This window comes from Malaya genurostris, chromosome 1 (genome assembly GCF_030247185.1).
Source record: "Malaya genurostris strain Urasoe2022 chromosome 1, Malgen_1.1, whole genome shotgun sequence".
Classification (NCBI taxonomy): Eukaryota; Metazoa; Arthropoda; class Insecta; order Diptera; family Culicidae; genus Malaya; species Malaya genurostris.
The window spans coordinates 10,308,927-10,453,105 of NC_080570.1; the positions used below are offsets into that span (position 1 = coordinate 10,308,927).

The 144,179-nt window shown below is 39.4% G+C and overlaps 5 protein-coding genes across 9 annotated transcripts in view; 2 read left to right on the top strand and 3 right to left on the bottom strand.

Annotated features, from left to right (window-relative positions):
• Positions 1-898: 898 nt before the first annotated feature.
• LOC131432179 (dedicator of cytokinesis protein 3) lies at positions 899-92,696 on the top strand. 4 transcript variants are annotated; one of them, XM_058598301.1, is made up of 14 exons: positions 899-1,120; positions 1,213-1,626; positions 21,404-21,645; positions 21,816-21,964; positions 77,790-77,910; positions 78,002-80,788; positions 88,249-88,358; positions 88,556-88,573; positions 88,654-88,860; positions 88,934-89,099; positions 89,167-89,388; positions 89,454-89,693; positions 89,759-89,913; positions 90,052-92,696. In XM_058598301.1, exons 2-14 carry the CDS (start codon positions 1,593-1,595, stop codon positions 91,676-91,678), a joined length of 6,078 nt encoding a protein of 2,025 aa, XP_058454284.1. In that variant the 5' UTR covers positions 899-1,120; positions 1,213-1,592; the 3' UTR covers positions 91,679-92,696. The 4 variants fall into 4 exon arrangements, with proteins under 4 accessions (XP_058454284.1, XP_058454302.1, XP_058454293.1 ...); XM_058598310.1 differs by having other exon boundaries at positions 905-958; XM_058598319.1 differs by lacking the exon at positions 88,556-88,573 and having other exon boundaries at positions 899-1,626.
• On the bottom strand, positions 28,818-42,634 carry LOC131432210 (innexin inx3). Of its 2 annotated transcripts, none has more exons than XM_058598348.1 (7): positions 42,215-42,634; positions 32,052-32,295; positions 31,572-31,999; positions 31,381-31,497; positions 31,197-31,321; positions 30,800-31,131; positions 28,818-30,605 (listed from the first exon to the last, which is right to left on the bottom strand). In XM_058598348.1, the coding sequence occupies exons 2-7, from the start codon at positions 32,212-32,214 to the stop codon at positions 30,565-30,567; spliced, it is 1,206 nt and encodes a 401-aa protein (XP_058454331.1). In that variant the 5' UTR covers positions 32,215-32,295; positions 42,215-42,634; the 3' UTR covers positions 28,818-30,564. The 2 variants fall into 2 exon arrangements, with proteins under 2 accessions (XP_058454331.1, XP_058454338.1); XM_058598355.1 differs by lacking the exon at positions 42,215-42,634 and adding an exon at positions 32,973-33,091.
• On the bottom strand, positions 84,206-85,917 carry LOC131432199 (pre-mRNA-splicing factor RBM22). Its single transcript, XM_058598337.1, has 3 exons — positions 85,666-85,917; positions 85,547-85,600; positions 84,206-85,472 (listed from the first exon to the last, which is right to left on the bottom strand). The coding sequence occupies exons 1-3, from the start codon at positions 85,717-85,719 to the stop codon at positions 84,303-84,305; spliced, it is 1,278 nt and encodes a 425-aa protein (XP_058454320.1). The 5' UTR covers positions 85,720-85,917; the 3' UTR covers positions 84,206-84,302.
• Positions 92,697-120,495: 27,799 nt separating the features above from the next.
• Positions 120,496-121,353, top strand: LOC131432233 (partner of bursicon). Its single transcript, XM_058598377.1, has 2 exons — positions 120,496-120,819; positions 120,881-121,353. The coding sequence occupies exons 1-2, from the start codon at positions 120,669-120,671 to the stop codon at positions 121,174-121,176; spliced, it is 447 nt and encodes a 148-aa protein (XP_058454360.1). The 5' UTR covers positions 120,496-120,668; the 3' UTR covers positions 121,177-121,353.
• Positions 121,354-127,439: 6,086 nt separating this feature from the next.
• Positions 127,440-144,179, bottom strand: part of LOC131432224 (telomere length regulation protein TEL2 homolog) — a 26,478-nt gene continuing 9,738 nt past the window's right edge. Inside the window, exons 2-6 of the mRNA XM_058598367.1 lie at positions 137,624-137,825; positions 131,607-131,961; positions 131,450-131,543; positions 130,653-131,389; positions 127,440-130,333 (exon numbers count right to left, since the gene is read on the bottom strand). Of these exons, the coding sequence (XP_058454350.1) occupies positions 127,491-130,333; positions 130,653-131,389; positions 131,450-131,543; positions 131,607-131,961; positions 137,624-137,825 (4,231 nt within the window). The 3' untranslated portion in view covers positions 127,440-127,490. The remainder of the gene's footprint in view (positions 130,334-130,652; positions 131,390-131,449; positions 131,544-131,606; positions 131,962-137,623; positions 137,826-144,179) is intronic.

Here is a 144,179-nt window from a genome sequence, read left to right on the forward strand (position 1 = left end):
AAAAACAAATAAAAATGTATGTTTCTATCAAACGAAATCGTTTTAAGGTGATTTATTTCAATTAAGAGGTTTGTACTTGTTATTTTTGTAAAAATATTGATTTAAACAAGCTAATGCATTTATAAAAATTTATTATCTTCTTTTGTAGTTTTAAGCAATATTTGCTTTATCAAATCGTTTTTCTTTGTCACTATATATATTTTTTGCCTAAGTGCATCCGTAGACCCGTACACTCAGGCAAACCATTAATGGAATTTCATAATGATAACGTATGGTTTTTAGTCACAAAAATATCGTATGCGAATCATAAGACCGCCTTATGAAGTAACGAAAATTGGAATTCCAATGAAAAGCCTTATGAAATTCATACGATATTGTTATGACAAAAATAACTTCTCTCATATACTGTGGAATTCATGAGTCATAAACATTACAATAGAGGTATATTTTTCTTACTAATCTTTAAAAATGGTTATTTTTAATGCCTTATAATTTTCACTACTCATTTTGTCTGAGTGTAGTAAAGACAGAAGTCCGTATATCTGCGAATAATTCCGTAGGGTTGGCATCGCTGCGTCGAAGTTCTTTTGTTTATTATTTCTACACGCCGTTTACTATCGCTGTACGTTCATTCATTATAGCGGCAGGATCCTGATAGTCAAACGATGCATGTATGCGTGATGCAATCCAGGGGAAACGTTGCATTCACCGTTCCATCTCGTTTGCTCGTAGGAATAATGATGACAAGGATGAAAACACGGTAGCCTCCTTCCAACAGATAAGGTCCGTCAAAGTACCCATACAACTAAGCGCCGCACGCTTGTGTGAAAATGCAAATCAAGCAAACACCGGACTTTTGCTTTTTTTCAGTTCACTCCCGCTCGTCAGTCGGTGTCGCGAGAGAGCAAAGGGCAGTTTCGTGTAGACGTTGCGCGAAGAAAGTCGTCGTTTTCTTGTTGTCGGTTTTAGTTCAGTGTGACGTTTGCAAACTGTGCAGTGCAGTGGAAACCACTTGCATATTCGGCGAGAAAAAAAAAGAGAAAATCCTCGCAGATTTGCGATATCCCCTAGCTGGGCAATGATTTCCAGTAAAATTGTGGGCCTGGTTTGAAAGTTCCGCGTATGTTTTTCGATCTCTCCGAGTGTTCGGAACCGTGCCGTCGTAGGGTAGCATTCTCGAATTATTGATTTTTCTCAATTGTCACTTTTTAGCGGTTGTGTTCGTAGTGATTGAACTTGGCAAAGTTAATAGTGAAAATACCTGATCGGGAGTGAGGCAAACCACGGCCGCAAACAGCGGAGTGACCGTCGTCGTCTTCCTGCAGTGCCATCAATGTCGCAAGCAGTTTAGCTAGTGTTGTGTTAAAATATAGCGACCCCGGCAGGAAGTGGGTTGGTGAAAAAGAAAAAGAAAAAAAGTGATAAATTGCTGTCGGTGGAAGGTTAGTCCGAGGTAGTAAGCCCCCGGAACCTTGTCACCAGGGCGACTTGTGCATCTCGACTGAAATTCACCTCAAAACAATGGATTATTAACCATCGAATCTCAACGGGCAGGAAGTAATCTCCAATACGAGTTAAACGGAATATTCATCATGTGGATTCCAACGAACAACAAATACGGAGTCGGTAGGTGTTGTCCCGGGAAAACAAAAATCGATATTGTACAGCTTTCTCTCTCTAATCACACAGCAGTAGTGCTGGACCGGACGAAAGCTGCTTCTTGTCTGCTTCGAATGTTAGTCATAATGCACTTTCTTTGAGCAACGCTTATCAGTGCTCAGAAAATCAATGCATCGATTCTTTTTACTAGGGAGATACCATAAATCTTAGCAAATTTATTTCCTGACACTGGCTCAGTATAACAAAAAAAATCATAAGATAAGAGATCTATGCAGTGATAAAGATAATCTCGTCCTACGAAGAATTGAATAATTGATCAAGGAGTGGGATGGGATGGGAAGAGGACGAAAATGACGTCTTCGTCTTCGAGAATAACAACATCGAATGATATTGGGAAAATTGCATGATCGTTTTCTGTGAGTTGTGTTTGTTTCTCTGCATGTTCTCGACGCTCCGGCAGGGATGCCAGAATGTAGAACCGAATATGAGACATGAACCGTCAGAATGATTTTGTTTATAAACATCGTTCGGTCGATCGACTTTCTTTGAATCGTTTTCGATCATTTGTCGTTTCAATGTATGTTTTAACGAATAACAATATTGAAATTTATACAACAGATAATGTTAATCAGAAGGCTTACTTTTCGTTGTTCGAGTAACGATGGAGAGAATGCTTGCCGAATTAAAAATCGTGGCAAGTTCCGAAGCGACTATGTAACTCAATTTTGGGGTACATTATGTACGCAACTTTTGAAGTATTGTCCTGCGTTAGGGGAAACGTTCTCCCTTATTTCGTATTTATTTCTAGATTTCGTAGTTTTCTCTTCACTTTTTTGTTAAGATTATGGAAGTTTTAACCTTAAGGTCATTCGACTATTGGGACCAAAAGATATCTATAAGGCCAATGCGGAATTGGGAATCGAAACACAAGTCACGCCTTTTTTTTTAGAACGGCCAATAAGCCATCCATCAACATTCACTTTGAAGAGTAATTTCGAATGACTCGGCACTCGCTGAGAGTAAGTCATAATAGTAAACGGCAGAGAAAAGTTTTCTCTTTCGTCTGGTGTTAAATTTAATACTCTATCTTTCATAGCTCGCTTGCGATTTCTTTCGAAAGTAGAAGTTGACAGGTGGCTTATTGGCCGTTTAAAAAAAAACGCGTGAAGTGGACCCAGACTAGATTCGTTTCCATCTCAGATTTTCATTTGGCTATTCTCGGAATCATAATCTTCCGTATTCGTTCAAATTTGGTTGTGCGTCCGAAGGACCAGGGTCATTTCGTCGAAAGTCATTTCACCGAACGTCATTTCGCCGAAAGGGTCATTTCGTCGCTTTCTTCAATAGTTTTCATATCGTGATTGGATTTGATCTGAAATAAAGACAAAAATGATATGTTCACTCCCGTTCTGTTGAACTACAATTGTACTTCTGAAATAATCCAGAAAGACTTGAATGATTTATTTATTTTCTTTTTTATTTTATTTTTTTTCACAATCTTCAGAACGAAATTCCCAAGAAAACTTGTTAGAGTATCTACCCAAGTTCGGCTTTCAGTCTGATGTATGTTTTCGCAATCGTCTCGTAGTTATGTGTCGCTAGATTAACCAAATAACAGACGTTTTGTGATGTAGTGAAGTTGAAATGTAAATTTCATCATTTTCTTTTAAGTCATTCAGAATTAGAGCGAGTCTTATAAAATACAGAGCTTTATATACCCGATTGTTTAGAAAACGTGAATGGGTAATACTTTTTAGTTTGTTTTTAACGACATATAATTGGTTTTTCGAATATCATAAAACATTTTAAGAACGAAAAAATAGTCCATGAGAACTATCAAGTTCTGAACGAGTCTTGGAAACAAACTGTTTGGCCCATCTCTAGTGAACTTTGCAGACTTTCACTTCAGACACATTCAAACTTTGAACGCTTATATACAACATAGTCGCATTAAATATATTCTAACATACAATTCTATAATGCGAAATAACAGAAATAGTTCCTTATGATAATGATAGTGGCTCTGAAAAGTACTGTTTGTTTAATTTCAACCAAATAAGGTCGAGTGCGAAGTCAACAATATTCAGCAATTGTTCAAATTATTTCCCAACTTTTTTCGATGCGAACCAGATACATAACAATTTTTCCAACTGGCCAATTCTCACTGCAACTGGTCAACATACGACAATAAGATTAACCGATTGTAGACACAAGCTTCCTTCAAATATTCTCGTCACTACACGTTCAAGGGTGTATAAGGCGGGGCAAACGAGAGCAAACAGAAGTTTTTCATTGATTAATCTGGTTGTGTACTTACTTATTTCGAAGGAAGAACATAGCTTACATAGTTTTATCGAGATCGATTTGGACCCTTATAAAGACCGACTTGTTTAATTTTGACCAGGTGCACTAGGTCGAATACGAAGCTTCTGCTACTGTATAAAACCGTCACTTCTTCTGCATGAACGACACTAAAGGCTAAATGTCAAACCTGCACGGGCCTACGAAAAGTGTATGAAAGATTGAGTTTAGCTTTGGCATAGTGTTTATTGTTTCAGTAGGAGCATATTTTGAAGGAGAAAATGCAAATTTGGAATAAAATTCAAACTTGTGTGTTGTAAGTACAGAATTCGCCATCCGGCGAACAACCGGAACTTGGTTAAAGCCTAGTATGAATAAACGACATTATAAAAAAAAACCTTTTTTAATCCACCTAGTGGTGTAATGATGCCTTTCTCATATCACTTACATTTTCAAAAAAACATCACTAGAAGATTCTGACAAGAATTTTTGTTATAACTTGACTTAAATAAAAAATCAAATTAATAAAGATTTATATGTGGTAACTCCGCACACTATAGAAATTGAACAAAACACGCTATGTACTAGGCGGTGGGGTTTTCTTCTTCCGTACCAGCACGTACCGATGCATACCGGGTTTGCATCATTTTGTATGACAGGTTGAAAGTTTTGACACTCATCGCCCTATAATTTCGTAATCGGAAAACGGATCTGAATGAAATTGTACAGTATTTTTTAAGACATTGAGAGCTTTAATTTGAATCATGATTTCTGAAAATCAGTTTAATCGTTACTGAGAAATCTAAGTAGTTCCTTTTTTGTAGCTTTTCATCACTATCATTTTTCTTCTATCATTCTTCACTATATTTCTAGTAGTCCCAAAGTAGATTTATATATCCACTAACTAACAAGATCAATTTACCAGTAAATTTAATAAAAATTCGCATCTCGTTTTGCCATCACTTATGAAAAAATACTCATGAAAATTTTTCATTTATCGCGCTGTAATACCAGAACCGGAAGTCAGATCTGGATAAACTTTTAGGAGATTTTTTAAAGAATTTCATGACCTTTTGTTTACATCTTAAAAATTGAGTGCGCATTTTCTCAAAGATTTGCATATATTACCTTGTGATCCCGGAACTGGAAGTCGGATAAAGATAAAATTCAAAATGCAAGCTATGGAACCATAAGAGCTTTCATTTGAATCTGAGTTTGTGAAAATCGGTTCAGCCATCTCTGAGAAAATTGAGTGACATTATTTGTCACATACATACACACACAAACATTTTGTGATCTCGACGAGCTGAGTCAAATGGTATATGACACTCGGCCATCCGGATCTCCGTTCAAAAGTCGATTTTCACAGTGATTGCATAGCTTTTCTATATGAGAAAGGAAAAAAAATAATACAAAATCCGGATAGTTTTTGAGCAGAAGGTATAAACTCAATGAAATGTTTATAATGCAGGTCATATTGTATTTGAAATGTAGTTTTTGACAAAATCTAACAGTAGGAAAATCGTTGAAAAATCTTTTTTTTTTTAATAATTCGTATTTCATTCCCCATCAGTCTCAAATTTTAGATTTCATCGTGCATTAAATTATAATTTTGTATTCATCGGTTGAACAAAAATATATTTTTTATTACTTATTATTAATTTGGGTCGAATAAAAGACCTGAACAATTGCCGACTCGGCTCTAAGCGGAATGGTCTGAATCGCTAGGACATTGATCTAATCCATGACGAACATGAACTTAGCGGAGCACCTATCTTCGATTATAACGCTAATTGGAAAAAAGTATTGCGGTAATTTTGAATTTGTTTCTCATTTTTTTTATACTTTTGAGTCTTTCGCTAAGTTCGTATGAAGTTAACGAGGCACTCCTCCTAAATGAGCTTGAGAGTAAATCAAAACCCAGTGGCCAAATTGGTGTCAAAAATTAGCTCCATTAAAAAAAAAGCAGCGGGTGGGTATTGTCAGAGACATAACTGGTTGACGTGAATACGAATAAAACTGTTATGCTGCTTTCAGACTTCTGAATCGATGAAATTCCAAACTACTATAGCTAATTAGCAACTAATAAGCAAAAAATTATCCACTGAGTTTCTTCCATGCTTATTTAGGAGGGGTGAATCGATAACTTCATATAAACTTAACGAAGTACTCAAAAACTTAAAAAAAAATTGAGCATCAAATCTAAATTACCGTAACTAATTAGCAACAAACAATCCACTGGGTATCGATTTGTTTTCAAGTTTATTCGAAAGGGATGCTTCGTTAACTTCGTATAAACTTAACGAAGTACTCAAAAAAAAATTGAGCACCAAATCTAAATTACCGTAACTAATTAGCAACTAATAAGCAACAAACTATTTACATATTTGCGTTATTATCGACGAGAGATGCCTGGCTAAGGTCATACTCATGAATTTAATTTATTCCGCACCATTTATCTGGCATCCCTTGCTGAACGAATGACGACGACAACAACAGCAAGATTTATCAGCAGTAATTTTATACTCCTACAGCTAACGTCTTTTATGGCAGAAATAGAACCAGCGAACAGTGTGTGTGTGCTGGTATGTGTGATAAGAGCAATTCCGAACATATTCAGTGTAGTGTCAACAGAAACATTCGCCCTATCTATTAGCCTATCGTCAAACAGTAGTAGCAGCAGCACCGATCCTAGCCTGTTGACCTGCACACGATCGTGCGGGGATCTGATAATCCGCCGTCTGACAAAGGCATGCACCATAGGTGACGAAACACTGGTAGCTACACTACATGAGATCGAGTGGTTAGCTGCTTGACCGGGTACAAATATGCGATGCAAGAAACTGGACAAATTGCTCGGCTATTGGCTTGTTGTTTTGCTGATTCTCTTCTATCAGCGAATTCTTTGTAGTCGTTTTTTTTAGAAGAACTGTAGGGGCAGCAGCGAGAGAATGACGATGATGCATGATCTGCACTAAGTAAGATACATTATCTTCCTTTTTATAACTATAATCATTATTATCACTGTAAAGCTACTGACTGGGAGCAAAAATATGATACGGAACTGTTTGTGGGAAGCTGTCTTCGTACATGGTTCGTATTTCAGGCTCGAACATGAGTATCGTGATTATTCACAAATTATATAGCTTTTAAGCAATCATAAGTAATCATAATAGACACGCATTTAGCTACCCACTGGTGGGCATGGTCTTAGTTCAAACTTTCTGATTTTATATGTGCAGGAATGAAAATCGAACCCAAGTAGGCTACGCGATAGACGGTTGTCATCTTTGAATCGTTGCTTCGCACTGAAGCAGAACGTTAGTCACGTAAAAAGCTGCCCACATTTCCATCGCCAGCTTCAATACGATTAGGAATCAATCAGTTCCGTTCTCCGGAATTCAATGATTCATGCAACAGTTACACCCACAGCAGTTATAGTTGCAATTAGTCGAGATCGACGGCCTTCGGTTGAAATAAGTATCGGTAAGTTAATTAACTGGAACTTTGCATCTCCAGCTTTGCTACTACGGCAAATTTCCATCACAGGAATAGCAATTACCAAAATATTTGCTCTGGTCAATGGGTCAATACCACTAAACCGTTGGAAGTTTGCCAGCAACCGTTTCAATATCGGAGTAATTTCTGTTACCATCACCTAATTAATATCATTTTCCGGCATTCACACACACACACTCAAATCCCTCGGTTCCCTCGGTTCGAGCAGAGTCAAGGTTACCGGCAGACGCAATCCGGTCGAAAGCGAAACTGGGCGAAGGAATCTAAAAATACTGCGCGCTCCACACATGTGCCGGCAGTTTCACAAAACTATACACATCCTCATCACCGGAAAACCCCGCGCCGCGGTTTTGAAGTTCAAAAATCGCACCAAATCATTAAATCTAACCACGCACAACTTCGCGCCGTCGCTGCCGTGTCTGCCACATGCCTGCATACATGAATGCATGCAGCAGGTTCCAAGCAAGTTCCGAGCTGCAGTCGGGATGCCACAATCTGCTGCTGCTGCCAAACGCAGAGTCAAGCTTGAAAGTGGAAGTCGCGTAACAACAATGTGTTGGAAGGAAGAATAACAAATTGCCGCATCCGGAAGAGGACGAACTTCGGAGTTTCGATGATTGTTGAATTTATGCTTCGCGTCGTAAGTGGCGGTGCTGAGCGAAGAAGGGATTAGAAAATGTATGTTAATTATGGATCATCTATTGAAAAAACTAGAAGAAACTAATTTAGATACATTGCAGAATAGGTAAGAAAAACGTGCTTAATCCACCTAGCAGTGAGATGATACCTTTTTTATCAATCCGCATGTGTTTTTTGCATGAATATTTTTCGGTATTTCAGTTTTCATGACATTATTCTTATGTCAGTCGTTTTAAGTGGCAATTTGAGATTTTAATCACTCATTACTCTGTAATGTCGAAACTGTAAATCGGATCGAATTTGAAACTAAAAGTGAAACAATCGATTAAACATTCCATGATATGTCAAAGTAATTTTCACTTTAGAGTTTAGGGTAATTTAAAGTACTTCCAGAGCCGATATTCAGGAACCAGCATAACCCAAACCGATTCGTATGGCCATATGACGAATAAATTGCAATAGTTTTTAGTCCAACTTTAAAGCTTTTCGGGATTGTCATTGTCTATATCACTTTGGGGGTCAAAGGTGCACGACATCCTGGAAGGAGCGACAAATATCATATCTTACTGTTTGTATCGGCAGTTTGATTGACTTAGCTCTGGTCGTCACAAGCCCCGACCTCATGCCTACACGGTGTCAAATGATGACTGGTGACTCCTGTTTTTAGCAGAATGAGGAGGTGCGGAGTATTAGCAAGCGGTGGGACAGAGTGCAACTGTTGATAAGGAACTAACATCTTACTATAGATGTCTCGATTATCAACCCACTTTGTGACTGTTGCTAATATTCTTAACGTGGGAAGTGTGCAACATGTAAACTTTTATTAACAAAATTATAAATTTTGTATTATTAATAGTAACTATCCTATTGCCCTGAGCTTAGGATGATAAACTACAGGGCGCGTACCCTGCTTGGCGGATGAGGGTGGGAGTCAATTTACACTTCGTGTTGACCAAGTCGGATCATACCGAGATCGATCGTTCGCTTAAAACGGTAAAACGAATTTATTATATCATCTGTATTTATCACAGAGTTGACATGACTGATACTGCTTGAAATTGACAATGGGCCATTGGGTTGTTTCAGGCATTACTGATGCAATTGGGATGCTTATTCACCCCGGCTCTGTGTTCTGTTCGAGTCGGATTGTTTCGATCGGGTGTGAAGTTTTGCGTTCTGTAGCTCGATCGAGTTCTCCATACAAAGGCATAACTCGATCGAATTACAGAGTGCAGGTTTTTACATTCGTTTGACGGGGTCCGACTCGATCGGGATGCAGAATGGGGGTGATTAATATATCACATTCGTCCGGAACAGGTGAATTAAATTCAAAAAGTGGACTTATTATTATCAGAGATGCCAGAAAAAAATTTCAAATATCTTCAGACAGCGTTGCAAAAGTCTGTATATCTGAAAACAAATCTGCTGTTAGCAAATATTGCAGAAATTTCTCTATGATGTATAACTAAACGAACTTGGAAAAAAGGTCGCGACAATTTTAAAAGTCTGTAAAATTTGCAGATTTACAGACATATCTGCGGTTCTGGCATCTCTGATCAGGAATAGGAGCGGATTGACATCTTATGAACTGTTGGGGAAGTTTCAAACCTTCCGATCCGGTTCGATATCGGTACTGATGTTATACAGGTTGCATTGACGGCGAAACTGATCAGGGCAGGTGTGAAGACATTTTAAGCAATCGTGCCATTGTGTACATACTGTGGCTTCCCTGGACAATCTGGTGTTGAATGCGCATCCTTACCTTGCATCATATGATCCAACAGACTTACTAACACCTGACTTTATTTTATCTTATTTCATTTCATGGTGGGGGCGCAATGAAACGAGAATGTTGAAATAAGGAACTGTCATCGAAGGCCTAAGAGCAAGGAAATTTTAGGAAGAAGAACCCTGGGGCGTCTCCAGAGAACGACGAAAAGGTGGTAACTGAGTGATAACTTGACCTTTGTTAAGCTGAGGTAAGGTGGGGAGAGAGGGGTAAGTGCACTATTGTTTTTAATGTCACTTTATTATTATTACCATTATTATTATTATTGTTATTATTGTAATTATTATTATTGTTCCGTACGCTTTATTTTCAGCCACAAAGACAGTAGTTAGTAGTAGTTAGTAAACTTCTAAATGCTATATTTCCCTATTTATCTCCACTATCCCTAACCTAATGTATCTGAAACCAGTGGGACTCAGAGCAGCGCCTGCTGGTGGAGGAAGCCGGTGTGCTATACGGTCTAGTGCATATCAACGGTCAGGCTTTAGTAGGCTCACAGCCAGCTTGAAGTGAACCTCACTCAAGCAGATGGGCGGACACGGTCTGCCAGGTTGTGGGCTGATAAATTACAATTACAATTACAACTTTAAAGCTTTTCGGGATTGTCATTGTCTATATCACTTTGAATTTTAAAAATTCATCATCCTACAATTCGAGAATCGGAAGTCAGAATTGGATAAAATAGGATTTATTTTTTTTTATTAAGTTTATTAAGGACCTTTCAACTATTGTCTTTCGGGTCCTGGATTTATTTTAATTTGAACTTTTGTTTCTGAAATTCGATTAGGCTTTTTTTTGAGAAACGATTTGATACTGGAACCGGAATTCTAAAATCGGCATGGCCGAAGTCAGATAAATTCACCTGAGAAGCTGTATAGTTTACATTTGTTTCAAAATGTATGAAAATTAATGTAGACATCTTTGAGGAATCGTAGTGCGAATTAAATTTTTGGGTGCCTTACGAAATTAAATGTTTGGGTGCCTTTATTTGGTTATCGAGTATCCAAATCTGCTAACCCGATAAACCTGATTAATTTATGTGAAATAGACAGTTTTATACTAATCACCCTGTATTTCAAAACCGAAAGTTGGATTTGACTGAAAACAAGATGTTTTATAGAATCTTAAAACTTTTTATTTCGGTCAGCCATCTACGAGAAAAATGAGTTACACAGTTTTAATTTCGTTTCATCCTGTAGTTCCGGAACCAGGGGTCGGAACCAAACATAATTCAGGAACTTTGTTTGGGAGTATACGACTTTTCATATGAATCTGAGTTTGTAGAAAACGGTTGAGTCATCTCCGAAAAAAATTGAGTGAAATTATTTGTCACACACGCATTTGCTGATCTCGACGAACTGATTCGAATGGTATATGGCTGTTATGTTCTTCCAGCATTCCAGCATCAATATAAGTAAGAAATTGCTTTCAACTCGAAAATTCTGCCATCATCTGGTTTACATATGTCATATTCGAACGATTATGTTGCCAAAGAAAACGAACCGTGCTAAAATCGATCCGAGGCAAAATATCATGCTGTACACAGTATTTTGGTATTACACAATATTACTTAGAAACAAATGTATGTAACAGTATAAAAAATCGTGTTTTATGTTGCTCCCAAGCATTTCTTTGCCAGACAGCGCTCAAAACTTTTACTGCTGAAATAGGGGAAAAAGTCGCTTACACAAAAATTTCGATATCTCCGTTAAAAATGGACGGATTTTAACAATCTATGGCTTGTTGGATAGGTATTACCGTGCGGAATCTAAGTCTGAAAATATATTCTGTTTTCAAGGTCAAGTGTGACAGATACTGTCAAAAAACTAAAAAAATTTGACATAAAACTTCGCATAACTCAAAAAGTAAACATCCCATCCCAAAACCATTCAATAGCGTTCTGGGTGACGGGGAGACCTTTCATTTGCGACTAGTTTGATCAAAATCGGTCCAGCCATCTCTGAGATCTCGACCTCTTAGTTGACAACACACATACAGACACAGACACACACACACACACACACACACACACACACACACACACACACACACACACACACACACACACACGGACATTTGCTCAGTTCGTCGAGCTGAATCGATTGATATATGACATTCGGCCCTCTGGGCCTCGGAAAAATTTTCTAAAGTTTAAGCGAATTCTATACCTATTTTTTATATTTATATAAAAAGGTAAAAAATCTCAAGGTCGGATTCTGTGTATTGTCTTGAAATCGCGAAAAATTCATGAGTACGCTATTAGGTTTTACATGAATATTACATAACCTCATAAAATGCGCCGCATGAACATCGTTTGACAGCTATCAGTGATTCGTTTACATGTTCATTCCGTAGCAGTCCATTCTGTTCATGTTATTTTAGTACCATTCCATTGTGTTCCTTGTCATTCCCGTGCAAACAAACCACCGATAACTGTCAACTATGTCATTGGTGCTTTCGTCAGCACTGACTCGGATAATCAACGTGAAATGCATTGTGCACGCATGCAGCCCCAGTCTGCTGCAAACTTTCTATTTCAAATTCTGAATATAAGTTCAACAGTTTCATTGAACAAAATAAATAATCTAGCGAAAAGCATTAGCAAGATACTTTTAGCATGTAATAAACTTATCTCGAAACAGGAATATTTTTTTTTAATTCAAACAACAACCAAAACCATTAAGGTTCTTCTAATGGCTGGCCACTAGGGTGGGACAAGGTTGTATGGGAAAAAATATTTTCTCGCTCCACCAAACTTTTCGTGTTCGTTTTGGGTCCCATAGAAACTATGTAAAATTTTAGCTCGATAGGAGAAACTAATTTTCGCGCCCGCGGTTCAAAGTTTGTATGGGATTTAGTATGGGAAAACTAACTTTTAACAAAAAAATCATCTGGAGGTCACCCTATATACTCAAAAAATCAGCGGGCATATAATTTTTGTAGGAAATTTAATGAGGAAGAAAACCTTCGAAGACTGTAACATAATCCGACATATGTGAAAAATGTTATTAAAGAAAAACCGACACAAGGTCCGAACGATGGCTCATTCCTTAATGTATCTAGCACCACTGCTGCTAGTGGTGGTAATGTGAGTTTGCTTTCTTTTATTATGCTACAACGGTTGATCTGAGTTGTTTGATGTCTTCACAATAGTTGCTCGGTGTAGTTTGAAGATTTTTTTAAACTTAAAAACCATGTTCCAAAACTCACTGTAAAGACACACAAAAAACTACCTTTTTGAAGAAATACAATTTTGAAGTCTTCAACAATATTGTAGATAAACTCAAATACTAAAACTTTGTCGAAGACATAAATCATCTGTCTCATATGGTTTAGAAGATATGGATGATTTCATTTAATACTATGAAAAAAATATTGATTCCAAGTTTTTCTTTTTCTTATTTTTCTATCGTCCATATCTTCTAAACCTTATGAGACCGATGATTTATGTCTTCGACAAAGTTTTAGTATTTGAGTTTATCTACAATATTGTTGAAGACTTCAAAATTGTATTTCTTCAAAAAGTTAGTTTTTTGTGTGTCTTTACAGTGAGTTTTGGAACATGGTTTTTAAGTTTAAAAAAATCTTCAAACTACACCGAGCAACTATTGTGAAGACATCAAACAACTCAGATCAACCGTTGTAGCATAATAAAAGAAAGCAAACTCACATTACCACCACTAGCAGCAGTGATGCTAGATACATTAAGGAATGAGCCATCGTTCGGACCTTGTGTCGGTTTTTCTTTAATAACATTTTTCACAGATGTCGGATTATGTTACAGTCTTCGAAGGTTTTCTTCCTCATTAAATTTCCTACAAAAATTACATGCCCGCTGATTTTTTGAGTATATAGGATGACCTCCAGATGAATTTTTTGTTAAAAGTTCGTTTTCCCATACTAAATCCCATACAAACTTTGAACCGCGGGCGCGAAAATATAGTTTCTCCTATCGAGCTAAAATTTTACATGGTGCTTATGGGACCCAAAAGGAACACGAAAAGTTTGGTGGAGCTGAAATCAATATTTTGTCCCACCCTACTGGCCACCTATCGATCAACTAGCCAACTGTCATTCTGATCCCATCTCAACGATGGCGTAATTGTCGTGGCTGCCAGCTGCCAGCTGATGACCCCGTCGCAATCCTACTCGAGCACATTGGGATGATTCATTCCGGTCCGACTGGTGCTACCATGGCTGTGGCGTCATCGACGAGACAAGAGAGTTTTTCCAACCGTTTCCTCGGAGTCCGCGTGACATAAACAATTGAATCAGCTGAGCTGGTGGTGCTGAAAACGCGAGGATTGGATATAATTTTCAACGGAAAGTCGCCTACCAAAAGAGTGTGGTGTGGTGGTTTTTTAAACAGTTTTTTTTTTCATAAACCGAACATCCGTGCCTCATGTGACTAAGCGCGGAGACAGTTTCGTATGTTGCCGGATGGCTCGTTGGTTCGCAATTATCATGTCGCGGCTTTTGGGGTGTGTCAAATGGAACTAAGTAAGATAAACGATCGTTTATTTTTCGTTTAAACAAAAATTCTATCGATTGTGGACTCTCAATTGTTCTGTTGATTACTATATTTTTTAAACAAATTGTTGAGTAGGTTTTGTTTTAAATAAAGTTCACGTTTTCGTTACATACCGAACCGCAGTTCAAACACGTAATCATAAAAACAAACAAAGTAGGCACTTCCGAGTGCACAATCTACTCGATCGGTCTATTTGAGGCTGCAGCTATCCCAGTAGGCAATCAGAAAAGTGACAGAGCGGGTACAATAAAGCAGTCAACAGTCTGTAATCAACTGCGGGGCCTCCATAAGCGTAAGATATCCATAATCTGAACACATGGAAACACTTCACCGTCAATTTGCCCCTTCCTGGGAGAGGACTGGCGGAGAGGAAAGAAGAAAAAAAACTGTGAATATCTTTCCAGTAGCTGACTACCGTGCTGACTAAGTGAACGACTCGAAGGAAGCAGCAAAACACTGGATCAATTACCACCGCACAGCATGATACCCCTTATTTACGTACTACTTCTCATCGGTGCACCGTAATAGGATCGACTTCCTTATCAGCTCCGGAGAGTCACTCTCACTCCCAGCATCTGGTTCATGAGAATCGTGTGGTGTGTGGCAAGGAATCGCAAACCAAAACCACCGAACCTATCATTTGCGGATATTATCGGGTCCGAAAAATTTCTCTCGATCGAATCAACGTACGGCAGCTCGATGCTCCAACTTTCATTAAGCCGGACTTCCCTCTTGACGTACAGAAAATGAATGACCATAATTTTCTGGTTGATTAAACCATGCAGAGAAAGGGCAAACCGATGGTCCAATTGACGATGCAAGTGCCTTCCTCGAGTGCGATTCGGTAGCTTTTCCTTTTTTGTTGTTGTTGTTGTTGTTGTTGTGATGCCACAAACTTTCGAGGTCCGGAAGTGGCACTTTTTTCTCTCTCCCTCTATCTTTCTCCCAATCACGACCAATCTTTGGATGATTCCTCCACGGAACCCTTCGTCGGCCATTATTTATTATGTTTTCCAAATTCGGACGAAGAGGAAAACTAAGAAAGAACCAAGTCACCACGTGCTGATAGTTTAATGCTGACGACGACGACGACGACGCTGTCGTATTCAAGTACAAATCATTTGTGACTGCATCAACGGATGGGTCGCCTTCGTTGTCTTCGGGTGTGGGATTACACCGACTGCCAGATAGCAGACGAGTGAATGACTGACTGACTGGATGTGTTATTAATACTGACACAACATAAATGCTGTACACAACACAACGCACAACGGAACATAATGGGGAACCAAAGACAACACAGAAAACCGTGTTCCGTCTTGATGGTGCATTGCAACGGAGAACCGATCCGTTGCCGAAGCCCTCGGTACTATAGTAGGAAGTAGGAGGTGCTGCGTACGTGCCTCGAATGCGTGTCGGGTTCTAACACTACTGGGTACGCAATGGAACCCGGATTAATCGCAAAGAAATGACGAAGACGAATTATACCGAATGGCTGATGCTGGTTCGGATGTACACTAATCAGAACAAGTCAGTTTCAATTATTCATGATGAAGAAGATTTTTGTTAGATATTTATAGAATTTGTCTATTGTAATTGTTGTTATTTTGTAATTGAAAAGGAAGTATCATAACCTGTCATGATGCACAAAACAAGATCTCATCTTGTACGGGTTTGAAACTTAACTTGTCGACGGAGGGATTTCTTAGTCCAGAAAAAGACAACATGGTATGTCTTGGGTTGGCGGTTTAGTTTTCAGAAACTTTTTCAATATTTTGATCAAAAATTTGACTAATTTTGTGAAAATCACTCTTACAAAACTTTTTTGTAGGATTTGTCATTTTTAGACTAAAGACTTTTGAGAAAAATGGTAAAAAAAAGAAATGACAGTCTAGATTAATTTAGGAAAAAAAAAAAGTTTCATCAAAATCTGGGAGGGTGCTGCCAACTCCGAATACGATTTGGAACGAAATTCGTCATAAATTTTCAAAAGAACCATAAACTGTTTACGTCACTTATATGATTATATCTCCGGAACCGGAAGTGTTCGCCATAAATCGTTTTGACTTCGGTTTTCTTTGCGAACCGTCTAAGACTCATCAGTGCAAAACAGTTTATTTTCAACTGGTATGGCACCAGCAGTTCAACATAAACCACTAAGCTGACATAATGTTTCTGCTATTTGCAGATCACTTTTCGATGTTTTGCACCGAGACTGGTGTGCCGAACGCATTCGAACAAGCTTAAGATTTTCGAAATTGATTCAGACAACTCCGCCGAAATTGAGCGGATAAAAAAAAGGTACTTGTCGGTTACGTTACGGTTTGTACTTATAAAACTGTATTACCGGAACCGGTAAAGTTCACCATAAGCCTTTCGTACGTAATTGAAAAAACTCGTAGTACCTCTGAGCAGTGTTGGGAAAATCATGATCAGAAAAAGTTGATTTCATTATCACTCAGTTCCAGAAATTTTCTGAAAAACTCACTGACTGAAAAAAATATTTCCGAGATTTTCATTCATGAAACAAGCCTGAGCCTCTAGGATCACAAGTGATTTTGATGATGAATTTGCACTCACAGAAATATCGCTTAAGAGATAATCGATAGGGAGAACAGTCTCCGATGATATTTCGATTGTGAAATTCCACTACACTTCAGTTTGATACCGTAGTGATTCGTGCAAGATTTAATTGTTCATCTTTAAAAAAATCTCTGCTGAATAAATTCTAAATTGAATCGCAATTGAGAAATAATAACTGCGATATTTTCGATGCACGTAGGCTCATTAATATTTTTTTCCACATTCCAAATAGTGATTATAGCGACGAAAGGCTGTCTTATTTCCAGCTGGTTGAGTGCACTGCAATATTTGGATTAAACCCAATCAAATGATATTAAGTATGACTTTGATTTATAGAAATAACAGGAGTGCAGCATTGTACATGTCTCAAAAACACAGCAGGCGCAGCGTTTGAATTTGCGTAGCGATGGCCTGCGCTCCTGTTGCATATGCGTATGGTATCAAAGCAAAATTTGTTGATATTTTTGAATCAGCTGCATAACATGCTTTGTTGTTGTCTTTTATTATTGCTTTCATTATCATTATAACTATTATTAATCACAGCACTTGCTGGTTCTATTGATGATACAATAGATCACCACTGTCGATCCACTTATCAGCCACCGTACGCGCAATTTTGTTCATAGGCGAAATTATTCATGATGTATTCTGCAAAGGGTTGAGATATAACGCTTTTGAAAATTCATTTCCCAAAAATCTTATGTTCAAGAATCATCGAGGAGAATGTTCGCTAGTGAACTTTTCACAACCGATTTTTTTGCCATGTGAAATCAGTTTCAGCGATCATATTTGCAAAAAATCAGTACTGAACTTTTCGGCAGTGAGTTTTCTGATCGATGATATTTTTGTCTGAAAATCACTTGTGAAAAAATCTGTTGAGCCATCTCCGAGAAAATCGAGCAAATATTGAGAATAACTCAATTTGCTCGAAGATGATAGAACCGACCTCAATAATCTAATGCTCCGCTAATATTGAGTTATTCGTTAAGTTCTAACATAAAATGGTTGACATTTCCGGTTTCCGACAAATTAAAGCTTGCTTCATTTAGAGTTGGAACAAACTTTTGCTCATATTGTGGCGCTCCTGGTGGACGGATTTGGAAGTTCTTGGCGCCCACGTGTCGGGAATTTTGTCAGCTTCACGTATGATTTTTGACATTCCGCAAATCGACTGTACTACTACTAAACAATCAACATGGAAGCCGAAAAAAGAGAAAAAATTGTGCACAGTGATTTGGAAAATCCATTGTGGTCTGCATCTAGGCTAGCTAAACTGCTGAAATTGCCCAGAAATACCGTATGGCGCGTTATCAAACGGTATAAGAAAACATTGACGACGATTCGGAAGCCTCAAGCCAATCATTGGAGTAGCACTGTCGACCGGAAACTGCGTGGTAAGATTTTAAAGACGATTAAGAGGAATCCTAATCTGTCGGACCGTGATTTGCCAGAAAATTCGGTGCTGCCCATAGTACCGTGAGGAGAACTCGACTCCGGGAAGGAATCAAGTCATATCGAGCTAGCAAACAGCCAAATCGGACCATAAAACAGAATAGTGTGGTCAAAATCCGTGCTCGGAAACTATATGACCAGGTGTTGACCAAGTTCGACGGGTGTCTTCTGATGGACGATGAAACCTATGTCAAGGCTGACTTCGGGCAAATCCCAGATCAAAAATTTTACTTGGCAACGGCTCGGGGGGATGTTCCAGCCAAATTTAAGTTTGTTTTTGCCGACAAATTTGCAAGAAAATTTATGATTTGGAAGGGCATTTGCAGCTGTGGAAAAAAACAAAAGTTTTCGTTACAAATAAGACAATGACATCGGAACTATACCAAAAAGTGCGTCTCCAAAAACGAATTTTGCCGTTCATTCGATCCCACGCCCATCCCGTAATTTTTTGGCCAGATTTGGCAAGCTGTCATTATGTTACAGCAAAGTCGTTCAAGAATGGTATGCAGAGAAAGGGGTCCAGTTTGTTCCGAAAAACCTTAACCCACCCAACTGCTCCCAGTTCCGCTCTATTGAGAAATACTGGGCAATCATGAAGAGGAGACTCAAGGCAAAGGGAGAGGTTGTTAAAGACATCAATCAGATGACGACCTGGTGGAATAAGATAGCTAAAACGATGGAAGAAGAAGGTGTGCGCCGCCTAATGAGCCGTGTTACAGGAAAAAATCGAGAATTCCTTCGAAACCGTGACGAATAATTTTAAAAGTATGAAGAAAACGCTACATTTGTATAAAAACAGATCTTGAATTCAATAATAAATAACTTAAATACAGGCAATTGTCTTTGTTCCAATTCTATCTGAAGCAAGCTTTATGACACAAGTGGCGTAACCGACAAAGCACACTAATTATGCCCACACTCTATTTTCTCACCCGATCAGCCTCGTTAATAGTTGAAATAACAGAAATTATAACTCAATTTAACCTAGGTGATAATAAAATTGTTACAAACCTTGATATGTAAATGTCAAAATTATATCTAAATTTGTTATAAATTTAGTACAACTTTTTAGTTGTTATTACCAATGTTTTGGAGAAAAAGGCTTTAACGTGCAAATCTAAAAATAGATTTCGTGAAGCAAGATGACATTGCATACTTTTAGGCGATTTAACTTGCCATAAAACTTTTGTTATGAAGAATAAGAAACACTCCGAAATTTCCGGGCCCATGAAAAAGTTTGGGCCCGCGGGGATTTACAAATAAATAGAAGTTATGTTATGTTGCATCTTTTTTCTTTGGTTAGATTTTGATGTGCGCATACCTTAAAGGGATGTAAATTAACTAACTTCAATTCAATGTTAAATGATGATTTCAGGTTTTACGTATGCTTTGTGTTTTGTATTATAAGAATCTTAAAAATTCAGAGTTTTCTATGCGAATTTCTAAAGTTATGCAGGTTTTTTTTTCATGCGGTAAACATCCCACGCATAAAAAATTCTTCAACGTATTCTTAAAAATCCAAAAACTGAATACGATCAACTGAGGCGAAACCTTGAGATCAACAAAACAAAAACAGAACATTCCACAATGAAACTCAATATGTGTTCATTTTGCTACAGCCCGAGTAGTGATGGCTGCAATTTCTGTTTGGCGGAGAATTCCTCCTCCCTGTGTGCACTAGCAGAGTTGCAGCTAGTTGGGGAAAAGAAAAATAAACTATACTAGTTCGGCTTTGCTTACGCTGAGAGGAAGTGTATTTTCAGCGAAAAGCGAAACATTCCTCCCGAAGGAATTGTAAACAAGCTGCAAGCTTTGTTCCCCGTGCGGATTCGTGATACAACCGCGCCTCTTGACAAATTAACCAGTTCAACGGCGGGGTCAATTTTTTACCGGTCTAAGTCAATTGGATTTTCGTTCACTTTTCCCCCGAGGATTGTGCGTTTGTGTTTCTTCCATGGCCGGTGGTGGTCAGTCAATTGACAGCGTCGTTTGGGGTGTGTTATTTGGTGGTGAATTTGACTTTCAAATTTTCGGCTGCTGAACACGCGAACATCGCGACTGTTTAGAGTGTGTACTTCGAGTGTTTTTGCAAACTTCAATTCTTCGTTCTGCGTGAACTATTGTAATGACTCATTCAAGGCCCCGATCCGTTCGTGTAATCCATCAGTGTCGCACAGAGCGATTTCGAGGCTCGTCGCATTTTCCCATTATTCTAATTTGAAACGATGCCAATTACCGCCGTCTAGTTCTCCGTCTCCGGCTCTGCCCTTCGTCCTCCATCGAGAGTTAATATGTTCAGATGTCGTCCCAGCCTCTTGTTGGATGTCACTGTCGCTCTTATCCAGTAGTTGTTAGTGTCAGCCGCGATGATAATTTCAATCATTTCTGAGAAATGAAGCGCAACCCACCAGTAGTAGCTTGCCGTGCCGGAAGAACGCATATGTCACAACAGTCCCGTGGAGGCAGTGATGTCAACGCCTGCTATATAAAGAAGGAAATTCTTTCCATACAGTCCAACCTATCATCGTTAATCTATTGTTCTGAAAAATCTGCAAATCTGGCAACCATGAATTCCAGTACTTTCGCACTCGTTGCTGCGCAACGAAACTCAATACTTCTACTTACTAGTTGAGTTAGAACACACTGCCACACTAAGAGACCAGCATCGGCCCCATTTGTTTATCATATGGTTCACGTCCGGGCAGCGCAAATACGTGCGATATTTACTACTCCGCGTGTCGTTTCTTGTTCTTCACACCAGCAACCGAGTGGAATACTACTGCGCGCCTACACCTGCTACTCGAATCCGCAGCACGGTTTACTCGTGGCGTTGCGCGGAATGTTTACCTAATAGCAGGATTTTTCTCCGTCCTCCGTACCAGTACCAATACGGTTCGATGAAAATGTGAATGAAACGCTGTCTTCTAATAACCGTTTCAATTTTTTTCTCTCTTTCCCCTCCAAAACAGCCATCCACAACTGGCACGGACGCGTCACCCACGGACTGGCACTGGACGTTGGCGATTTCGTCGAGATACTGGAGGAAACGACACACTGGTTTCGGGGCACCTGTCCACGGAAACCGCGCAAAGTGGGTCTCTTTCCGAAAACGTACATCCACCTGAAAGACCTGGCCAAGCTGGACCCGGTGGTGGCCGAGTGTACCCTGGTACTGCGCGAGTGGTCCGAAATATGGAAGAAACTGTTTGTGGTAAGTTGCGCTTCCTGTGTTGCCCTTTTCCAGTCGGACGGGACCGGTCCCGGTCCCGGTGGCACGTGTCTAGTTCTCAATCACCTAATTGTATGCTAATCGTTGCCGTTGATCGATTGATTGATTGATTGATTGCGTTTTCTTTTGTCTGCTTCATGGCGACGACACAGGAACGCGAGGAATACAAATTCACCTCACTGCGGAAGGTGATGCTGGCATTGCTGGAAAGTCGACGGGAGTTGCTGAGCGCCACCCTCACTCAGGACCAGACGTACGATCTACAGATGAAAGTGATCTCGAAGATCGATTGGGGCAATCGGTGAGTAGTTTGATGGTGTTGATTAAAGTGCCGTTGATTGAAGCAGCAGATCGATTATCGATGCTCGGCGAGGCGTACGGTGTTTATCGCGTGAAAAAAATACTATGCGAATGATTCTATAAATGTTCAGTTTTGTCCAATCATAGCAAGCGGTTGATTTTCCAAATGCGTTGACTCCTTCGCACTTAAAGTATTTGCAGTGTTCTCGTGTTTCAGCAATTTGTGTTTGTTACTGAAAGAGTGAATTTTGAATTTTTACTGGTCTCGGAAAATATTTTCAATATAAACGTTGTTTTCTTTCATCAGATGATGAAGTAAAGTAAGCACGCAGCTGAAACGTTTTCTTCATTAATTTTCGGGTGCAAAAAAAATACACCTGAAAAGCAATCTGATTGAACAAAAACTGTGCCGTACATGCCGTATTCGAAAATTCCACTGAAAATCGAGTTTATTTATTTTTTAGGAGAAATCGCTCATTTTCGAGCTTTTCTATGAGCTACCCAAAATTAGTTCGTTATCTACTCAAACTTTGACATGAACGTTAAAAATAGCTAACGAGCATTGCCAAAGTTCCCATGACAACACTTCGGGCAATTTTACATTTACCTAAATATTGAGGTTATCACTCATTACCTAAAAATGCCGAGATGCATCTTAGTTGATTTTGGGTAGGTTTCGACCCAGAATTAGGTGGCGGCTGGTATAAGGGTAAAGGCCGTTTTATCATAAAAAATATGTTCTATCAGCATATTCAGTTACATTCAAATCTACTTCTTAAATTTTTCGCAAAATTGCCGTTCACTTTTAAATATTTTTTCGCTTCACTACTTCACCAATAATCTCTGCATAGGAACTCACCAGCTACGAGTTTGGCAGTTGACAATTGTATAGACAGTAGGGCGTCCGAGATGGGAAAATTAATCAGCCAGGGAACTAATCGTTAACCGTTGATTAGGTTGCAGTTTAGAGCCCTCCCGAGAAACAATCTCCTCGGTTTTCATATCAGGCCATTCTGCTCTTCGTCATGAACATTCGATTGTTGTCATTTTTTTTATCAAAATCATCGTACTATCGTCTAACCTTCAGTTCCCTCGTTACAGTAGGTCCGCAAAAGAGGCATATATTTTGACAATTTTCATTAGTTTAATACTGCTACAAATTCACAGTTAGCGAGAGCAATGATCATCGTGGGCATTGTTTGCTGTACGCACAGATAAGCTACTAACTACTGAATCAAAACGGTACCTGGAATAACTATGCGAATATAATTCGCATATAAATGTACCATTTAATCAGCGTAATTAACTATTTCATGTATAACTATATTCTTGATTGTTTGACGATATCTAGTATAGTTAATTTGTGGTATTCGTTTATGCTAGAAGTTCTAGCAAGTTAGAACATGTCGATTTAAAAAAACCAACCGATTCTTCATTTTCGAATCATTCAGGTAGTGATTCACATCCTAAGTTTGTTAAAATCAATTCTGAAATCTCTGAGCTTTGTTTTGAACTGTTATTTTCGAGGCTATCGAAACAGAATGTCGGGATCCGATTTATTTACATGATTTCGATTGGACATCAATACTGAATACCTCCTTTCCAAAGTCATTCGATGTGCAATTCTTTTCTAGTCTTTATCTCTTTTTGTGCCCTGGCCTGTAAGGAAATTTTCTACTCGACCACATTAAATAACTCTTAACTCTGGAATCGGATGTCGGATCTTGAAAAAAAATCTATAGAGATCTATGTGACAGAACAATTTCTCGGTTAAATACATGTTTGTAAAAGTCAGTCATCTCCGAGAAAATTCATTTTATAAGTCACTCGATCTCAATTTAAAAACTTTCTTTATATGAGAAAGATTAAAAAGTAAGTGAAAGAAACTGAAAATTGTGAGATAAAGTTAAATCAGCAAACTTTTTCTAATCAGAAGAACTGCTTTGCCAATTGAACTACCTTTAAGATAAAAGGGAATGTATTTCTCAAGCAAAACTCGATTAAATGGCATGATATTTGATCCGGTAAATATATATTGTAGTCTATATCAGGGATCGGAAACCTGCGGTTCGCGAGTCACATGCGGCTCTTTAGTTCCATGTAGTATTTATCTGAAATAGTCTGGAAGTCTAAATCATTTAGAAACCATTCTTATAAGTCACACATGTCTATTAATTTCTCACCAAACCGTCATTTATGTTGTCATTTCCGGTCGAAGTAATTTATTTATTTATTTATTTAAGAGCAAAGGAAAAGCCCGCTGGAACTGAAATTTGTCGTTCTCCTTCTCCAACAGGCATAAATCTTCTCATCTTTTTTGTCAACAGATTACATTTGTCCAAATGAAACATAACCAATCCTTTTGATTATCCTTGTTTGAGCTACAAAGCTACCTAACAGCTATTTATATCGACTAATTGGCGGGACAGCATTCAGAGAAGACGGTGTTTATACTATATAAGATTGAAATTAAATTTATTAGAACAAACATTGCATAAGCGAATTGAATAGTTCTAGCACGAGGAATTTCGGGAAATGGAATGAACCGTAAATTACGTCGGTGAATTCAAAAGCTGTTGAAGGAGATCTGCTACTTGTGGTTATCGTCTGTTCAAGAGAATGACGAATTTAAGCAAAAATTCTACTTACTGTTACAGAATTCTGTAATTTTTCACTACATTTCCAACAGCTTACTGGTCATCAGTTTGATAATTTCATTGATGATAAAGCATACGATAATCAAAATATCCAATTTATAATGATGTTAATAAAAAAAACAACAAAGCACAGCTCAATGCGGTTGTTCGAACAGTTGACGTAGGACTACGCAACTGTGATAAAACTCACTGTTAAATTTTGTTTTGAATATTCGAGCCGCCATTTTTTTGTGTTTCACACATACTTATTTTTATTTTTGAGATACACTTTCTAAAATAATGCTCTGAGAGTTCCGAGAAAGTCTTGAAAACGGCCGTTTAGTTTGTTTGTGCTGATATGCGCTGATCAAGATCATCAAGATAATCAACTTAATGAAGTTCGACAATCATTTTCCTAGACTACGATGGAATCGAATGCATTTTCTGCGAAGCGAACGGCGCCTAAAACAAATCCACAGAAGGTCCATTTGCTAATGAGTACAGCAACCTTCTCTACGGCATTAACGAACCAAGTCGGTTCAATACTAATTCTTGTTGTGTAGGGGATCTGTTGAAGTAGAAGCATCTATGCTATGCGAAATGCAAATTGATCTGATGTATGGGAAATTGTCGTCTCTGTTGGGATTGGCCATGAGAATGGCTTGGGAAACAAAGAGAATTAAACGTTATTCGATATTAATGCTTCGACCTTTAATTATCTAAAATATATAGTTTTATATACTTAAATGAATACGTAGAAATATTTCCAAGCAGTAAGTTTAGTAATATCGAAAATCTGATTAAAAATCTGTTTACTCTTATATTAAAAACAAAGACGTGGTCCTACGTCAAAAATATTTACTAAAAATCTCAATAAAATACTTAATAAATGCAGCTCAATCAGCTGTTCTATTCAATTACTCAACAAAATTAATCTCCAATCCCAACTAATTCTCACAAATTTCACTAATTTAATTTAATTTAATTGTCATTCATCCCATTTACAGAAGTTCGGTAGTTGTAAATTGATTAGATCCAAAACTAACCCGATCCCAATTGCTATCAAATTTTAATATTCGAAAGCGGTTCCAACCTGGAAGGATTCTTAGTGTCAGTAGGATCCATAGTACTAGCCATGCAATGATTCTGTACACTAAGAATCGGCTGCGAAGTCTGTTGAAACAGAAAGGCCAAATTCCACAAAAGGAATGTAATGCCAAGACTTTGCTTTGGTATTTGGAACTACAATTCGCTTCTAGCGAAAACGCTATAAAACTGTTAGGAATATTTTGTGGCTTCTTAAAAACTTTGAAATTCTGTCAACAGTATTCTTAGTTCTTTCACCTCAAAAGGTTGCCGACCCCTGCTCTATACCCCAGTAATTAGAGACGGGCAATCCGTTTGCGAACGGTTCAAAAGAACCAGTTCTTCTAAAAGAATTAGTGAACAAGAGTTCTCTATTATGGAATAAGAGTTCTCTATTCTGTTTAATGGAAATGAAAGTGATCGAATTCTTTGAGAGAGTGTAGACAGGAACTGTGTATTTTGGAGAATATGATTTCAAGAATGTGGTAAAAGTTTGATACATTCGCGATCATAAAAAAGTACACAAAAGAGAAAATTGGTTGGTACAAATACATGCCAAAAAGAACCCACTATTATTGAATTTGTTTATTACAAACAGAGATGTCCATCTCCTCTGTGTGACGAAGATCAAGCAAAATTTCTCCCCTCGCAGTGACAACATCAACGAGAGCTCTTCTCTTTCACATATATACACCACTGCTGTATAAAGTGTGCACGCATCATGAGTGCGTTTGTTTATTTCCTTTAACCTCCTCCACTGAATCGCACCAAAATGCTAGAGCATTAGCTAATAAATTCTCTGAGGTGGATGCAGATACTTTCACAAAGGTTTACACGCCGGTGAGCGGTCGGGTGTATGGTTTGCGTAGAAGAAGCGTGGGGCACGCAAAATCAGCAAAATAAAACAATTTATCGTTAAATTTTTGGTTTTCATTGCAAATTTTTCATAGCAAGGCCAGATCTACTCCCTATTAATTGAAGTTCACAGAAGTGTTCGCTCACCATCACGCGCCAGTGATCACTTGGGTGTATTTAGGCGAGAGCACGTGAGAGCGATTCGTGCGAAGAGAATGTTATTCTCTCGCAACAGCTTCTTTCATTACAAGCACGCACTCAAAGTCTGTCTGTCTGGACACTGAGAAGAAGTGCGCTTTCCTCTTTGTGTGGAGGGGAGCAAATGTATCCGCAATTTATGGCTCTCCTTTTTTCCGGAAGAACGAATATCAAAAAATAAGTAACAAATTCAAAATTACCGTAACTAATTAGCAACGAATTATTCGCTGGGCTTCGATTTGTTTTGCAGCATATTTGGAAGGAGGCATCACTAATTTCATATGAACTTAGTGAAGTACTAAAAAAATTTAAAAAAATTGAACAACAACTTCAAAATTACTGTAACTAATTAGCAACAAATTAGCAATAAATGATTCGCTTGGCTTCGATTTTTTTTAAGCATATTTGGAAGGGGGGCATCACTAACTTCATATGAACTTAGTGAAGTACTCAAAAATTTTAGAAAAATTGAGCAACAAATTCAAAACTACCGTAACTAATCAGCAACAAATTATTCACTGGGCTTCGATTTGTTTTAAAGCGTATTTGAAAGAGAGGCTTCACTAATTTCATATGCACTTAGTGAAGTACTCAAAAAAATTAAAAAAATTGAGCAACAAATTCAAAATTATCGTAACTAATTAGCAACAAATCAGCAACAAATTATTCACTGGTCTTCGATTTGTTTTGAAGCATATTTGGAAGAGGGCATCACTAACTTCATATGAACTTAGTAAAGTACTCAAAAAAATTAAAAAAAATTGAGCAACAACTTCAAAATTACCGTAACTAATTAGCAACAAATTATTCGCTGGGCTTCGATTTGTTTTGAAGCATATTTGGAAGGGCATCACTATCTTCATATGAACTTAGTAAAGTACCCAAAAAAAATTAAAAAACTTAGCAACAACTTCAAAATTACTGTAACTAATAAGCAACAAATTATTCACTGGGCTCCGATTTGTTTTGAAGCATATTTGGAATGGGGGCTTCACTAATTTCATATGAACTTAGTGAAGTACTCAAAAATATAAAAAAAAATTTGAGCAACAAATTCAAAATTACCGTAACTAATTAGCAACACATTAGCAACAAATTATTCACCTATTTGCGTTATCATCGGCGAAAGGTGCCTCGCTAAGTTCATGCTCATCGAAAGAACGATGCTAGTTCTTTTGGTAGCATTATTAAGTTCTAAGCAGTTCTTTGAAACGACCAGTTTTGCCCATCTTTTCTCCGGTGAAGCGTCTTTTTCCTCTACTTACTATGCCTACCGCTCTAACCGCCTTGCAAAAAGAGAGGTAAAACACAGAACAATTTTGCTCGTAAAAAACAGATTGATTTTTGGAATTTGACAATGTCAAAAATAAAACCAAACCAATCGCCTTCAGAGAACCTAAATGGTAAAGCTAAAAAAAGCACGACATCGAACGTGCATAGTGTACATGTGCGGCACTCTATTCAATCGGATTGCTTTTCGCAATGTTTTCCATCATGTCTCCATAGTGGTTCAATTGGTAGAATCAATTTTAATTTTATTGTAATTATGTTTTTTGAGGATTGTTAATTCATTTCGCACTATTCCCTGTTGATCATTTAACAAAAGATGCTTGGGAAAGGATACTTTCGAATGCATTTCACCTGTAGTTGTCATCATTGCTGAAGAACAATATTTTCATAGTTCAGACAAAAGAATTGAATAACCTTATAAAATACAAATTCAACAACTACAAGCTTAACATTTGACTTTTGACGCTTATCGGGAAAATGACTTTCCATTGAGATAAGCTACATATAGATCGATGCCCGTATCAGACACATTTACCTTATCCGGGCAGCTTGTCGATGGTATCGATCTGAGCTTGAAACATCGATAGAAAAACGCCTACGGTTATGCAAAGGGCGGTACAGAAAAAAAAAGAAATCACCAAAAGCTCGTTCGATATGGAATGTATTTACAATCCCTTTTTGCTACCAGCACGTTGATAGTGGCCTACTAGATCTGAGCGTGAATGTTTCACGCGAATTTGGCTCCGGGTTCTTGTGATTAATCGCGTGAAAAAAAAACACATCTTCACATTTCTTATAAAACGTTTTGTTTATTTTCTCTAAACTTGTATCTTATCACAATAAAATGTCTCTCCTCATTTTGCAAGTTTGAAAAAAAAAGTAGTATTTATGTGGTCTCACTCGGCGTTCGTGTCCAGACCAGACGTTCGTCGTCGTCGTCATCGTCATCACTGCTGTCGCGCGGCTTTCGATTCGAGCTCGACCGGGAACTCTCAAACAGGAATCTGATAAGTGCGAAAAACACTTCGTGTGTTTTTCTTGTTGTGTTGTGCAAATATTCCTGTTTGTCTTTTCGCCTTCTGCTTGCTGTTATCATTCGTGGAAACCTATCCGGTATCCGACCGTCTGTCTATCGATCTATCTACTGACGAATTGTTTCAACTTCAACAAAACGGAGAAAGATGCTACCTACGTTCTAGGGTGTATTTAAAAAAAAATCTAAAAGATTCTGACGATAAAATGCTTTCTTACTAGACTTTCGTTAGATCCTAATGAGATGAGAGTTTGTTGGCTACATATTCATTTTTTTTTCGTTTTATTGTTTAATCCACTTCCTAAGGCAGCTTATTAATTGATTGATGTTTTCGCAAATTGCGTTTGCTTAGTTTGAAATTGTTCTATCTACTAAAAAAAAAAGAAAAGGAGCGGGAGTGTATCGTGTCACTATTTGTCGACGTCGTTTGGATGAAAAGAAACATCAAAATCGGTGCGATTGCACGGTTATTACAACTTGTTCTAAATGCAGACGTTTTTTTATGACTTTTGCTTAACTAATCGTTTTTCGCTTTGTTTTTTTTTGTTGTCTGTTTTGAGCACTACTACACGAGAGTGTGTATATATTTGTTGCACTTTCTTGTACCTCGTTTCGCTAGCCTATTGTGTTGGATTTTGTTTTGTTGGCGCGTCTGTGTGTATAAATGTGAGAATGTTCTGTTATATTTTTTTTCACTATTGTATGGCAATTAGTTTGAAAAGAAACAAAAGAAAACGTATTGTCCTCTGGTGGCCCCGTTCCGTTTCTTCCCCTGCGCGTCGATTGTCTTTAATGTTTACGTTTACTATCACGATTAGGATCGGCATACTTTAATACTATATTTTCGTATTATTTCTCTTCTTCTCCGTAAAATGCTAGAAAACACAATTTTGATCCAAAAATAAGCTAAAATTTAAAGCAGTTTCGTATGTTGGCTCACTTGTTTTTTTTCCTGTGTTTTTTTCCTTTGTTTAAAAAAATAAAATTTCAAAAGTGACAGTCTTTTTATTCGCAATGTTTTTTTTCTTCTACTACTTCTTTTGTTTGTTTTGCCCTACGAAGCTGATTGATTTTGACGTTTTTTGGAAAACCCTTTTCGGGAAGAAAACGCGCGCACAAAACAGAGTGCAGCGTTATTTGTCTAAAAATTCTACGAGGTAAAATATAGCTCTTTTCCTTCCTACTGGAGCCGAGAAAAAATCGACTCCCATAAAAAAAAACACTCACTGATTCTAACCGAGACTTTACACACGCACACTCATACCTTATTTGCGTCCATTATTCAACCCAGATTAGGTTTGATATATACGCGGAATCGCTTTAGTGGAATGGGGAATGTTTCTGACGACGACTTCACATTCATACGAGTTTTGTTTAAAATATTTTAAAAAAATAGTCTGTCACAATCGCGATCACGCTCTACTCTCGCGCACACTATCCTTCCGGGTTGTGCGATCCTGTCCTAAACATACACACATACACAGCTCTCTCTCTCTATAGATCCTATGCTTCGTATTCCTGATGCAGGGCTGCCTTCTCCTTGTCTGTGAAATGAAGTGTGGAAATCGGAAAACAGGTTTTACGTTAGACCTATGAAATTTTGACACTTTGTTAGCGTGAATCGTCCGGAGGACCCCAGGGGTCCGGGTCCGGAGACCCAGCTTCTTCTATGGCCAAACGGGGCTCGGGTTTCGCAGGAGGGGAGTCGGGCGGTGTTTTTAGGTTTCAGTTTCTTTACCGTATTTTCCAATTTCCGGATAAATGGGTGCCATTTCGAGTGTCGACGGAGCCGACGGTGTGTCGCGGCTGAGTTGCCGTTCCTCGTTCAACATGCCAAGCAACGTATTCAGCACCTCACAGTAGGACGTCACGTTGATGTTCTGACCGAGTAGGTGTATCATCAGGAAGTCACCGATCTGAATCCGACGGATGAACGTCTCGATCTGATCGGCCGTCGCATTACGGAAGCGACGTTTCAGCACGGCTTCGCGGGTCGTTGGCATCATCACGATGGCGGCCGAGTACAGTATCGCCAGTCCCGACAGGATCGCTAGGATAATGAACCAGAACCTGTAGTCGAAGGAAAAAAAAGGTTAACAGCCTGGCGATTTTCTTAGATTCGACAAAAGTTTTACCATAAAAATATGTAGATTTTCTCGTTCAGAATGTTCAACGCTAGCACACAGAGGGCGTCGTGTTTCTGGATACTACCGGAAGCTCCGTATTTGTGGAATGTACATTTGGTGACACGGGGGAAGACCTGCAGCAACGGAATCAGGGTTAGCGATCGGTTGAAGTTTTGAAAAAAGAACAACCTACCTCAATCATGGGATCCGAGCGATTTTCCTGGTCCATATCGCTGAACCTCAGAACGTCCGAACCGTACGTAAGAAAAGCCCCTCCTAGAAATTTATCCACCATGAAAATGTTACCGACCTGCAACCAAGCCAAGTCAGTGAATTTAATTACACACACACACACACACAATCTTGCGGGAAGGGACTACTCACGACATTGATGAAATTCAGTGCCTCGCAGATGAAGTACCCAAACGAGTAGGCATTGTGGGTATTCTTGCTGACAAACAGATAGCGGGCCAGTCGTGTTTGGCGTCCCTTGCGTTCGCCGGGACCGAGAACCATGTTGCCCCGCAGTCCATCGGAGATCATACGCATTTTGCCTTCCTCCCAGTTCTTCCAGATCCAGTGGGGTGCGTAGAAGAGGATACCCTGGAAGAACAGCATGAACGGCACCCACTGGTAGTAGCTGTGGTACGTCCGTTCCTGGTTGTACTCGTTGCCCAGACCGGGGTGAGCTACCGACGTTCCCGCCGGGCGACCGTGCTGACCCGGCAGCGTGAAGGTGTACATAATCCAGCAGTACGTGTTGATCACATGACCGGGTACGGCACCATCGTTGATGCAGGAAATTGGATCACCTGGAAGCAAGGGAAAAGTTATCCCTTCGTTACCCGCAAAACAAAAACTCACCGATCAGATTGTTTGCCGTCACCAGCATACAGCACAGGAACAGCACGGCACTGGTTAATCGATAGTGACACCGGAAGACCATGTTATCGATGATGGCTTTGTCGATGAGATACCGTACTTTGATGAAACCGGCCACCGAAGAGACCAACCCAAAAACCGACATGTTGGCAGGTTATTTGGTGTCCTATCTATCCGGTCTAGAAAAACTATCTGGTATTGCCGTAAAGCCCAGGAGCAGTATTATCTGTGAAAGAGTAAAACACAAAACAACGACATTAGCTATGACGTCCGAAACTGCAATGGCGGCATGGTCCCGTTCGGGTGATTTATGAGCGCAGGGGCTAGGTAATCGGAGACACGTGACTGCAATCCTAGTGCCCCATTGCCGGCTTAATTAGTTTCAGTTAAGCTGCTCACTTGCAGGCGATTCGAATCGTACATTCAGTTCTAATTAGTTTACTTGTTGTTTTTAGCTCACAGCTTTCGCTGGACGGCAGCTCTTATCACTATGTTTTTTTATTTTGTTTCACCGGAGCTTAGCCGTGTTTACTGTACTAATCTATCTACCGGCGCACCCGTCGCGAGTGTTGGATTTTGATTTGACCGGATCGGATTTGTACAACACATAAATACAAACTGCAACTAGCCAGGTCACGTTTTTTCTGCTGTATTTTGTTTGTCACCAGATTTCAAACTTCTCGTCACTTAGAGTAGCACTAACCGGCGGAGAACACAATCGCTGGTCACGATTGAATGGTTTTCTCGTTATTGGATACTATATTGTGGTCAGCCTCAATCGGGGTGCCCGCGTCCATTCAACTTGCGGTTTGATTTGTAATAACAGTTTCACGCCTCAGCTCCGTCCGTGCGTCAACGTTCCGTAGAAAAACGTTGCGTAATTATACGTGATGGAAGACGTACCCGGATTCCTTCACCACCGTTAGTAGAACTGCTCTTATCATCCGACCTCGCACACGACAAACTGCCTCCCGAAATGAGGTCGTAGACTCGGTACTCTCACTTCCCAAGTAGCAATCCGCAACTAGTTCTGATACGACAAAGTCCAAACTATGTTGCAACAAGAGCACGAATATGTGTTTTATGTTATACTGGTTAAAACATGGTTACAGCAATGTTTTATCATAACATAACTAGTTACGAAATAGTTATTTAGGTTTCCAATCATAACATCTTTGTGTCATATTGAATTAAATATAATTTATAAGCTATCGTTACTTAATCCAAACATATTTTTCATACCAACAATGCTTCTAGCCACTAGTTGAAAATAAGTTTATTTGACTTCAATAATAGCAACCCATAACTAGATTTGACACCACTTAACCCAACTGTGTTGCAACAAGAGCACGAACATGTTTTTTATGTTATACTGGTTAATACAAGGTGACAGCAGTGTTTCTTTATAACGTAAACATTAAACTAACTATCATCTGTAAGTTATCGTTACTTGGTTCTAACATATCTTTAATCATAGCTATGTTTTTAGCTACTAGTTGAAAAAGGGTTTATTTTCCGTTGCGAAACCATTATAAATACGTTAACGTATATGTGAATCGTTACTGTAAATTAATATAGCAATAACTTAGATTTTATAAGATTATAACATATAATTTCTTCATTGATTCAGATAGTTATCGGTAAGTTTTCCCAACGTTATAATAACTAAAATGCAAACAAAACAACCTTTGTTGGCTTGAATATGGCGAACACAATATGGAGTCTCAAGAAGTGTATGAAACGTAAATAAAACCAGGATATTACTTTTTTCAAAACTACTTTTTGCCGAACATAGTGAAAGGCAGAATAGTCATTTTTGTTCTATGCACTGTCATAAACACGAAGAAAATATTATAGGGATTGAACAACGATTGTGATAATATTATAGTTCTCATGATATATGAAATTAAAATAATGAGAAATTACTCTACTTGGAATAATTTTGAGCATTCTGAACATAGGGTTATTTTGTTGTTTATTTTTTATATCTTTATAAACAGATTTTGATTGAAGGCGCATAAAAAACAGTTAAGTAAAATTGAATTCCGCTCGACAGTTTTTGAATCGTTGTGAAATTTGTACCTTGTATCAAGTTTGTGATTTAAAGTACTCTTTCGCTTTTTTATTGATGATAGAAAAGTATTCTGGATTCATTCAATGTTTATAATGTCGATGGTGACTATGTTTCAACTAGTTTACTTGGAAACAAGTTATTTTCAAGTTATGAAAACATAGGTTATTTCAGTATGGCATTACAACGTAACGACAACATATTTTTAGCCGACTTAACAACTAGTAGAAACTGCGCTTTTTGAGTCATGAAAGTGGTTAGATGTTAGTAATAATCACTCAAATATCTGGTTGCAAACTAGTTACAAACAAGCTAGCGTAACAAAAATTGTTACTTGGGTTGCATCAACCAGTGCTGTTGGCTGTTGACGCTGTAATACTGCACTGTTCAAGATCTGAATGAGAACAATTCATTGAATACATCTCGGCTCTTTACTACCGTGGCCCACGATTTCCTAATTTACTCGGTTTTATGCTACTGTCAGTAGTCTCCTCCGTAGTGTTCACCACTCACAATCAAGTGCTATGTTGTCAGATCTGTTTTTTCGCTCTCTATCTCTCTCTCTCTCTCTCTCTCCAGAGCAGACTGGAACACGCACGCACGCAACGCAGTAGGCCAGCTTCATAACATGCTTCTATCATTCGATTGACCATTTGAACTCAACTGCGCTCCTCGCTAGCCCCGCTCAACCGCTACCCGCACACAAATTGCACTACCATTCTGGGACGACTGGAATGGGATGGGAAAGCGAGAACGAGCATTCATTTGTCGCTTAATTGATGCTCGTCCGTCGGTAGTGTCGACAATTCTCATATGCTCCGAGAATTGTTGTTGAAGGTTGATAAACGAATCCGTCACTCAACATTAAAATCCCGAGTGCCGGGTGTGAATCGCATCACAACAGCAGCAGCAGCAGCAGCAGTGAGTGTTCTTCCAGAAACTGTAAACGAAAACAATCTCAACTTGATGATGATGATGATGATGATCAGTGTATCAGCATGAGATTCCTTTGTTTCGAGGAAGTTGTTTATCTTGAAAATTGTATATAGTTTCATCGCACCGACATGGATCATGAGTAGTAGTTGCGTATGTTCCAGCTCTCGTTGTCAAGGAGATTTCGAACGGCCGATAGTCGAAAACGTCCGGCACACTTCGATATCGCGATTGATGATTGACATGGTTACGGTTTCAATTTGAGTTTTTAATTTGTTAAAATGCTGGTTCTGCTCCAGGAAACGGCTGCAACGTTGAACGTTGCAAAGCATCAATTTCAAAATAAACACAAATGTTTGGAATAAACAAACACATTTCTGGACGGCGGACTATTGATACCATATTGCACAACAATGCTTTGTCGCCAGTCTGTTCCGTTGTATTTCATTATGCCGGAAAAACATTTACATTGAATGCGGTGGACATGGAGCTTCCAGATGAGTCGACAGATGATTCATTTGTGTTGCATATCTCTTCTGCTGTTTTGCAGTGTTCGGCGTTGACAATTCCGACGGCAGACGATGTGACAGTAAATAACTGCCATCATCTGACGTACGAACTGACGTCATGTCGAAAGCGATTTTTTGTAAGTCGAATATCGGATAGTCACGTTACTGGAACATTAATAGTCACTGCACTCACGTCGACGTATTTGAAAGTCATTTTTTGTCGATCAACACTGATGAAACTAAAATGTAGTCTGTTGAATTCTATTTCAATCAATCGATAAATGTCTTCAGTTGTTTTAAGTTCAAAAGCAAAAGTTTACCCAGTAGATATATCGAAGTAAACTTTGAGATTGATGTATGATTCGGAAAAAGTATCTTTCAGTGAAATGTCATCGACAAAATGATCCATTCGGTTAAACGACTTTCGGCAAGAACAAATCCCGGCTGGGAGCCTTATCAAACTCTGAGGTTTTTCTAAGAGATATATTCCTCTAGCTCAGAACAAACTCGGACTTATCTCTTCTGATACAAGCCTGCTACTCTCACGCAATACCTTCAAAAAATTTTCCCTAACCCGCTAATGTTTTGTTTGAGTTTAAACAAAGTTCAGAAGGATTTGACCTGGCTTCCCTGGAGAGATAAGAGACCGACAAATGTCTTTACCCTGCAACAGTGCAGCGTTAGAGTAGAAAACGGAAGTACTATTGGATATGACCAAGCCGTTTTTTTTGCAGTAAAATTCAAATCCAATCGTCAGGTTTCACAAAAAGAAAATTACATAAGCTTAAGCTGTTGTTCCTATTAGGTCATAATATTCGTTTATTTCTTCCACTCGTTTATGCATAACTGTTTAGTTATGGCAATGGCAAAGGCAATGACTTTTTGGGGTGGACTCAAATCTTATCTGTTTACTCAGCCTGACCTAAGTAATTCGAGAAGCTGTTAAGAATGTCTAGAAGATGTTAAAGATGATAGAATGTCTAATTTTTTCGAAAAAGTTTGCTTAGCCGATCCCTGTATGAAGTAAAGTGGATTCAATTTTGATGAAAGCGATTTCGTCTCAAGCCGTTTTGCTATTCTACTGAAAGACGTTTCATCGAAATCCATTTCTCCGAAAACCACATCACCGAATAGGTTTTTATGCCGAAAACCGTTTTATCGTAGCAATTTTCTCGAGTTATTTCGTCGATTTAATTGTTTCATAGAAAACCATTTCACCGGAAACTTTTCAGTCGAAAATCGGTCCGCCGAAAGCCGGTTTAATAAAAACTTTTTGGTCGGAAGCTACTCATTCATTGGCAAAAATTGATATGCGAAGCTTTCCATACAAGAAAAAGGATCTCGAATGTTTTAACATGGAATAATTTTAAAAATTCAGATCTTTTAAGAACCAAAAATCAATCCCAATGAACTATTTTTGATATTTTTCCCCATTGATTTATTGCGTTAGTATCGGTTTAATTTGCACCACGTGCAGTTCTGGGTTGGTATATGGGCAAATTCAAGTCCTCCTAGTAGTATGTAGTCATTTAACGAATTACGTCATCTGAATCCTATGTATCGACTGTATTTTTTCGTCTATCATTCGTTTGCTCGCGACATATGAAATAAAACTTTTAGTCATCCTTTTAATTATCGCACTGAGAGCAAAACTATTTGCTAAACTAACACATTTGTCATTGAATATTCAGACAAATTCTGCTCCTGCATATTTGTCTTAAACTGAGATAGTAAACTGAATAAATTCCTGGAATTTTTCAGATGAGTATGTGACAAAATTCTCACCTTGATTGGGGCAAACATTGTCGGAAGCCCCCAGTGGCATCTATCACACGGACAGATGCTATTCTGCAATCAAGTTGGCATCTAATCAATTCATTCGCCGCAAACGGACAACTGATAGCTGTTTCAACATGGTAATTGCTTACTTTTTGGAACTAGCATTCACATAGCTAGTGGTCAATTTTTACACAAACACTGACGATGTGTGAAATGAGTTTTCAGACGTTTGATCGAGCAGTGTTGAAGCACCAAGACGATCAAGTCCCACCCGAGGGTGTTAATTCGGCCCAGTGTGAAGCGGCACTACTAATCCCACATGATTTATTTCGCGACAGACCCCATTCTGTTGTTCTGCTTCCAGCGGAATTTATAATTCTTTTTCATTAGTATTCATCAGTCCGGTGCTACCACGAGAGCCGGTCCCGGTGGGTGTGTGTAGGACAGTTTTTCAAAGCTTTTGTTTACCCTCTGTTCCGAGCAGCTTTGATTGTTTTAGATCATCATCAGTGTAGACGAAAAAAAAAAGTTAGTATTAAAGTCCAGCATAAACAAAAGATGAGATATGTCACTTGGAATGGGGTCGTTACGTGATCTCACCGCTGCTGTTCTGCTTCTGCTGTCACGTGATTATTCATTTAATCAGGCTTCACCTGAATGCACGATCCCTTGTCAATCCGGTTTCGGTTGCAAAATGTTTCTTAAAACTCACAATCGCAACGTAAAGTCGTTTATGTTTCGAATCAGTATCACTATCTGTTTTTTTTTTGTCGTGAATACGACTTACTTTACTATGGGGTGCCTTTTCAAAATTTACCCTCTGAGAGAGTGATAAGTTTTTGATCGTGAATATCTATTGTTGTATCTAATGAATCAACATAATTCTTGCGACATGCCATCGGAAATATGATCACAATTTTTTGATAAAATTTTCAGTTTTGTGACATAGTCTCAAATAATTCAAAATTAAACTTTTCTGAAATGTTTGGTATAAACGAGTATCGAAGAGGATAATTCATATGGCGCGTTTGCCTTTCTCGTATTTTTAAAGCTCATAGCTCAGTGATCTGTGAAAGGATTTATATAATCTAGCTACCAATAGAATCGAAATTTTTCAATTTAAACGTGTATAGCAAAAGCATTGAAGTATTTCAATAGTACACTATTGAAAAACTTGTCTCATTTGATCCATGTCAACACCAGCCAATCAGAACGCGTTCTAAGGAAGAGAACGAAATATCTGCTGCTGTACAACAAATCGTCCGGGAAAAATATTCCGAGAAGTGGTGAATATCGCAGTGAGTTCCTCAATTTGGTCCTTGTGAATGCTAGAAACGAATCCCTACAACATATTGATAGTTTCTTTCAATAAATTATGCAAATCCGAAATGAAATAATCGACATTAAAATTCTATATGCGGCTATTTTTATAGCCGTTAGGACCGCCCATTAGTGAAAAAGCTACAAACGAAATCACATAAAAGGAAATCTCTTAACAAAAATTCAATCAGTTTGGATTCTATCGCCACTGCGAGCAGATGTGTTTTGTGTCGTCTGCACAATTAGTTTCGCTTTCGACAAGAGCGATTACGTCACAGCTGCCAGTCATTAGCATTGGTGAAAAAGCATTGCACCGTTTCTAAAGAACTATTAGGATTTGTTGTTCGCAAATCGTAGGGAAATATCCTCAGTTTACTGCAAATCTAGAACAGTTTGGTTAGATTTGTGCACATTTCGCTGTGTGAAACTCACAGTAAACGAGATCAAGTGAAGCCTTCTTTGTTTTTGCGAAAAATGTTCCAGAGTTTAATGTCGTAGAGAATTACGCAATTTGACCTTTCTGAATGCTAGAAACGAGTCCCTTCAGCATATTGATAGTTTCTTTCAATAAATTATGCAAATCCGAAATGAAATAATCAACATTAAAATTTTGAATGCGGATATTTTTATAGCCGTTAGGACCGCCCATTAGTGAAAAAGCTACAAACGAAATCAGGTAGAAACAAGCCGCTCAATAAAAAGTGAAGCCTTCTTTGTTTTTGCGGAAAATGTGCAAAGGGGAATGCTTGCATAATTCATACAATTGATCAACTAATTGATATTCGGAAGTGTTAAGGAACATGTCAGTTGTTTTCGTATTCACGACATCCAGTTATGTCTCTGACATTACCCACCCGCCTTTTTTTTATTCTGGTCGGAGCACTAGAAACGTCTTTCAGCAATCGGTGCAACGTTCAAACCTGTTTATTACAGCCGGGAGAGAATTACCAATTTGACCTCTACGAACTGGAAAAGTGATTGCAGTAGCCTTAAGCAGAGATGTCTATCTCCTCTGTGTGACGAAGAGCAAGCAAAATTTCTCCCCTCGCACTGACAACTTCAACGAGAGCTCTTCTCTTTCACATTTATACACCACTGTTGTGTAAGTGTGCACCGCATTATGAGTGCGTTTGTTTATTTCCTTTTACCTCTTCCACTGAATCGCACCAAAGTGCTAGAGCATTAGCTAATAAATTCTCTGAGGTGGATGCAGATACTTTCACAGAGGTGTACACGCCGGTGAGCACTCTGCTGTATGGTTTTCGTAGATGAAGCGTGGACACGCAAAATCAGCAAAATAAAACAATTTATCGTAAAATTTTCGGTTTTCCTTGCAAATTTTTCATAGCAAGGCCAGATCTACTCTCTATTAATTGAAGTTCACAGAAGTGTTCGCTCACAATCACGCGCCAGTGGTCACTTGGGTGTATTTAGACGAGAGCGCGTGTGAGCGATTCATGCGAAGAGAATGTGTTTCACTCGCGCCAGCTGCTTTAACCACAAGCACACACTCAAATGCTGTCTATTCGACACTGAGAAGAAGTGCGCTTTCCTCTTTGTGCGGTGCTTCGTTTTTTTTCATCCTCGGTGTGGCAGAAATCTGACTCTAGCGTTTATCACTCTGGTGAAATGCCATCTCTGGCCTTAAGTCCATCGTTGTTGGAAGTGGAATGTTGTTTACGTACTGACGACATTTCTACAGTAAGTTTGTCTAATGTTGGCGACAGCGAAGATGCAGATTGGTCCAAAAATTGGCCGCTGCTTTAGCCAAAAAAAAAATGGAACGAAAAAACGGTTATCTTATCGTTAATGTTTCGGGATTTAGTACCGATTATGCTTTCAAATGTCGAACACAAAGAGCAGTAGAAAGCAGAAACATAAACGATCGTGAGAAAATGTGGCCCTACCCTGTCCTGCCCTGCCAGTGGGCCCAGGCAGGAACCCCAATCAATGCTGCTGTTAGGTGCTGTTCCTTGCTGTCTCCTCGTTGCGTTTCTCTCGCGGTGCCCATGGTGGCCAAGGCGAAGAATTTCAATATTCCTCTTTGCGATGGGTTTCGCCTGTTCCCGAGCTGGGACAAACATGGTTTCCTATTCTGTATGTGCATTTTTCGTGTATTTAAAAAAAGCATCTTCGCTTTGCTCCCGAGCACGCATGAGAGTGAACGAGTGAGCGAGCCTTCTTCGGGGTCTCTGAGACTGGTCGCTTAGCGCTCGCAAGAGGCTGCCTATCGGGACACCAAATGTGGCAACATTGTATTATGTTACGATCGAAGAGAAAACATAGCTTGCGTTTTAAACACACTCTCATATGTGAACAAAAAAAACGGATAACAGTTAAGTCAACTCATCTTGGGCTGCTAAAGATATGTTTCGGCTTAGGCAGTTTAAATCCTACGCGAAACTGATTAGTCGCGAGCACCCTTTTGCTTCACTTCATTCCCACGAAAGTCGATTTCCTCAAGTAACTTGGTTTATTCTTTCAACAGTGTTTATGAAATTTTGAAACATAAACAAGACACAACTCGTGAACAGTTGGCTCTTCTGGCTCCGTCGTCAAATTACCGATCCGTCCTCGCCAGCAGCAGCCAACGACAACGACAACGACTACGACGATGGTGACAGAAACATATAATTTCGCAGCGATTGCAAAAACGACTAATTGCCGACGCGTGGTCGAAGCTAAGCCTGTGCCACTGACTGTCTCTGTTGGGTTGTTGTTTTTATACTTTATTTTGTATGTCACACACTGTTCAAGTAACCCTACGATTTTGCAATACCAGCGGTTTATCACTGTCAACCCTCGACCGTATATATATCGTTTAGCTGCCATTATAGATGCTGATGAAAGTTTTCATGGAAATCGACTACCAGCAGTTTCTCGTCGTTAGTCTCGTCTAATAACCTCAACTGAAATTGGAATACCTGCATATGACGAACAAAAAAAAACAAAAAAAAAGTAACAGCAGCAGCAGCAGTTCGATACTGAGCCATCAAATTTCGTTCCCACCGATCGCACCCCTGGTCGCATTTAGTCAGTTAGAACGTCGAAACGGTCTGAAAATCCCAGAAAATGATTCATCAAAATTCGACCGCTACGGGCGATCACTTATTTTGGGCTGCTATTTCATCAGATTCCTGCAATATTCCGTCAATGTGCTGGCAATGGCAGGAAAGAAGAACGAGACTCATCGGTGGTGTGTACGCACGCAAGAACCAGTGAACGGGCGAGGGCAACGAAGCGCACCAGGTACAGCCGATATATTCGTCGAGGGGCCTTTTTCCCTTTACGCCTGGAAGCATGAGTACGCCATTTTCTTTGGCAGTGGGTATCCTTTTAAAGTTTGCATTTTGTCCTGACTCGATTCAGCTGTTGTCTTAAGAAGGAAATTCGATCCGCTTGTTTCACTTGATACTTGTATGCCCTTCGCTTTGTACTTTTCGCTTGTCAACCATTACTCCATTCATAAACCACCCAAACATATTTGTTTTCACTTTTTTGGCTTTTTTTATTTTGCTTGGATCAAAACCTACTTTGTTTGACGAACTCGAATGCCAATCACACTGATTTGCGTCGACAACGTTACGACGTTACGATGATGTCTTCCTTTTCTTCTAATTCATAAATTCACTGTTTTCTAAGTAGTAAGCTACGGCGAAAGCGCTTTATCACACTGATTTTCTTCGTTTGTTTTCTCGTTGGATGCAACAGCTCGGGCAGGCAGAGACAAATGAACAAACAAAAAAAAAACACAACAAGCCGTACGTATACGCACACACTTTCTGTCTCTATCTGTCCACCGTTGTAGCAGCAGCTAATGGTGATGATGATGATGGTGCAGGGTTAGGTTAGCATATGCGCCGGACCGACGGAAAACAACACGCGCTCCTGCTACTTGATCACTTCCATTTACACCGAACGAGCGTCTCTCAGGGACTGAATCGTTTCGAAGCGCAGCAACCCGAGTGAGCTGCGGCGGTTGCTAGTGTGGTGACAGTCAAGCAATGGTAGACTGACACTCAGTCCAGGCAGTGAGTGAGTGACCCACTGGAGTCGCCGTATGTGTGCGTGTTGTGAGCAACCGTACCTACCGTGTAGCAACTCTCGCCTAATATTTGAACAACCGTATGGCTGTATGGGTGTTACGAATTGACTCTTCGGAGTGCGCTGGACTGAAAGTGACTAGAGATCTAGGCTTTTCAGTCCCGGTGATCTAGTCGTATGTGAAAAATGGAGTTATGAAATATTTTCCATGGCTAAAAAAAGACAACAAAAAAAAATGGCCTCTGAAATCAAACTATCTGGAAAAGTTTATATTCAAAATAGATAATAATATTTACCTGCCGACTCGAGAAATGAAACCCACTCTTTTTACTACTCTAGAAATGGCATTTGAGTTAACAAGCAGCAAATAGTATAGGTTTTGTTATGTTTGCAAATTATGTGTAAGCCACAAAACGCTTTTTTGTCATTTGCTACTAATGCATCGATTAATCTAAAATTTTTAGGCGTTGTTCCTAATTTTAATTTGTGTCAAACTTGTGTATCTTGTGGAAAAACTAGTATGATTGTAATTTGTTTGGAGCTGGCAACTCGTGTCGAGGAACTGTCATTTTTGAAATAATTAGCAACAAATTGTCTGGTATAATGTTCCAATGGTGATTCTTTTTTCATTTGTGTCTTCATTTCAACGATTTCTCTGAGCCCGAGCTCATGTTATAGTTCCACATAACTTCTTTAATCTTTCAACAGTTGTTTTGGACGTAGGATTACATTTTTCTTTACTATGTTTAACTGGGTGCATTTTAAAAATTTCACAACACAAAACTGTAACGAAATTTGATTTCTGTAACTCCAGATTTAATTTTTTAATAACTATTTCTCTGTTTGAGTTTTTTCTCTAATTCTTCCATGAAACGATTGGAAGAAGGTGTAAGATTGTTAATAACATTATTTAATAGTGAAAAATAGGTCCAAACACGAGACATCAAAATCAGCCGAATCTATAGATAGACCCTGGTGCATATTTGCTAGCTTCAGTCTATGATAATCCATGAACGGATTCATCTACGTCAAGACAATGGAACTACAACGGCATTGCACCTTCAGTCAATGGCGAATATGAGATTCCGTTCTTCAAGTCTAAACACAGACAAGCAACAACTAGTTCGTCTGTGAGCATGTCTGGTGTTGAACGTTCGCAGAGAGAGTTTCGCTTTAAACAGGAGCGATTGCGTCATCCAGCTGCTGATCGTTTGCATTGGAGAAAAAGAAAACGAAAAATGGACAACGATGGGGAACATTATACAAAATCAGCCGTTCTAATGGCTCTAAATGTTATCTAAAGAACTATTAAGATTACTTCTTTGCAAATCGCAGATAAAAATGATCAGTTTAGTGCAAATCTAGAATAGTTTGGTTAGCTCTGTGCACTTTTCGCTGTGCGAACTTCATTCCATAAAAATTTTCCGAACAGTATTCAATATTGTAGAGAATTCCACAATGTTTATTTGGCCCTTCTGAATGCTAGAAATGAATCTCGTACAGCACTTTAATAGTTTCTTTCAATGAAATATGCAAATCCAAAATCATATAATCGACATCCAAATTATTTATGTTGCTATTTTTGTGGCCGTTACACGGGTAAAAATTCATTGCCGGTACCATGATTAAAAATCATGAAATCATGAATCATGTCTATCATGAACAATAAGTCATGATTTCATGAGCAAAATGATTGGTATCATGAACAACAACACATCTTTTATGAAAATTTTCATGATATCAATAATTTTGCTTATGAAATTTCATGAGAAGGCATGTTTCATGATTTCATGATTAAAAAATCATGGTACCGGTAATAGATTTTTATCCGTGTAGGACCGAACATTTGTGAAAAAAGCTACAAAGAAATCACACAAAAGGAAAGCTCCTAACCAAAATGGCTTTTGTATTAAATCAATCGGCATTGTGAGTAGTTCGAGCGATTGCGTCATCCAGCTGCTAGTTGTTCGCATTGGAAAAAAAGATAACGATGGGGAACATACAAAATATGCCGTTCTAATGGCTCTAAATGTTATCTAAAGAACTATTAGGTTTACTTATCAGTTTAGTGCAAGTCTAGAATAATTACATTAGTTTCGTGCTATTTCTGCAGTGCGAAATTCGCACCAAACGAGTGCAAAAAAGCTATCATTTGGATGCTTCGCGATCGAGCAAAATGTCCGCCGTGTGCAATATCGTAGAGTGTTCCACAATTTGGTCCTTCTGGATGCCGGAAATGAATCCCGTGAAGCGGGGTGGCAAATCTATTTTGCCCCCAGACGCCTGCATCCGTAACAAATTAGTAATCTTCAGGATTCCAAAGCCACTAACGGTCCTTTTCAGGTCCCCAAATGTAACGTAGAGAACTTATTTAGAAAACTGTCTCAAGCTGGAATATCTAAAAATCTCGAATGCTGTCCTAAGTCAATCTCGCAGCAATGTCTCTGGCATTATCTACTCCAAATTTTATACTTCTAGATTCGATCATGTGCTAAAAGACTGTCGCCGTACAATGAATTTGATCCTTAATAAGCTAGTTCGTAAGCCTGAGTGAAACCCACAAACAGACTCCTAATTTTATAAGGAAGATTTTTCATTATTATTTCGATTAAAGTGGTTCGAGACTTTCTGGAAATGGAACCCTGCTAAAATTAGGCTCACTGATCGAAATACACATTTTTTTAATTTTTAGGCTAACTAAAAGGTAGCTTCACAGATAAAAATATTTTGTGAATTTTCATCTAATTTCCTGCACATATTAGGATTAAACATAAAGTTTCTTTACAATTCTGTACGTTTCAATATAATTTAAATTTAATCTAAAACACATTCTACATTGATTCAATACACGAGATCTAACCCGGATTTACCTCATAAGAATCAGGTTCGAAACTGAACCGAAAATCAGTCCAATGGCGTTGAAACTAGGTATAAAACTGGTTTTAAACAAATGGTTTGACAGCAGTTACGGAGGAAACGCTAGGTTAAGTTTGGCAGAAAAGTTGTGTCAGTGTTTTCGACAACACTGGCACCAGAGCTAACAAAAGTCATTTACATTGACTCAAAATAGACGAAAAATTAATGTCACTCTTAGCTTCGCTTGCAAACTATGAGTGCCATGTACAGTCAACGACATAAGCGGAACAGTAGTTTCAAAATTGTCTTCTTTCTTTCATTTTCCCTTTCAGACATTTTCGGTTTTCAGTGAAAATCCCATAGTATGCAGTGTCGATATTCAACCGAAGCTTTGAAAATCGAAAATGACAGAAAAAGGTTTCACAATGACTTTCACCTGTTGGTGCTCGAATTTGTAGTAGTTTTGGTTTCCAAAGATGGGATGTAATTACTTCGATTTGTCATATTTTAGTCACTTTTTTATTGCCAAGCGTCACAGATTTTCAATACATCGATGAAAAAAATGAGAATTGAAATTCTGCTGATGCTCCCTGCAGACGTTTGTTTGGTTTCGTCATGTCATAGGGGAAATAGTGACGTTGGCAATCATACTCTCTCATTTTTTCGATGAGAAACGAAAATGCTTCTTCGTCTCTCTTCGTTTGTTCTGGTGTCGGTCATTTACGATTGATACAGTAAAACATTGAAAATGAGACTGTTAAAATGGTTTCTTTCATTGAGAATGCGTGACAATTTTAAGCTCTGACTGGCACTAAGCTATTTTCCAATGGATATCTCATAAGTAGGGTCATGAAATTATTTACTTTGATTACTCGACTCTGAATCAACGAATTGTGATAAAATCGGATGCAATTTTCTCTTTGTTTTGCCTCTAAAAAGCAGTAGCGCAGAAAAAAAAATTCGAAAACTGTTCAACACTGCTTTTTATCCTACCCTTCAAGTTAATCTAACGAACAGAGACAGCAGATCTCACTCTAACTAATGGTTTTCGTATATGAGATGATTACTGAAGCTGAAATAGTCTTATCTATTATCTGTCAATTTTCCTCATGTCGATAAAAGTAAACTGTAAAACTGTTCAATTCGCCCACCAGGCCCGAATGGGTTAGGTCGCGTGAGCGGATGCACGAGTGTTTCGTCGAAATTCCAGCTTGGAATCTCGTGAATGTTCAGATATCATCGCACTAATCAGCGGGTACAATAAACCAAACCCAGACGAGAGTTGTTGAGCTGAGCGGAACGGGTGTGGTGCGGTGCGGTGTGGAGTTTTAGCCGAAAACGGTAGACAGGCGAGACTCACCTACCCTATTCTCCATGGATACGGGACCGCTAATGGCAGTGCTACCATGATCTCCGTACCACGGTTGCGTTAGCCGTTTGCCCCAAAGTGGAACGCTAATACAAGTAGCACGCAGTCGTTCTTGAACATATGTGTATGTTTTTTTTTTTCTATTTTGTTGTCGAAATGTGCGTAAAATTTGGAAGGAAAAAAACCGAATCGCACAGGAAGTCCATTCTGTGTTCCAGCTCTCGTAGCAAACAAGATAATTATACATTGGTTGATATGGAACTGGCTGCTCGTTTGTCCTATTTGCAGAACATGTGGTGATCAACTTAATCGCTGATGGACGTGACCGCTGCGTTTATAAGATGAGATGAGATCATACCGCTTTGGTGAACAGGTGTCAAACAGTTTAGAAGATGATTGAAAATGTTTTGATTCCTCGCTGTCGCCATTTTCACTGAACCGCGTGATCGACTGTCGAAGCGTCCCACGAAACAAGCGGCGCAAGGTGGCAAAAGCTCCAACTCCACCTTCGCTGTCCGGCTGACTTATATGGGAGCAAATTTTTCACCTTTAAGTCCCTGGTTGCAAACCGAAGCCCTTCACTAACTACTGTATTTAACCATTTTCATAATACACGTTTACTTTATAAGGCTGCTGTTGCTACCTTGCGGACTCCCCATCGGTGATCTCGGTTGATCTTTGCCTCGTTCGTACTGTGTCCGTTTTGTGTTTTACCTTCGTATTCGACGAGTCACGTCACGCGAAACTTGGCAAAATCCGTGCGCGAACAAAAAAAAATACCACGGCCATGTCTTCGTTGTTTTCGTTGTCGTCGTTGTCGGACTCACATTCCTATGCTATGTGCAGTGTTCAACTTTCGCGAAAACGTGCTTAAGAACACACATCGACCTGGAACAGTACAGGGCAATTCTCGGGTAAAGATCTCCAGCTCGGATAGGGCGCATTCATAAGTCTGCTGCCGGTTAGTTCCCGGTCTGTAGAAACCGTATCTGTGTCGACGGTGGTGCACGGAGGGTTTCAAGCCAACCGACCAGAGCTCTACACGATTATCCTCTTTGGCTTCAATTCAGTTGCGGCTGCTTTTTACAGTTCCTCTCCCCTTCCTTTCTCACAAACGTCTATCCGTCATCGAATCAAGCGGTTGATTGGATAATTTTTGCAAACTCTTGTTCTCGCTCTCTATTCTCTATGCTCCTCTTCGTTCGTTTGCCGTTTTTTTTAGTATTGACGGTTTGAAGGTGTGAGAGAAAGAGCGAGGTGCAGTGCGGCTTCAACGAGCATATGAAAAATTCCTGGGAACCGGTAATTAAATACATGCTTTTTGGCTCCGCGGTTCCGCTCCTGCTCCGTGTTGTCCCCAGATCCCTTACGCTCGCGGTAGCGCTTTACAGTTCTAAACCCCCACTGGCTTGGAGCTCTAACCCCACGAAACTTTACATCGCCAACGCCTCACTCAGCGATCGCGTCCTACCAGCAGCAGCGAGGGAGAGAGTAGCTAAGCTGCATAATTATGTGGTCAATATGCAAATCACGTTCCACGGCATTTTATCGCTTGACCACGGTTCTGCTGCCCATTGTGACCGCATCTCCGAGACCGAAACCGGTAGGATCCGTCCAAATGTTGAAAAGTGCGAATGTCGACACCCCTCTGTCACCCATCCTCCCGCCTTTTTATGCTTTTTGTCTTCTTTTCAAACAACAACAACAACAACAAAAGAGAAACCCGAACTTCGTGATGTTTGATTGATACTTCTTGAAGAGGGCAACGAAGATCGCTCGGTTACGCTTAGTCATCGAAAAACGCCAAGACTGGTCAATAACGAGTTTGTGATTAAGAGGTATACGCGTCCGATCGTTTCGACACGATGCTCTCTGTGCTGCGCCCTTGTTTCCCACCGAGAAGGTAAAGAAGGTATTCGAGTATGTATAGAAGTTTTCGCAAATCGACCAGTCATCAAAATATTGGATTCTGCGAATCGAGCCGTTCGAAGCAGGCAAAAATGCTACGACCACCGGTCATTAACTACAACTTGTAAGAATGTTTGAAGTCATTGGAGTTAATAACAAACCATCGAAATGTTACGTTCTCTCGCATTACGGCCGATTGACGTAACGAAACAGGATCCTGAAAACACCACCTTAAATATGTTACTCTCAACTTTCTGCTAAACAACGTCCATGCTTCGGGCATTTGTAACAAAATAGCATGTTTAGAAAGTCTCCTAAAATGATTAGTAAAATAAGTAGACATACTATAATTAAGCCAATTACCACCATCCATCCATCCAGTCACCTTCAATGTTTCTGTCGCTGCTGACAGGGGAGATATCAGTTGAGCAGAGTTCCCTCTTGCATTTTATTGTACATTATCACGCTCGCCACAGAACATCCATGAATGTCGTACCATATGTATGATGTGGCACATTTTTATTTTTGGAGATATGATACTAGAAAGAGGGTAATGACTAAACGTGTATGGCTTTTTCATTGCGACAAAAATAAAAACACGCATTCATATACTTCTAGCTGCAACTTAGATCAGTTTTTTTACATTTTTCTGCTTCTATAATGTAATAGTTCAGTAGCCAATTCATGGATTTGTTTATTTTTTTGCTGTCTCCCATAGGCCAAGGAGAGTGGTCAGGTTTCAGGTCGTAAATATTGTTCATAGTAACCAACGTGACGACAGCATTTTTGTTCCATGTCATAGCAATATGTTTAGCAATTTATGATAACAATGAATAACCCAAACTAAGTTATATAACTATACGTATCGTCTTCGACTCGTCAGTGCAAAACTGTTTAGGTTGAACTATTATGCCACCTATCAGTTCAACATAAATTGCTAAGCAGAAAAAAAATTATTACTTCTCTTACTTTTTATTTTTTTAAGCTGAAGTTCTATCTCCATCCTGAGGTCTCAGACCAAACCGCTAGATGACACAAAATGAAATTTTTTTTGGATAAATGATTATCACAGAGAAAAAAATTATGACGCGTGTTTGCCCTTCTCGTGCTTGGATGATAGTTTCGTCAAGGCAGGTTTGACAAATTGGGAGCCGGTTCATTCATTCTAGTTTGCAAGATGTTTAAGCCAGTGCGCAATATGCACGTTATTTCGGTTGGTTCAGGTTCAGATTTAAGCTTCAAAATCCAAGTCTGAAACCCAGATCGAGAGTCCAAAACAAGCACCAAGTCCTGACTTCAGGTCCCGAAATGAGATCCAGAATCCAGGTCTATAATTCAATTTCAGGCCTAGCATTCAAATCCTGAATCCAGGCCCAGAACTCAGCCTTAGAATCCAACTTCAGAATCCTGGTTTCAGAAACCAACTCCAGAATACAGGTACAAAACTCAGTTCCAGAATCAAGGTCCGGATCAAAATTTGATTTTCAGAATCCAGGTCCCGAATTAAGGTCCAGAATCCTGGTTCAGAATTCAGGCCTTGAGTTCAGAATCCATGATAAAAATATCTCTTTCTAAAATACAGGTCGAGATGCTCAGATATCAAGTCCAGAATCTAAGTCTATCATTGAATTTCATTCCTTAGAATTCATATTCTGAATCAAGGTCCAAAGTCCAGCTTCAGAATCCAGTTTTAGAATCCAACTCCAGCATCCTGGTTCAGAAACCAAATTTAGTTTCAGAAAACAATCCCAGAAGACAGGCCCAAATCTCAGTTCCAGAATCAAGATCCAGATCAAAAATTCATTTTCAGAATCTTGGTTCTGAATTCAGGCCTTGAGTCCAGAACCGACGTTGAAAAATATCTCGCTCTGAAATACAGGTCGAGATGCTCAGATGTCAGGTCCAAAATCTAAGTCTATCATTGAATTTTATTCTTAGAATTCAGATTCTGAATCAATATCCAAAGTCCAGCTTCAGAATCCAGTTTTGAAATCCAACTTCAGAATCCAACTCCAGTATCTAGCTCCAGAAATTTGGTCATAAACTCTGGACCAGAATCCAAGTATAGCTCTAAAATTCAAGAAATACAGGGAACTTGGATATAGTTCCAGAAGAAAGTCAAGTCAAGTCCAGACTGCAGATCCCAAATTCAGTTTCAAAATCCAGGGCCAAAACTCAGTTTCAGAGTCCGGGTCCCGAAATCCTGGTTCAGAACTCAGGCCTTGAGTCCAGAATGCAGGTCGAGAGCACAGAAACTAAGCTCGAAAATCAGGTCCAGAATTCAGCTCCAGAAAACAAGTATAGCTCCAAAATTCAAGAGATCCAGGGAACCTGGATGTAGTTTCAAAAAGAAGTCAAGTCCAGAGTGCAGGTCCCGAATTCAGTTCTAGAATCCAGATCCAGAATTCAGATCAAGAATCCAGATCCAAAACTCACTTCTAGAATCCAGATCCCTAACCAAGGTCCAAAATTCAGGTCCAGTAGTTTGGCATAAAATCCAAGTCCATAATAAGAAATCAGATTCTGAATCCAGACTAAAAATTCAGTTCTAGAATTCAGGTTCAGACCACTGGCCCAAAATTTAGGCTCAGAGTCCATTGTTCAAATTCATAATCCGGATCCAAAATCTCGGTCCAGAATTCAGGTCTAGACATAGGATCCAGACGTCAGCTCCAGAATTTAGTTCTATAATCCCGAAGTTCAGTTGTAGAATCCAGACCCTGAGTCTGGTTCAGAATTCAGACCCTGAGTCAAGAAAAAAAGTTTGAAAAAATTTTGTTTGATAAAAAAAATCTACTTCAGAATTAGGGTCGAGAGTACAGAATCCAATCCCAGGAATCATGTCGAGAATCCAGGCCCAGAATCTCGAATCCAAACCCAGATTCTGAATTCAGCTCGAGAATTCAGTTCCAGAACCCTAAGCTATTGACCCAGAGCTAGGATCCAGAATTTAGATCCAGCATTCAAAACCAAAATATTGGTCCAAAATCCAGATGTAGAAATCAGATCCAAAAACCAGGCCCAGAATTTAGTTCCAGATTCCCAAAATTCATTTCCAGAATCCAGATTCCGAATTAAGGTGTAGAATCTTGGCTCAGAACTCAGGTTCTGAGTCCAGGATCCATAGTAGAAAAGCACACACATTAGAATACAGGTCGAGAGTCTAGAATCCAGGCTCAGAATTCGGATCCAGAGTTCAGGCCCAGAATACAGTTCCAGAATCCAGGTTCAGACTACTGACCGAGACTTAGGATCCAGAAGGTGTAGAGCCCAGCGTTCAAATCCATAATCCAGATCCAAAATCTTGGTCCAGAATCCTGATCCTGAATCCAGTTTCAGAATCCAACTTTAAAAATGAGATCTTGAATTTAGTACAAGAATCATTGTTCAGGTCCATGGCAAACGTCCAAGTGTGGCGTCTAGGTCCATAATCAAGGTCAAAAATTAAGTTCCCGGATCAAAGACCGGAGAAAAATTTTAATTCCAGAATCCAGGTCAAAAATTAAGGCTAGGAATTCTTGTTTAGAATGCAGGTCCTCAGTCCAGAATCCATATTAAAAGAATCCCACTCCAGAACACAGGTCGAGAAGCTCAGAAATCAGGTCTAGATTCTGAATCCAGTTCAGAACTTAATTCCAGATTTCAGAAGAAGGTCCAGAATACAGTTCCAGTATCCAGGTTCAGACTACTGGCCCAGAGTTTGGTTCCAGGGTTTCCGGTTCAGAGTCTCTCGTTGAAATCCCTAATCCAGATTCAAAACCTTGGTTCAGAATTCAGTTTCAGAATCCTCCAATTCAAGATTCAGGTCAGAACTCAAGTCCAAGATCCAGGTCCAGAATTCAGGTCCATAATGCAGGCGTAGCATTCAGTTCAAGAATCTAGGTCTAGAATTCTGTTTCAGACTCCAAGTCTAGAGTCCAAGAAACCAGGTCTAAAATTCAGGATCCCGAATCTAAGTGCAGAATCTAGTTCCAAAATTCAAGAGTTCCAGGGAACTTAGTTAAATAAAAGTCAATTCCAGATTGCAGCTTGCGAGTTCAGTTCCAGAATCCAGGTCCTGAATCTAGGTCCAAAATTCAGTAGCATAATCCAGGTCCCAAATCAAGGTTCATATCCTGAGTCCATAATCCAGATTCAGATTCATTGTTAAAAAATACCGCTTCAGAATGCAGGTCGAGAACACAGAAACCAAGCTCAGAAATCAGGTCCAGAATCTAGGTTCAGAATCCAGTTCCAGAATTCAATTCCAGAATACAGATACAGAATTAAAGTTAAATTCCACACTTCAGGTCCAGAAGTTAATTACGGAGTCCAGGTTCAGAATCCAATTTCAGAATCCAACTCCAGAAACCAGGTTTAGGCTACTGGCTCAGAATTTCGGCCCAGAGTCCAGCCTTAAAATCCTTAAAATGGATCAGAATACAAGTCCAGGTCCAGCATTCAGTTCCAGAATCCAGGCCCGAAATCAAGATTCAGGGCAGAACTGAGTTTCAGGATCTAGGACCAGAATGCAGGTCTGAAATCTAGGTCCGAAATTCAGCTTCAGAAATCCTTACCCGAATCCAATTCCAAAATCCCGGTCTAGACGCAGCATTCAGTTTTAGAATCTAGGTCTAACAATCTGTTCCAGAATCCATGTCTAGAATCTAGATCCAGAAAACAGGGCCAAAATTTAGGACCAAAATCCGAGTGCTAGTTCCAGTAGTTCAGAAAACCTGGATTTAGATCAAGAATAAAGTCAAGTCCAGATTGCAGGTGCGTGTTCAGTTCCAGAATCCAGGCCCAGAGTTCAAGTCTAGAATCCAGGGCCAAAGTTGTGGTCTAGGTGCGAAATTCAGATTCAAATGAAATCTTGTATGGTCTCGCCGACTGCTGTTGAATTTTATGCGTTTCCAATTTTCGGTTCCAGAGCTACATAAGGGTAAGTGTGTATCATTTCTTATTGATTATTTTTTTACGGTTGTATGAAAGATACGCAGCTGAAATTTTGCACAGTCATTAGACATCGTTTTTTTGTAATTGTAACGTTTTTTTGCTGGAGATATTGTTACATTAGTAAAGCAGCATGTTATGTTGTGGCATTATGATGTTTAAGTTCTTCTCCTTTTCCCTTCACACAAGAAACAAGCATATTCGTGTAAGAAAAAAACTAATTTGGACGACTATTTCAAATATTCTACGTAATTTATGGGCGTACCCGTGCTGCCAGATAAGCAAGATTTTACTGCAAATCATGCTACATGCAGGTAGTGCGCAAAGTAGTTAACCATGAACACCTCTTCCAGCATGTAGTATGTCCATTGCATATTATTTATTTCCTGCACCGGAGATGATCGTGACAAACTAGTTTATCGAGTGATCTCTTTACTGCACTGATACTGATGGTACTTCTCACACAATGAATGCTAACCAGTGTTTGCCGGTTCAAACTGGTTTAGTCAACAACCTGAACTATTTAAAATTTGTAGTTTTAAGTAACTAGTTTTCAAAATGCGTCATTGAAAAGGAGTTCCCATTCGAGAAAGTTCGGGCATCCCTGGTCGTGGAAAGACGATCAAACCGATCATCACCAACCAGTCAGTCAGTGTGTTAACCAGCAGCGAAGACATTCACTGTTCGCTGTTAATTGCGTTAACAATCGATATTCATATTGGCCCCGGACCCGGACGGGTGACAAATGCAATTAGCGCCCGACTGACACTGCCGCTTCTGCTACACTTTAAATTAAAACCGCATATAACCTTTAGTGTCCACCCGAATTAGCACTTTCAACAACTTCTAACAACAACGGTTTTCCATTCGTTGCTAGTGTTGAAGAGGTTATGTAATTTGTGTATTTGTCTATTCGAGAATCCAAACCACAATTCGGTTGATGCTACAAATTGGAGAAATATGTCAAATACGGAATAAAAGTAATTCTGAATAATTTTACTTGAATCAACTTAATCATGTAAACACCGAACCAAGCATGCAAATGGAGCACGTGACAAAAAAGTGATTGTCACGGGTGAAATTTTTCAGCTTTCAGCAGCTGCAGTGAGATCAGCACGAGGCTACAATTTTCGGTCAGATGTCAAATTACCTCGCATCCGAGTAGGCCGCTGCAAGAAAGAAGCATTTTAATTTTCACCGTTGCCGCTGACTTGTTGCAACAGATAATTTCGGTTTTTTTGGTGTTGTTATTGGTGTTCATCAGCCGGTCGAAGAAAGTGGTATTTTCCGGCACACAGCCAGTTTTACTAATTACCATAATTTCGCCCCAAAAGAACCAGCTGCAGATGTTCGAAATAATGTGCCGTCAGCGAACGACCCATCCGTCTGTGGTGCGCTGCCGTCTGTTGATTTATGACGATGAAATTGTGGTATTCGCGGCATCTCCGGAGCGTGGACCTACGACGATGAATTGTGCGTAGCGCGAGTGGCTGCTGTACCACTTGCGTCCTTCTCTACCTTCTGCTCTCCACGCACATCAGCCGGGGATCGGACCGAAACCGTACAAACGTGTTATCGCATGTTTACGCCTTTTGCCACACAACATCAACAATGATACAAAATATCTGTCTGCCTGCCTGTAGAAAAACCCGTCCGCCCAGTTGCCTGTGGCATGGTGCGGGTCCCGCCGTACACTACGATGGAGCCTAGTTCCCCTACAGTGGTAACACTAGTAGCCGCGATACCCAGAAGCCAAGCCTCAGCTGCCAGAAACAACCAATTTAACCAGGCTACGGTTGCTACTTTTGCTGCTGCTGCTGCTGAATCACAGAAGCAATCTCGATTCAACGCGAACCCGGCGGAGCCGGCCGGGGGAGGACGCAGCCTAAGTCAGAGTAAAGATCACGCGGTCGGCCGCAGACTGGTTCTCCGATGGTCATTCTGAAATGGCGATCAGCACCTATATAGATAGGGTCTGTACGGTGGCCGCAAGGAAAGGAAAGAAAGGTGGCAGAAAGGAGGTTCTCGGTGAATTTATTACCGAGCAAACTGGTTTATTAGGCGTGTACCATGGCCAAAGAACGAACGACTGAACGGGCTGTGCCTTGTTGTATCGACAGGGGCACAGGCCGAACGCTGGAAGTTAGAATGATGAAGGTAGAAACAAAAAAAGCATTCCCATAGTTCTTCGGGCTTACGGCTGGAAACTTCGTGTGACACTGGTGAAAAATGATGGTTGATTATTTTGAGAACCTTATTTATTGGTCTTCCAAGTTTTGCTTCTCTCGGTTTCTCCTAGACACTAAAAACCAAACAAAAATAAAAAGTCCGGAGCTCGCTGGGAAAGAAGCCGTACGAATTCCAGGTCACGGAACCTCGGACTCGCCACAGCCGATCGCGTCTCGCCACACACAACCGCACCGGCGAACAACTCAATCGAAGTCAATGGCCGTTATCGGGACTGCGTTTCCACTCTGCCTGGTTGCTGAGCGCGAGGATGTCCAGGCCACAAAACCAGCTCCGATGAAAGCCGCGTTCCAAGCGCTAAGAGGTAATCTTCTGAAATCGCACTCTCGAAACGGATCACTCATTCCTATACCTCCCCCGGGTACCTACTATACCTGCTTACTTTACGCACGATCTGTAAGCTATACACTCACTTATTCGGATACTGAAACCAGGAAAGTGAATCCATGCTCCGGTGGTATCACATTCGCAGCGGATTACCGTGGATCACGCGAGAGTGAGGCAGTGGTTTTTCTCGATCTTGGAAACGTACTCTTCGAATGTTGTTGTTGTTATTATTGTTCGGTCACTTCATTCCATCCATACGAAAGGCTGGAATGGATATCTCGACCATCGTCGTCGTCCCGTGCGAGCGGTGCGGTTGGTTGGGAAGATCGATTGCATGACATGGCGAAATCCGTGCTCGCAATTGAACAGCACGGTGCAGCTTTCCTTAAAAGGATGAGTGAGTGAGTGGAAGAATGGTGTGCTGTTCAAGCAACAATGTTGCTTGTTTGGTGTTGAATGTGAAGCGAAGAACAAGCTCGGAGAAAAATACACTGAAGCATAAAACATCGCTAATCGGTTCGCATACTGACTGCCTTACACATGGGATCCATATGATGATGCACCTAGCGTTAACTGCAGAAGCAGAAACTGAAAGCTCTCTTTGCGTCTTGAAACATGTATTTTGTTCAACAGACCAGATAAAATTTATTTCATTCTGGAAACTGAACCTGCCTGAGATACACGATAGACCAAAAACTTAGTTTGTGACCGGGCCAAGTACATTTCTAACAAGAAATACCGTTACTCGAATTCAATTGGTATAGCCTCGACGGTCTGGTATGAAGACTGTACTCTAAAAATATGTAAGAGCCAAAAATGATCATGCGTAGCAGTTCAACATGAGCTGCTACGTACTGATGAGTCTAAGTCGAAACTTAAAAAAATCACTAACAGTTAAATTTAAATTTAACATACCTTATGATAAAAAAAAGAACCGGAATTTTCATTTTAAAATTTCCGCGCTTGTCCAATCGGTAAACTTTCATTCTCTCAACGTTGGCAACACTTTTATACACATTATGTCAAATTTTGACGCATATCGTACGATTAGTTTTTGTTTGGCGTGTATACAAAGAAGTTGAAAAATTTTCGTGTGGCGATTTTTATAATGGATGAATATTTAGAACAACGTGCGTGAATCAAATTTTGTGTTGCAAATGGATTTAAGTGTTCCGAAACGTTGAAAATGTTAGAAAAGGCCTTTGGTGAATCGTGTCTAGGAAAAACACTGATGTTTTGGGTTTGAAACGCGTCGCTTCTCGGCTGGTGCCAAAAAAGCTGAATTTCATTCAAAAACAGTGTCGTGTTGATGTGGCCAAAGAGATGATTTTTGGCCAAAAACTCAACCAATATCATCAACCAAGCACCATACTCTCCAGATATGGCCCCGTGTGACTTTTTCCTCTTCCCCAGACTCAAATTGCCATTGCGGGGAACGCGTTTTGAGACCATAGAGACCATAAAAGAGAATTCGCTGCGTGAACTAAAGGCCATACCTTCGGTGGCCTATAAAACTTGTATGAGAAATTGGATCAAGCGTTGGCATGCATGTATTGGCGCAGGAAGAGAGTACTTTGAAGGCAATAATAAAGAAATTTATTAAAAATTGAAATTTTGCGTTTTTTAATAAAATTCCGGTTCTTTTTTGATCGTAAGGTTATAAGGCTAATATAGCTATGGTTGTGCAAAGTTTACTCATTCAAACTCCTCTCCTAGGCTAAATGCCCGCACCCGCAACCCTGTTTTCTAGAGCTTACCTACCGTAATTGCCCAGAATTTTTCTATTGGGAAAAGTTCTGACGAATTCGACGGATTTCAAACAAAACATCGTTGACTTCGTAGCAGTCACGCATCACCGGTTCCACGTAATAGCACGAGGCTAAATCCACCCAAAACAAAGTGTTACCTCTGTGGGACTAGAAACAGGACAGCAGATACTTCTTCAAGCATTATTCTTCATATATTTGGCTGTTGCATGTACCACCAGTCTTTGTTCACGGCTTGTTGAGTTTGTCGTATTTTGGTGAATGCCCGCACCTTAGGCTTAACCATCAAATCCAGTGCAACACTTGCACACTTTCATCCACTTGAAAACCTTCCCGTTTCTTTCGAATCTTATCCTTCATAAGCTCCCAGAGAATTTCTGTTGGGTGAAGCTAGAGAAAATTTGGCGAAACTGTGGCATTATTGACTTTTTAGCACTCCGTCACCGGTTTCGCATAAATACACGATCCCAAATACAACCGAAACGCATTGTCGCTTTTACCCATCATAATCGCCCAGAATGTTTCTATTGGAAAAAGTTCTGGCGAATTTGACGGTTTTGTCTCCTTCAGAACAAAACGTCGTTGGCTTCGCCACATTCACAATCACCAGTTTCACGTAATAGCTTGAGGCTAAATCCACCCAAAACAATATGTCACCTTTGTGGGACCAGAAGAAGGACAGTAGGTGCTTCTGTAAGCATTATTATTCATATATTTGGCCGTTGATTGTGCCACCGGCCTTTTTGCACGGCTTGCTGAATTTGTCGCATTTTGGTGAAAGCCCGCACATTGGACTTGACCATCAAATTCAGTGCAACACTTGCACACTTTCATCCACTTGAAAATCTTCCCGTTTTTTCGGCTACAGTTTCATCCACTTTTTCTTCAAACGCTTGTCGGTTTGAAAACCTCCCCGATTTTTCGGATCTTACCCTTCATAAGCTCCCTAAGTATTTCTATTGGGTGAAGTTAGGGCGAGTTTGATGAATTTTCTTCCAGGTAAAACTCTGGCATAGTTGACTTCGCAGCACTGTATCACCGCTTTCGCATAAAGGCACAATGCCAAACACAACCAAAACGCAGTGTCGCTTTTTCCAATCAGATTCGCTCAGAACTTTTCTATTGGAAATAGCTCTGGCGAATTTGTCTCCTTCAGAACAAAACATCGTTGACTTCGTTGCAGTCACGCATCATCGTTTTCACGTAATAGCACGAGGCTAAATACACCCAAAATTAAATGTCAGCAGGTGCTTCTTCCTCATGCTAGCTGAATTTGTTGAGCCCACAGAAACATTTGTCGCATGCTACATCAAGTACTTCTAGAATATATTTTTCGACCGACTTCTTCCTCAACTTATCCGGTGCATCCTCGTTGCGCTTGCTGACGAAGATCTTTGCTCCAAACCGGAGTAGGGCCGTCCGCTTTTTGAGTCTACTTACAATCTTGGGAAAACAGCCATTGCTGCAAAATGCAAAAGCATGTTTTTCCGTTACTGCTAGATGAGTCTTCGAGAGAAAAACATAAATTTATTTAGAAAAAATTTACAAACAAACAGGAATTCCTCTTCTGAATTTCCGCTCAACGACAGCGAAGAAAACTGCTTTTGCGTTTTGCTACAACGGTTGTTTTCCTAAAATCGTAAATTGCTCCTTAATGTACGTCTCGTAGTTCACAATGATGCATTTTGGCTGCAGCGCACACCCGCGATACAGCTTTCTGTCACGGAATTAGACCACCGTATTCTTTTCACTCATCTTTTTGAGCAAGTATATTTCGTTGACAAATCTAAATTTCGGGGGATGGTCGTAAGAAGAAATTATTGAAATTGGCAATAAAAACTTCTTATCTGGCTGGCGATTTGCGACTGTGGTGAGACAAGCGCTACCTTCGTCACATCCGGATCAATCAACGGTGCAATTTATACGAAAAAGTGCTAAAAGAAGTTTCATTTTGCCACTTATAAGCAAGCACAACTCTAATTTTAGCGTGTTCTAACATCTCGCCACTACGTTCGAAAAGTGTCGAAGTGATACCGAACCAAAGCAGTTGATTTTATGCCAAAATAGCTTCATCCAATTGATGAAAAAAACGATTAGTGATTACGAAGACACATCCGAAAACGACAAAAACAAAGCGGGAGGTGAACAATGCTTTGGTAAAATCAACAAAAACAATGGGAAAATAGATTGCACAAAATTTAATGGGGGAAGTCGTAAATAAGTTCTCATTTCCAGTTTGGTTCTTTTGTCATGATCGATTTGTTTATCATTTTCCTACAGACATTTGACCTTCCTTATCTTCCAAAGTCATTTTTGCACAGCTGTTTGTTCTTTTTATATCATCGAGATAAAAATTTGATATCATAGCTTACGTACAACAACAACACCAGCGAAACACGAATGACTCAGATTTAACCGCAAAACACGCAAAGCACTTCCCGGACGTGTCGCTATCAGTTTTCTTCCGTTTGGGAAACTTGGCGGGACCGGATTGAGTCGGTTGTGTGTGCCTGTGTGTGCGTGCGTTTGAGTCCTACCAACTGGTGTCGAGCGAAAGTACTAGAATGAAGTGCTGTAAAAGTCGCATAAACATAAAGAACATGAATTCGCCAACAGAAGGGGAACTTGATTTTTCGCATTTGGTCGGAACATACTTCGAAAAAAAAAACAACTGGCTTCATGTCACATGCACTGGAGTCCAGTGCAATTGATATCGGATAAGCACGGTGACAATATGTGAGAAAAGAACAGGTTTAATTGAAATGAAATCAGTTTTTGATTTTCTGACAAATTTCCCGTCATTTCGACCGAGACATCAGAACAAACTTTGATGTAATTCTTGAATTTTGTTATTCATGTTGAATAGAATTACGTCTATTGCTAGCGGTAGAAGTTGAACTGTTCGACAAAAACAACAACAAAAATTAGCAAAGACCGTGTCCACTAAATACAAATGTTTACTGGTTATCTCATCTTGCGATAACTTTTTTTTTTAACTGGAAATTTCAGTAACATCAATGACTGTGCCTTGAATAATCTTACTTTTTTAACTCTACGAGGGAATAAAAAAATCAGATTGCATGTCACATTGCATCGTCACGATGAGTGTATGAGGATACAAAACCACAAACGTAAAGCCACATAGACAGTCTGATTCACATGTTCAAAAATTCACTATAATCTACCAGATGATACCGACTTTTTAAGATTAACAACAGCGCTTTTCAGCCTTATCTAATCTGGTAAGAATTTCTTTAAATAAATATGAATTTCTTCGAATAAGTACTACTACTAGAAATACGTGTTCATCAATTGATAAGAATTCCCGAAATAGGGACGCTAGTGCGATGGTCGACTTTCAAAATTTTAAAATTACAAAATAATGTTGAGCAAACCCTGCTTCACTTGATATGTCATAAATCATTTCTAATTTGGGTTATGGATCTGGAATCTGGATCATTGATAAAACGGAGCTATAGTGTAATAATATACCGTACATATTTTTTAAACGGTGTGTTTTATGAAGGTTATATAAATGTCAACAACTCAACAACAGCCATGTCAGTTTAGTTAAGACATTCCGGTGAATTTCGAATTTCCAAAGTTGATTCCTGTACCAAGCAATGATTTTTATAACCATCAAAGGCGGCCGGTACAAAAGAGTCGCTGAAACTCATACACTGTGAGAAAAGCACTTAGAAGTTTTATAAGCTTAGAACTTATTAACCAAGTTAAAACCATTTTCGCTAAATGTAAGAGATTTTCATGAACAGTTGTATGATTTTCTTGATATTTATCTAAGCAATACTTGCTTTTCGCTTCAATTTTTTTTCCGCTGTGTTGTGATGTGAAAATGATATCACTTTTTCGATACTTCCGGAATCTGAAACGAAGATCCGGTACACCCAAAATCAATGTATTTGGTCATCAACTAACTAAATCTGTACATTCCAAGAATTATACGGCTATTTGTATGTATTTGATGGAATTTTCTCCGCGTCATGTATAACAACACGTCCCTGAAAATGAAACTTTTATACCTATCAGTGTGTAATTCCGGAACCGGAAGTCGTATTCGGATGAAAATTGGTAGGATTTTATGGGGTTGTTGGGTTCTCATTTGAAACCACGATTGTGAAAATTGGATGAGCGGTCTCTGAAAAAATCGATGAAACGTTTCTAGTTTATATTGCTTATTTTACCCCTTAACCCCCGAACCAGTAATCGGATCCAGATGAAATTAAATAGCAACCTATAAAACTACAAGACCATTTCTTTACACATTTTACTCCGTTACTCCCGAACCGGAAATCCGATCCAGGTAAAATCCAGCAGCAAATGATGGGACCAAGAGACCTTTCATTTGAATCTAAGTTTGTGAAAATCGGTCCAGCCATCTCCGAGAAAATCGAGGGCACATTTTTGTTACATGCAAACATTCAGACACACACAGACATTTACTCAGTTCGTTGAGCTGAGTCGAATGGTCTATGATATCGGGCCTTCCGGGCATCGGTAAAAAGTCGGTTTTCACAATGATTGCATAACCTTTCTATATAAGAAAGGCAAAAACCTCAGATCTGTTTTCAGGAATCAGAACAAATTGGTTCAGGTGGCAAGTTTCCGCAATTATCTGCAGATTTGTGCCTTGCCATATCGTGTCATCATTTTCCTGATGGGAAGGGAATGATAAAAGAAACATGGAAAGCAATTGTGAGGTAGGCGAGGTGAGAAAATAGCACAAAACAAAAAGGAACAAATCTTTCTGCACCTCAAAAAGGTTGCTGAACGATCTGCAGGTGCAAAAATGCACATTTAATAGAGCCGACCAACCTACTGCTCTACGAAATTAGTGATAACCCCTAAATAATGGCAGTCTACTGGTTATACAATAATCCTGCGCACTTACGGGTCGACTGCGAAGTCTGTTGAAACAAAAGGTCAAGTTTCGCATGGGAATGTAGTACCCTGATTTTGCTCTGCTATTTTATGTTTTTCTGAATACTTATCGATTTTAATGTTGTTGAAGACGTTTATGAAGGGTAGATTGTAGATGTAGATTTTGCACAAGCTTCGACAGTAGATGTTTTGTTTAGGATTTCTTCTGTGACCATCCGTGGTGAGCATTTTGTTCAAAATATTAACAAATAATCAGCTGATCATCATAGACGATCAGCGTTTTTCGTTGCACTCGTGTATCTTGACCGAAGACCACGTAAGAAGAAAATAACTTATCTCAGCGCATATGCAACACAAATTTATTATCCCGAATAGCGAAAGAAAATGTTCATAATTCGTTTTCGACGGAAAGTATCTCTTCATATTGCGTCATACTTCATAGAATATAACTCCAGAAAGCGTGCAGAAGAAGATAATGTTCGTGGACACTGAAATTATGTGATGCATGTTGACATGCTCGATACTATCTACGTTATTTATTTAAGTAGCGAATCAAATAGTTTATGATGCGTGCTAAGCAAAGAACTGTATGGATATCAGACTCACTTACTCTTCATCATTTCGACGAAACTCATTTTACTGCTAGCGAATTCACTGAAAACTACTTCGCCTTATCATACATAATTTTAGCGATTTGGTTCGGTGCATCCAGAGCGGTGCTAACTTAGAATCAAGCTTTAGACAAAGCAGACAAAACGAATAAACCTAGACAGATGTGGTTTCCCTTTCGCTGTGGCCCGTATTTTCGACGAACGGCCATGATCTGATGCGCCAAATACTTTGCACGTAGATCTAGATGTAGAATTTTGTTTTTTCAAACGGACTTTTAGATGAATGGTTTTCGGCAAAATGACTCGCTGCCATTTCTCGAAATATTGAGAGGTTTGCCTACACTACCTCCATTTTTCGAATCCGATAATTTCAAAAATCCGAAACCATTCCGAATAAATGGAAATTGAACTCTTAGGTTTGAAATTTTCACAGTTAATTTCTGGATGGCTTCAAATGTATTTGAAATATACAAATGAACTTGATTGATAAGACTCTAAGGTGAGGATAGATTCAAAAGTTAGAACAAAAAATATTAGAAGATAAATTTTGGTTCAATTTTAAAATTTTAAAATGGATATTCTGTGTACAATCTAAAACAAATACTATATATGTCTAACCAACTGTTTCTCGTTGAATATAGATGTAAGTAAATTGAATCGATGACGTCTCTTCATCATAATAAATTCCAGAAAAAAACAAAATACAAAAAAATCAAATTACAGTAGCACAAACTTCAGAGCTGGACGGAACAACGATCATCGCGGACATTGTTTTCTGTACGCACGCATAGACAAATGACACCAACATCTGAATTAGCTGCACGAGTAGTGTAGTCAAATCGTAGTACGACCTGTCATTTTAGGAATATAAGCGATCGGACTTTACCTTTCGAATATACTACGTAAGTAACGATTTACGGCGATTTAACTGTTTCTTGAAGCAAATTGAAAAAAAAACTTGAAAATTTTGACACCAATTCGGATTTCTTTGTCAAGTTTAACATAATTTCGTTAGATGCAAGTAATAATGAAACTCGAGACTGGCTTATCTTCCAAGCATGCAATTTTTTGGTTTTATTTTGTCACCATCGATCGATGTCGTCCGCAAAGAGTAGATGTACGTGAGAATTATTATTGGTTCCGTCACTTTGAACCGGTGCACGTCTTATTGCACATTCCGGGCCATCTAGCGTCACAAATTTATCGAAAGTGTCTATCGGATGCCTCATGTCTAATGGGATGCTTCTAAAAGGCAGTCTAAATGCATTTCTTACATACATTCAACCTTATGAATGGACTAGCAAAAAAAACACATTTGTGATAAGGTTCATACCATGGTGAAACACTGATTACCAGGAAATGTCAAGTTTTCGGGAAGAAAAATGATATCAGTTCTTCGCGACGTCCCGACTAGAAAGTAGAACATCGGCTGTCGGTATGTCGAATGACACATCATAGCCAACTGAGTTTTAAAGTTATCCGATTTTCTTCCTACGAACGACTGATACCTTAATACAGTGCTAAAATGTACTCACAACTGTGGTGCTAAAAATTTGTTTTTCTTCCAATTCACAGTCTCGTCTTTTTTTCAGATTTTTCTTCCATTTATCGAATCCATCCTAGCTTAAGAAAATTTTACTTCGTATAGGAAATAAGAGCTCGGCTCTAATCTTGCCCTCGTGCTCCGTCCGAAGTATCCATCATCACACACAGAGTCAAAGTCAAATCAAAAACGTTACTGACTGACACAGATAGCATGCCTCTTCTAGGTTAGGTACAACACGTTCGTATGCAGCGGCAGAGAAGAAGGCAAAAAAAGCGAGCAAATATAAAGTACAACAAAAAACAATGAATCATTTATCTTATCACAACAAACGGAAGACTTACTACACATACGTATCTGTTCCGTGCATGTCAGCTATCACATCAAAAGCCAAGAGACCTACTGATGAAAGCAGACGAGTTAGCCGTAGTGAGGGAAGAAAAAGAAAAACATTCAACAACTCGACCTGCTAGAGTAGTAGTAGGCCGTTGCATTTTCCGCCTGTGTTCGATGGGTTTTCACCTTTGGCACTTTTCCTCCACATCATTAGTGAAATTCCAGTACTGCGCTGAAGATGCGTGAAGAAGGTACATTACGGTAAACTCCCATCCTGCTCAGTATCAGTAGTAGTAGGCTAGGCGCAGTTGGCTATTTTTGATTGCCGAAACAAACAAAAAAGAAAATAAAGCGAACAAAAAAAAACACTTCAACAATCCGAGTGAGAAGAAAGTTTTCGTATGTTCTTCCATTGCCCGGCCAAACGAACCTTCGAAAAGCTGTTTTAGAGAATAAATGGAAAAGCTATTTACTGACTGATCCGGCTTAGACGCGTGTGTATTCTGATGTGCCCGTAGAGAAAAGTGGTGGAATAATCGCGATTACCAACGGTTCCCCCGCGCACTTCGGGAACAGTAAGGAGTGCAGTGACGTTACATCGATGGTCTTACAGGTGCCGACGGTTACGTCTGTCGGCTATCAATCGCCAGTACCGATTGCGATGAGTAATTTTACGGACGCTATTTGCAAGTTTCGGTGCCCACTACTGCGCGCATTTCGGATGCTCGGTAGCCGCCGGCGGTTAGTGAAGAAAAGTGTGAACAAAATCCGCCTGCAGGGGCTGCTTCCAGTGGTCAGACTGTGAATAACGACTGTGTGTGTTTTTTTGTTGTTTGTTTATTGCTCTGTTTTTAAATTTTGGCTGACAGCTAGCCGACAAGTGAATGTGAAAGTATGACTTTCTATGTGCAACTGGATCGCGATAGTGTACAACTCCGTAAAAGGTAACTGTCAAACTTGTGGTTGTCGTGGTGACGGCTATAAAAGGGGCTGTCTTCGATGCTTGCAAGATGATCCATTTTTTTTGTCACATAGACCAAAGAGATTTGAAGGTGCAGAACTTTTTTCTTGTCAGTTGTAATTTTGGGAAAAATCTGTTAAGTGTTACCAACCCCGAAAGAAACGTCAATCTGATTTAGAACAATTACCTACAATCTCTAATTGCGTAAAGATCACGACTACTTGATTCACGATTTACGTTTTGCAAACAATACACACTTAAAATATTTTATCTACTTCAATACTAATTTTTACCGGAAAAGTTTCGTAAAAAATCGTTTACCGAACAAGTTTATAAGCAAAAAATAGCAGAACAGTCAAGATTACGGAATATTTCAGTGAAACTAACGTTGCCAGGTCGTTTTATCAAAAACCCTAAATCTTACTTAAATGAGAACGAGCGAGGTCCATTTTTTAAATCGATACGATTCGATGGAATGGTTTTCGTACTTAAAAAAAAAGAACTTAATTTCTAATTTAGAAACCACTTTTCCGAGGCCCTTCATTTAACAGATAACTCATGAACAAATTCAGTATCTTTGTTGGTCTAACGATAAGACAGTTGGAGGGTTCTCAGTATCAACTCTTCAACACAATCGAATTCTCGAAAATCAAACGCGATTCAATGGTGGTGGCAATCCTACTTGACATTGTCCTAATCACTAACACGGCTGTATCTTATCCAATAACGTCATGTACTTGAAAGGTAATTAGTGAACTCGTTTCGCGGATAACCAGATATACCGTAGCAGACGGTCAGAAGTGGTTCGCACGGAAAAGTTTTTCGTTCGAAATCCCCGACAAACGACGCGAAGGAGTAGGTCAAGCACGCTAAGCAAAATTGAAATTGTCGGACTCGTTGTGGATTAAAGTCATAAGACAGGACAAGGAAAACTAAGACTTTTTTTCATTTAAATTGGATTAGACGGTGACAGTCGACATGCAGAAAAACTGCTGCAGTGTTCGCATCCCTTATCCTTTTCATCGATTGACTCGATTTTCGTCTGAAATTTGAGAAAAGTTCAAACGAATTACTCGTTCTCAGAGACCGCTGGATCAATTTTCATAAACTCAAATTCGAATGAAGAGTATTCGAATCCCGTAGCCTGCTATGATATTTTATCCAGATCCGATCTATGGTTCCGGGACTAATGGAGTAAAATTCAGTTTATGAATTTAGTTCTAGAATTATGGGACTGAACTCGTTTTCAGAATCCAGGTTCCGAATTTAGTTGTGGAACTGTATTCTGAACTTGAATTTCGAACCTGAATGAAGGAACCTAATTCAACTCCAAATCTAGTTCCAGAATCCAAAGTTGGGGTTTTGCATGCAAAAATTTCTATTTATTTTCTACGAATCTACTGATGAAACTTTTGAAATCAACGGATTTTTCATTGTTTCCCCAGAAATCTCCAGACTTTGCATTATTTCTTCAGATCTTTACAGGAAATAAATCTTGCATTTTTTGCTGATAACGTCCAACAATTCATATTTGAAAATTACGATTTATTAATTTTTAGTTGGTTTGACGTTGGCGACTGCCAGAGCTAAGTTCAGTTTTGCAATGACGGAGTGAAAACATATATTGAAGAAAGTCACAGAAAAGATGATTTTTTGGAAAAAGATACGCTCAGAGGCAGGACTCGAACCTGCGTTCTTATGCAATCCGTGCAAACGCGTTTATTATTTCCGCCACCCTGAGCTGTGGTAGACACAGTTGTACAACAGCACCGAGTCGGTAAGCGTACGTCGAATAATGATTTAAATCCTAGCCACCTCACGACCGGATATGAAGATATTCAAACAACTTGGATTTAGATCATTGTTTGATGTGCGCTTACCAACTCGGTGCTGTTGTAGAACTGTGTCTTCCACAGCTCAGGGTCAGTCATAACAGTTATCGGAATTCCTCCACAAAGTGGATGTTGACAGTTTACTAGCCATTATCCGGAAACCTTAAATCATCTCCATCATTATTTTTGGCTTGTCAATTTAAAAAAAGGAGGCATTTTGTAAAGAGGACGACTTAATTGATATTGTTTTCAAAAAGTATTCCAAAAAAAAAATGTAAGGAATAAAACTGAATAAAAACACACCACTTATAGAAATCGGTTGGTTTTTTTCTCAAGATTATTCAATGTTTACATACCGACATAAAAGATGGAGCGTTTGCTCACTGTTGATCAAAAACGAGAACGTGTTGATGATTTTGAGCATTTTTTAGCCATATTTAAACCTTTCAAACCGGAGTTTTTGCGTCGATATGTGACAATGGATGAAACATGGAATCATTCGATCATCAACTTAGTAGCACAACAATCGGCTGGAAAGGTTATCACCTCGGTATTTTGGGATGTGCGTGGTGTAATATTTGTCGATTATCTTGAGAAAGGAAATACCATTAACAATGAATATTATATAGCGTTATCGGAGCGTTTGAAAACTAAAATTGCAAAGAAACGACCGCATATGGCAAAGAAATGCATTTTGTTTCATCAAGACAACGCGCGTGTCATAAGTCGATCAAAACAATGGCAAAACTACATGAATTGAACTTCGCATTGCTCCCACATCCTCTGTATTCGCCAGATTTGGCTCCCAGCGACTACTGGCTGTTCGCAGACCCGGAAAAAATGCTCGCCGGTTAGAAATTTCGCACGAATGACGAGGTTATCGCTGAAACTGAGTTCTATTTTGAGGCAAAAGATAAATCGTTCTACAAAAGTGGTATTGAAATGTTAGAGTGGCGTTAGAATGATTACGCTGCTCTTGATGGAGATTACGTTGATGAATGATGTTCATTTTGAACCAAAAAATCATGTTCTCATTGTTAGGCCCGAAACTTTATGGCGACTATTGGTTGTGATGGGCCACACAAATTTACTTGGCTTTTCCGATAGCAGAAATAGTTGTCGAAAATCATTAGCTTGCATAAATTTCTCATATATACTATTATAAAGAAAGGTTTCATTACACCACTAGGTGAATTGAAACGGGAGTTTTTTTTTAGTTATGAAGCGTCTTTTCATGTGGATTTTCAAGGTTATGTGGTAATTCAACTGAAATCGTTAAGCGAACGTTTTCAAGCATCTATCCTGCGGCTCGAAGATGCAATAGCGTAGAAAAAATACCTCTAAAATTGTGCAATACTGCTGTTATAGCAACGCGAAAACTCGAGGCGAATGCACCTATTTTTATCTTACCCTTGCGGTCAACTAATGTTTTTTGTATGTGAGATGACTATACTGCAGCTAAGATGACTACTGGAAACGTTACTGTAGGTACTTCTTTATTATTTTGACATCTCTACACTTATGTTATCAACATAAACCTGTTTTTCCACTATCGCATAGAGTGCCATGAAGTTTATAGTAATTTCCTCACACTGACCCAATTCCTATCTGATAGTAGCCAGTAAATGGTAGATACGGTATCTCTTCGCCGAAAATCCTATATGTTCCGATGAATCAAAAAGACAAACGAACCAATTGCCAAATTATCTACCCAATTCTTTCGGAAATATTGATACAAGTGTACCATCGATACTGGAAACAAGCAACATGGCCTTCTCATGGCCAACCACGATCGAATGGTTGTGCGTTCAAACGAGATATGAATATTTCGTTCCAAAAATTTAAAAAAAACTCATCAGAGTGACATTGATCGCAGTAGGCTAATCCCACCGTAATCAAAAGAACTGTCAAACATCATTTCTCGTTCATTTGCTAATGAACTTCAAGTTTGTTCCTTTCGAAGAGTTGTTTCTCTGCACCATTTCTTTCCGTCGCGGAGGAAGCTGTAACCGAGTTTCATGGTGGGTATAACAAAGCTTCTGCTGCTGATGATGATGATTATGTCGATGAAAGAAGAAAATCTGTGCGGTCTTGGGGTCAGACAACCGAAGCGCTTGCTGGACGAACAAAGCGAATAATTGTATGTAAATCATTTCAAGTTTGTTCCCAGGTCGTCTTGTTCTTCGGTAAGATTTTTTCTTCTCTCTCTCTCTCGTATCCCCGGAAGGGGCAACTGGAGTGACTGAAGTTTCATATACAAAAAGTAAGCGAAACTTTGCCGATTTAATTTTGATCTTCCATTTGTGAGAATGGCCCGATGAAGGAGACTCGTACTCCGGAACAGGAAATGGAGGGCGTGGTTCGACGAACGTAGGCTTTTCAGTTCCACAGCTATCGAGTACCACATGTGCGATTTGAGGGTTACTTCGGAACCGAATTAAACGCGCGATGCAAGAAATTGAATGCAAATGCAAATGCAAATGCAAATGGCTGTTCGAATTGATTCCCCTAAAAACGGTAGCCATAGAATTGTAGAATTGTGTGTTCAAGGACGACTAGAAGTTTTTTCGTCTAACGGCAATAATTTAATCACCATAGTAGCCTCGACATCGAACGCGTTTGCATTGCGTACAAACGTCGAACGAAAAAAAAACGAGAACCATAAAAAAAAACCTAAACGCCAATCGTATGTGCCCCGATCGGTAGCCCTCGTAGAACGCGCCCGGCTACTTGGATTACGCTCGCGCTGGGCTGCCGGTTGCCCGTCCGGATGAGATTAAAGTTTTTAATTTTCCTCCATCACTTATTTAAATGGTCTCTTCTTCGTTCGCAGCCTACTGCCGTTTGTTGCGCAGCGGCTGACGAGTTGAAAGTTGCTTTCGATTTTTCCCTTTTCTACCATTTCCAACAATTTTATTAGCTTTTCCTCTCTTGTTTACTCTTCGTCGTCTTCGTTGAAATATTCGGGCAAGTTTCTTGCAGGTGAGACTGTTTGTGTGAAAGGTAAATATTTGTGAGTGATTCTATACACAGATCCATTAGGAAACTTGTTTGGGTGATCTTGCTCGGAAGCCTTGGCTGAGTGCCTTTGGTTTAACTCCTATTGATGATCATGCAAAGGTGTTTAAGTGAGTTGCCGTACGTTCAGGTATGCGTACCAACATGGATGGAGTTACGATTCAATTGAGGTGTGGGTAAATATCCCGGTATCTATCTCTTTCTGGCCTCCGGGGGTCCATGCCACGTTGCCGTATTCTGACGTAGCGACGGATACCGATGAGCCTTAAATCGCTTCATTTTTACTGCTGAATGGTTCCCACCGAACAGCCTAGTTTTCGTTTTTGCTTTCTTCTTCTTCTTCGCGGCTAATATTTACCTCGTTCGTTCAGTATAGTTCAACCTACTCAGACCACCGCCACGGTTCATGTTCCCGAGGGGGGCTCTGTAACCTGTATTCGTGCTGCACATCTTCTTGGTATGTCTTGTTCCAAATCGGTCTGGAGGAGGCAGCGGCGATCGCTCATTCTGTACCCAGCACCTCACTCACCGTGGTAATGGAACCGTGCAAGTGAGGTACCCGTTTGACATTTTGAGGGTCTGAAGTCATAAATTTGGACCGTTCCGAATGATCGCATAACGATCGCTAAGATTGTCACCTCGCGATCGCGGGAAAATTATGGATATTTTGCCATCACAACACTGCAGTTCATTTTTAATCATACATTTAATCAAGCCCAAGTGATCGATGATAAATCTGTTTTATTACTCGTTTGTGTGATAATAATCCACCGAGACTGAATGTGGAACTGCAGGCGGGAAGAGGGTTGGACCGGAGGTAAGTTGCATGAAATAACCGAGAAACTGAAAAGTGGTTATTCCGTTTTCTTCTTGCTTCGTGCTCATTTTTTGTTTGTGTTGACTAGAGCTAAGAGCCGTCAACTTTGGTTGGTTTTGGGTTGGATTTTTCAGCGCACAGCAGTTCTACTTGATCATTTTCTAGAGCCTCAAATTTATCCTAGTTTCCAGAGATTACTTTAGTTCGAGAACTATTATTTACTATTTAGACATTATTTTCGCAAATCAGACATCACAATAAGCAACAACGCATGCATCTTATAACACACAAAACTGTAAACTGTAACGGTTGTAATTCACAGAAGAAGAGAATCAGTAGCTGTCCAAAAATAAACGCCTAAACACATAAGTAACGCATAAAGTAACGCTTCGTAGTGTCTTTAACTTAGAGTGCCTAGAACCAGAGTGACGACATCTCATCCGTAATGCTGGCAACAATTAAAAACATTCCATTAGCTTTACATTGAATTGACAGGTCGTTTGCTCGTTTGGAACTGGTAGCTGTCATTCCAAACGAACAGCTGTCGCCACTCTGATTATAGTCACTCTACTTTAACTCACAGAACAAGTAACGGGTGATTTTCTTTAGCTGGTATGTTTTTGGCAACACTGTTTTTGGCAGATCACGCGTGAATCGTTTCTTATGTCATTGTCAAACTTGTTCAGCTTAGTGTACAATTTAATCATAAATCGATTTACGAACGAACAACGCTTGCAAATTATTATTGAATTTTACTATTAAAATTTATGCTCGGTTAAGAGATCCACCTTTTTATCGAAAAACTGTGTTCAGCGACGAAGCTCACTTCTGGTTGAATGGATACGTCAACTAGCAAAATAGCCGCATCTGGAGTGAAGATTAGTCAGAAGCATTGCAACAGCTACCAATGCATCCTATAAAAGTTACTGTTTGGTGTAGATTATAGGCCGGTGCCATCGTCGGGCCGATTGTTTTAGTCCAAAATGGAAGAATTGATCATGCCTGCCATGTGGATTCAACAAGACGGTGCCACATGCCACACGGCACGCGAAACAAATTGATCGTGTAATTTAACGCTTTTGGACTATTTCTTGTGAGGCCAATGTTAAAGCTCATGTCTACAAGGATAAACCAGCAGCTTTAAAATGCATTGGTGTCGAGATATGATGCATTGTTTATTAGAGACCCCCAAAATCAAGTTTTTCTATCATAACTTTTTTCAATGAATTTTTAGAATTTTTGGATGTTCTACAATTCTACAAGTTTTTGAGCAATTTAATTACAAAATACTACATATTCAAGTATCAATGACTCGAAAATGTGGAAATATGGAGCAATAGGAGCAGTTGAAAACTTCAGACAAAAGAGTGATTTACTGAGAGCCACCCTACTTTTACTTCGAAAAATTGATGTAATTCAATCAAACGAAGAGGTAGGAAAATGACTTCTTCAGCAAAGTTGCTCAAAATAAAATTTCCTACCACTTCGCTGTAAAGTGCAGTAATATTTAAATTCAATTAAGAAAGTTAGAATTCATATTTAAATCCAATCATGGAACACCCTAATGATCTTTTACATCAAAAGATGCGCCAGTTGAATACAAACAACTTTTGTGACAACAAAAAATAATATTCAGAACCCAAAAAAAAGTTTTTTGTCTCGTTGATTTTTCGTTTCGAATCACTATTTTAACGAATAAACAATGACATGAATTAGGGTAGTTTCGGCGATTGCCATTTCGTCGAATGTCATCTTGTTGCAAGAGATAGTTCGTCGAATTATACACCTGGGTTCGATTCCCAATCTACACACGCACATATTGTCAGAAAGTTTTTCTGGCCCGAAGAGGCGAATGACCTTAAGGTTAAAACCTCTAAAATTGAAAAAAAGTATGCAACAAGAATCAGAGCTCGCAGTTTATACTAGTGCCTAGCGACATATTGGAAATAGGTTAGAAATAAGTTGTCGTTGAACCGAATTGGGTTCGTGTGGCTTTATTTTGCACGGATGCAACGACCAATTCTACTGAAGAAGGATTTTTAAAAAGGGCGCATGTATTTTTGCATACACTAATTTGCATTCTTCAAATCGTGGTTATTCGGGGACTCTAAATTGTACAAAAATGATGCACAAGAAGAAGTTATAGGAGGAAATCGATTGGACACTTTTAAAAAAATATACACTGAAAAAAAAGTTGAATACTTTTCCGAAAATCGGAAAACTAAAATAAAAAAATATGTATTAAATATTTGAAAAGCTTCAGGTTTCTAATAAAAAATAATCAGGTAATTTTTTATTAGAAACTTGAAGCTTTTCAAGTAAATTCAAGGTAATTGTTTTCACACTAACCAAATTTGCATTAAAATGTGGGTTTTAAGTTAAGGTTCAAAACAAAAATAATGAAAAATAGTAAAGAGACGATTTCTTTTTCATTTCATTTTTTCGGTTGGTTTTCTAATTGATGAAAAAGTATTTATCTTTTTTTTACAGTGCATATTTTTTTATCAAAATTGTCGAGCCAATCTCCTAAAACTTTTTTTTTCGGGTACCATTTTGGTGAGCGTTCCGCATCACTTGTATCAGTAGGACTTCGTTTAAAATCATTTTTTTGCCTTTCTCATATAGAAAGTCTATGCCATCGCTGAGACTTTACCAACTTTACAACCGAGGCCCGGAGTGTCATTTACCATTAGACTCAGTTCGTCGAGATCACAAAATGTATGTGTGTATGTAAGCGACAAATAATGTCACTCAATTTTCTCATAGACGGCTGAACCGATTTTCGTAAACTAAGAAGAAAATTCAAATTCATGAAAAAGTCTCCGAACAGTTGATCCAGATTTTATAAAACTTATTGATAAATTCATATAGTTGGCAGATCTTGTTAGTTAGTAAATGAATAAACCTACTTTGGGACTATTAGTCCCCGGTTTTCGCTTCCAAAAGCACCAATAATAGTGAAGAAAATCACCCAGAAAACGGAACTCACTTCGATTTCTCAGTAACGGTTAAGCCAATTTTCACGAATCATGATTCATTGTCTTTAATTATACAGTGCAATTTCATCCTGATCCGACTTCTGGTTCCGAAATTATAGGGTGATGAGTGTCAAAACATTCAAATCGTCATTCAAAATGACGATGCAAAATCGGTACGCATCGATACGTGCTGGAAAGAAAGAAGAAAACGCCACCGCCTAGCACACAGCGTGCTTAGTTCAATTTTGTATAACGCTCAGGGTTGCCACATTTTAATCTATATTAACTGTTTCCAAATTGAAAAGGTGATGGTAGTTTATACCCAGAGAAAGTTTTTGATTTTATTCAAGTTTGACAAAAAAAATCTTGACATAATAGTGATGTTTTCGGAAATAGAGATAATATGAGGCATCATTACACCACTAGATGGATTCAAAAAGGTTTTTTTGTTTGTGGTCCACTGCCCATACTCGCATATCAGTCCCATATGGGCTCCAGCCACTTTTGAGTTAGCTCAGTGAAATTTGAAAAAAAATCAAGTCGAGTCTGTCCCTTATGGAAAGCACTCGCATATCTGTCCCACGCATTAAAAAAAGTTTTAGTAACTAAAAAATGTATAGGTTGCATTGTTTTTTTTGGCCCCTGTATCTATATTTTAATTTAAATGCTAAAATTTAGATAATATAAGATAAACTATCTTTGAATCGATCTTTGTATATAGCTGACAGCCGGTACGATATTTCTTCTTGGATATTCTGCGTTTCGATCTCAGTTCCTCGCCAAAATAGCTTCCTTCAGAATCAAACGTATAGCTCCCATTTATACTCACAATTTCATCCTCTCAACCAGCAGTTTTAGGAAAAGATTCAGCTCTTCAACCATAACTTGGACCAATATCGCGCGAACGCATATACGAATATTTCAAATTGGGATTATCTGGAACGTACTGTGCTGAACGAGAGAATTCAGAGTATTTCTCCTTCTAGGTATTGGTGGCATAGAAACCTACAAATTCACTGTTTGAGCTGTTTTCCGTGGAAAAGTCTTCAGCATACAATTTGAATGCATCAAGAGCTGAAATGATATCACAAATATCACAATTATATTGAACGATGAAAAGTTTCACACGAATGGAAAATCAAACTTGAAATCTTGACACGTGCGAGAGAAGCATAGCCTGCTAAGATGGGACCGGTGTGCGAGTATCTTTACGTTCGTTGACAAAAGTAACAGATTGTATACAAACGAATGACAGAAAAAAGGCAATTATGTATAAAATGTTCAAAACAACGAATATAACAATGAGAAATTCTCTTTGTTTACCTTCTCTTTCGATTATTACGGTTCCCCTAGGAATCCTTTTCTCCAATTATGTACCGATAAAAATAACTAAAGCGATCATCTTTTAATCTGCACTGAAGAAATTACCGAAAAAAGCAGGAATATTTCGCAATAATCGAAAGAGAAAGTAAACAAAGAGAATCTCTTATTGTAACATTGGTAGTTTTGAACATTTTATACAGAATTTTTCACTCCAGGTGAAATTTTACAATGTTATCCATGTAGCGGAATTAAATCATTATTTCAAATCATCCTCAAATGTCTACAGAACGAATATCATTTCGCCATCACACAAGAATAAAACGTTTTATCAATCATTTCGCCCTGCAAATTTCTGGTTCAGCATAAGGCAATTAATTAATTAACCTCACTTAACACCGAAATCTAAAAGGAAGTCTACTCCGGCCGAGCGGCTGGTTCATTTGCAAAAGTTTTACATATTCCGTCGGTTTACTTTATACAAAATTGTCGTAATAAAGGTTATGCTGTGCTAAATTGAACTATCTCACTTTCACACCCTCTCCCCCTACCATTGGACGTGAGCAAACAATTAATTTGTTGTATCACTAACCTAAGACTACAACAGATAAATATTTATAAAAATACCCCCCAGCATCGTTGGTTGGCTCAAGGATCTACCTGCCTGCCTGCAATCGATCGGTTGCTGTATTTTAACCGCAGCAGGCCGTCTTCTTCCCCTTCTTCTCAAACGAGCCACAACCGATCCAACGTGATCGCGGCAAATCTCCAGCCAGGGTTTCTGGGTGAAGTACTGTATCATTTGAGTTTATTTTTCTCTCCACCTCGAGTGCGATCCATCGACTTGATCGAGTGCCTGACGTGCGAGTACTCAAGGCATTGGAAAAGGCATACATACTGTATGAAGGTACTTACCGGACAAGGGGTCCCACAACCGGTACCAACCAGTGCCTATCGCTATCGATCGCAGCAACCTTTTTTTTCGATTCGAGCTGCTGCCACCAGTTGCAGCGCGTGCATTACTGTGCAATGTGCACACAGCCTCTGGCGGACAAGATCATGTTACATTCCTGCGAGATTTACTTCCCCCCTCCTGTCAACCGGCCGCCTCCGCCGTCGCAGCATCGATGATTTGATAATTTATTGTATTTATTCCTCTTTGCACTTCTGTTAATGTATGCAAGCGACCAGCATTGATGTCAACTCCATTAACATTTTCCTTTTATGTCGTTGTTTCATTCCCTCTCTTTCTCTCGCTCTGTGTGTCCGGTTTTGAACACCGCCATCACCATCACCACCGGCCGAACCGGGACGTGTCGCCAACCACCATCACCACCACCACAGAAAACTAGGCTTAGATTTAGTGCCAAGATTAGGAACGCTGGCGGTTGATCCGCACAAGATCGGCATCGTATCGCTGCATCAAGTGCACGTCAACAGTGCCGAAAATGCCAAAGCTGCCTCGGTAAGTATTCACTCGTACTTTCGCCACTCGAACCAACTAATGCAACTACTACCGCCATCTATGTTTTCGTTTCACAAACACACACCCACAGAATCGAGGCACACTGCGCCGTAAAGCAGGCAAAAAAGTGCTCACCCATCACCTGTACTTTTGCATGCGTGACTTCGGCCATCGGATCGGGGACGACGCCGAGATCTACTTCTATCTGTACGATGGAAACACAAGCCGGATGCGGGCCTTGTCCGAACGGTTTCTGGTTCGTATTGCCAAAGACGGGTTCTCCACGTACGTCGAAACGTCGCATAACTGTACGGTATTTACCGATCTGGGTTCATCCGATTTGAACCAGGATCTGTACCTGATCGCCAACGTTATGCGGCTCGGAAAAATGCTACACTCGGAATCGGTCAAGAAGGGCGACAAATTTGTTAGCAATCATTCCTACCGGAGACCGTACGGTATCGGCGTTCTGCCGTTGAGTGAAATCGGACAGTTTGATCAGACGGTGGAATCGGAAGAGAAGGAATTCAGTTTCAAGATATTCCAGTGTGAGGAAAAAGATTACCACCAACTGCACGAGCTAATTATTAAGAAGGCGAGTGGAAAATTTCAACCCATCAATGCCAGCACCCAGAGTCATTACGGATTGGTTGTTTCGCTGAAGCTGATTCATGGTGGTTTGGGACAGGCAAAGATTGAGCAACCTATACTGTTCCAGGGAACGGCCATCACCAAAAAGATCGGATTTCCCGATGTCATCATGCCGGGTGACGTACGGAACGATCTTTTCCTAACACTGGAACGAGGAGAGTTCGAAAGGGTCGGCATTAGTACGGCTAAGAACATTGAAATTACTACCCTTGTGCTGGATGAAAACGGTAGGATCGTGCAGGAATGTATCGCCATTGCGGCCGGCAATTCGCTTCAGGCGTACTACAAATCTATGGTGCTGTACCACAACAATTCACCGGCTTGGAACGAAACCATTCGGATGTTCGTGCCGATCGATAAGTTTAGTAAAGCTCACGTGCGGTTTGAGTTTCGAAGTTGCTCGACTCGGGACAAATCGGATCCCAAATTGTTCGGATTTAGTTTCGCCCGTCTGATGGAACCGGGAGGAGCCACCATCGCGGACGGTTCGCACGAACTGTACGTGTACAAGTGTGAGGATATCCTTAAAGTTCAGCCCAACATTTACCTTCGGCTTCCGTGTTCGGCCAACGACAAACATGCTCATACTTTGGAATCGAACTCCTCGTACCATCGAAGTTCGAAGGAGGCATTCTTCGTCAAAACGATACTATGTTCTACCAAACTAACCCAAAATAGTGATCTCCTGTCGCTGCTTCAGTGGCGTAACCATCCGGAACGTATTCAGGATTCGCTGCAGCGAGTACTGAGACTTCACAACGAAGAACTGATCAAGTTTTTGCAGGACGTTCTGGACGCTCTGTTTGCCATGTTTTCCACAGACGATGGAAACAGTACTCCACACTCCGGACTGGTTTTCCACGTGTTGGTGTCGATTTTTAGTCTGATGCAAAGCAGTAAATTTCAACACTTCAAACCCGTTATGGATGCCTACATCAAGGATCACTTCGCTGCTCCGTTGGTCTACAAAGGTTTGCTCTCGTCAGTGCAACATCTAGCCGATTGGATGATGACGGCGGAAAATCTTGAACCTATCCTGCAATGTTTCACTTCGTTGGAATTTATCTTCAAGCTGATCATTCAAAGCCGCAAGTTGTTTGCTCATGCCTCCGGTGGACAGTACGAGGACAAATTCAAGCACGATCTGTTTGCCGTGTTCACGTCGCTCAACGGGATGCTACTGGTGGTCAGTCATCCTCACATTCTACCCACCCAGGAGGCTCTGCTTGCCTCAATCGGTGTAGTTTTCGAGCAGCTGCAAACAATTATCACCAAAGCCGAACTGGAGATGCTAGTCAAAGGCATGCTGGACGCGGTACCAAAGGAAGCTCAACCTCCGCTTATTCAAGCAAAATTAAAATCTATCAAAGACTTGGTCTCCGGTCAGCTGTTCCAAGACGATGAACTTCGCTCGGTCATTCTAAATATTGCCTGCAAACATCTGCGGACTCATTTGGCTCGGCGAGACGAGTTACGGCTATGTTCGGAAATTCTAGCTGAAGTACTGATCAAACTGCATGACGCCAAGCTGGAGAATGGCGAAAAACCATCGAATGCCATCCATCATGACTTGGATACACTGTTTTCGAACATCTTCACGATTCTGATGCAAACCATCAACGTACTCGGTAACGGTGGCAATGATTCGTTAGTCTGCGCCCTGTTTGCGGTGATGCTGGGTCTTATGCAGCTGCTGGACGAATCCCACTATCAGCGAATGTGGGACCGGCTTAGTTCGGTCGGCAATAACAAAGATCTGAAGGATTTCATTCAGCAGTGTCTGAGCATCTTCAAGGATATTCTGGAACAGGATTGGATGATTTTCTCCAAGGACTGGCTGGTGATGAAGATGTCATCGAACGAGGTACTGCGCAAAACACTGGAGGAACTGGCCAAACCGCTGGTGTACCGATTTCTCGGATCGCAATCGTTCGACTCGCAGCTCTGGTGGACGTACTTCAGTGTGGCGGTAATTTTTCTCACCCAACCGTCCCTGCAGATCGAGCAGTACCACGAGACGAAGCGGCGCAAAATTCTCAGCACCCACGGCGACATGCGCGTTGCCATGGGCTTTCAAATATTGAGCATGTGGTCCCAGCTTGGGGAGCACAAGCTGCACTTCATCCCGTCGATGGTCGGACCGTTCCTGGAGGTTACGCTGGTACCGGAACCGGCCCTGCGGAAGGCTACGTTCACCGTGTTCTACGATATGATGCAGTGCGAGCAGGTGAGTGTCGTGAAATGTTTGTTCTAAATTTTAGGTAAGTCAAAGGTTAGATTATTTTTTACTTCAATATTCCATTTTTTTTCTATGGAAGCTTGGTACGCATTATAGAACTCGAAAAGAATACGCGATTATGAGAAAGCGTCGACTCGTTTTGGTTACATAATTCCACTCCTGTGAGTTTTTTAAAAGCAGAAGTAAATGTGAGTTATGGAGTGAAAATTGATCTACGTAAATTTCAATCTAAATGAAATCATTCGGAAAAACTAATGCCAGTTGTTTCACATTTCAAAAGTTTTTTTCAGTCACTGTTTTGTAAGATTTTTTTGTCCTTGCAATTACAGGTCTTTGCTTCAGCAGTCATTTTGTTCTACAATCTATTCAATGCTGAAACAGTCCTGAACTACTTTTCTAGTTTCTTTCCATAACGATTGCCCAATACTGTTGAATCGGGTGAAATTGAGCGCTTCAAAGTCTTTTTGTACGAAATCTACCCGAAAATTACATTTTTTTTGTATTTTGATGAATTGTGAAATGATTTTTTCCAGGTATTTTAATTGTATCGAAAAGTGGAGTTTTTTTCCCATCGCTGTAAATCGCTTGCCAAATCCGAAAAATTTCTAGAACACGTCTTTGTTTTCTTGAAAAGGATGCACATTGAAAACTCGGAAATTAAATGGATTCAAGTAAATGTAAAGCTATATATTTTAGATGATCGGTGGTCGAAATTTCAATTAATAATAACCAGTATCAAATTTTTCCTATTTTTTAAGTCATTATTATGGCTTCCCCTAACAGAGAAGTCAATTTCGTGACCTTGTAATTCGTCTAGCATAGACTACTATTTAAACACATAACCAGAATTTTTTTGAAGCTATCTTTCAACAAAATGCATTCAATGTTTTGCATAATACAAAGCATCATTCGAACAACATTCTGTATTTTTTTTCGTGGAGCTTGAGCCGGTAAAAAAGTATTTTTGAGGACGTAGGGTCTAACACTTTCGAAAATTTTTTGTCATAATAAAACATTTCAAGAATGTTTTGTCAAATTTTCAAGTCAATCGAAGCAGCACTTTTGGGCCTGTGCGCCGAGCTCTTACTTGTTCTGAGTATGAGATAAGCTAAGGTAAAGTCCCACAACTTCCAGAGTTTTGCTCCGATAGGCTTGAAAATTTCACAGAATATTCTTGAAATGTTTTACTATAATAAAATGCAAGGAAAAAAAAGGATTCTGTGGTGAAGGTTGCAATGCATTTCAACAAATGGATGTGGATTTTGTTTGTGCGTCGCTCGCCAAACTTTTTTATCGGAAATCTACTGATTATTCGCATCACCAACACAAACTAACCGGTCTTTTTCAGGGCATAGAAAACTGAAAAAAAGCTGTCTCCGAAAGTATATTTAGCATGAAACACTAAAAAATATGCTGTTTATATTAGTTTTTGGATTTACCGGTCGGGCAGCTGAATTCTAAACCGGGCTCATTTTTAAATCCAGTTTGGACACTTTCAAGACTCCTCACCAGACGGACTAGTCTATGTTGACCAATTTAACACTGGTGTTGGCGGTTCAATGCATAGAACACTGGTCTAACAAACCAGTTGTCATACGTTCGAGCCCCGACCTGGAAGGATTCGTGGTGTCAGTAGGATCGTAGCACCAGTCATGCAACGGTTCTGTACACTCTGAATTGGCTGCGAAGTCTGTTGAAACATAAGTTCAAATTCCACTACAGGAATGTAATACCAAGGCTTTGCTTTGTTGGCCGGGACCCTTCACCGTGTGCAAATGTGTAGCTGTAATATATTTTTATTACTACTAATACTTACAAAACATGGCTGATGGCATCTCTGGCTATCCTCTCGACTTCAGTACAACTTACCAGCATCTCTGAAGTTACCATAGAGGCAACTACTTTTAATACACTGAGGTTATTTTTTACACGGAGGATACGACCGTAACTTCAGAAATACGCGTAGAAAGAATATACTAGAGATCGTTTCTATGTCAAATATCTTAGACAGGCATGAAACGTTCAGATCTGGTGTAATCTCAAAAACATGTTTTGAATAAAATCTATTTCGGGACAATGTTGAGATTTCCTAATTGTAGTAATGACTTCGTAATAATCGAAGTTAGGCCCTTATGTCGTGGGACTATCGTTACGATATATCAAATATTTTTTTGAAAAAACTCGAAAATATGCTATCAGAGTTGACTTTAAAAAAAATTCGGGATAACTGCAAATCTCCACATTTCATGCATGACAAAACAATAAAACCGGATAACTGAAAATTCGTGCAAAAAACAGCATAACTTCGGAAATTCACATAAAAAAGACCTCAGACCTATAAAGCGACTCTGCCCTGTTTCAAACTGTTCCTCCTTTCATTCCTGATTCGCAAAGTGCCTATTCTTTATTCTAAATCGTTCAAAAATGAAAATGAATTTGAGAATCATAGAATGATCGTTCATGGTTTACATACAACTTACACATAATAAATTCTGATGAAAGAACATGTCCTCGATAAAGGATCAAAGGACAAAAATAATCAACAACAGTTTATTTTATGTCGGATATGTTTCAAACTTTGGGATTAAATACACATATATTAGTCGTGTCTTTTGCAAAATTTGTTTATTTTCCCTCTGCTTCTAGTGTTGTTGTCCCGGGTTGGCTGTTCAATGCATAGTTGTTGTATGTTCGAGCCCCTGCCTGGAAGGTTTCTGGGTGTCAGTAGGATCGTACAACCAGCATGCATACAATGATTCCGTACACTATGAATCGGCTGCGAAGTCTGTTGAAACAGAAGATCAAATTACACAAAAAGAATATAATACCAAGGCTTTGCTCCTAGGGTAAATGCCCACCCCTTGGACTTGGACACTACCCATCAAATTCTTTGCAACACTTGCGCTATCTGTCTTACCTAGTCATATTTCAAACCCTTGTCGTTTTTTGTAGACTCTGTCCTGTTCACCGACGCTTCGCCTTTATAATCGCGCAGAATTTTTCTATTGGACGATGTTCTGGCAAGTTTGACGAATTTGCCTCATTCGGTACAATTGGTTTCATTGCCGGTTTCGCTCAATGGCACGATGCCAAATCCCACCAAAGCAGAGTGTCACTCTCCTGGGACAGAAGGAAAGCCAACCGAAACTTCTGGAGACATTTTTTCTTGTATATTTTGCCCGTCGTTACGTATGGCTTGCTGAATTCAACGCACCTACAGATCACCTGCCATACCAAGTACTTCTGGGCAAATCACCGATCTTTTTGTTCCGAAACTCGGAACATGCCGGCTTTCGGAACTTTCACGATCGATCTTTCCTTCCTGACGGCGCTTGCTACTAAAAAATACCACAAAGAAACTTAAAATTTCGAGAAATTCTTATTAATTAACTGAACTCTCTGAAGTCGATTATTAATCTTTATTTAATTTATCGATTTCCCTAAGCAAAACTTGAAAACAATTCAAGCCGATGCGAACGCCACCAGTCTATTCTTGCTGTGCCTATTTTTTCAGTGCCCCTAACCGAGCCGGATCCTGGCTAGGATAGTGCATCGATTGCATGCCTGGATTGGGTATACCAGGTGGCATCATAACGTGCCCGGCTGTCCCACTTGCTCCGGAGCCCGATGGTTGCGAGTACATCTGAGAGTAGCTTGCCGTGGGAGCACCCGGAATCAAACCCGGCGGTAGTTGATGAATTTTCATGCCCGGTGGTAGGACGGCCATTTCCGATGCTTGTAGGTTGAAATAGTCGTTCGGATTCGGTGGCATTGGCAGGTGTCCGGGTAGTCCCGGTACCGGATCGAAAATACGATTACCCCGGGGAACGGAACTTTGCGCATAAGCTGTCGATTTGGCTTGAGAGTGAGCCCACTTAATCGTGAGTTTTTTACCACCGAGAATCAACTTGTTGAAAGTCTTTTCCGCTGCCAATTCGGCGGCCCCTCGTTTGGTGTACTGCACAAAGGCGCACTGTTGTCTAGGTACAAGCGAAACGGACCGAATTTCACCGTAGTGATAAAAGTTATCTCTGATGTCCACCTCCGTCAAATGTTCTCCCAGGTTACCCACATACAACGTGGTAATCGTTTTGTCTTCTGGTGGTTCCAGTTTTGGAATGGAAGCAGCTCGTTTCATGAGCTTATCTGCCACCGGATCATTGCGACCGTAGTAACGATCCCGTATGTTCTGCTCCGATAGGGGGTCATCCGGCTCGACGGGTTTATCGTGCCGATAGGGGCATTCTTCGCCTCGCTTACACTCTCCTTTCACCCAGAACGAACAAATGTGGGGAAGATTGCGTTTGTAGTACGGAGCCGTCCGGGCCAACTTAGCCAACATATCGCTGGCTGCCAGTGACTTTCCAACCGTTCCAGCCGCAACCGTCTCATCTCCGCCAGCTTTCAGTTGACCTTCAATCGTCTGAATATAATACTCCTTGTTCACGTCACTCTCCGGAATGCGATCCTGAATCTTGAGGGCAGCGTCACGCACCTGAGTCGGAAGGCCATATTCTAAATCTAGCAAACAGGTTTGACAAACGTTTTTCAGCTTACTGCACGTTTGACAAATTTCCGTTTTCTTGAAGCGCATCCGCGCCCCCGGACACCAGCGGAAGATTGTAAACGGTCGAGTACAAATTTTGCACTCTTTTCCGTAGCGCTCTTTGATCTACAAAGGGGTGAAAAAACAACATTGGTGCCCGTTGATCGTGACAAAGCGAAAAACGAAAAATCGATGCTTACCATTCGCACATACGGATTATCGCCGAGGCAGGTCTGGCACAGGATGGGAAATTCCTATGAACAAAGTAACCACACAGTTAGGTTTCACCAGAATCGCATTCAATTTCATTTCCACTTACCGAGTCCTCCCAGTTCTGACGATTGTACGTGTTTGTAGTTTTGGACATCGCCATTTTGTCTGCTGGTTTAGAAGTTTACTTTCACTGTGTCAATGAAAAATGCAACGTTTGCTGTTAATTCCACCGAGCGGGCAATGAAAAATCACTAAAATATCAAAAATTTTTACTGAATTCCTCGAAAAAAAAGTGATATCGTTTATGTTGCTACACCATTCTGCTTGCTTTTTGCCTTACACGCTTAAAAATAGTTACTCAAAAATGAGTAAGATCTCACTCATCTACAGAAAAAGTGGAACAACTCTAATTTAGAGTAACACCGAAGTTACTCAAATTTGAGTTCTTCCACTAGAAACGATATTTGGGTAAAATCTACTCATTTACTGAGTAATACTTTATTTGTACATGTACCAAAAATAGAGTAACTATCACTCAAATTTTGAGTGAAATTTTATTTCACATATACCAAATTTGCAAAATAATTGCTCCTTTTCTGAGTGTATTGTATTAAAATATTAAGTAATTGAACTCAATACTATATCAAGTGGTGGTTGCTTGGAGTAGGCGATGATGTCACCTCGCCCTTGTGGCGAATGTGTGGTTGTCGCGCGTCAGTCAGTCAGTCAGTGCGAGATAGCTACCCGAGTAAAAATATGAATCTTGAAACACTTTCTGCGCCATATTATTATGAAATAGAGACGAAGTTTTCGTTATATTAAAAAAATGATGAATTTTCGCGTTTAATATAAAAGACCCTTGTCAACATTCACTTTGAGAAGAAATTCTCAATGAGCGCTCGCGGGAATTTTTCCACAAGAATTAACCAAAATATAATGCTTTACTATGTTGTGTGGTGTCACAGTTTAACATTGAAAACACCTTTTTTGAATGTAAATTTAGAAAATGATTTTTTAGTTCACAGGAAATGCACCAATTTTATTCCTCGCCCTACACGGAACTAGAAAAGTAGTGAATAGTTGACAGCTTTCATTTAATTTCCTTCAATGGGAGTGGGTAGAGCAATTTCAAAAACGTGTTAAATACTTCGATTTAAATGATACTTTGCACATGTTTTCATTGTGAAAAACCGTTTTTTTTTCACGAATCGAGACATCAGTCCGTCTCATAAAAAAAGTTTTCAAAACGGACGAATGCTTTTTTTATGCTCTTCTTTCATATAACTACTGCTCGAAATCAGTTAATTGTATAAGAAGTGTCAGAGAAGTTCTAGAAAATTGATTTAACACTTTAGAAAAAAAATGCACTGAGAAGAATTCGAATGCTTCAATTAAACGGAAAAAATCAAACTTTAAAAAAGTATATATTATTTTTTTAAACAAATTTATTGGAAACCTTCAGTCGTCATTCGACGTTCATTTGATTAGTGTGGAATAAAAGGTTAATTTTTGGTAAATTTTCAAATTCCTGGTAAAAGAAAAGCTACAACGTGTAGAACCTTAGAAGCTTTTGACATGTACAATCATTTTATACTGTTTAATTGAATATTTTTCATGAAGAGCTTGAATTCTTTAAAAAAATGGGATTTGGGAAATATTTGTTTTTAAATTTCTGGAATTTATTTATTTATTTGTCGTCAATCAAGAGTAGACTGTATGATTCATTACAATAATAGGCTTAAATAATAAAATAATATATTGAATAAGTGTCTAATTAATGTATGTTTCAATAAAAGTTAGATTATAATATTTTATTAGCTTGACGAATAGAATGATAATTATGTTTTAGCTAATTTTTGTCATTGTGAAGTCGACAACTTCTGAATGCTTGTTGGATACAATCATCGCTTGATTTATTGGTCCATTTTTTGCATAGTTTGTTCTCCAATGGTTCCTAAGTAAGTTTAGATTTTTTTAAACGTCGAGATTGTATGTAATAATTGAGTTTAGAAAGAAGTGCACTATGCGATTCTTAACAATGTAATTTACAAATGAGACCATTGAAAATTTTTTGCGTTCTTTTAATGTTTGAATACTGATGAGCATACAGTGAGCTTTAAAAAGACGGAAATCGCATTAGGCGAAATGATTTCAGCCGAAACGACTTTTAGCAAAATGGCTTTCGGAGAAATGCCCTTGAACCATAGTCTATATTTCTATAAATTGCTCTTTATATGGAAACAAAGAAGTGGAAGCTTGCACGATTCTCACATTCAATCTACTAATGAGAAAACAATTATCAATGTTCGAATGTGTAAAGGAAACAGGATCAGTTTTATTCGTGTTTACGTCATCCTGTTTGGTTGCTGACCCTACCCACCCGCTTTTTTTAAACTTAAAATGAATCGAAGAACTTTTTTTAGGTACTGTATCAAACCTTTTAGTAAAATACACGTCTTTTAGAAGTAAGCTTTGATCGCAGAATGAAAAGAATTATTCTCGTTTTCATCGTATCAACAAATCCATAACATGTTCGTACCCATATCAACGGAGTGCAATTGTTTATCATGGAAATAACGGTTTCCATAGTTACGCTAACTTTGATTTTCAGCGGTACCAATTTCATCAGAATAAACTATCACTTTGGTCGTATAGAATTTATAAAATATATTTTATTCCCCACATTCAGGTATCTCGTGGCTCATTTCGGCTGGTGGAAAGTGAGTTGATCGACAAGCTGGATTTGCTGATCAGCGAGAACAAAGGTGATGATGAGTACCGCGAACTGTTCAGCACCATGTAAGTAGGATCGATCGGTATCCGGAATCCATCCGAACCGATTGGTTCGTGGGTTCCATCGTGTGATTTTTCTGTATTTGTATTCTTTGCTTTCCATTTCACGCCTTCTCATACGTAAACGAAATCATCTGCATTCATTAACCAACTAACCAAATCGATTGCATGGGGGCTCTACGCCATATCGCATATAATCTCAGGGAACAATTGTGTCTCGCGTAAGTGTGTCTAATCCTAAGCCGTTTCTACTGTTCGCTAAATCTGCTAAACCTGTACTTTTTCTTACTTTATTCTGTAGTTTACTGGAGCGTGTCCAGGCCGAAAATCCTTCCTGGCGTGAGGCTGGGACGGCATTCATATCATCCGTCACTCGACTACTGGAGCGTTTGCTAGACTACCGTAGTGTGATGCAAGGTGACGAGAACCGTGACAAACGAATGACCTGCACCGTAAATCTGCTGAATTTCTACAACGATGAAATCAACCGGAAGGAGATGTATGTGAGGTTAGTATTGAACGTGGTCTCGCAGAAGGTTTGAATTTGATTTGAGTTGTTTTCTTTTTTCGTCACGGTGTAGATACATTTACAAACTGTTGGATCTTCATCTGGGAGCGGAAAACTACATCGAGGCCGGATTGACCCTGAAACTCTATGCCGATATGCTTTCCTGGGACAGTGAGAACATTTCGGACGAAGCCAACGGTCCGATGGAATGGGAACAGAAGGAAAAGATTTACAAAAATGTTGGTTGCTTGTTTACCATAGATTATATGATTATTAAAATGTTTGTGTCTTCTTTTTTTCTGACAGATCATAAACTACTTCGACAAGGGAAAATGTTGGGAGAAGGGAATTCCACTATGCAAGGAGTTGGCCATGTTTTACGAACGAAAAAGGTTCGATTATAATCGGTTAAGTGACGTGCTGATCCAGGAGGCCAAGTTTTTCCAGAATATTTTGACCCAGTTGCGACCGGAACCGGAGTACTTTCGCGTTGGTTATTACGGGACTGGATTCCCTTCGTTTGTTAGGGTATGGTTTCATTGTGCATATTTAGATTCAAAACGATCATTTGAAATGTTTCCGGCTCTTGATAGAACAAACAATTTATCTACCGTGGACTGGAGTACGAGCGAATTGGTGCGTTCATCCAGAGGCTTCAGATTGAGTTTCCGGCGGCTCAGATTCTAGACAAGAAACACTACCCGCCGGATAGTTCCATCCTCAATTCACCGGAACAGCGCTTCCACGTGGTCAACGTGCGTCCTATTTCCGATCCCAGTCATTTGAAAAGTGCCAAAGTTACCGTTCCGGAGAAGATTTCCAAATACTACGAGGTGCGTTCGCTGATTATTGAGTCAGTCGGAATAGTTCTGATTTTTTGGGGTCATTTTATTCGCAGGTTAACGATGTTACAAAGTTCCAGTACGACCGTCCCGTCCACAAGGGTGTTGTCGATAAGGAGAATGAATTCAAATCGCTCTGGATCGAACGGACGATCTACGATACTGCTCAGCCACTTCCGGGTATCCTACGTTGGTTCGAAGTGACAAATGCGTGAGTATTTTTATCCATATCATTTCAATGTGATTTAAACGTGTCATGCGTAGTAAGCCATGCTTTTGCTATGGTTGCAATTTCAAGAGTAAGTCAATAGTAGTTAATAAATTTATCATTTTTTCCCCCATTTCGCAGCTCCATCCATGAGTTGACACCGGTCGAGTTCGCCTGCGAAACGGTGGCCAACGTGAACAAGGAACTGTCCGATCTCATCGTCCAGTATCGGTTGGAACCGAAGCGAAATTTGAACCCCTTTACGATGCGTCTGCAGGGATCGGTGGATGCCAACGTGAACGGAGGTTTCAACAAGTATCAGGATGCGTTCTTTACCGAGCGCTTTTCGAAATCTCCCGAAGGTCGCGATCAGAGTATTTACGTGCAGCGGTTGAAACGGTTGATTTTTGAGCAGATGCAAATCTTACGCCAAGCGTTGGAACTACACCGGAGCCTGGCTTCGGACGAAGTTCTTCCACTGCACAATCGTCTTTCGGAGGCGTTCCTAGAGCTGGAGAAAAGTACCGCCGAATGGAAGACTAACATTAACATTCCAACTAAACCGCTTCCACCGCTTCCGATCGCAAACGTCCACTCGAACCCGTCGGCGTCGGGTGGCATGACAGCATCCGGAAATTCTCAGAATTATTTTTTTGAGGATCACGACGAGACCTACACTTACCTCAGTAGGAAAACACTGTCCTTATCGGGGATCGTTCCAATGACGGCCATGACATCGTCTCCCATTCCGGCTCCTCAGGTTCCCCCGAGAGATTCACTTACCTCGTCTCCTTCAGCGCCACCACTTCCTCCGCGGGGTCACACTCCGGATAAGCGTAGCTCCAATCCAATGCCATTCACTGAGTTCGTAGAACAACAACAGCAGCAGCAGGGCTCGGCACCTGCTCGTCCGCGATCAAAAAAGTATTCCTTGTATGAAATTTCTCTCAACGAAAGTATGAACCAAAGCTACGGTAGTCCAAGAAGTTCTAGTGAATTGAAAGGTCAATACGACATCGGAATATTCAATCGAGATTCGGGGATCTCAACGAGTTCGCAAGAACTGAACAATCTCAATAACGGTACCCAGCAGGTTTCCACAGCGAATAACCTCCATCATTATCACCAGCCGATGTCGGTTTCGGCTGTACCGACTGAAGAGTACAACATTTCTTTGAACGGAAACGGTGCAACAACACCGCGTGGTCACCAGAAAACCAATTCCAATCCGGAAGCTTACAACCAGATGATGAACAGCCAGGATCTAAAAATGAACACCATCAACACGTCGATGAGCAAACTGACGATGGCGAATGGTTCCGGAGCTCCTCATTCACCTCCACCACCGATTCCACCCAAGTCAGCGTCGCTTCAGCATCAACATTCCTTCTCGTCACCGGGACAACCTCCACCGCATCACCATCATCACCACCAGCGGAACCAATCGTTGAATTTGAGCCATAATTCTTCTTCCGAAGGGGATGCAATAAGTTTGAATGACATAAGCCCCGCACCGCCACCGTTCAATGACACGTTCAGCGATTCCTACAGCGATGACTGCGAAAGCAACACCATGGTTACGAGCTCCAATCCGGCCGAAATGGCTGCCTACTGTGTACCGAAGGTCGTGCAACAACCGTCAACCGGTGGCAGTCTAGGCAGACGGTCATTGAATGGTGATGAACTTTGCGGTGGAATTGTCGAGGTTCGGAATACGACCATGGTTCCCATGAGACAGGATGATGATGACGAAGAGATCTTCTACTAGAATTTTGTCTCTCTCTCACTCTTTGCTCTGGCAGTTCGTTTTCCAAACTAGTTCTAAGCTAATAATGGTAGGTAAGTGCAAATATACGAGGAAAAAAACGGAAGCATGTCGCAGGCGTCGAAATACTCAAGTTTAACAGGATAAACCATGTGTTGTAATTGATACCAACGATCTTCTCTGGTTGTTCGCTTTGCTCGTCAGCTTGAAAACCCAGAGACGACGAAACAAAGGCTTTTCTTTTTTAGATTGAACCTCAAATACCAGGTGATGTGTAACTAAGTATATTTACCGGGGGAAAAACTGGTCAAACGCCAAACAATTTTTAGCTTGTAAGTTATATACATGAAACAACAACCAAACTATACACGTATATCTACGAGATAAAGATAAAACTACTACACGTAAGTCGGAAAATATGGTAAAATGCTGTGAATATTTATATACAACATACGTAAACAGTAACTAAACTTTTGACTTTTGGCCGCGGAAACAATCCCAGAACCCTAGATGGCTAACAAGATTTCAATTCAGTCTATTAAATTTAATTCAATTTCCAAAAAGTAGCCAAAATGCTTGATTATGCTTTGAAGCACGTTTGACTGTTTCTTCGTTATATCCGTTTATTAATGGATCTGCAAAACAAACAAACAAACAAAAAAACTAATCTAAAATTGATATTACTCTGATTGATAACCAAATGAACACTTGAAAAAAAAAATGATTCTAAAAGCAAACATATTACCACTTAAAGACAGGAAGCAGGTTTGAAATAATGATTAATAAAATTACGATACTAGTCAAGTGGTGAAGTGTGGAATGGTGGATTTATCGGGAGGCACTGAGGAACACGGTCCAACGGGAAGGGGAAGCATTTTTGCTTCCCCGTTTTTTGAATAAACGAACACCACAGCCACAGAAATGATCTGATGTGAAACCAAGAAACTTGTGACCGAATATGAATGATATCCCATTTGCTGAAATGGTAAAATAAAATATTCAAGAAATTTTATACATGGAATTGTAGCGGGCTCACCGTTTTTTTTTCTTTCCTAATCTAGAACTACCGAAAACCGTAATGATGAATGTCGAATCTGAATGCAAGATTTCCTGGGAAAATACTCCGAATGTCCGATGTATGTTTCCATCACTATCTCAAAGTAACACGTGCAGCAATATCAACGACGTCATCAAGACCAAGAAGTTTTAGGCTTTCCCAGAAGATATTTCGCAATATTGAACAGGAGATTCAAGGAGGAGTGTCCGTAGCCTCTCTTAGAGACTCGAGATCGTCCCAGAAACGGGGGTGACAAAGAATTTCGCACGTCTTCACCGGATGAACGATAGGAAAGGAAATGTGTTTTCTCGTAGTGTGGTTCAAATGAACAATTTTACGGGGTGCAAAAAATTGTGTGTGTGTGTGTGTGTGTGTGTGTGTGTGTTTGTGTGTGCGTGTGTTTTTCAGACGTTTTCAGACTTATATTCCGGACGATAATAGCTATTCAACAAGCTATTGTTAAAATCCGTCCATTTTTAACGGAGATATCGATATTTTTGTGTAAGCGACTTTTCCCCCTATTCCAGCAGTAGGAATTTTGAGCGCTGTATAACAAAGCAATGCTTGGGAGCAACGTGAAACACGATTTTTATCTTGTAACATACAATTGTTTCTAAGCACTAAAACGACTGTGTACAATCCAAAAAATCTTCAAAGTTTGACTCAAATTTATTGAAATTTGTTCGTCATATTAATTCATGGCCACACGAAATTGGCTTGGGTTATGCTGGTTCCTGAATACCGGCTCTGGAAGTACTGTAAATAATGACGAAAAACTTTAAAGTGGAACTTACTTCGACATCTCATCAATTGTCACACGTTTTCATTACAGGATAATGAGTGATTAAAATTTCAAACTGCCGCTTAAAACGACGGTCATTAAAATAATGTCATGAGAACTAAAACGCCGAAGAATATTCATGCAAAAAACTAGGTCACTGCTAGGTGGATTAAGCATGTTTTTGTAGGTAAAATAACAACAAAAAAGTTTGACGTTCATCAAACGCTCAACGTCCAACAAAATCTAAACGCTTTCTCAGTTGGTATCAAACTTATCAACAATGGACTGCACGATAAACTATGATTATTCATAAAGGAGGATATTTAGGGATGTCCGATTTTTTAATCTCTCGATTATTCGACAATCGATTATAATTTTCAAACTATTCGCTATAAGTTTAGTGCTTAGAAACAGTGGTGGCATTTCACTAGAGTAATACACCAGTGTGTCAGAACAAATCGGCTCAAATGGCACGTTCCCCTTGATATTAGGAGATTTGTGCCTTGCCTAAAAGTTTCATTCCCACTCTGCGGATACATTCGGTGTGTGCTTGTGTTGAAAGAAGCTGGTGCGAGAGAACCTCAATCTCTGCGCATGAACCGCTCTCACGTGTTCTCGCCTAAATACACCCAAGTGATCACTGGCGCGTTATGGCGAGCGAACACTTATGTGAACTTCAATTAATAGAGAGTAGATCTGGCCTTGCTATGAAAATCTTGTAAAGAAAAACGAAAATTCAACGATTCAATTGTTTTCTATCATACTTCTGTGAAAATATCTGATGTTCACCTACTTTCCGGAAGGACGACAACTCACCATTCTCTTTCATAGGTGTCGCGGAGTTGGGAGATAGTAGTCTGGGAATATTTCCAATCTATTATCTATTCAAACCTCGAGTTTAAATATATATCGTTTTTACACACAAGAGTAAAACATAATGAAAAGATCTCACCGGTATCCAACATGCTGTATGGTAGTGCTTATGGATTGTACTTAATCAGCTTTTCGGTCCCACGATGCAAGCGTTCGATATGCGGATCAGCCCTTATCACAGTTTCGCCGCTGAGTTCCAGCACCATGCGCAGTCGGATGTTGCAGACCGAAATGGATTCTTGCGTTGTGTACGGAATAGCGGACTTTTTCACTTTGCTGTGATTCCAGGTAAGTATATAACTCTGCCTACGGACACTTGTTCCAGGCATTGCGTATTTGCTGAATTGCTGTATTTCGCTTTTCGACCCGTTTATGCGCGGTAAACCTGCGAAACACCACAAAAACCAAAGACCGTGCAGATTTGGCACGATTGGATTTCACTTTTCTTTTCGATATCTCAATAACCGACGGAAACAATTTTCCACGAAAAAAGTTTGACGGGAGCGAAAAATTTTCACTCCCGACGCGCACGCCTACTGTGATCTTTTTTGTTTTATGATTGTTTTCAAAATAATCGATTAAATTTCAACCGATTATTAGGGTTACTGGTCAATCGATATTCCGACACCCCTAAGGAAATTTTCTTTTGTTCTACTTTTCTAGATAAGAAAGTACATTTTCGTTAATCGATTGTTTTATTTGTCAACAAATAGACCGCTTGCTCTGTTGTGACTCGTTCATTCGCCGTTCTGCCTTAGGTCTACTGTTTTTTTTTATAACTTTTCCTTGCATACCACTCTCACTTATTCTATATTTTGGATCATTCTCTTCCAAAGGAGTTGTAAAATATAATATCCCAACTGCAGGACAACCGAAAACATAATAATATCCGCGGCAGCAAACAAAGAGCACACTACAAGACAGAACGAGTGTTTGATTTTTTTTTTAATTATTATTATTATTATTTAAAGTTATTCTAATAAAGTCAATATGTATAACGTTGCACATGCGTACGGATATAAAAATCAATAGGTTTTTTTCTCTTCTCCTAACGAATAGCCAAATTGTTATCTTGTGTAATATTGCAACTCGTGTGTAGACATGCCTTCGCATCACATTTACGACTCCTGTAGTCGACAGAACAATTAAATAATTTCTGATTTATCAATAAAAACAAACGAAAACCAGTTGACCGTTTTTGCCGACTGACATTCACTTTGATAGAGGTTTTTTTCCTCAAAACTTAAACGAACAAAACGAGGAGGCTCAACGCTGCATTCGACGATATGTGTTTCTCTTATTTCATTCTATGAATACGAAAATTTATAATACTTCCAATAACAACAGGATATAAAAATGGAAACGTAAATATTTTGTTGTTACTTTTTCTTCGACTGTTTGATTTGCTTTTCGGTGACTTTTTTTGCACGTGACTATTTTCGTGCGCCTACTTTGATCATTTTGATTCAGATAAACTTTTCTTATGGTCTCAAATAACCTGTTTGTTTTGACGTAGCTTGTTTATTGTTGCAGTTTGCACTTGTTTGTTGTTGTTTTTATTTTTTTTTTGGTTTTCTAAATTTATCATTTGAATTGTCCATCATTCGAAGAAAGGATTTTCAGTTTTTAACATAGTAATGTTCGATACGCAGAAAGTACTTGGATTTTACCGCACAGTCAGCACAATTCCAGTTTTCGCTGTGTGCATTAAATTTGAAAGGAAACAAATTCTTATCGTATGATAAAGGACAGCCCTTTTATATTTCATATTATAGTGATTTTTCGAACCGAAGGAAATTGTTCTAAGGGCGTTTCCCGCTGAAAGGTTGAACCCAACCCAGTTTACATTACATTTGACAGCAGTTAGGGTCGGAGCTAGTTTAGGTTCGGTTCCAAGCGAAAACAACACAAAAATATACTCTATCCTGTCCTGTGTCTTCTCGCAGCCTGTTTTCTAAGATTTTTTTTAATGTTAGCAGTACGATTCAAATTCAGGAGGGAATCATATAAATTAAAGTGTATTATATTAACAAAAAAAAAAGATATGTTATTTCAACTACGGTAATAAAGACAAATGTATAAACAAAAATATAACACAAAAATGGAAGCCTTGCTTGATATCATATTAAAAAAAAACAATATAAAATATGGACAGTGATTTACTACTCATGCGGGAGACATGGATTCCATTCCATCGTCAACGTGCATTTTTTCCACTTCTATTGTTTATGCTAATTTGCAAATAGATTTCTACCAAATACAAATTATAATACGGAATACTTCGACAAATTTTCAAGGACACATTTTGCATCGTGCGGTACACTGTCATGATACACTGTCAGAGTGACAATGTACTTTAACGAGTTTTCTATAAAACTAGCAACACTGAAGGGTAAGAACAAATTCACCATAGTTACTGTTTATTGTAGTGAAAAATAAACTTGAACTATGTTGTTGTGTATGAGATATGGTTATTTCATATCTGATTTTATTTTTTGTCCTCCTTGGCTTTTCAGAAATTTGCTCCTTGGCTTTTCGGAAATTGCTCAGTATTATATGTTAGAATGTCTCGGCACTGTTCACCGAATCGTTATGGTAGCCATCCGTTTTTCTCATTGCAAATCACTCCCGTCAGAGGAGTAGGAATTTTTCCAACATCTGCTAAATGCGGGGAACCTTTACGTCATAATACTAATAGGAAATAATTCAATTAATAAGTTTATCCATCGTGAGAGAAAAACTGCTGTGTCTGCCACCGTTCGGGCTATAATCAATTTGTCTGGGTCACGCATAGATGAGTGACTATTGGGAAAACGCATACACAGCTTGCATTTGTTTCTCTTTTAACTTTAATATTATCGTGTAGAGCGCTAATCGCTGTTTCCGTGGTACGTATACGAATCGTACCCATGTTCCACACCAAGGCCCGTCTATGAAATAAAGTCCCATCACTGCCAAAAAATATCGCAATTCTTCATTCATCGATTAGCTGGAGTGTATCTTTGAATTTGTTGCAATACAACAACGGAAAACATAAACAAACAAACTTGTTTTGCGCCGTAGCAACTAGCATAAAGCGTTGCCAGAAACGATCTCCTTCCACATATTCAAACTATCGCAACGAAAGGGAGTAATTTGCTAGGCTTACTTGTTCAGGCTGTGAACCAAACATTGGCGGTTCGTTTGTATGGGACTTAGGGGTATTATTATTTGTATTTGTTTCTACCACCACCACCAAATACGCGCTGCTGCCGCTTTTACTACAGTACATAATTAGGACTATCGGGTATACTATTTACAGTATCTTTACATCAAATGTCTGATTTGACTTTGTTTTCAACGTGTCCGTTTCCTTGCTTGCTTTCTGTGGTCGTAGTTTAATGCAAATAGGGTTGCTCAAAAGATGTAAATGCTAGAACGGTGTTCCGTTTGGGGTTGGCCGGTGGTTTGTTTTTTTTTTTGCTCGGAATCGGTTGATGAACTTCAATAAATATCTGAATTTTGGAAAATTTCCGAATCCGAATAGTTGGAAAAAAACTTGAAAAAGTTACAAACTTTTCCCAGTCAACTAGGAGCGAAAACGGTTTTCAGTTATGATGTTAAATGTGTCACTCATTCGTGAGATGAAAACAGTGTGCGCGGACAAAGAATCCGCTAGAAAAGCTTTTTTTTGGGAAATTTAGGTATAAACAATCTTTACTTTTACGACTTCTGCTTCCTGGAATACGTGGTAATGAGGTTTGAAACTTCATGGTGTCGATTGATATCTGGAAATCAAACTCCTTGATCAGAGATTAAAATAAACTTTTACACTCTTTTTTCGTTCCTTCCTCCAAATTGTTTTTGTTAGCGTCCTCCATCGAAAGTCGTTAGAAACCTGTCCCCCAACTGGTCATCTCGTTGGTATCTGGCAAACGCAAGGCAATAAAATTTCCCGGCTGCAGAACTGCATGCGGTGAAAATGATAAAACTAATGATGCTAGCTAAATCAAAAGGCTCTTATTAAATGTTGTGTCACTTTACGTTTACAGTAAATAAGGATCTGTAGGCTGGTACTACGATAGCCATGCAACGGTTCTGTACGCTATATAAAACGGCTGGGAAGTCTGTTCAAACAGAAAGTCAATACCAAGGCTTTGCTTTTTTTGTCAATAAGGCGGCACTAACGAAAAAATAAAATAAAATAAGTTCTTCGTGGTCGATTCTAGGTTCTTAGAAGAACCGAAATATCTAATTTCTTCCATTTCTGTGGCTAACTATTGCAGAATTTATCGCGCTTCCTTCTGCTGAAGAGAGAACTAGTTCAGTAATACTGGATGCAGGCGGTTTGTATTTTTGCCATATTTACAAAATCACCAGAATATTACCTCCAGTACGACTGTGTCTGTCTCACTAATTATTAAACAAATGCATCTGTCGGTAATAATCAAAGAAAAATATTATCTTGGTCGTAGCGTCACAAATTTCAAAATTACTTTTAGTCTATAAATGTGCAAAGATGCATGGAACTGAAATGTTTGGGTATAAATGAATTTAATCTTTAATAAAATCGCGGTTCGACGGTAAATTTCGTGAAAATTCAAATTTTTTTCCCATGAATCGACACTCTAAACTTTCAAATCGTTGTGTAAATGTTGAAACAAAAAGAGATACAAACTTCTTAAAACTGCAGCCGAATTCCGGTAGCAGAAGAAATTCTTTACAATTTTCTTGAATAGAAGGAAATGTAAAAATGTATTTCTCTTCACAAAACTGTCTTCTCTTCTCAACGAGTCGAGCAGCTGTGTTCCGGTCACCTAATTTCTCGAAAAAAAAAAAAAATGCAGTCGTAAATCTTCCTAATTTGTGATTCCCGCCAAGTTCAAGAAGAAATTTTTTGATACATGAGAAAGAAAAAGAAAAGCATTCTCTCTTTAATGTTTTAGCGAAGAGAATTCTGATTGACAATTATTTAGAGATAAACACCCCTGATTTCGTTCGAATGCGAAATTTTGCATTCTGTATCTCGAATCTTTGGTTATATCTAATCATACATTGAAATTGCGTGAGGTAGCCGAGGCCGTAGAGATGTGAGAGGGCAGTTTGTTTACAATTATGCATGAAAATTTGACAACGAGGAAGTTCTTTTCAAAGTGGGTGTCGCGTTCACTCACAGCCGATCAAAAACAACAACGTGTTGATGATTCAGAGCAATGTTTTGCCATGTTTACAATTAATTTAATCAGAAAAAAGAAACATGGATCCATAACTTCACTATGGAATCGAAACGAGCATCATCTGAGTGGATTACAGCCGGTAGGATTATGACTTCAGTATTTTGGGATGCACATGGTATCATCTTTATCGACTATCTTGAGCAAGAAGAAAAAATCACATAGCGTTGTTAGATCGTTTGAATGCAAAAATCAAGAAAAAGTCTCATATTTCGATGAAAAACCTTCTACTTCACTAAGACAATGCACCGATTCACAGTTCGATGACAACGATGCTCATTCAACTCAAATGAAGAAACCATTTGCTGAATGTGAAGCCCAAGGAGTGTATCGAAAATAAGCTATCCACATACATTTGTGTTGTTCGCATGTATTTGTGATGGTTTTTTTCATGCTCAGATCATAGCATGCTATGCGTTTGGCTGACAGCTTTCGTTTGTTCACTTGTTTGTGCGGTTGAAATTCTGCGTTTTCAAAATGTCGCATATTGAAAAGGAAGTGAAAATTATGGTTCTGGACACATGGCTAAGTGAGAAGGGTATCACTATGCGAAAATTGGTGAAGCGGCTTGGAATTCATCATGCCAGTGTTAAAACCATCTTTAAGCTTGGAGAACACTATTCTTTGGATGAGCTACCAGGAAGAGGCAGAAAACCCGGTTCTTCCAACTCGAAACTGAACCAGAAAGTGGTATCTCTAATCATGAAGAACAAATCAATGTCAATACGTGATTTGGCCAAAAAAGTCTCGAAATGATCTAGCGTATCAAGAAGCGAAATCACCTGAAGACCTACAAAAAGCAGAAAATCTCGAAACAAAATGTAGAACAGAAGAAGCGAGCAGCAACAAGGGCCCGAAAATTGTATTCGTGTCTTTTGCAGTGTCCGGATGCATGCATTTTGATGGACGATGAGACTCAGATGTAAAGGAGGACTCAAAAACCCTTCCACAATACTTTACTGTCGTCGTTGGGAAGGATGTGAGCGATGCGGACAGTTCGATTCAAGTGCATAAATTCGGTCGAAAGGTACTGGTATGGCAAGCAATATGTTCCTGTGGTTTGAAGTCAACCTTTTTTTACACTACCGGAACTATAAATGCAGAAATCTATCGATCTGAGTGTCTCCAGAAGAGATTGCTGCCTTTATATAAGAAGCATAGTACACCTACACTGTTTTGGCCGGATTTAGCGTAGGCTCACTATGCCAAAACCACTCACCAAATTGCCCTCAGCTTCGACCCATCAAACGTTACTGGGCAATCGTGAAGAGTCTTGAAGAAGACTGGTAAGGCAGCTGGGAACATGCAGGAGTTCAAAAAAAAAATTTAAATGATGTGCTAGAGGTAAAAATTAGAAATTCAATAATCAAATAGATATATAAGTGGTCAGGTTTTGAACACTTTCAGCTCAGTAAATGCTGTGTCGATTAGAAATTCTATTGCATCTACTGTTTGGAAATATTTACACGCATCGATTTGAATCGATGATGCCAATTACAGGAAAAATCAATAGTGAACAGTATCTGATTTCGCTTGTTATCAATCTGAGCGGCTATGTTGGGTTACCGGCTCTCCCTAACGGAGACGATGATGATAGACTGGCTGTTCATAGTCACATCAATTTAGAAGTTCATTTGATTTTACGTTTCGTCTTAGACTCATCAGTGCGTAGCAGTTTATGTTGAACTGCTACCTCCGACCTGACGGTTCAACATAAACCGCTAGGCAGACGTAAAGTTAATGCTATTTGCAAAACACTTCTTTGATATTACACCTAAGTGTAATATCAAAACCGACGTCCCGAACGAAACAAGTTTCGGCTTACTAGCCGTACAGATTTTGGTAAGTTTGAGAGGTAAAGAGCTTTTACCCCCTAATTTATGCTAGGTGCACAGAACCAATTTCATTTGATTTTACGTTTCGTCTTAGACTCATCAGTGCGTAGCAGTTTATGTTGAACTGCTACCTCCGACCTGACGGTTCAACATAAACCGCTAGGCAGACGTAAAGTTAATGCTATTTGCAAAACACTTCTTTGATATTACACCTAAGTGTAATATCAAAACCGACGTCCCGAACGAAACAAGTTTCGGCTTACTAGCCGTACAGATTTTGGTAAGTTTGAGAGGTAAAGAGCTTTTACCCCCTAATTTATGCTAGGTGCACAGAACCAATTTCATTTGATTTTACGTTTCGTCTTAGACTCATCAGTGCGTAGCAGTTTATGTTGAACTGCTACCTCCGACCTGACGGTTCAACATAAACCGCTAGGCAGACGTAAAGTTAATGCTATTTGAAAAACACTTCTTTGATATTACACCTAAGTGTAATATCAAAACCGACGTCCCGAACGAAACAAGTTTCGGCTTACTAGCCGTACAGATTTTGGTAAGTTTGAGAGGTAAAGAGCTTTTACCCCCTAATTTATGCTAGGTGCACAGAACCAATTTCATTTGATTTTACGTTTCGTCTTAGACTCATCAGTGCGTAGCAGTTTATGTTGAACTGCTACCTCCGACCTGACGGTTCAACATAAACCGCTAGGCAGACGTAAAGTTAATGCTATTTGCAAAACACTTCTTTGATATTACACCTAAGTGTAATATCAAAACCGACGTCCCGAACGAAACAAGTTTCGGCTTACTAGCCGTACAGATTTTGGTAAGTTTGAGAGGTAAAGAGCTTTTACCCCCTAATTTATGCTAGGTGCACAGAACCAATTTCATTTGATTTTACGTTTCGTCTTAGACTCATCAGTGCGTAGCAGTTTATGTTGAACTGCTACCTCCGACCTGACGGTTAAACATAAACCGCTAGGCAGACGTAAAGTTAATGCTATTTGCAAAACACTTCTTTGATATTACACCTAAGTGTAATATCAAAACCGACGTCCCGAACGAAACAAGTTTCGGCTTACTAGCCGTACAGATTTTGGTAAGTTTGAGAGGTAAAGAGCTTTTACCCCCTAATTTATGCTAGGTGCACAGAACCAATTTCATTTGATTTTACGTTTCGTCTTAGACTCATCAGTGCGTAGCAGTTTATGTTGAACTGCTACCTCCGACCTGACGGTTCAACATAAACCGCTAGGCAGACGTAAAGTTAATGCTATTTGCAAAACACTTCTTTGATATTACACCTAAGTGTAATATCAAAACCGACGTCCCGAACGAAACAAGTTTCGGCTTACTAGCCGTACAGATTTTGGTAAGTTTGAGAGGTAAAGAGCTTTTACCCCCTAATTTATGCTAGGTGCACAGAACCAATTTCATTTGATTTTACGTTTCGTCTTAGACTCATCAGTGCGTAGCAGTTTATGTTGAACTGCTACCTCCGACCTGACGGTTCAACATAAACCGCTAGGCAGACGTAAAGTTAATGCTATTTGCAAAACACTTCTTTGATATTACACCTAAGTGTAATATCAAAACCGACGTCCCGAACGAAACAAGTTTCGTTCTAGCATAAATTAGGGGGTAAAAGCTCTTTACCTCTCAAACTTACCAAAATCTGTACGGCTAGTAAGCCGAAACTTGTTTCGTTCGGGACGTCGGTTTTGATATTACACTTAGGTGTAATATCAAAGAAGTGTTTTGCAAATAGCATTAACTTTACGTCTGCCTAGCGGTTTATGTTGAACCGTCAGGTCGGAGGTAGCAGTTCAACATAAACTGCTACGCACTGATGAGTCTAAGACGAAACGTAAAATCAAATGAAATTGGTTCTGTGCACCTAGCATAAATTAGGGGGTAAAAGCTCTTTACCTCTCAAACTTACCAAAATCTGTACGGCTAGTAAGCCGAAACTTGTTTCGTTCGGGACGTCGGTTTTGATATTACACTTAGGTGTAATATCAAAGAAGTGTTTTGCAAATAGCATTAACTTTACGTCTGCCTAGCGGTTTATGTTGAACCGTCAGGTCGGAGGTAGCAGTTCAACATAAACTGCTACGCACTGATGAGTCTAAGACGAAACGTAAAATCAAATGAAATTGGTTCTGTGCACCTAGCATAAATTAGGGGGTAAAAGCTCTTTACCTCTCAAACTTACCAAAATCTGTACGGCTAGTAAGCCGAAACTTGTTTCGTTCGGGACGTCGGTTTTGATATTACACTTAGGTGTAATATCAAAGAAGTGTTTTGCAAATAGCATTAACTTTACGTCTGCCTAGCGGTTTATGTTGAACCGTCAGGTCGGAGGTAGCAGTTCAACATAAACTGCTACGCACTGATGAGTCTAAGACGAAACGTAAAATCAAATGAAATTGGTTCTGTGCACCTAGCATAAATTAGGGGGTAAAAGCTCTTTACCTCTCAAACTTACCAAAATCTGTACGGCTAGTAAGCCGAAACTTGTTTCGTTCGGGACGTCGGTTTTGATATTACACTTAGGTGTAATATCAAAGAAGTGTTTTGCAAATAGCATTAACTTTACGTCTGCCTAGCGGTTTATGTTGAACCGTCAGGTCGGAGGTAGCAGTTCAACATAAACTGCTACGCACTGATGAGTCTAAGACGAAACGTAAAATCAAATGAAATTGGTTCTGTGCACCTAGCATAAATTAGGGGGTAAAAGCTCTTTACCTCTCAAACTTACCAAAATCTGTACGGCTAGTAAGCCGAAACTTGTTTCGTTCGGGACGTCGGTTTTGATATTACACTTAGGTGTAATATCAAAGAAGTGTTTTGCAAATAGCATTAACTTTACGTCTGCCTAGCGGTTTATGTTGAACCGTCAGGTCGGAGGTAGCAGTTCAACATAAACTGCTACGCACTGATGAGTCTAAGACGAAACGTAAAATCAAATGAAATTGGTTCTGTGCACCTAGCATAAATTAGGGGGTAAAAGCTCTTTACCTCTCAAACTTACCAAAATCTGTACGGCTAGTAAGCCGAAACTTGTTTCGTTCGGGACGTCGGTTTTGATATTACACTTAGGTGTAATATCAAAGAAGTGTTTTGCAAATAGCATTAACTTTACGTCTGCCTAGCGGTTTATGTTGAACCGTCAGGTCGGAGGTAGCAGTTCAACATAAACTGCTACGCACTGATGAGTCTAAGACGAAACGTAAAATCAAATGAAATTGGTTCTGTGCACCTAGCATAAATTAGGGGGTAAAAGCTCTTTACCTCTCAAACTTACCAAAATTTAGAAGTTGTTGGATCTGGTAATTATTGTTTTTGTTTTAGATGTTTCAAGTTCATAACCTCTAAGAAAATTTTCAAACAACTAAAACAAACTAAGCCAAACCGGACCGTTCCACTCTCAGTTGTTCCGCTACATTTTCCACACCGAAGAACATATCTGCTCTCATTAAAAAAGTAACCTGTTTTGCACATGCCACCACCGGTTTTCAATTACAAATATAGGTTACTGTTCTAGTGTTTGGTTTAACTTGTTTTTCCTCTTGAACGACCAAACAAAACGAGACACTACACTGTTCTCTAATTCACACACACAGACACAAGAGGTAAATGGAACACCACTTTTGCTAATGGGTACAATAAAAAACACTAACGTTTGGACACGGTTCATCACTCGAAGAAACAGAATCTAACTTCAAAATCACTACTATGTACTGTTTAGTATATGTTATAGGAATTGTTTGCCTTGGGCATGCTGGAGAACGGTTCGACGACTGTTGACAGATTTAAATACTGATTGCTGTTACGGTTGGCGAACGTCTCCGTAATGATAATAATAATATAATGTCGCTACTTTATTATTGTTTTCTTCAAATTCCCCCAGCAAAGTTTAGAAGTCAATGTTTTCTTTTCCTAACAGTTATTTACATTGCAATAAGTATTAACAACAATCCCGATCGTTTCAATCAGTTACATTTGCAGTGTGTCTTGTGAAGGAATGAACGGACATCGCGCGGTGGCCTCGTCAGTGTAGAATTTCGTTCCCCTAATAGAAACAATCGAACACAGGAACAAAGCATCACAGTGACAGTAGGCCCCACAATGTTTAAGTTGTTTAAGTTTCAATTTGGCAACCTGGGCCGAACGGAAATGTAGTGAGAAATTTTCTTTCTGAGGAGGGGAGAGGGACGGTGTGAAACAGAAAGAAGCTTTAGAGCTTTCGGACTTCAAAGGAATGATCAAACCTACTCTAGAACGCGGCCACACCGTGCTGACCGGCGTTCACCGCCGTAGATCATTGAAACGCATTGAAATTTAGTCCTCCTCCCGTGGCTCCCCCGGCAGTCGTTTGCTGACGCATGTTCAGGTTGTTGTTGTTGTTGTTGTTATTGACGGTCTGGGTCGTGTTGAACAAATTGGCTTGACCTATAAAACCGGTAACGTTGGGATGATTTGGTTGGCTTGGGAATGCTCCAAAGGCAGCTTGCTGCTGCGGTGGGTGATTCGTCATCGGTTGATGAACCGGACTGGAGTTTATGCTTTTCAACTGGTTCATGGAAGGTGCGCCGGTACCATGCTTCCCTTTGGCATTGCCGAGCAGATTGTCCAGGTCGATGTTGATGCTACCGGCGTTTTTCCACGTAGTGCCTAAGGCCGGTGTCGCTGATTTACCGGTATTCATCGAGGTTGTTCCATTACCCAACAGGGTATTATTGTTGATGGCGTTCAGAGGCTGAGGTTGCAGTAATCCACCAGCTGCCGGGAAAGGGGAACCTGTAAGTGATTGTAAGAAAAAAAGAATAAATGAAATGCTTTTCGTTGCATTAGTGAAATATGCTAGTCGCTGAATTCGCCTACTTGGATTGTCAAAAACTTCAGAATCCCCAGCAAATTTTGCGAAATGAGAGAATTGCGTCTTATGAACTGCATTCATTTGTATGAAATGTCATTCATTTGATATGATAATATGGTTATTTATGGGTATTGCGGTATTTTTATCATCATGTTTTCTGCTTAGGAAATAGCATTGGGAATTGATACCATTCCAACTCGAACTGTATATCGGAACTGTACGCTCTTTGAACATAACTCATGGTTTGAGTTGCGATAACTCAAATTCATAAACTGGAACAATATGTCATAATTTGAGTAAAATTTGCTCAGGCCATGAGTTCTCTCGCATTTATTCATACAATAGAGTAAGCGTTGAGTTTTCAAACATTTGAGTGAAAAAAATACTTCTAGCAGTTCAGCGCGTTTTCTTTATCGGAATATTCTTATCGAATTTAAGGATGCAAGAATACGTCGTTTTTTCATTGCCGTTTCTAGATCTGGTTATTGAAACCATAAATCATCAATCATAGATGTTTTCATAGAAATTTTGTGGTTTCAATTATGCTAAGTGAGAAGTACAACATAAGAATATCGACATCGTTCAATTTCGACTCCAAACCGGTCAAAATGAAACGGTTTGAATCACTTTTCTGGGCTTTCCATTTAAAAGAGAGAGGAATGACTTTGTATATAAACATTTACCAATAAGAATGTTTTTTACTTTGAATACAAGGAACTCAAGTTTGAGTGAGTATTCAAATTATGAAAAAAATATTTTTCCATATTTTGTGTAGAAAATACTCAAATTTTGAAAGCTTCGTCTCTTAACTCAAAAATGAGTAGATAGATAGTAACTCAAGTGTAGAGTACGTGCACTTATTATGAATTTGAGTGGAGTGTCACTCAATTTTGAGTTATGTTGAACAAGGGTGTGCATAATAACAACCATTGCTGGCCATCCCCATTGCATTGTGAATAATTGGAAAACTCACTTCTCGGAAGGACGACTACTCATTACTTTCTTCCATAGATGTCTCGTGATTTGGAGCGTGGTTTGGTTGGTATGAGGTCTAGGATTCGCTCTGAACATTAGAATAAGAAGGAAGCCAGAACGAAAAGTTAGGTTTCACCATAACTTGCAAAAAAAATAAATAAAAATTAGCACAATCCAATCCAACAGCCTCATTTTCAATATTTTACTATCACATTCGTAAATGACCGACACCAGAACAAACGAAGAGAGACGAAGCATTTTCGTTTCTCATCGAAAAAATGAGAGAGTATAATTGCCAACGTCACTCTTTCCTCTATGACGTCTTCAGGAAGACGTGAGAATTTTAATTCTCATTCCTTCATCGATGTATTGAAAATGTGTGACGCTTGGCTATAAAGAGGGACTAAAATATGACAAATCGAAGTTATTACAGCCCAGACCCTCTTTGGAAACCAAAACTAATACAAATTCGAGCAGTAACAGGTAAAAGTCATTGTGAAACCTTTTTATATCATTTTCGATTCTCAAAGCTTCGGTTGAATATCGAAACTGCATACTATGGGATTTTCACTGAAACCCGCAAATGACTGAAAGAGCAAATGAAAGGAAGAACACAATTTTGAAACTACTGTCCCGCTGGACATGGATTTCGTTCTCATAGTTTGCAAGCGAAGCTGAGAGTGACAGTAATTTCTCGTCATTTTCGTCTATTTTGAGTCAATGAAAATGACTTTTATTAGCTCTGGTTCAAATAACAATGATACGAAGTTGACAGTAACAAGTGTGGTTTGCTTCAACCAAAGTTTGTTTGAAACAACCAACATTTGTTTAGAGTAGTCATATTCTAGTTAAAAAGGAAAATATTTCGTTTGAATCTACGATATCTCAGTTTGAAACAACTATTATTTTTATTTGATGGGCAAATAACCGTTTTGTAGCTTTTTTTATCACGCGTCTCCATACGAAAAAATAATCAAAAATTCACTTTGACTAATAAAATAAAATCAACACAAAATTACAATTATAAGGGCTTCATTTATTGCATTTTCTATAAAAACGAAAAAAAGTTAATTTTTGAAAAATTTCGCTTGTAATTTAGTTATTTATCAGCAAAAAAAAAACTCCAAGATCCTTGTCACATGCGACTTTTTCGATCTCTGATCCTCGAAAATAATAGTTGAATCGCAAATTCTTCGGGTGAACGTAATAATCGAACACTTGCCAATATTCCATGTCATTCGGAGAATCACGACCCATTCCGAAGAATTATCCAAGCTGACAGTCGCGGACATTTCAAATGGAATTTTAGGACCATTGAAATACAGGACAAGAATCAGAGAACCAAGATGACTACCTTGTGGGGTATCAGAAAAGGCAAAGGACTCCTCAGAGACACTATCATCGAACACTTGACCACCAGCTGATGGATTTTTAGAGATACGATTGAATCCACTGAAGAATACTGGAACCGAAGCACAATCTGTCCATTTTGGCCCTTTTTTCAGGGTGATTGAATTTGTCAAAAGCAGTTGCGAGATCTGTATCTGTTCTGCAAGAAGAATAAACTTATAGTTAAACCGCGAGGTGGTATTAGCAGTTCAACATAAGCATTTAAACGAGACTTGAAAAAAAGATTGTTGCGGAGTGTTACTTGAAGATATTTAGGCATATTAGTATTATAACATTTGGATTAACAGTTCGGCTGAAAAGTTCGTATCGTTTAATAGAAACACACATTTTTTTGCCAAAATTCGTTTTTATTATTCAACATAATTGCCATCAGAGGCGATACAGCGATTATAGCGATCTTCCAACTTTTCGATACCATTTTTGTAGTACGATTTGTCCTTTGCCTCAAAATAGGCCTCAGTTTCAGCGATTACCTCTTCATTGCTTCTAAATTTTTTACCAGCGAGCATTCTCTTGAGGTCTGAGAACAGGAAAAAGTCACTGGGGGCCAAATCTGGAGAATACGGTGGATGAGGGAGCAATTCGAAGCCCAATTCGTTCAATTTCAGCATGGTTATCATCGACTTGTGACACGGTGCATTGTCTTGATGAAACAAAACTTTTTTCTTCTTCAAATGAGGCCGTTTTTTTGAAATTTCGTCCTTCAAACGTTAGAGAGCGTTTATAATAGTCACTGTTGATGGTTTTTCCCTTTTCAAGGTAATCGATGAAAATTATACCATGCGAATCCCAAAATACAGACGCCATAACCTTACGGCCGATTAATGGGTCTTTCCACGCTTTGGGTTCGGTTCATCGCGTGCAGTCCACTCAGCTGACTGTCGATTGGACTCCGGAGTGAAGTGATGGAGCCATGTTTCGTCCATTGTTATATATCGACGAAAAAAATCGGTTTTATTTCGATATAACAGCTCCAAACACTGCTCAGAATCTTCAATTCGTTGTTGTTTTTGATCGATTGTGAGCTCACGCGGCACCCATTTTGCACAAAGCTTTCTCATATCCAAATATTACTTACGAATAATAAGTCCAACACGTTCCTTTGATATCTTTAGGGTGTCAGCTATCTCGATCAACTTCACTTTACGGTCATTGAAAATCATTTTGTGGATTTTTTTCACGTTTTCATCGGTTACAGCCTCTTTTGGAAGTCCACTGCGTTCATCGTCTTCGGTGCTCATATGACCAGTACGAAATTTTGCAAACCACTTACGAATTGTTGCTTCGCCCGGCGCAGAGTCTGGATAACACTAATCAAGCCATTTTTTGGTATCGGCGGCACTTTTTTTCATCCAAAAGCATTGTTTCATCAACACACGAAATTCCTTTTTTTCCATTTCTTTCACAATAACAAAAGTAGCTTCACTCAAAATGCAATATCTCACAAACTAATAATCAGACAGCTGTCAAATCTATACACGTATCTTTTGAAGGTTGGTACTAACTGAAAATGGTATGGATTTAATTCTAGTGGCGCCCTCTCATAGAAACGATACGAACTTTTCAGCCGATCTGTTACAAGGATATTTACAGTAAAATAATAGCAGTAATAATTACGATTGTTGGGAATTCGCGATAAAGTGAGGTTAGCTTAAATGTAAATTCTCATTCTCAATGAATTATACACAAAATATGTTTGCTAAAAAAGACTTTCTATCACAACGACCCCAAACAAAGACTACCTTGACGATAGCCGATTGATGTGATAGAATCGATATTTCGCTTTACTAGGTTTTGCGTTAGTAAATCTGTATCAGGATGCGATATTTAGCCCGTTAAAGAGTTAGAGCTAATGAGACCCCGTGCTACTCGCTCCAGGTTCGACGCTGTTTTGAGCCGTCCCTAACATGGGAAACAGACGCTCGTTTTTCTAAATTCCATTATCACACCGGAATCGGCTATTTGAATTCCACTAAAGTTATTTGCACTTTCCTATGAGAGTAGAACGACGTCAAAAAGTGCCTGATCTTACAAAGAAAATCATACATAATTTTCCAAATTACGTTTTTATTCATAAATGTTTTCTCCTTCAAGAGCAATACAATTATTCCAACGGTGTACTACCATTTCTCCACTACTTTTATACCACGATTTCTCCTTAGCCTCCAAAAATGCTTCAGTCACAGCCGTGGCCTTATCATTTGATGCAAATCTATTCTCAACTGGCTTTAAAATCTGAAAACTAAAAATAGTTACTGGGAACTAAACCTTGCAAATATGGCGGATGCGGAATTTGAATTCATGAAATTTAGCCATCGTAACGATAAGTTGCTCATTCAGTAATAGCCGTTCAACCGAGAAGGTTGTGTATAGAAGCGTACAGTTTAATAACGCTGGTTAGTTTACACGCGTTAAATACGACAACGGTTGAACTACAGGTAGAGACCTGTTGGCAGCAGCCGTTAAAACGTAAAATCGTGCTGCATAAGAGAGCCCTAGTGCTGGGCCAAGCTGGTGAAGGAAACAACAAAGGGCGTTTCCCAAGCTCTACCCAGGCCACAATATACAACCACAAGTGCTGAGCAGGAGAGTGCAAAGGCACATTGAAGAAGAAGAGTGCAAAGGCACACAGAAGCAGGAGAGTGGGAAGGCACTTCGGTGCAGAAGCATATCGGTGCGGAGCACAAGGAAGAAGGAGACAAGACAACTCGGTCTTTCCACTGCCATACAACACGCAGGTATACACCGGTGACCTGCGCTGGTTGCAGCTGGCGAAGACAAAAGTAAATCGGAAATCGAGTGGTGCTGGATGTCAGGTAGCAGTAGCATCACATCCAACAATCAGCATCCAACAAGAACATCTAGAGCAACGAGGATCTACACGGCAGTGCAACGGAGATAGACAACAATTTCAAGGTAGAAGTTTTGTCGTGAATACGACTTACTTTACTATGGGGTGCCTTTTCAAAATTAGCCATATGGAAGAATGGGCAGAACTTAATCGTGAATATCTCGACTTGTATTAAAGGCAGCAACATAATTCTTTCACCATTTCATCAAAAATATGATCAGGAATTTAGGATAATATTTTGAACAGTGTGAGATAACCACAAACAACTCAAATATTAACTTCTCAAATTTTGAAAACAACGCGAAAAACTCTTTACCTTTGCTTGGCTTTTTCGCGCAAGGACGACGATTTTGAGGTAGTCAGGCACATATCTTCAACTGACTGCGTATAAGAGAGGAACCGTGGTCGAAATTCGATAATTTCTTCTTGTGCGTTGGATGCAAGCAGACGTCGTGGGACTAGCAGCTTCGGAGAGTGCACCTTCTGCGTGGTTAAAAACCTCAAACGCTCAGGTCGCAACTCTCATTTGGACTTCAGTCGTCGGGTGGAGCAGTCGTCAATGAAAGCAGACCTTTTGCGTGGTATAAAGCCTCAAACGCTTAGGTCGTGCTTTCATTTGGACTTCAATCGTCGGGAGCAGTGGTCGTCAATAATGAGAGCAGATCTTTAGCGTGGTGCCAAACCTCAGGTCGTGCTCTCATTTGTACTTCAATCGTCAGGTGGAGCAGTCGTCAATGACAGCAGAACTTCTGTTCTTGGTTCTAAATTTAGTTCTTGAACTCAGGTCCAATTCGTTATTTTACAATTCTATTCGGTTCTTTTAATGTGGAACACATTTTTGTTTTCTATATAGGGGTGCAAATTAGAAACTCAAGAAAAACACACGTAGAAATGTGGTCAGGTTTTGAATAATTACAGCTCAGTCAATTTCGTATCAATTATTAATATTATGTCACGATTTAATAGGAAATATTTCTACGTATTGATTTGAATGTTCATAGCCATGTATTTTTAATTGTATATCATTGAAATGTTGATTAATAGCTAGCACTGTCCTATTTTGTCTGCAAAAAATCTCCGGCATACCGGATTTCCCTGCCATAGTCGAAGGTTTTGAAGGAGTAAGCGATATATCGAAGGGAAAGCAGCGTTCTGATTGGTCAATCGATGCAAAAGCGAAGCTGTTGGAAGCACGCGAAGCTATAAATAGAAGCAAAATTATAGCTAACGTTTCAGTCCTATACGTAGCTTGCTAGAGGTAGGTTGTTGCTAGACAGAAAGACAAAAAGTGCCATAAAACGGTCTGAAGCTTTAATTGATATGCTCTAATCTTGTGTCATGCAAGCTCGGATGAAATTCCATGTTATGTCGTTTCGCCTGAGAAATTGACAACTACCCCAGGGTAAATTTGGAGTGCATAAGATTATTTTCCAATTTATATAAAATGAACTCGATTGATAATAAGAAAAAGTTTATCGCTTCAACCGAAATCACAGAATGGTAGTAATGGTAGATAAACGCTATAAAAATTACTGCTTGTATACCAAACTTGAACACAAGCTTGGCGAAGAGAAGCTTGAATATCGATATCCGCATCGCAAGTTTAAATATCGATATCCGTATCGTGTACAAACATATAATTGCATACATTTGGGCTATTGGTGTAATTTCGTCGACTACAAAACAAATACAAATCACGACAAATAAAGTCTATATTCTGGGTTCGCGTGTTCGGTTTTGGTTCCTAATAAAGTTCAATCTAAGAGCAAATTCAGCAGTTAAAAGTTCTATATGGAAGATCTATAATGGAACAGAAACTAGAACAAACGTGTCCCCAGCAATCCGTTCTAGTTTTATTTATTCGACCAGTTCTTCTGTATATTTGAAACACGAGTAAATAAAATCCAGATTTAAATTTTGTAACTGGCATAAATTATGCATCTAGAACTAAAACACTACTGAATATGCCCTAAGCAGACTCTCGTGCATTTGCGAATTCAAAAGTGTGACGATTGATTGAACCGTTTGATTGTAGATTATTAGAAATTTTGGTTGCCTTGTTCCACATCAACGGCTCGAACAACCCCATGGGGCTGATCCTTGTAGTTTTTAGAACCATAATAATACTCTCAAAGAATTATGCGAAATTTTGCTTTACTGTACTCTATACGGCCCAGTTTTATTATAAAGAACTATCTAGTAATTTCATTATATTTAATTGCGTTTCAGAATGATTAATGTAACTAATCTGTAATTTAGTCTAGGCGCATCGTTTGAAATTCTAGTAGTGAAAAAGGGGAAAGTTGCACAATTCACACAATCGATCAACTACCAATTCGAATTCGGAAGTATAAAGAAAGTGTGTCAGTTTTATTCGTAGTCACGACATCCAGTTATGTCTCTGACATTAGACACCCGTACTTTTTTCTTTTCCTTTTGATTGAGTACTGTGTAGTGTTGGTTTCATTTTTTACTTTAAAGTTTGATTAAAAATTTTAATGTGATGGATGAATCCATGGACGTAAATCCTAGCATGAATCCTATACCCCCACGAACGAAAAAATATCAGGAGAGCTCTTCTGGGCCTTGGATAGTCTTTTTTAGACGTATATCAAAGCCATTAAACATTTACCAAATTTCTAAAGGTTTGACATCACGATTCTCTTCAATCAAAGAGATCATAAAAGTAAATAACGATAAAATTCGTGTTGTGGTAAATAATTTGAAACACGCGAATGATATTGTCTCTTCGGAACATTTCAATAAAGAGTATAAAGTTTACATACCCTCCAAAGATGTCGAAATTGACGGTGTTGTTACCGAAGCGAGTCTTTCGGTAGATGATTTACTCAAGCATGGTGTTGGTCGTTTCAAGAACTCTATGCTTGAGGGTGTGAAAATACTGGAGTGCAAACAACTGTACTCAGTAGTTTATGAAGAGGGAAAAAAGTTTATCGCCCATCAGACTCGTTTCGAGTGACATTTGCCGGATCTGCGTTGCCGTCCCATGTCTATGTCGATAAAATTCGCCTCCCTGTTCGGCTTTTTGTTCCAAATATAATGAATTGTACGAACTGCAAAAAATTCGGACACACAGCTACTTACTGTAGCAATAAACCAAAATGTATTAAGTGTGAAGGACCTCATAAAGATAATGATTGCAACAAGGAAATTGAAAAATGTATTTATTGTGGGGAAAGTCCTCATGAGGATATTTCAGTATGCACTGCATTTAAAGCGCACAAAGACAAAATTAAGCTTTCTTTAAAAGCACGGTCTAAGCGCACATATGCAGAAATGCTTAAAACGGTCATTGATGTCCCCCCTTTGGAAACCGAAAACGGGTTTTCAAATCTAGAGGAAACAGAGGACTCTGACTCTGACGAAAATAGTGAAGGTAATTCGTTTATCACTACCCAAGGGTCAGTTAAGAGAAAGAAGTCTTCTTCCAAATTACCAAAAAAGACACCTAAAGTTTCATCTTCAAAAAAAGATCCCCGTGTTAAACAAAAAAAGTCAAAACCAAAGACTGTGCCTCCTGGTTTGTCAAATTCACAAACCAATCCAGGATCTAGCACAGAAAAAGGTAATAATCCTGTGGGCTCCATTTCACAGCCACCAACAGGATTACTGAAGTTTTCGGAAATTGTTGAATGGATTTTCTCAGCATTCAATATATCTGAACCCTTAAAGACCCTCATAATGGCATTCCTTCCAATAGCTAGAAATTTTTTGAAGCAGTTATCAGCTCAATGGCCAATTGTCTCAGGTTTTGTATCTTTTGATGGATAATTTATCACCCGCCGCAAATGATACAATCACTGTCCTGCAGTGGAATTGTCGAAGCATCATGCCAAAACTTGATTCATTTAAAATTTTATTGCATAGTCAAAAATGTGATGTATTTGCTTTATGCGAAACATGGCTTACTTCAAACATAGCTTTAAATTTTAATGATTTTAACATTATACGTCTCGATAGAGACTCTCCGTATGGTGGAGTGCTTTTGGGAATTAAGAAATGCTGTTCCTTTTATAGATTAAACATCCCTTCAACTTCTAGTATAGAAGTTGTTGCTTGCCAAATAAACATTAAAGGCAAAGATATTTGCATAGCTTCGGTTTATATTCCTCCAAAAGCACAAGTTGGACAGCGACAGCTTAATGAAATGGTTGAAGCCCTTCCTGCTCCACGATTGATTCTGGGGGATTTAAATTCGCACGGAATGATGTGGGGTTCCGTTTACAATGATAGCAGATCATCTTTAATACAAAACATTTGTGACAATTTTAGCATGACGGTATTAAATATGGGTAGCATGACACGGATCCCAAGACCTCCTGCACGCCCAAGTGCATTAGATCTATCTCTTTGCTCAACATCAATTCGACTAGATTGCACCTGGAAAATATTGCCTGATTTACACGGTAGCGATCATTTACCAATCATCATCTCAATTAGCTGTAACAAATGTATTGCTAATTCAGCTAGTATTCCATATGATTTGACAAAAAATATCGACTGGATTAAATACCAAAGTAGAATCTCTAGTATTTTGAATTCAATGGAAGAGCTCCCTCCACTTGAAGAATATGACTTCCTCGTTTGTTCGATTCTGGAGGCCGCAGAACAATCCCAAACTAAACGCTTTCCTGGGCCAACGACTAACAGAAGGCCTCCCAACCCCTGGTGGGACAAAGAGTGCTCAGAGGCTAAACTCGCAAAACAAAATGCTTGCAAGACGTTTCTAAAACGGGGAGGAGGAACTCCTCAGAATTTTGAAAAACTTATGGTTTTAGAAACCAAGTACAAGAGCATACTTCGAGCCAAAAAATGTAGCTATTGGAGACATTTTGTCGAAGGTTTGTCAAGAGAAACCTCAATGAGCACTCTTTGGAATACGGCCAGACGAATGAGGAATCGTAACGTGGGCAATGAGAGTGATGAATACTCGAACCGATGGATATTTGACTTTGCTAGGAAAGTTTGCCCAGATTCTGTTCCTACGCAGAGCATTATACGGGAATCTCCTCCAAATAATGGTTTTATTAATAACCCATTTTCAATGATGGAATTTTCTATAGCACTCTTGTCTTGTAACAATAACGCCCCTGGGTTGGACAGAATTAAATTTAACTTGGTGAAGAATCTGCCCGACCTCGCAAAAAGACGTTTGTTGGAATTGTTCAACAAGTTTCTTGAGCAAAATATTTTTCCACCTGACTGGAGACAAGTGAAAGTTATCGCCATTCAAAAGCCGGGGAAACCAGCTTCCAATCACAACTCATATAGACCCATTGCGATGTTGTCCTGCATCAGAAAATTGTTCGAAAAAATTATTCTACGACGTCTCGACACTTGGGTCGAGACGAACGGTTTGTTGTCAGATACTCAGTTTGGCTTCCGTAGAAATAAAGGGACGAATGATTGCCTTGCATTACTTTCGTCTGACATCCAAATTGCCTTCGCTCGAAAGCAACAAATGGCATCTGTATTTTTAGACATTAAAGGAGCATTTGATTTAGTTTCCATTGATGTTCTTTCAGACAAGCTCCACCAACATGGACTTCCAGCGGTTATAAATAATTATTTGCACAACCTTTTGTCAGAGAAGTGCATGTATTTTTCACATGGCGATTTGGCAACATTCAGAATTAGCTACATGGGTCTCCCGCAAGGCTCATGCCTCAGTCCGCTCCTCTATAATTTTTACGTGAATGACATTGACAGCTGTCTAGTAACCCCATGTACACTAAGACAATTGGCAGATGATGGCGTGGTTTCAGTTACTGGGCCCAAAGCTATTGATCTGCATAAACCATTGCAAGATACCTTAGATAACTTGTCCGTTTGGGCTGTTCATCTTGGTATCGAATTCTCTGCGGAGAAAACAGAGTTAGTCGTCTTTTCAAGAAAGCATGATCCCGCGCAGCTTCAGCTCCATATGATGGGAAGAATGATCCAACAGGTTTTAACTTTTAAATACCTCGGGGTGTGGTTCGATTCCAAATGCACGTGGGGAGGACACATTAGGTATCTGATAACGAAATGCCAACAAAGAGTAAATTTTCTTCGAACAATAACAGGATCTTGGTGGGGTTCTCATCCGCAAGATCTAATAAAATTGTATCAAACAACGATACTTTCAGTGATGGAATATGGATGCGTTTGTTTTCGTTCCGCTGCAAACTCTCATATTATCAAACTTGAGCGAATTCAGTACCGTTGTTTGCGAATTGCCTTAGGCTGCATGCATTCGACACATACAATGAGTCTTGAAGTTCTGGCGGGAGTTCTTCCATTAAAAGATCGATTTTGGGAGCTTTCATCACGCCTGCTAATAAGATGTGAGGTGCTGAATCCCATGGTAATTAATAATTTCGAACGACTAGTCGAGCTTCGATCTCAAACAAAATTTATGACAGTATATTTTAACCATATGTCACAGGAAATCAACCCTTCAAGATATATTCCTATCCGTGTCAGCATCCTAAGTGCCCCTGACTCAACTTTATTTTTCGATACATCCATGCAGCGTGAAGTGCGTGGAATCCCGGATCATCTACGCTCGACGGAAATCCCAAAAATATTTTCAAGTAAGTTCAGGCATATTGACTCTGAGAAAATGTTTTATACGGACGGATCGCGAATTGAAGAAGCGACAGGGTTTGGTATGTTCAACAATAATGTTTCGGCCTCATTTAGACTTCAAGAACCTGCATCTGTTTATATAGCAGAGCTAGCAGCAGTTCATTATAGTTTGAGTGTAATCGTCACATTATCTCCAAACCATTATTTCCTCTTCACAGATAGTCTGAGTGCAATTGAAGCCATTCGCTCAAACGCTGCTGGCAAAAATGAACCGTTTTTCCTGGGCAAAATAAAACAGTGCCTGAACGACATATTGAACAATAATTATCTAATCACTATAGTCTGGGTCCCGGCTCATTGCTCCATTCCTGGCAATGAAAGAGCCGATATTTTAGCCAAACGTGGTGCTATTGAGGGTGAAATTTATGAGCGACCGATAGCTTTCAACGAATTCTATAGCTCGTCTCGCCAAAGAACACTTGCCAGCTGGCAAGCATCTTGGGATAGAGATGATCTGGGTCGGTGGATGCACTCAATTATTCCGAAAATATCGACAAAGGCATGGTTCAGGGGACTGGATGTGAGTAGGGATTTCATTCGTGTGATGTCCAGACTCATGTCCAATCACTACACGTTAGATTCACATCTCCTTCGAATTGGGCTCTCCGAGACTAATCATTGTGCTTGCGGAGAAGGTTATCGGGATATTGATCATGTCGTTTGGACATGCGTGGAGTATCGTGATGTCAGATCTCAACTAATAAATTCTTTGCGTACCCAAGGTAGACTATCCAATATCCCAGTTCGAGACATTCTTGCTTGTCGTGACCTTTCATACATGAAACTTATTTATCATTTCATAAAGAAAATTGGAGTTTCAATTTAATAAAGGCCCCTTTTAAGACTTAGTTCTGATCCCAGCTGCGTCCATGAGTTCAACCAATAGCTAAATTAGAATAAAAATTATGTAATGATACAAACAAACTCGAAACAGTTTATGAAATTATCAACAAAATGTCTGAAAATAACAGCTTATTTTATAATTTATAGAAGTTAATCGTTTGGTTCAAATAATATTTCCGAGTAGATTTCATAATTAATGACGAGTTACCTAAGATGATATTTAAGCTATAAGAGAATATGTTTTAATAAATTCAAAACGTTGTGACTATGTTAGAATTAAATTAGGATAAGAATATTATGTAAAAGTGATGCTACGGCGAAGAAAAACTTATGTAAACTGCCTTAAGAAATAAACGTATTTATGGAAAAAAAAACGATAAGTTGCTCTCGTTCATCAGCTGTGAGAACTATGTCTTTGTTTTCTATATAGGGATGCGAATTCAAAATACGGAAAATAAAACCGTACAAATACTGGTCATACTTCGAACATCTACAGCCTTACCAATTTTGAAACAGGTTGTTGTTTCTTTACACGTACTGTCTGGAGATATTCTACGCATCGATTCGTGTAGATGAAATTAAATTTTTGCGAGAATGTGTGGTATTAACATGTTTTTTATAGAATCCCAAACTGATGCAGCACTGATTTGCGGATTTCTCGGTAAATTTACAAATTCCTAATAAAGACTGTCGATAGTTTTGTGTACACTGATTTTAATATTATTTTTTCTACTGATATTGACTTAGAAATCGTTCTATTCTGGTACTTAGTCTGACAGAGAAAAAGTTAAAAATGTGTTCCCAACTGGTAGACAGAACATGTTCAGAACTGGTGTCCTATTGTATTTCAAAACCAATTCCAGACTGTTTTCAAATGCTTGAGGGGTAGCTTTTAACAATTGCCTTCGGGCAACAAACTCAAGCACTCCAGTTTGTGCTGCGTAAAAACCGTAATCAACCCTCAAAAATCGCTCCTCCCATCATCAGCCCATTATCCTTGAACTTTTCACCCATCCATCTCGACACGACAATCTCGAAAGTGACCTTCCAGGTGGTGGGCCTCTGTTCCTTCGGGATAAATTCGGCCACAGTCTGGCTGTCGCCAGCATGCGAGAGATGCGACGGAATTACCACGGTAGCGTGCTTTTTCCGTGAACTATTGCCCTGCCGATTGCGAAACGTGTTCAGCACAACACTTCACAAGTCATCGACTTCAATGTTAAAGCGAATCAGCTTCGTGTTAAAGAGAGTTTTCCATCGGTTGCTAATAGCCGCATTCGATTCTAGGAGGAGGGGAACCAGCTCACATGACTTTCCCATAGTGAACATGCTTGTCGGGTCGTTTCATTCCCAGCGGGGTAACTGAAAAATTTCAACCTTGCTCAATGTTCTTCTCCCACTTCCAAGGGTTGACTCCTGCTGCGTCATCGGCTCCGATAAAATTATTTATTTAGTCACTACTGGAAGCAGTTCCTTGGCAGAGTAACGGGACTCGTCGTTCGGAGCAATTGTGTGTGCGTTTGTTGTGAGGTTTTATAGAGGATCATTTTATTTGCTTTTATCATCGTCCGGAATCAGGTGTCCTCTGTCGTCCGTGGAGGACAACGGAAATCAAAGGAAAGATGCATAAATTTGCAACCGGGCAAATTTTTGCAGCAATCTGTTGCATGTCATTGTTGCCTCAATTGCTGTACCGATCCGTGGCGGAAGCTCAGCACCAACCGGGAGATGAAACGTGCGAGACACTGCCCTCGGAGATTCATCTAATCAAAGGTAGCATTCTTTTTGCGGTGAGACTATCAACTAACAACGGGCTCCCATTTCCTATTTACAGAGGAATACGACGAACTGGGCCGCCTGTATCGGACCTGCAACGGCGATGTGACGGTGAACAAGTGCGAAGGTAAATGCAACAGCCAAGTCCAACCGTCGGTTATCACGGCTACTGGGTTCCTGAAGGAGTGCTACTGCTGCCGGGAGTCGTTTCTGCGGGAACGTCAGCTTCAGCTGAACCACTGCTACGATCCGGACGGTGTCCGGATGACCGATCACGATGCTGCCACCATGGAAATCCGTCTGAAGGAACCGATCGACTGCAAGTGCTACAAGTGCGGTGATTTCGTTCGCTAGATTTCCTGCCGGCTTGGGAAATATTGAAGTGATTGAAGAGCAGAAGCCCCTTTTCGATTTGGTGATTGTCGTCGTGATCAGTGCCCGAAATCGTTATGTGCCACCTGATTTGATTTTCGTTTAGTCTAAGTGCCCTCAAAATGTTAAATCGGTTCTGATTAGTAATAAAACAAAAATGCTGCGATAAAATGTTTTTTTTTGTGAGACGTGAGCGATTACTACGGCAAAAAATATCAGCTAAATAGTTTCTAAGCTTCTCGGCAATAAATTGCCGAGAGATCAAAGATATTGGAAGGTCAATAATAGTAAACCTATAGGAACTAGTGTTTCCCTTGTAACATAAGTTTAACAAAAGTGTAGTGATGAGGCGAAACTAAAAAGATTTTTTTTTGCAAATCAGGCGAATTTTCATTGAAACTACTAGATTTTGGGCGAAAGCGTTTGCTGCGAAATAAGTCGTGATGTGTTTCCGTTAGACAAAGTTGCACATGAAAACTAGATGTTTGATAAAGTTCAGTGATTGATTTTGTTTGGCTAGAGATTTTTCTCAGATTCTCCTCACTCTTCCAAAGATAAACTGCTCAGGAAGAAATTATCGGTTATTCGAAATCTACTGATTTTGACGGTGTCTAGTACTTTATACGACAAAAAGTCGCAAAATCTTCCCCTTTAATTCAATTATTTTTCCTTCGTGTTTTGAATACAACACGAGAACAAAATAAAGGGTGATTTTGAAAAGGTATAGGATTTGATTTAAAAAAGAAACACAAAAGGTCCGCAAGGTCCATTTTTGGCACACTCTTTTCAACATGTCGGCCGGTGTTTCACGAATAAATGCTTCGATATTGGTTTCCAGTGCGGCAATCGTTGCGGGTTTACCTTGTAAAAATGAGCCTTAACATGACTTCACAAGAAATAGTCCAAAGACGATAAGGGCTGAGGCCGCGTGTCTCGCTCTGCGTATTACATTTCTCTCCATGCTCTCTCGCATATGTACAAAATGACTCTCGATGGGCCGAGTGACCAGAAAAATTGCGATATTTTCGTTTACAAGTTTGCATAAAATGTGTTACCGCTTGTTTGGCAGCCTTGCTGAGCCGATTTTTTTTCTCTCTCATTTTTCGTTACGTTACCAGGAAACTGGAGCAGAAAAAATGGCGCGTGCATAGAAATCGACTTACCTTCACAAAAATAACATTCACTTCATTTTTATCGCGACAACACGTATGTTTTTTTTTGCATTAATCACATCTAAATTAAATTATCCAGACATTTTCAGGATAGATTTTTAATGCATGCCTTTGAAGGCGAGATATTCAATGAACAAGTTGAAAGTTGCCGTTTTCAGCTATGCAATTCTTCCTTCGGAAAAAAGACTTTCCGGACCGCTAAAGTCAATGAATCATTTTCACAGAATAATCTAAACTAATTTTCTAAGAGATTGTCAGTTGGGTTTTTTGATATTCTTAACCGTTGAACGAATATTTTTAAAAATGTGTACGACCACAGTATTTGATATTTTTCAAAAAAAAAGATCTATTCTTAATCCACCTAGTGGTGTGATAATACCTTTCTCTTGTCACTGCCACAGTCTCGTATAAACATGTTTTGTCTTTTTATATTAAGATAATTTCTGACACGAATCGATGTTGATCTTGTATTTTTAATTATTTGAATAAAATACCGATAATTTTTCGATCAAGGTAGTTTGTGTCAGCATGCTTTTGTGAACTACCCGAATCAATTTGAATGAATTTGTATCGAAAATGAGCCCTAATTCGTGTGGTTAGAGTTCATTCGTTTTCATTAGTTTATTTCGAAATGCGTGGACTTTCAGCAGAACAACGTCGAAAAATTGTGTACAAATGGTGCACGGAACGCGGACTGTCACTGAGAAAGATAGCAAAAATGGAAGGAGTAAGTGAAAAAGCCGTGCGAATTGCAAACAGGAAGCTCGGTGAGGATTACACCTTAGAGGATAAACCGAAAACGGGTCGAAAAAAGGTCCTGCTAACCCTCAATTGGATAAACGTATACTGAAGGCGTTCGAGCAAAAGAAGGAGGTTTCAGTTCGGGATGTGGCCAAAAAAGTGGGCACTTCGAAGTCAAATGTTCTTCGTGCTAAAGAACGTTTTAATCTTCGAACCTATAAGAAGCAGCGATTCTTGCTGGAAATTTGAACTGCATAATCATGGACGACGAAACCTTCGTGAAACTCGATTACAAATCCTTGCCGAGACCACAATATTATACGGTGCGAGAAGGACCAGTGTTAAACCGGTCCGAGACATCGATTGAAGTCGAAAAATTTGGTAAGAAAGTTATGGTCTGGCAAGCAATTTGTAGCTGCGGTAAGATTTCGAAACCCTTCATCACCACTGCTTCTATGAACATCGAAATATACATCAAGGAATGTTTACAAAAACGACTTCTACTCATGATTCGGAGCCACAAGGATCCTGTTGTCTTCTGGCCAGATCTTGCTTCTTGCCACTACTCGAAATCAACGGTAGAATGGTATACTACCAGACATGAATCCACCAAATTGCCCACAACTTCGACCAATTGAGGAATTTTGGGCATTAACGAAGGCACATCTTAGGAAACATATCTCGGCAGCCGAAACCATTTAACAGTTTGAAAAAGATTGGAAAAAAGTGTCAAAACTTGTCGCCAAGAAGTATGCACGGAATTTAATGAGGAACGTTCGCAAGAAGGTGTGCCAGCTAGTCTACAATGGCTAAGTAGCAAATGTTGAGAATAATATTCTGTTGTTGTAGTCTAATATTATCAGTACATCGAATAAAATTTGAATATCTAACACTTGTGAATTATTTACAGCGAAATCAAAGTACGTCTATACTTTCTGGGACAGTCTTTAGAAAAAAGTAGCAGGGAGCCAAATCGGGTAAATTCGATGGTTGCTGAATGGTATTCGTTTCGTTTTTAGTCAAATGTTCACAGATCACGGTGGCATTGTGTGACGGTGCGGTATCGTGATGCAAGATTCACGAATTGTTTGCCCACAAATCTGGTCTTTTTCGGCGAATTGCTTCACGCAAACGTCTAAATAATGCTCCTTGTTGACGGTCTGACCTTGTGGACTATTTTCTTCAGAATATCGTTGCCGTAACACTCTTCTAACATTTGCAATGTCGTCGCACGATTGAAACCGTTTTAACGCAAAATTTAATGCAAACTCGTTGTTGCTAATTCAATTCCTTTTTGAAAATTGTACAAAATCGAGGACACGCACAATCGCAGATGTACTCAATACAGCGGAACTTTTACAAATGTCCAGGTATCAAAGCTGAAAATTGGATAGAATATCAATGACAGATGTGACAACCTAAATCTATTCGGGTGACTGAGAGCGCCACACGGTGGTGATTCCGGGAACTTTTTTATCAAGCTAGTATTCGGTAATATTCCTCAAACCAAATGTATCTTTAATAAAACGTTTGAACTTGTCGGTTACGTCAGTTGTACGATTATATCTACGTGAACTGTGAACCATATGATCTTCGAATTCGATCTACCCAAAAAAATTTTCGAACGAGCGTGCAATTATTGAAATCGGTTTATCCACATCCGAGAAAAATGAGCAGTAATAAGTTTTGTCGTTATACTATTATACTATTATACCTCGGGAGCCTGAAATGACAACCATTTAATCTTCGAATTTGATCAATGACTTAATACCTCTAAAACGAGCCTAGATTTATTGAAATCGGCACACCCATCTCCGAGAAAATTGAGAGCGGTGAATTTTTTTTGAAAGATGCACGCACAGATACTTTCCGAGCTCGTCGCGCTGAATCGAATGGTATATAACATCAGCGATTTCCGGAATTCCGATCAACAATCTAATGTTACCTTTCTATAGAGACAGGATAAAAATTAACAATTTACCACGCGTTTCTATGGAAGCTCTATAGAAGGAAACGTATGGTGCTTAGTTCTAATAGTTGTGCATAATGCGTTTCCTCCTAAAAGAATTTTTTGGAGACGCATGGTTGAATGTGAATCAAAAATCAAAAATTATTCGTACATTTAAAAAAAAACGAAACTTTTGGTCCATATTTTTTGCATTTTGATTCACTGTGCAAAAAGTACTATTTAGATTTGCGCTACACCATACAAATCAATTCCATCATCGATGGAATATTTTTTGAGAACACTTAAAAAAAATTAAAAACTGATGAAATTTCGTACAATGTATGTAATTTTACACAACCTTATACCGTATAGAATTACCATTTCGCAGAATCATTGCAAGCATTGAAGTAAAAAATCTACTTTTTCTGAAAATAATTGCTTCTACTCAGTGTTGGTGATTGCCGATAATTTCACAGAAGCGGCTCGATATTTCTCTACATTGTATACAACATTTTCAATACGGTAGAAGATGCTACAAGAACTCGTTTCTCTCAATGCATGAACCGTGATTCGACATGATGATTCATTCTCATACTAGGTTGCAATATTTCAAAACCCTTGTGTAGAGCATTCACATACATTTTCATATACACAACTTATACAAAGGTTATATGCACATGGTTAGAATAAGCGGCAATAGTAAAATGATTCTATCGCAATTATCCACTGCCCGTATAGAATCGGATCGCGAAACGAGAATAAGCGACCGTTTGTTGCTTCAGAGAGAATCCCCACAGCAGCGTGCTAGCTCGTGATGCTCAGACGGGTCATCGAGAGAAATTCGCACTCGCACTGGTGTCCATTCTATGTTAAATGAACCATGCCGGTTTTTTGTTGCTGCGATGATATCCGTTTCTCTTTGATGGCACTGATTGAATCGTGTGAAGAGTTGCTAGAGATCGTTCTTTGATACGATAAAAGCCTACCTTTCTTCTACTAACGTAGAACGGTAGAATTTAGCAAAATTTCACTTAACATCATTTCAATTGGAAATCTAACGTTCTTTTAAAAAATCGGATCTCAAATTATTTCTCCATCTGGAGCTATAGTGCAATAAACCTAATCAGTTATAAGATATCAACAAATCAAAATGGCGGGTAGGTAATGTCGGAGACATAACCAGATTGACGTGAATGCGAATAATTTCCTTGAGTGCAATGCAGATGTAATGAACAAGACAATATTTGACACCACTTGCATATCCTGAAGACACCAAAATGCATTCTAACCAATACATAAAATATATTTTTCTTCAAACGCAAATCAGCTAAAAGTTGGTTTGATTATTTTCTCTATCGATTTACATATTTCAACAGTTGAATAATTCCTATCACTCTTTTGTGAACATGTATAGATTTTAGATAGTTGATTTGTAGAGTCGTTGTTGACTTTTAGACCAATTTTTCAAATGTCCAGCAGCTTAATATTTGCCCTTATTTGCAGCGAATCTCTCACTGCTGGAGGCTCTGAAAAGAACCGATTAATTAAGTCACTTCGAAACTTCACAATAATTATGTCATTTCTCTTAGAATGTACCACCATTTTGAACCGAAACTGAATGCTTTATTCTGGAACTGAATTCTGGTTTCTGGACCTGAACCAATCGAAATGAGGTGCTTAAGATAGACTTGCTTTACTTCCGGCTCAGTATTACGCAGGCTAAATATATCAACTGGTAACCTCCTACCTTTATTTGTTTATTTGGAGTAGGGAAAAGCCCGTTGGAGTTAGTTTCGTTGATATCATACGTTTCAGAAAACTTTAATTTTGAATTGTTTGTGGTTATGTCATACAACTGAAAATTTTTATCACATTTTTATCACAAAGTATACTTTCTTGTCAAGACATTTTCGCTTAGGCCCTTTTCAAACGTAAGGCTAGAGTTAAAATGGCAAACTAATGATGCAAATTGTCTTTTCTGGTAATGAAGAATGCTTTCGCAAAATTTAAGGCAATTAAAAAAATACGATTTTAAAACTCAAGACAAAATTGTAATTTCCAGTGGAACTGCTCATAAAAATACTTCGAACTTATTTCAATCCGCTGGAGCTTTCAAATCAACGTGAAATGCGCCCTGCATGCAGTTGGGATTGAAACTGTTCCAGATTTTGCTTCAATCGAAACCGCTATACTATAAGTAAACTAGACTTATTGGCAGAATAAGGTTATGCTACAGTTTCCTAGTACTCAAGTCAATATTGATCAAGCAAATGTATCGTGGTCGGAAAGAAAAAACAGATACCTAATTTTTTTTGTTGGACAATAGACTTTATCGGAAAATTGTAATTAAACTTTATTGCATGAATGTCACGCACTTTTATTTCGAGAAAAAAAACTTAATTGTAACATTTTTGCCTTCAACAGTTGATATTCATTCACTCTTCCGCCAAAACTTTGTAGCACATCACGAGCACATGTTTCGCCATTTCTCGACACTCTTCGTTGCGTTCGCCTTTCACCACACTACTCTGCACGCATTCCTCCAGCCACTGTTTCAGTTCAACCAGATCCACGTAGAAGTCTTGTCGCAACAGTTCCCGACGAACGGCTATCAGAACCGATGCCAGTACCTGCAGCACCGACAGTCGTACTTTCGGTTCTTCACTGAATCGCATCATCGCACTTAAATTCAGTAGTTCTCGGGCAAATTTTGCCGCCTGAGGACAATTTTCCGCGCAAAGCATCAACACCGATAGAATTTGAAGGAACGTCGTCAACAGCAGATGGTCGGCATCGTACTGAAACTTGAGATTGGCCGTGAACAGAAATCGATTTGATCCGAATCCCCGCAACAGAGGATAGAAGAACCAACCGGCAACGTCGGCGAAGCGGTTCACAGTTTCCTGTCTCGTTGTGTGATTAGACCCTGACGATCGCAGGGTTCTAAATCGACGCGTTTTCGACTCTATTCGTTTCCGTATGATTTCCTCGGTCAGTCGTTGTTTGCGGAGAAGTTCGTTTTCATCGCGGAACTTCAACTGCAGTGTTTCTACTTTTGGTGGTTCGTCCGAGGATCGCACTGGAAGATCCTGTTTCGATGTTCGATTCGATTGATCATGGTTGGACAAGGTTTTAGCGGTTTGAGCTAAAACATCCAGCATCAGAATTCGTCGATTGAGGGAATACTTGCTCACATCGGAATGAAATTCACGACACAAATGCTCGGCACATTGCTGCGGGTACACGGTACAGATGGCGATGAGAGCAGAGAATTTTAACTCTTGGAAATGTTCCATATAGCAACGGCTTTCCAGGGTCAGGAATATTTGCAATAGATCCAGAGCTAACTTAACGTCGTTGTTCGCCAATTGCTGTTCGATCAGTTCTGGGGCGGCTTCAACGGCATGTTCGAATTTTTCCATAGCTTGCTGGTCCGAGCTATCGATGAGGATTTCTCGCAGATCCAGCAGATACTTGGGCCGGTACTTTTGCCGCCCGATTAGACAATCGTTGCTCATGTCGTACGGTTGCAGATCATCGTCCGAGTCCAGTTCGGAATCGTCACTGTCCGGATGACGTTGTTCTTTCAGTGGGATTTTATTGTCCGGTAGTTCCACTAAACTAACTTCCACATCGGCAACGGAAGGCTGGCTAACCTTGGCTGACGAAGCAGCGATCGGTGATGGGAGGTCACGACCGGGTATGCCGGAATTTTTAAACAGTTTCTCAACGAGCTCGTCGAGATTTTCGCTTTCGAAAATGTTGTTTTGTGATAGTTCATCTTTGACAAATTTGCAGCGATTTTTGTAGGTTCTCAAATCATCGATTAGCAGCCGAGTTTCCTCGTCAAATCCTTCATAGTCGAATTTAAGTCGATCTTCATCCTTCACATCTTTCTCATCAAAAAGTCTCAGAATAACCTCGCAAACAATCATCCCAACACAGCGCACCTGTTTGGCGGGTGATTCCAGATGACATTTGAGACCTCCGAAAAGCAGTCTTCTCCATTCGCGGGTCTCTTCGGAGGTTATCTTTCGAGTCTGGAACTGATGCAAATAGGCTATGGCCAGTAGAAGTAGCTTCGAAAGGTAGAGATGCTGCTCGAAAGATGTTCGCTGGATACCGGTTCTACTCGACCAAACCGAGATCAACTCCTGGCTGAGATCTACCAGCACCGATGGGCTCTGATGGTGATCGGAAATTCGTGCAAGAAGATAAACTAAATTGTCCACAATGGCATCGTCCGAACAACTGGTGAATAGGGGAATTTTTTGTCCAAGAACGTAACGCCATTCTCCGGAGAGACCGCCGGTGGCAAGTAATGGAAGCAAATCGATGTCGTTGGCAAGCGCCGTTAGGGCAACGATTTCTACTGCAGAGCGCAATAAGCCACCAAAAATCGAAACGATAAGCGGTTGCTGCTGATAAGCGTTGGATCTTGACCAGATTGATAAAATTCTCAGCGTGTGCTGCAGATATGGTGCACGCTTTCCGAAATTGAAATCGGTAACCAGTTTGCTCAGGAACTTGGAGAGGAATGTCGAGTCCCACGAGAGGTTTGTGTAAAACTGACTGATTCGAGCCAGGGAATCGATTGCTTTCAGTAGATGCTGGAACAGAAGCTGGGCAAAGTTCTTCGGCAGAAATATGTCAGGCGTCTCTCGCTCAAGAACGTTAGCCAACTTATTCGGAATTCCGGCTAAAAGCTGAATAAACTGTTCCGCTTTGGTCCACTGGTTGTGTTTTGTTAAATCAGTTTCAAATACATCGGTTTCCTTCAGACTGACCTCAACGAAGCAGCCGGCCAGATAGTCATCCTCCTGGACCAATCGAGTCAACAATAATACAAATACCTCTCGGTTCTTCTTCAACTCTTCCGCCGTGGTCAACATTCGCAGAGCTTCCAACACGAAGACGTAGTTTCGATCCATACTGAAAATTCTCCAAATCATGTCGTCAATTTCGGTTCCTTGACCCGGAAACTGTCGATCAAATCTAGCTACTAGTTCGGAAAGTAAGTCCGAATATTCCTCCGAAGCAAACTTGATCCAATCCGGTGCTTCGTCGGCATCGAGCGTATCCAATTTCGTCAACTGTTCGAATGTTCTCGGTCCCGGCAAACACTCCAACAGTCGGCTCAACCCGTCTCTGATCGCTTCCAGTTCATCTTCGGATTTAATTTTCGGTACGGTTTCCATCAGTTCCATCAGAGACCGGTAGCTGCTGTCCAGTTGGTTCTTCCATCGATGGCGCCCAGCACCGGCAGCACAGGAAGCAACTGAAATGGCACAAACGAAATGCACATTTTTCCCACTGTTTTTTTTTTGACACGAAGTGAAAACGCGCGCGTTTTTTTTTTTTTTGGGTGCGCCTGGAAAAATAAATAACAAGCGCAAACAAAAATAGTGGGACGAAACACTGAAACCGTAAGGTTTCGGTTCTGTTTTGACAAAATTTAATTCAAGGCAAATGCTAACAGAATTTTAATTTCTAAAAAAGATGGGATCCTCAAATGATTCTTACTCAGCGCGAAAATATTTTTATGGCGCCAAACAAATTTTTAATTCCGTTGGTTACAGAACAAAAACAACACGTACCATTGGTGCTTCCAAGACTCAGTCCACTCAGATCGGACAGTATGTCGTTGGTGACTGCAGCGGGGTGCTGCTGTTGTGGGTTGTTCCCGAACAGGTCCATTCCACTGGGAACAGTACTGGGGACGGCACTGTTCACTGCTGTAGCACCGAAAAACAATTCGTTCGTCGGAGCCGGTGCCGGTGCCGAACTGAAAGCAGCAAAGTCTGCAAAATCATCACCACTTTTGACCGGTTTCTTGGCTCCTCCGAAAGCGGATTCAAAGTCTCCGAATTCCTGCCCCGCGGCATTGACAGAATCGTCTGCACGAGGATTAAAATCATCCAAATCACTTGGTTTCGACGCACCAGTCACCACCGGTGGCGGTGCCGGGCAAGTGCTAAACAGGTCCTCCAGGATTGCACTGCTCTGCTTCCCGCTCGCCGTGTTGTTGTTCGTCGGAGATATGACTTCTTCGGCGTGGGTGTTTCGGTGCGTCGGAGAATTAATTCCTAGATCAGTCGATTTTCCGTAGTTACTGGCCGCTCCCATATTGATTTTCTTTGCACCTTTAGTTGCTGCAGCCGCTGCCATGTTGGCCTTAACCGTGGCGGCTGCCGCCGACGGTGATTTTATGTTCAGATTGATTTTTTTCTCTGCCGCCGTTGTTGTCGACACCGTCGAATTGCCTGCCGAATGAGTCGATACGGAAGATGATTGGCGCGTGGCCGGACTCTTCGATCGTTCTTTGTCGTAATATCTGAAAACGTTTTCGGCATTAGATTGATCAGTACAACTAACGAACATTCAACAATTTTACCTATTGGAAGAAGGTCCATTAGATTCCGTATCCGAATCGTCCCGTTCTCCGTCATACTGGTAATCATATTCGAATCGATCCCGTCCTTCATTATCTGAAAGAGATTTTTTTTAAACATCAGTTTACAATTTTAATGAATGAGGAAAAAAAAACTTACATCCTCGGTCCTCCGTTCGTCGACTGTCCCAGCTGTCCCGGTAGCCACCGTAGTCACCACCACCGCCACCACCACCTCCATAGCGCATGCCACCGCCCATCGCTTCCGAACTCATGCCGATGTATTTGTCCTTGTTTTTCTTCGCTTTTTTCCTTTCCTCGCGTAGTTTATCGTCGTCCTGTATGAAGTCGATCAGCTCTCGCACCTTGTGCCGCACGTTGATGCCCTGGTCTTTGCCGTTCTCATCGACGAAGGTGTAGTTTTCCAGCGATCGCAAATCGTAGATGTGTTCCCGGGACGAGGTCACAACCCGTTCCGAGCCGTTTCGCACCAGGTAATTCAGCAGCAATAGGCTCTGTTGAAAGTTAAGAAATGATAGTTTTTTTTAATATATTGAAATAAATAAGTTCTGACAAGTTCCTATCTCATGCCTCCCCATGAGTCTTGGATGATGATAATTCCATTAAACGAAAAGAGTTTTATAAACAAATTGGCAAACGTCAGTTCGCTTTTGCGTTTTGTTCGTTACAATCATTAACCGCATACGGACGGAACGAACGATATCAGCAAATGTAGGCGCCCCGGCTCTTGGTCATCTGCGACTACAATTAATCATTCAACTCAGGTGTTATCTAGCTCGAAAAATGTCGCTTAATGCAGACAGTGTTTAAAGTTCAATTGAACAAAACCAACAATGCAATATACATACAGTTCCTTCCCCCAGCACGAAATTGAAGCAGTTGGGCTCGCATACTGAAATTAATAATGTGCATTGGGACTAACATGCAAAACACCCAATATATGCGAGAGATTCTATGATAGCAGTACGATGTGGAGTGGAAGATTTTCCATCGAACGATAGCGAAGATTGTGTTCCAATAGACATTTCGTAATATAAAAGATTCGTTAATTTGATAGAAATGTTTAGATATTAATTTAAGTATGATAAGCAATTAAGAGGTTATATACCAACTGGAATTCTTGGAAAGGATTCATGCAAATTTTCATTAAACAAATAAAAGACAATTTGAAATTTAGAAAAAAAATGAAATAATTGAAACAATACAGTGGCCGAAATTCCTAAAAGCGCATAGTAAATTTTCAGTACAATGCACTAGATAAAAGCAAAACATTAAAATGATGTATTAAAAATTGTCTGGGTTTTGATAGACAGACAATAGACAATCGTTACCGCTGCTGAACGGTTGTTCTTGTCTTTGGTTGAAGATGTCCTTCTTACAGTTTCAGTGCAGTGCTTACCCTTAGTATGCTGGTTGTTGATAAAACTGACATGTAATCAACTGATTCTCATAAGTAACCAGTGATTCACAAGGATGCCTTCCGCCCAGACCGCAAACTGCATAAGATGGAATTGCCTTATGCAGATGCATACGTAACACTCGCACGCCATTCCAGATACCGGGGAAAAAATGCCGCCTTACTTTCCTTTCGATGAAAAAAATTCTCCGTATTGCGACATATTTTCTCGAACGAAATGATCACTGTCTTGCGGGGGAAGATCATGTTCACGTACTTCTACAGCATCGTCCACCACGTACACAATGATTTTGGATTTAACATTGTCATACTCGACACTGTGGACCTCGTTGCTAACCGAAGCGAATGCAATGTTTAAACATAATGTAATACACAAAGTTAGACAGATGATTGTTGAATTGAATCTCATTTACATCATCAACGTCTAGATCGGTGGTTCCAAACTTGTTCGGTCGAATGCCCATTTTAAATATATTATTCGATCTGCTGCCCACCAAGTAGAATTTTTTTTAATTCAGCGACAATCAACATTTTTGCAGTTAACTCGAGATTTAGATATAAAATAGACAGTTATCTAGATCTGGATTCTGGTTCTGAATACCGGATTAGAATATTGAACTATCGAACAAGGTTTCTGGATCAGAATACTGAATCTGAACCTGGATTCTTGAGAGATTCTTTATCCGAATATGGATTCTGAACTTGAAGCAGAATTCAGTACTTATATTCGGAACATTGATCTGGATTCTAGACCTAGAGTTAGATTGTGAATCTGAACTCCTGACAGAGACCTAACCCTAGATTCTGGACCTGAATTCTGCGCCAGAATTCAGTTTTCTGTGTTTCTGACAGAGTTTCCGAAACTTAACTTTGAACCTGTTTTGCACTGGAACTGTGAGCCTGAATTGGATTCTGGACCTGAGTTCTCTAGGATTCCTCAATTCTAAACTTGAAACTAAATTATTGACAGAGATTCGAAACCTTGACCAGGATTCTAAACCAGGACCCTGAAGTTGGATATCCGACAAGGTTTCTGGATCTGAATACTGAATCTGGGCATGTTTTTCTGAACCAGAATTCTGACAGGGATTCTGAACCTGAGGCAGAAATCTACACTTGGATACTGAACATGGATTTGGATTCTAGACCTGAACCTGATTTTTTGTGCTTGAGCTCTCGATGACGGTTTCGGGTCTAAATCTGGAGCTGGATTCAGGATTTTTACTCAAAAAAATTGAAAGAGATACTGGAAATGCACCACAATCGTAAACCTGCACTTGATCCTGATTTTGGATTCTGCACCTAAAGCTGGATTCAGAAACATAACTCTGGACTTGGATTCTGGGCCATAATTTTTTAAGCATGATTAAGAACCTGGTTTCTGGATCTGAGTTCTGAGTCTGCATTCTGGCATTGGATCCTGATTCTGTATTCTGAACCTAATACAGAATTCATTATTTTGATTCTGAATCTGGACCTGGATTCTGTACATAGATTCTAAGCAAAGATCTGTATTCCAGACCAGGATTCCGTACTATAATTGAAACTCAGAACCTAGGCCTGAATTGAGTAACTTGATATCTTTGTGATCTGAGTGCAGAATCTGAATTCTGAGCCTAAAATTGCCTAAATTCTGAATTCTGAAACTGGACTGAAGAGTTTTTTACCTGAACCTTAATTCTTCATCTGGATTCTGGAATTTTCAACCTGAACTTGGACTTTGGTACTCGGCCAGAATTCTGACCCCGGATCAGCTCCTGACAGAGTTTTTTAACCTGAAACTAGATCCTGAACCTCGACTTTTCACCTGAATTCTGGACCTACTTTCAGAACATGGACCTGGATTCTTGAGCGGAAATCGGGATCCGAATTTTAGGCCTGCCTTTTGGACCTGGGCTATAGATCTAAACCATATTATAATGAATTTTGAAACGAATGATTTTTGATAAGATACTTTTTGGTTTTACTTAGAATTTAAAAAGGTCTTCAATTTCATTTCCCCCAATTTAAAACATAATCGCAATTTTAGTTTTTTTACCCCATTTTTTAATTCACGGTGTTTGGTTTTTTGATTTACAATCGGATATCTTGATTCAGATTTTCATGCGCAAAATGGGCTTATTTCTACCTCTGACCTAAACTTCTTACAGGAAACACAGGTTTTCGTGTGTTTTGGACATGAGTTCTGATCTTAGTCCTAGATTCTGGGTCTGAAGGAAATTTAAAATATGAACCTAAATTCTGAACTGGGAAGCAGGCCTCTGGACCTGAATTCCGAACATGAATCTAAATTCTGGATCTGACCTCAGGATTCTGAACAAGATTTTGGACTCGAATTCTAAAAATCAGTCTGACCATCTGGATTCTGAACATGGACCTGATTTTTTTCTGTATTTTGTATGAATTGAATTTGGAATATAGACATGATATGGATTTCTAATGAAACATTCATACATTATTTGATCAGTTCTTGGTCGTAACAGAACTTAAATATTCAACTTCTTACTCCCATTGTCTTTCTCACAAATCTCACAAGGATTGAATGATGCACTAATCACATCATTTTTGCAACTGATAGATTGAAATATAATTGTTTTTCGCAATGATATATTACCCACATGGTTGTATAAATTCATCATGAAAACATTTTACTCAGGACTTTTCTCAGAAAGATTTTTCAAGTATCGAAGCCCACCTGTTAACAATTTTGAGTTTACTACCCACTGAAAATGAGCTAATGCCCACTAGTGGGCTGGTGGGACCAGCTGGGAATCACTGGTCACAATTCATCCGTCATTCAAGTAACATTTAAATTTAGTGTCTTCTCCGTGCACACGAGTAACTGTACAGATTCAAGACGAGCAGAAATTACTCACCTCTGCGCTAAGATTTGTTGTTCTCTCTGTCAAGTTTGGCTGTGTGAGAACCTACACCTTCAGGAGAGGCTTATGTTTATGGCAGTTGAAAACGGATTGCTGTCTCATTTGCATTGTCGAAGCAGTTTTATTTTTCTATTGTATCGATGGTACGAAATAAGTTTATTGAAAAAAAAGTCCTCCGTTATTTCATTGTATTGAAAAACGCAAGCGAATATCGATTTTTCAATTTTTAGTTTTGTCGTGAATACGACTTACTTTACGATGGGCCTTTTCAAAATTTACCCTGTACAAGAATGGGCACAAGTTTATCGCCAATATCTCTTGGTGTACTTAATCCAACATAATTTTCTCTACAAGCTATCGGAAATACGATCTGGAATTTGTGATTAAATTTTCAATAACTTTAATGTTTATAAAACTTTTGGAAATAATGAGGAAAATTCATTACGCTTGCTTGCCTTTTTCGCACCCGGACGACGGTTTTGAGGTAGTCAAGCACATAAGAGTTCCGATTATCTACGAAAATCGTTGAATTCTTCTAGTGCTTCAGACGGAACTGGATGTGGAGGTGAGGTTGTCCCACCAACATCAGTAAGAACAAACCAAGTATAAAGCGTGAAACGCTTAGGTCGTGCTTTTATTTGGACTTCAATGGTCGGGAGGAACGTTTAGTTTCAAAATCATTTTTCAGGAACTTAGTTTCAGAGTACACCTGTATTAGAATTCAGAACCTGCATGTTGGAACTGGATTCCGGAACTGAATTCAGTTTCGAAACTAGGTCATAAACTAAATTGCAATTGAATTCTGAGCCTGTTCTAAGTTCTGAATTTAGTTCTTGAATTCAGGCTCAATCGCTGATTCCTGAATTTTTCGAGTTGCGAAATTTTATTTTACTGTACTTTTTTCTATCCTATTTTCAACCAGTTGTAGTTGTTGTAGGAATTTTCTATTATTTTTGCTATTTTATATAGCAAATGTTGTAGGAATTTTCTATGATTTGCTATTTTATCATAGCACCGGCTCAGTTTAGGTGCATCGTAACAAATTCTAGTAGTGAAAAAGGGGAAAGCTGGCATAATTAATACAAGTGATCAACTAATTGATATTCGAAAGTAAGGAGAAAGCGTTTCAGTTATATTCGTATTCACGACATCCAGTTATGTCTGTAACATTACACACCAAACAAAAATTGAACTTTACAGATGACTTAATCCCTCATACGATGTAATTCATTTGTCAAATGACGGAAAATCTCATTTGTAATGACCTAATTTTAGATGAGCTTGAATTTTACTGGTTTCGACTGCAACTTGCGTTCTGCTAGTAGGTGCGACTGTATGAATTTAAATGCACCTTTTACCAGCCAAGCAGATGCATGCTTCTGTGGCTCAGTCGATTGACAGACGTACTTGCGATACAATGATTCTCGGTTCAAGTCGCGGCGGTTGTTGCTATCAGTATTCTTTTTTTTTATTTCAATGAATTTAATATCATGGAGTTTTAGACACAATTTTAAATGTTCTCCGACGTGAATTTGCGTGAACTGCGATGCTCCATTTATGTGCATCTAATAAGATGTAAAATCACAGGGATTTTTTTAAGTGTGTACATATCCATATTTTTTACTTACAACGAACTCTTATATGTGATATCATACCACACATTCAGTGATTTAATAAAGAACAGTAACAAATTCTTCCGATTTTTTGTTGCTTTACCTGCGTAACAGTAGCTGTAAAACCTGACGTCCTGAACTTTCGACTTTCGTGAAAACGGCGTCATTTTGTGATCATCAAATATTTAACCGAAAATTCGAAAAGCCCAGAATAGTAGCGCCACATCCGTCACCGTGTACCTACCTTATACGTTCGCCGCCAGTTCGTTTTGTTGTCCTGAAGCATCCGCTTCCAGAGCATCGACATCACCTCGGGGAAGTGCTCATAGGTGAAGGTGGCATGGGCCAACTCCTGCATCAGTGGCCCCGTCGGTCCCCACGGTTCGTCATTAGTGGCCTCTCGCACTTTACCCTCGATTTCCGTGTAGTTCATAACGACATTTGTCCTGCGAATGGAAAAGTGGAGAAAATACGGAAAACATGAACATTAAAAGCAATTCGGGACCCGTTTCGGGTGTTGTCCTGTCCGGTCTGTATCACTTTCGGTGGGTGTTCCGGTGGTGAAGAACTAGACAAACAATCAAGCAAACACTTCGATAGAGCATTTTATTATCGACGCACCCCCAAGCTCCGTTGGAATATGAATGGTAAACAGATGAATATTTTAGATCGTTTGTTTGTTGATTCGCTGTCAGAAATAGTTTGCTAAGCAACTGAAGGCAAACCGGCACGTTGGAGTAATGACAGGAAAAACACCGTCAATTCTCCAAAGTTGCAGTGGCGTCTAACGGCGCTTGGCGGGATCAAAGATGATTGTACATTAGCAAATAAAGTATGCCAAAGCCGATGAAGCCATTCGATTGTTGGCGATTGTTTTGAAAGTAGGGTAACAGAGGTATTTTGGCCACTTCATATATTTTAGCCCACCTAACAAACTTTATCGATTTCATCGGATTTTATCGATGTTAAGTAACTCATTTTGCATCAATTTGAAGCTAATCACATTAAATTACCTATTGCGGAAGGGGTTTTTAAAGATATTACAATATTTGGTGGATATTTTTATAAAGTGGGCCAAAATAAAATCAATCCTAAAGTGGGCCAAAATACCTCTGTTACCCTAAATATTTTGGAAAGCTATTCGGTTCAGTAAATACGGCAAAGCGTGAAGTTGAACAACGTTTTCTCCGGTTCTATACAGAAAAAAACATGTAACTACGTAGTTCGGAGATGTCCTTGAAAAATAACAATGGAAAATATTCCTATTAGAATGTAGTTCATCCCACAAAAATCTTCCAGCGGCAATTTACGCTTCCTCGGTTGGGATTCCATTCCGTGGTTTAGACGAGGATGGCGACACGGAATAAAATGCAGTGCAAAGAGATAACAGAAACAGTGTCTTTCCGGACTTTGTCGACCAATATGTCTACAGTTACTAATGAAATGACCGGACAAACAAAAGATAAAAGCAGCATATAGATAGGTAGGTATTCATCAATGGCTTTTCAGAATAGGCAGTGTGATGAGATCTTTCTCGGAGCAAATGTTCCACAGACCAGGTTCTATTCGCCTATTCTGTTTCCTTCGATTCCACCCTCTGGGTTCCGACAGAGCAGAAAGTAGAATGCATCAGATAATGAGATCCGTTTTTCAATGGACACACCCAACCCAGCGGATTGTGGGATCGCATTACGATGACGGTTGAAATGCATGATGAGGTCATCATCCCAGTAGGTCCTCAACGGACAGACAGACAACTTTTAACTTCACATTAAAAAACACACGTTGCAAATGGTCTTGTGAATTATGTTTCGAATCCTGGCTCACACACACACACACCGTAAAGAGACGGCGCTGCTAGGCCTGAGGTTCATTGAAACATACATGATGCGACAACCTATAAAGTTATTCTACTTTCTTTCGGAGGTCGCGTCCTTCACAGCCCCCACACACACACACATCACCTTTGTCGCACCTGCTCGCAAGTCACCAAGGCTTTGTGGGGCCGTCCGTATAATGATGATGTCGTACTTCGTATTTTGATAGGCCGACCAACTAAAAGTGAAATGTTCTGTGCAAGAGGGTGGTGCGCGGGAGGTGCGATGTGCTGTCAGTTGCGCTATAATGATAATTGAAAGCTTTGCTGGAGTGTTAGGCAAGTGGGAGAAGGAGCGATCCGAGGGTGCTCGCTTCTACTAGCCAAGCCGGCACTGTTCGACGTGTTGAATTATGTCTGATGGTAGCAGTTTATCAGTCATTTACCATAGTGTAAAAGCCACGTGAAGTTTTCTTTTTACTGCCTACATTACGGCCGCAATGATGGAGAAAATGTTCATACCTATTGCAAATATTTTTTATACGCTGGTTATGATTAATTCCGAAACAGTGCGTCCGTGAACGAAGTTAATAATTATTACAAATTGACTTTTAATACATTGATGGCTAAACTATTCCTTCAAACGTCAATCATCCGTTTATGTAAAGATTCATTCATCGCCATCATCATCGTCATCGTCGAAAGACGACTAAGGTCTTAGGTAAATTTACCCTTTGTTCTCAGTTTTCATTCGTTTTTAGACAACAACTGTTTTAAGAGCAACATTTGATTTATCATTCTTCGATGTTTCTGGTTTAATTCTGGTTTTCGTGATTGGTGATTGACCACTTGTAAGATTTTAATCAAATCTGTTATGTTGCTCTTTGACACTCGTATGTGACCAGGGTCTTTTGGTTCACTCTGCCCCATAGCGACATATGAAGGAATTGGTTTAGCAATGCGCAATCGGGTTTGTAAATCAAGTGGATTTTTGGCCTTTCTCATATAGAAAGGCTATGCAATCACTGTGAAAACCGGCTTTTTAACCGAGGCCCAGAGTGTCGAATGTCATATACCATTCGACTCAGCTCGACGAACTGAGTAACTGTCTGTGTGTGGGCATGTATATGTGTCCATGTGTGTGTGTGTGTACACTGAGGTCTCTTTTTACGTAAGGGACATGCGTACAAACCGTGAAAAAAAACCGCGTTACTTCGGAAATTCGCGTAAAAAAACCTCAAAACTAAAGAAAAAATGTTTTTCGATACCAAATATCTTAGACATGATTGAACCGTCAAGATCTAGGTAATCTTTAACAGTTTGTTTTTTTTTGTAAAATCGACTTTGGAGCTTAGAGAATTTGAGACCACGTAGCTTTGGAAATCCGCGTAAAAAAAACCGTAAAATAGCAGAAATTTTTCTTTAAGGGCTGAGGACAGTACCGTAAAGTGGTAGGTTTTTTGCTATTTTCCCGATTCAAATTAAATTTTCTTGGAAACGGTGCAGAATATAGAAAACCCACCTGACAATGTCTTCGAAATTTAGTTGAGAATATTCTGTGAAATTTTCAGAATGATTCATTGAGTTTAGCGGTCGTGTTGTATTTTTTTCTGACTGAAGAACTGCTGAAAATTGGAACGCTCGGAAATGCATACCTCTACTTGTTCATCGAATATCTCGGCTTTGAAGGCTTGTATCATAAATCTACCGTGACAAAATCTAGATAATTTAGTTTAGATTCGATTAGTACATAAAAACATATATGTTATCGCGATACAAATAGTCTTATATTTTTCTGTGAAACAAAGTCATTTTCAATGCATCCGCCATTTTTTTTCGCTTTGGTTTCCTGATAGCATTTTGAAAAACGAGAGAGAAGTAAAATTGGCTCGACAAGGCTGCTTAACACACAGACATTCAATCTTACGATGCGCAAAGGGAATTGAGCGAGCCACGTGGTCGATTTAAAACTCAACACGTGGCCCTCTGTCCTCAGACCTTAATGCCAAATTTCTTAGAAATGCATGAAACGTACAGATCTGGTGTAATCGGAAAAACTTAAGACTTAGAGTAACTTCGGAAATTTGCGAAAAAAAACGCGTTACTTCGGAAATTCGCGTAAAAAAACTCAGAACTAAACAAAAAAAATTTTTTTTTTGATGCCAGATCTTAGACATGACTGAACCGTCCAGATCTGGGTAATCTTCAACAATTTTTTTTGTAAAATCGACTTTGAAGCTTAGAGAATTTGAGACAGCGTAGCTTCGGAAATCCGTGTAGAAAAAAACCACAATTTGGAAGAAATTTTTTGTTGATTCCAAATGTCTCAGAAATGCATGACACGTCCAGATCTGGTGTAATCTGAACATTTTTTTTTAATCGAAAATTTTCTAAGTGTCAATGAGTTGACTTAAAAAACCTGTTTAAATCCACCTAGTGGTGTAATGATGCCTTTATCATATCAATCATATTTAGTACACTGAAGTCTTTTTTTATGCGAGTTTACGTACCGCATAAAAAAACGCATAACTCTGAAACTTCGCATAAAAAAACCGCATAACTCTAAAAATTCCCACAAAAAAGTCGCATAAAAAACCGCATAAAAAAGACCTTAGTGTACTGTGGTATTCTTTAAAATAATTTTCTTCAATTCTTGAAAAAATAACTAAAATCGATTTGTCTGACCGTCTACTGATAAAAACTATCAATTGGAGAAGATTTGAAGTCGATTTGTTTAGGGTTTTTCGCCCTTTTCAGTGAGGGCAGTGTTTGTGATTGCCGAAAATTTGACAGAAGCTGCTATATTGCTATATATATTGTATACAACATTTTCAATCCGGTAGAAGTTGCTACAAGAACTCGAGTCTCTCAATGCATGAACCGCGAGAGAATTTTTCTACATTCCTTCGCTCAACTTCATACTCTGAGTATTTCACGGCCCTTATTAAAAATTACAGTCTGATAATGATCGTTTCTGTGTGGAATTTCCCAAGAGAGAATCGAAAGTTGACAATTATCGCAGAAAATCCAATCCATGATTCAACTTGATGATTCTCATACTAGGTTGCAATATTTTAAAACCCTTGTGTGGAGCATTAACATACATTTTCATAGACACAACTTATACAAAGGTTATATGCATGTAGTTAGAATAAACACAATAGTAAAATGATTCTTTCGCAATTCTCAACTGCCCGTATAGCATCGGATCGCGAAACGAGAATAAGCGACCGTTTGTTGCTTCAGAGAAGATCCCCACAGCAGCGTGCTAACCTTTGATTCTCAGAAATGTCATCGAGAGAAATTCGCTTTCGCACTGGTGTCGATTCTATGTTAAATGAGCCATGCCGGGTTTTTGTTGTTGCGATGATTTCCAACTCTCTTTGATGGCACTGATTCAATCGTTAAAGAGTTGCCACTGAACGTTCTTTGATACGATAAAAGCCATTCTTGAGTGATTGTATACAACTTTTAACACATTTTACCCTATATTTCCAGATCCGGAAGTCGGAATTCCGTATATGACCGCAAGACCTTTCATTTGAACCTAAGTTTGTGAAAATCGGTCACGCCATCTATGAGAAAAGTTAGAAAACATTTTTTCATTTTTTGCACAATTCACCCCATAACTCCGGAACCGGAGATCAGATCTAAATGAAATACATGAATTTAGTATGGGACCTACAGAGCTTTCATTTGAATCTAAGTTTGTGAAAATCGGTTCAGCCATCTCCGAAAAAAGTTGGTGCACTTATTCTCACAATTTTTTGCACATTTTACCCACATTATTCCGGAACCGGAAGTCGGATACAAATAATATTCAGGAATTTTATATGGGACCACAATACCTTTCATTTGAATCTAAGTTTGTGAAAATCGGTTCCGCCATCTCCGAGAAAAGTTAATGCAAAAAAACGTTACACACACACGAACTTTTTGCGTATTCGACGAACTGAGTCGAATGGTATATGACACTCGGCCCTCCGGGCCTCGGTTCAAAAGTTGGTTTTCACAATGATTGCACAACCTTTCTATATGAGAAAGGCAAAAATATGCACTCACTTTTTTTTAGAGATGGCTAAACCGATTTTCCCAAATTCAGATTCAAATGAAAAGTCTCATGGTTCCATAGCCTGCTATTGAATTTCATCCCGATCCGGGTTCCGGTGCCGGAGTTACATAGTAATATGTAAAAATTAGAAAAAAGTGTACATTCAATTTTCTCTGAAACGGCTTAACCTGTTTTCACAAACTAAGATTCCAATGAAAGGTCTTCTAGTTTCCTAAAAATTTTATCCGGATCCGACTTCCGGTTTCGGAACCAAAGCGTGATAAGTGAAAAATTACTGAGATGCCGATTTTCACAAATCTTGATTTGATTTAAAGCTTTAATGCTACTGTGAAATTTCATCCGGATCCGACCTCCGGTTCCGCAGTTACAAGGCGATGAGTGTCGAAATTTTCAAATCGTCATATAGAATGACCGGTATGAATAACACCGGTACGTGCAACGTTGAAGAAGAAAACACAACACGTCCGATGTGTGCTTTGTTCTATTTCGTGCACGCTATAAAAAACAAAACGGTTACGGATGGTTGATAAAAATTTTGGCTATTTTATTATAAAAGCGACCAAAAGAATAAAAGAATGTCAATTATTATTTGAAATAATTGAAATTTATTTGAAAAAATATGCAATTTTCACAGCCGGTAGTGCAGTAATACCGTGCTGGTGCTGTAGTGATGTCAAATATAACAATAAAAAAAGAATAATCCTACTACATGTTTTATACTGCTAATTCATGCTGTTTAGCTTGTATTGCATATGCAAAATTAACAGAAACGCAGGTTCACTTCGTTTGTTAGATTTTGTCCAATTGGTTTAATTTAAATAGAGCATGAGATAGTAAGTCTTGGTTTAACTAGGTTCAAAATTGTTCCAATTTGTAGGTCATATTTGTAGCTGGCAAACGAACCAACTTCGG

What these genes read in the sequence shown, in the direction of transcription:
- LOC131432179 (XM_058598301.1), top strand. Translation starts at nt 1,593, where the DNA reads ATGTGGATTCCAACGAACAACAAATACGGAGTCG. An exon ending in AAGATCGATTGGGGCAATCG is followed by an intron (nt 21,965 to 77,789) that starts GTGAGTAGTTTG and finishes CCACCACCACAG; the next exon opens with AAAACTAGGCTTAGATTTAG. An exon ending in AGATTTCCAAATACTACGAG is followed by an intron (nt 89,694 to 89,758) that starts GTGCGTTCGCTG and finishes TTTTATTCGCAG; the next exon opens with GTTAACGATGTTACAAAGTT.
- LOC131432210 (XM_058598348.1), bottom strand. Translation starts at nt 32,214, where the DNA reads ATGTCGGTTTTTGGGTTGGTCTCTTCGGTGGCCGGTTTCATCAAAGTA. An exon ending in GACGGCAAACAATCTGATCG is followed by an intron (nt 32,000 to 32,051) that starts GTGAGTTTTTGT and finishes CCTTGCTTCCAG; the next exon opens with GTGATCCAATTTCCTGCATC. An exon ending in CACTGAATTTCATCAATGTC is followed by an intron (nt 31,498 to 31,571) that starts GTGAGTAGTCCC and finishes GCTTGGTTGCAG; the next exon opens with GTCGGTAACATTTTCATGGT.
- LOC131432199 (XM_058598337.1), bottom strand. Translation starts at nt 85,719, where the DNA reads ATGGCGATGTCCAAAACTACAAACACGTACAATCGTCAGAACTGGGAG. An exon ending in GTCAGAACTGGGAGGACTCG is followed by an intron (nt 85,601 to 85,665) that starts GTAAGTGGAAAT and finishes CTTTGTTCATAG; the next exon opens with GAATTTCCCATCCTGTGCCA. An exon ending in ATAATCCGTATGTGCGAATG is followed by an intron (nt 85,473 to 85,546) that starts GTAAGCATCGAT and finishes ACCCCTTTGTAG; the next exon opens with ATCAAAGAGCGCTACGGAAA.
- LOC131432233 (XM_058598377.1), top strand. Translation starts at nt 120,669, where the DNA reads ATGCATAAATTTGCAACCGGGCAAATTTTTGCAGCAATCTGTTGCATG. An exon ending in GGAGATTCATCTAATCAAAG is followed by an intron (nt 120,820 to 120,880) that starts GTAGCATTCTTT and finishes TCCTATTTACAG; the next exon opens with AGGAATACGACGAACTGGGC.